This window comes from Haliotis rufescens, unplaced genomic scaffold (assembly GCF_023055435.1).
Source record: "Haliotis rufescens isolate VD_foot unplaced genomic scaffold, xgHalRufe1.0.p SCAF_1, whole genome shotgun sequence".
NCBI lineage: Eukaryota > Metazoa > Mollusca > Gastropoda > Lepetellida > Haliotidae > Haliotis > Haliotis rufescens.
In genome coordinates, this window is record NW_025963779.1 from 82,771,084 (window position 1) to 82,899,058 (window position 127,975).

The following is a 127,975-nucleotide window of genomic DNA, read 5'->3' on the forward strand; positions in this document are numbered from 1 at the left end:
TAAATGAAAAACAGCAGGTTTATCTCCTAATTTGCAGCTACTAGTGCATCTAATAACGCCAATGTATATATGATTTCACATGATGATCGATTGCAGCTTTTAACAGTATTTGAGTTATATCATGGTCATCCCGAATTAATGAAGATTTTTGACGTTTACGACGAAACCCAGGAGCAAAGAATATGGTGCTTCCAAACCTAGAAATTTTATGAGGACGAATCTTGGACTACAGTCTACGATTCCACTTGTGGGTTTCTGGTGCACCTTAGGGACGCAACTATTTACAAAGAAAATCACGCACCGGTGCCAGAGAAACAGTTTACAATGTTGACCATGCGAAGAAACATAAACGGATTGGTAACAACAAAAAATACTGGAAAGCTATATCCTCACATATATCGACCTGCCTGACATGCATTGATCATCTAGTGGCAAATCCTGGTGTATAGTGTAAGGGAGGAATATCGTGGTAGAATGTCATTTGAATGAAGGTGTAATGCTGTCATAAATAGGGTAATATGAAGGGTCAGTGTAACCTTTCTAACTATTCACGTATTCCTCTTTTCATCTCATGGGAATACACTCAGTTTATTGCATGAATGGAGTATCTCTAATTAACTATCGGTAGTAAAACGGAATGCGATAGATAGTGCAGCTTATGCATGCAACACTGGGCAATTCGTATCTTACACCATGACAAGGACACAGTGAGAAAACTCGAGCAAATTCTCCATGATCTTCTGATTCCTTATACAGTCACTAATAAGGTTATGATTTGAGTGATATTGATTTCTGTAGCTGTAACGTGTATGGCATGGGAAGCAAGTAGAATTAATGCACAGAACCTCTGATGTATTTCTGAACGAAGTGTTTGTTTGATAAACAGATATGAAATAGGAATAGCTAAAATTCTTTGATTTTGTCTTTCACAGGCTTCACTCATATCGAACAAATACACGTTGCTTAATAAATATTTTCAAAGTGAACGCAATGGGCAGTCTCTATCACAGATGGCAAATGTGAAATGTTGAGATATATTCAAAATATTCTTGAAGTTAGAGAACTATCTTTGACGCAATGCTTTGTACCACGGCACAAGGAATACATTAAAATCTCTTACCTGACAGATATGGGAATGATATGCTATTATTTTTATATATTACCATGTCAAATGACACATAAATTGTTATATGTTCAAACGTATAACTTGCCAATTAGTTGCCAAATAAATCACTGAACTGTAGCTCGCCCTGATTTGTAGGCAACAGTTTTAAAACAAACCCATAGTCAGCCACTGAAGAGGAATTGCTGTCAGTATTTTCTGCATAAATACTAGAAACCAAAATCAAGCAAATTGAACAAAATATGATGTCACCATGAGGAGAAACTTGCTCCAAAAAGTTCAGCTCCCTCAATCTGGCAGACCGTGGTCAAGTGGATACAGCGTCTGCCTGGAGAATGAAAGGTCGGTGGTTCGATCCATGCAAAAAGGCGTAAAAAGATGGCACCTGTTTCACTCTGCTTGGTGCTCGTCATTGGTTTCCGAGTGGTTTCTGTGGAGATGATGTTAACAGTGCAATGAAATGCAGTTTTAAAGGATTTTAGAGCATACTATTCACAGTACTAAGGTCAAATTAAGGTCGCAATTTAACATATCGCGAAAGACAGAACATACGTGTTGAAACCCACTACCAACTGCACAGTCAAGTACCAAATATCATGACAATATGAACGAGAATGGCCGAGTTTTGGCCAAATGAAGTTAGAGCTTCCAGTATGAACCAAGTGCAAATATCAAAGCAAGGTAACAGAATTGAATATCGCAATGACAGGAACACACGTTGAGCCCCACAACTAATACATGTACCGAACTTAGTATATTTTGAACAGAAATGGCTAGTGACGTCAACAAAGAGTCCGTGGCGGCCATTTAGAAAATCGGACTCGAAAGGTTGAAAACTAGTTTTGAACTAGTATGTGAAGCTTCAGCATCACCGGTCCAGTGTTTTCAGAGGAAGAGATGGTGTTAAAGAGATTAGAGCCCATCTTGAGGGATTAAAGATCACGGTCGACGGCCATGTTGAAAATCGGATTCGGTTCAGGGAACATCATTTATGATACTGGTCCAGTTGTTTCTGAAGAATAGACGGTTACCGACACCACCGACGGCGCTGAACGGGTGGTACAAAAATACATGTTAAGCTAATCTTTCAGTAAACATGAATATAGCAAAATTCTTTACCTCATACGTAAAAGGCGACTATGCTTGTCGTAAGAGGCTACTAACGGGATCGGGTGGTCAGGCTCGCTGGCTTGGTTGAAGCATGTCATCGATCAAAATTGCGTGGATCGATGCTCATGATATCAATCACTTTATTTTCTGGTCAAGACTCGATTATTTACAGACCGCCATCATATAGCTGGAATATTGGTGAATGCGGCGTAAAACGTCAAACAAAAAAACCCAGAAACTTCAGAAACTGCTGCCATTACGATAATCTGTTGATTATTACCTTTTTGAACGTGTCAGATTACAACTGTATGCACAATTACGAAAATCAAGACCAGCACAAGAAGCCTTTGTGTGTATCCAGGGGAAAGTGATGTTGTGATCACCAGACCTGCTGAACGTCTTCGTGATGGACAGTAATTGTCACCATGTTTTCACACAACATTGATGTAGTAAGTGCGTGTTCCGTTGGAGTGAGGAATATATTCAATAACATGACATGACTATAACGGCTTAAAAGAGACGATAAATTGCAAAACGCACCAGCTTCAAAATGACCTTAAGCTTTCAGCATAAAACGCATATGCATTTGTGTATATGGGTGTGTGTGAAATCTTATATTTAATACAACCAATTAGAAAACCTTTTGCAGGTAGAGTTTTAGTTTTTTCATTGTCACAACATCTTAGCTCAAGTAAACGTCAAATTAAATTACCAAGCCACAGCATCAACTGTTGAAACTTGCGCGTATGTTGAGTTCTCCGGTGGCTATTAAACATGCGTCCAGTGGATGCTTTTTTGTGAAGGCCTGAAAATAATCCGCGATGATCTGTTTTGCAACCAGTAACAAGAAAAACTCGCGTTAATCATTTCTAGTTTGACGAGCCTCGTAAGAATAACAATCCTGTTGCCATTGAAGACCATATCTTCGTCCCCAGTTAGTTCACTCAAATGTTCTAATACTCACTCATTTCTGGAGCACATTGAGTGTTGCTATCTAGCCATAGTGGTATCATTTTCTTTTTGGTTTCTTGAATTTATCTCATTACATCGTTGCTTGGGTACAGGTAGGGAGAACCAATTGTTTCACCATTGGCTTGAACAAACACTACACACGAGGAAGCTGTCTCAGAGTCAGCTCTGTGCATGCATTTACCTTAAGTGGAGGACAACCTGACATCATTCTTCTGCATCCTTTGATTTGCATCTTCATGTGATTGTGGCGGGGGCCACCGGTGGGGTAGGATACCCTCTCCTCTTTGCGAACACCTTGTATCATCACTACTTGATAGGGGTGCATGTTTAATGAGGTGAGGTGAAATGGTGAATTGCACTTATATAGCGACGTGCATGCACGTGTGTGTGTGTGTGTGTGTGCGTAGCTGATTGTACCAGTCCGGACTGATGCCGATTTATAGTGCTAGCACACTGAGATACCATGCCGCAGTTTAACATGAATACCCCACTCGGACACAGTATACTGACTCCGAGCCCACCAGTCCTTGTTTTAGCCCCTTAATGCCGAGCGCCAGACAGGGTAACAACAAGTACCATCTTTTAACGTCTTTTTGTATGACGCGGTTGGGGATCGAACCCCGAACCTTCCGCTCTCCGGGCGGACGCTCTACCATCAGACCACTGAGGCGGTCGCTTTATGATAAAATCGGAATTGGTTTTTAGAGAGTTCTCTTTTGGAGAGCTTTCTTATGATTATAGAAATGGACTTTCTGCTTTTATTAACATGAATCCTACTAATTGTTTGCAGTCAGTTTCAGAATCTGTCCAAAAACGAATTGGTAGAAATGCTTACAGGCAAACATTGTAGATAACGCATGTGTCCCCATACGTGCTGTTCACACCGATTTACGTTATTCTTCTTGAGCAATATTGAAGGAATACAAAGGAAACTACACCGATGAACACACCTATAAAGCAACATTTGGAAAGATGGATGTGAGTGGTGCGGATCCATGCTATATGACCCCCTCCCCCAACACTGCACCCCACGCACAATAATAACCCCGGACCCTCTGATTATTCTTTTTTGGCCCTCTTTGTGTTCATTCCACATGAAACGATGGCTTAGAATCAACGCTGGGATGTACGGCCGTTAACAAAGGCATGGGTCAAAGTTATAATTTTACCATACACTTTATTACGCAGATATGTTCATTAAAGGGACATTTAGGGTTAATGACATATTTAACCATCAGAGGAAGGAACTGAGTGCTGAGATGACAGTCAGAAATAGGACATTAATGGAACAATGCTGTCTTTATTGTACATGCTGCGCATTTTTGTCTGATAGATACTATAATTCATATAACTGATCTTCGTTCCACCACTATTACAGCTCAAATGAGTACAATTAGGAGGATCATGTCGGGAAGTCTTGTCAGAAACATTTTGGCTCCGGCGATTCATTCAGTACAGCCAACTATTGATCAACTGTAAAGTGCATACGCTTTACATGGGTTCAGTCTAACGCCTCTTTTACATGTATATTTACTTTGCTGTGTATTTGCATATATGTCTTAAATATCACCAGAAAATGCATGTTTCAGGATCCTTGTCTTGTAAGAATGGTCAAAGTGCCAGACAATTGACCATTTGGTTTCTGGACAGGACAGGTGTTCATAGTTTTCCCACACAAAGGTTATACACTTTCATTCTGTTTCCACTTTTACTGTGATAGAGCTACGAGTATGAATAGCGTAAAACATAATGGTTTTAATATGTTTATTGTTTAATGCCTCAATCTTAACATTCCAGCCATATGACGACATCCTGTAAATAATCGAGTCTGGACCAGATACATTGGTGACAATGGACAACGAGAGAACCGTCGGGGTACCTTGGCTAATGTCAACCTTGTTGCTCAGTCTGATACGAACAGCTACCTCATACCACAAGAATCACGAAGGGTATAGGTATCAAAAACCATGCAATGGGAAGAGGTCTATGTGTGTGTGTGTGTGTGTGTGTGTCTGTCCTGTGTGTGTGTGTGTGTGTGTGTGTGTGTGTGTGTGTGTGTGTGTGTGTGTGTGTGTGTGTGTGTGTGTGTGTTTCAGGTACTATGTATGATAACTGATTCAGTTTGCCTCAGACTTGATACCTAATAACTAAAAGTGAATAAATAAGTGACGAGAATTCACACTCCAACTTATTTTACTGATTGTGTTTATTCAATCACAGTAAACATGAAAAACAAAGAGTTAAATGCAACACTTTGACATTGTATTTGCCATACTGTATCTAATTAGCAAAGAACATGAATCGCATCTTCAAAAGTCATCAACAACATGAGTTCTTGTTGGAGCAAGAAAGGCCGGTGTGACATCTTGAATTGCACATCAAACGAGCTTTGAAACACCCACATCTTTTTGTTTCACATCTCTTTGTACCAGCTCAATTGCATGTCACAAATCCCTGTCCACCGCAGTTGGATTCCTGCTGAATAACTCTCCGGAGAAAAATCACAGTATTTGAGTGCATGTCATCCAAGGTGTAGAGGAAAGTGGCACGCGCGTCATCCTGATTGCGCGAATATTCAAGCGTTTTAAACACCAGCTTTTACGGCATTAGTGTACATATCATTGATACCTATGAGCCTGCGGGGTATGTGCGATCGCTATCAACAGAAGGGAAAGGGACAGTCAAACTCTAAGCTTGTATCCGCAGCTCTCTTTCTTTGGGTGCGGAAGTTGTATATACACTGAATATGACAAAAAACATTTCTCGCGCCACAATTGCATCAATATATTTCCTACACATGTCGCCGCATCCTATTCTTTCATTTTTTGTAATTATATGTTTTTGTTTCGAATGTAAACATAATACCTTCTGGGAAACTACATCCATGCCAAAGTGCTAAAAACGAAACTACATGTAAATACATTGTAAATGTCCAAACTAAATGTGTTGAATATGCCTTTTGTAGTTGTCTTCCTTGCATACGAGCTGGCGAGCACGCGGCCAATTGCTTTGCTATGAGCTTGTACTTTTGAAAATTGAACGTACACGCACTGAACTCGAGCGTCAGTGAAATATAGACAACTCAGCTCCCTTCAATACGTGACTCCGTGAAGAAGAAGAAGCCAATGCAGTACACAGACCACATAGACAAGAGATAAAAAAATAAGACAAAGCCTTTGAACATGAACAGCTGGGGCAAATGTTATACTGTCTGAATATGATATTTAAGTTACATAAAACAGGCAGATTTCCATACTGCAATATTGTTTATATGCTTAACATTCGTGATGGATACATGCTATAGTAACAAGGGATGTCTGAAAGGAAAAGATAAATATACATCTTAAAATGTATCATGATTACATATATTCCACTGAAGTTAATCAATTTTCTTTATGACGAAACTTCTGCATACTGAGTTTATGGCTCAGACATCGGAATTTACATAACATGGCTAAAAGATGTGTATTTGGAAAACTCAAAAATGTATTTCTCTGGTTCGAGTACAGAGTAATATGTACATAATAAAGATTTAGAAACAATTCTGAATCTGGCCCGTGAAGACACCGGGGTAGAATCGGTCTTCAGCAACCCATGCTTGCCGTAAAAGGCGACTAACGGGATCGGGTGGTCAGGCTCGCTGACTTGGTTGATACATGTCATCCATCCTCATTGCGTGGATCGATGCTCATGATATTAATCACTGGATTGTCTGGTCCAGACTCGATTATTTTCAGACCGCCGTCATATAGCTGGAATATTGCTGAGTGCGGCGTTAAACAACAAACCAACCAACCAACAACCAATTCTGAATCTCTTTGCCTTGAGACCCTGGATATATAGCTGCAATCCTTATGCAATCTTTGGCATTAATATCATAGGTGAGTTCAGAAATAGGGATGAGTGCATGACGCTGCAGATGGTGATTATCTTATGAGAAGTATCAGTGACATTAAAACTGACATTGGTTAATGTACTAAAACTAATTGTGGAAAGAACCCAAAATAATCAACAGTGGGGATACGCAAACACACGGATTTTATATTAAATTATGGGAAAATGTCAGCTTGACGTCCTGGCAGATGACTTAAAATACACATCAGACATCTTCCGTCAGGCTACCCGCCTTTCATGGAGGAGTGTCCCAGACATAACTATCATTGGGAGAAGCAGCTGATCTCCGTTGGGGAGAAAAATTTCAGGAATTGATGGACTTTCAACTTGTTCCAAAGCTGCTCCAGCAGGCAAAGAATTAAAGTGGATTCAATGGAGATCAACGAGATGCTTCAGCTGCGCAAAGAAGGAAGGTGCCATTCACCCCGAGTGTATATGTCCCCACTATAAGAGAGAAAAGTGTTTGAGAAGGGAGAGTAAAGGTGCACACCTTTTTCCATTTGTTTGCAACCACACCCATAAACGCATTGTTTTTTACAGCCATTCAGCAACGAAAAGAATTTATGGAATTTGAAAGAATGTCATCTAAAAATAAAAAATATACTCAAAGTAATCTGTATGGCATATTTTAGAATAGCGACAATATTTATAGCCGTTTTAAACACGTGCTATCTGCCATCAGCAACCAAAGTTAGGCAAAGGAGAAAATGTAATCATGTTGTTGCGGCTACTTAGATGACTTAGCTACCCCTAGACGAGTATATGACATACCGAAATCGGTTTTGTCAGGTATTCTATATTGGGGTCCATAGTATATCAGTTAATTCTCACAGCAACCTCAGGTCCTTATGGAGACAGCTTTGTCTGCACGAGGAGTCTGTTGGGCCTTACTATGTATGGTTTTATAGAATTGTAAGTAATTGCTGCAAGTCAGCTTCTTTTATATATGAAATGGAAATAGATGTTCCTGTGTACGGGTTTTTTCAAATGATATTAATAGCAAATACATAATGCAAACCTATTACCAGATAATTATTTCTATTCGTTGAATATAAATATGGTTTAGAGTGTAATTTGGGGGTCATGACTGGTTCATTAACAGGTAATTTGGATGTGAATTTTTGTGAAGGAATTAAGTTCATTTTAACACGTTCTATCATTAATTGTAAAACGATGCATTGCCATCATTTCATCTCCGTCAAGCTTTGGTGAATTAAGCTTCACAACAAATGAAGCTCTGAAAGCTATTAACCAGAGTAGAAGATGGCATGATTCTGGAGACTATGGCAACATTATTATGTATCAGTCAGTCCATGGATCAGTTTCTTTGTCAGGAACGGGATAATATGAAATAGTGTAATCACAGAAAACAGATTACCATAAATAAGATATTAACCCTTTTGCCCTGGCCTCGTGTGTTGAGCGTCTGTTCTGAAGACTTTGTTGTGTTTATTATCTTTGCGGACCATATGCACTGGAGGTGAATCTGTCTAGAGGGTCTGAGTAATGACTGTGGTTTGGCAGTTTAAATAACGTGAGTTGAATGTATAACGTACATATAACACAGCACATATAACACTACCCAGGCTTCGTAATAAAGATTAAACAACAGATCCTTTGCAGATACCCTTTATCTTCACAAGGAAATGATCATGTTAACAATCTTGGTAAACCGTGGACGAACGTGTTTCCTTGGCTGTTTTATATAAAACAGCACTGATTTGTAGGCATGTGGTGAAAGCTTAACTGGTACATGTAGTGCACTTCCTTGACTTTGAGTAAGCCAGTGATTTTTGTGTTAAGTAAATGACAGTTGCAATTTATATCAAACTGCATTGAAAATGTGTTAATTATTTTATAATGATTCTAATTTTAAACTAAATTAATGTTAAAAGCTAAAAAACGTTTTTTTCCACTAAATGTTAACAAAAGTCTAAACTGGAGGAAAAAGTTATAATTAAAACCGACCGAAAAAACGTTTGTGAAGACAAATCACTTTTCAAAAAATAGAAAAAACACAAACAGGAGGTTACTTTGTGTTTGTAGTTGACGCTCTGTAAAATACAAGTTCGCAGAAGCACTTCAGAACATTGAAACATTCGTGATACTTTGATAATTTGTAAAATATCAATTATCAGAATGCATTTCAGTATCAGAAATTATCGGCATGTATGTTACGTATAAATGAATGGTTCAGAATACAACGAATGAATCCCGAAAGCCGTTAAGTTAAAACTGCATAGAGATGTGACAAGCCGTAAAATAAAATATTGTTTTTTTCTCCTGGTTGTCTACATAGTGCTGATTGGTCAGTATATAGAAGAACAGACGTTCTCTCCTACATGTTAAACCTACGTGTATATGTTAATGTGATAATACATATAGATCGGAATACATGAGAACAGAATTCACACCCACATATAACAAAAACGTACACCTTTTCATGTGCTAAACTAAACATGATTGTCAGAATACTAGTATATAATGAAAGTAACCTCCCGCTTGTAACAACCATGTGTCTATATCCGTATGCAGAAACATAACAAACAGGACAGAAAACTTTAATAGTAAACTGAGAAAATAAGCAGGTCAATATAATTTCACTGTAATTCCATTCATGTTTGTACGTTTGTTTCTTGTGCAACGCCACACTCAGCAATATTCCAGTTATATAGCAGTAAAATATATTGTTGCTGAATAACTTTCAACTTTGTAAATGAAAGCATCAAAACCCTTTCCATAATCATAAGAAGTCTCTGCTAAAAGCAGTCCATTGTACGATTCCGACTTTATTATATAAGCTTGTGTTTATGAATCACATTAAAAAAGTGATGACACCAGGTGTTCGCGAAAAGGTGAGCTTATTCTGCCTTCCTGGTGGCACCTGTCACACATACAAAGGCAAGTCAATTGTTCACCTGAAACAAAAACACGGGAACATATGTTAAAACTGTTTGAAATATTTCATGGCTTGGATGTTGTAACCTTGATCATACGACCTTTGAGCAAGAGTTGTATGACTCTTATATTTTCGTAGAAAGAACGTGCTCGATTGCATCTATAAATAAGTGAAATGTAGACACCAAAGGCTAGTGCTGCTGGAATATACCTCGAGAAAAGTTATTAGATAGTTGAAGTCGTCCTTTTTGTCATACAATCTTGTGGATATGTGTTTGTCACTTTGAATCTTTATACATAGACCTTAACATGAAAAAGACAAGGAGGTCTCACTGGTCTCCTTTGTTTCTAGTGCAGGTGGGTAAATCAGCGGAATTTGACTATTTGACTGTTATTGAACGATATCAGATCATCAAATATACCTTAGGCTCACGTTAAACTTCTTAGCCAAATTGCCTTGTTTTGACTTTTCCAATCCGAGCAGATAGTTCGATTCCTATGCAGAAAGGCACAATTGGTGCCCATGGAGATGTCAACTTCTTCCAAAATGCACATAGATGTTGTCAATGAGGAAGTCCATCACTTCACATATTGTTTTCTCAGTAAAATTCAGATGATATTTGCTTTATTTTTTGGCAAATTGTCATGAAACTCTGAAGATAGATATGTAATTTTATCTTCATGTATGGTCACCACGTTTAGGAACATATGTCCCATGGATCAAGGGATGAGGTTTTTCCTTGTTGAACAATCAAATGTGACAGAATTGAACTTTATTTGGTTCTTTTCTGAGATCACAGAATTTCAAGCAAATCCTTTGAGTTTTTGCGAATTCATATGGTATTAAATTCCTTCTCCCAATACTTTCTGCGGATGTGAAGAAAACCCTTCTTTGATTGTGTAGGGACTATAGTTAATCTTTGAGAGAGGGATTTGTCGGAAAATCTATTGTTCACCTGAATACTACGGGAGCATACATGTATTTTGTCACTTGTTGGAATGCCCTCCACATGTCAAGCATAAAAGGTTTTGAAAACTTTACTAAGGTCTTGAATGTTTATATCTTGATCAAACATCGTTTGAGCAAGAATCGTATGACGATCTTTAAAATCGTTGTAGAAAGAACATGCTCAGTTGTGAAATGTAGACTTCTCTCAAATACTTTCTATGAATAAAATGAAAATCTTTCCATGATTGCATTAAGGATTATGGTTTATTTTTGAAGCAGGGACTTTGTGGTACATTTGCTGGACCCAGCAATATATCTCTCTTTGTACGGATTTGTATGGAGCTTTGGAAACCAGGACTAAAGGGGAATGGAGATGTCTTCCGGTTTTAGAGTCAAGTCAAAAGATGATAGTACTGAGGCATCGTTTTGGCAGATTTCTTCCTTACACGTCCCGGGCAAAACTGTTATATCGTATACCAATAGAGCAGACCAGTTGTACCCGGTCCCAATCTCCCCTACAATCCTGCAATAATGAGTACCACAAGTATGAAACAATGTAGCTACTATAAAGTTTAAGGTGATTATTCGAAATAACTGAACATGTTTTACCGCAGCACCACTATTATCTCAGACTTGCTCCAGCTAGTATTGTACCTCAGTTTAAGGTTAAGCTGACCTGATCCGAAACATCTGACTGGTATTCGTATAGTTCCATGAATGCAAATTGTTGACATAAACCTAAGCCTCACAGGACAATATGCATCATGATCACATCACGTGTAAACTGTGACAATATCATAAAGAGACAACGGAATTGTTATCATGATGGCCTTGATTAAATCGACCATTTTCATCTTCATTAGTCTACTAATTCAGTTATAAAATTCAGACATTTTGTATACAATGCACACACCATTGAAATCGCTACAGTGCCTTCACTGAAAGAACATATGTTCAAACATGGTTGCTGGGGGCGTTATTTTGATAAGCGATGTTCCGCCTAATGATGAAAGTAAACGTTTAATGGGTTATTACAGCTGTTGCACTTGCCACAGCTTCCTAATCAATGCACATATTAATTACACTCGTTGTTTTGATAATTACATTCGCCGTTGTAATTAAGGAATCATGTGGGAGCTTGTATGTCCAGGGAGACACGGTACGTTTCTGGCATTAGGAAAGGAGAGACTCTGAATAAGTAAAGTGATGTCTCTGTGTTATGTCTTTCCGGGTCGACCAGCATTACATGACTTTTAATCAGACCCAGGCAACACTGAATATGGGTCTGTGAATATATACACTGACTAACTGCGCCAGAAACTCATGATTCAACCACTCGTATATTTTCTCCATTTTTCATTCTGCCAGTCAGCCATTAACGTACATGTAATTGATTTTCTCGCCGGAACGAAGTATTACAGTTAATGTATCGTTACAAGAGCAAATATGGCCGAATGTTTGTGTTTGTTTGACGACATTGTACACCAATCATGATATCCCTTTATTGAATTAAGCACAATACAAAAACAAAACGTGCATTTTCATTAAATATGCCATCTTTATTATAATGCCTATTCAGATATGAAGCTGTGTTGCACCCTTGGTGGGTTATTTCAGATTTAACTGTTGAGTTCCCAATTCATACACGTTCATAAACATTTCGGAGAAGCGCTATGACTGAGATCGTAAACTATAGCCACGTTTAAACATCTGACCATGCTATAGCAAGCTGAGCATACCTCTATTTCAGCTCAACGCACCCTATTAAGTACATTACGATTACCTTACTATTTACGTCAATATTTTACGCCATTCCCTCAACGCAGTGGCGTGACAAGCTCTAGACCCCAGCTCAAAACGTTTAATTGCAACCAGTCTGTGAGAGATTTGTATAAAGATTTTCCAGCCTGGCTCTTTGTGGACAGACAATGTTAAAGTACAGAGCAGACGGAGCACGGTATGCCTGTATCACTCAGCGTGTCCGTGCACCAGTCTGCCAACAGGACTCACTCGCTCTTTTTCGATATGTTTTAACGTTTCGACAACAATGTTCTTTCTCGTTGTACTTAACCGGCCTTTGTGGAACATGCCGGTCTATTTCGGGGATAAAAGGTCAGACTATTCGATTGTTTACTAATAAGCCCTTAGCTGGTGTCTGCAATATGTCAGGTTAGTCACCATCTGATAAGAGCTCTGTAAAGCGTGAAAGGTGCAATTTTGTTTATACACGTGCATCATTCTTACAATGTACATACCCTCCAGGTTTGTGGTCGATGGGGTAGCCAAATGGTTAAAACCTTAGCCTGTCACTCCGAACATGTGTACAATATGTGAAGCCAATTTCTGGTTTACACCGCCGAGAGATTGCTGGAATATGGCTAAAAGCGGCGTAAAATCATGCTCATTCACTCATCTAAAGGATTGTACACTGGTGGTTTGAAAATAACTCATATGAACACCATGCCCATACTGCTTCTTATATATTTCATGTAATATGTTTACATTCATAGTTTACGATATTGCTTTTTGGGGACAAAATATCAATGTTGAAATGCGTGCAATATGTATATGCTAAAACATCACATTAACTCGCTAAAATAATGCATATACATTGAATACACATGTAATATACTTTCTGTCAGGATTCAATCTGACAAAAAAGCAAGATCATGATACTGATTGACTCATTACAACTGCAATACGTTTCCATGCCCTTTCCTTCCAGTAGCATCAACATATTGGAACAATCCGATATGGACGTTATGTTGCAATTGCCCTTTCTTTACCTCCAAAGCGCTACAAACACAGTGAAATGGTGCCACCAAGACTGCACGAATTGTAATATCTAGCTTATGAGGCCACTGCCATTTCAACGCAATCAATTGGATGAAAATAATGAAGTCTGTGCACAGTGATGTGTTTGTGTTACCTGTTTGGCGCCACTGTCTGGGTGCATGTGACACTTCGATACATATGGACTAATAAATGTGAATCTACCTCAAACAATTTACGTGATATAATTTCCTGAACTCATTTTTATATATACCCCAGTTATACAGTATGTACAGAATACAGATAAAAACGGAACAACTTGAAGCACGTTAATCCTTCTGTAGACGAGAGCTTTCAGCTGGCTATACATAACGGCCTTATATATACGTAGGGTATATTCGAAAATAACAGATGGTTACAGAAATACGCAGAGGTTCCAAGTGATAGTAATTGAAGGATAAGAAAAAGAAATGACCAGGGACATCATGACATCAACAGAAAATGTTGGCTGTGTGTTGTAAAGGAGCAAACAGCCAAAACAAACGACAGGGTCGTGTTATAAGAAAATGAACGTTTGAGTTGACTCATTAATGGGTCATGCCCTCACGATTAGTAAAATTTTGTTTATACGGCAGGGTCTGAATCAATCTCACAATAATAATTTGAGGGAGACTTGTACAGTCATCTTGCAGCGCCTGGCCCAGTTCTGTTAACGTAGCGTTGGCTTTTGACGTCGGCACAAAGTCTACCGTTCATGTCCCTGACATGCTCTGTGGGGGAAAGGTCAGGACTCATGGCTGGCCATTGCATTCTAGTTGCTGTTGGAGGTAGTCCGTTACGAAACGTGCACAGTGGGCACGAGCGTTATTGTCTTAAAACAATAAAACATGGACCATCGGCACGGCACAATTGTTGGCGCCAGTATGTTGTCTTAGTAATATCGTCGTCAAGTGTCCCTTACAATATGCATCGGCGTTCTGGCAGTCATAGTAATCTCACCACATATTACAGACACCTCCCCCTCCCCCCGACCTGTCATTATGCCTTACGGTGACGTTCGTTAGGACGCCCCACCTGGACACTTCCACGCCTATCCAGAATGGCTAGAGTGAATCTTGACACATCTGAATACATTACCCGATACCGTCGGCGATTCCCACTACGCTAGATAGCTTTGGCGTCTGGATAGAATGTGTCAGTTTGTTAAGGGTGGTACAACACGTGGTCGCCGAGCATGCAGGTCAGCTTCATGCAGATTATCTCTAGTCAGTATTGGAGTTCCGGTGGCCTGGCGCCAGTGAAGAGCGATTTGATTGGTAGTTTGGACTCGATGTCTTCAAGCCTGGTTTCTGATTAAGCGGTCCTGGCCTGGTGTTGTTGACCTGGGGCGTCCTGTGCGGGACCGATCATCAACATTTTGTATCAGCAGAAACCTGTTCAAAACTCTGCAAATCTTAAAAATCTCAATATGGTTTACTTTCTATTATAATGCTTCCGGGAAAGTTGAATTATTCTTAATGACAAAATGTTACAAGACAGTGATGATGAGCTGTCTCGGGAAAAATCAATGGACATCAATCATTCTTCAAAAGCACTCTGATAAGGTACTTCGACGTTACCAAGGCTGATTAGAACCTGCCACTGTGATGTTAATCTGTAATCAACATTAGATAAAATTGACTGCGTGGATCTTTGTAACAGAGAGGTGTATTGGATATTATACAATGACAATTCGAGTTTCAGATCTGTTGTGAATACAATTTGGTTATATTTTGTTCAGTTGTGTGATGTATATGGTTGATGGTTAGATTCAGAATTGTTTTCGGATGCAACTCCATAAAGGGTCACATTCAGGGCGAAACAACGATTCGAATACATTTATCATCGGTTCCAGACACGCCTAAGGGAAGCAACTCTGCACAGCCTTAAAACACTGTTCATCGTTATGATATGCATCATGTGGTGTATTTGTTCTAAATGATGTATTTGATATATCTGGTAAATAACCTCCCCTATCTATGACTCAAAATGACGTATTTGACAAATCTAGTTGTGTATAAAATACACGCCTTCCCCCACTTATCGCTTTATATGACGTATTTGAAACAATTAGTACATGTTTACTCATCCACCAATTGCTCTAAATGATGTATTTGATACATCTAGCTACATATTAACCTCCTCCACATATCGCTTTATAAGATGTTTCCGATCCATAAAGTACATTACCTCCCCTACCTATTGCTATAAATGATGTTTCTGACACACCCATAACATATCCCAGGCTCTTGTATATTATTGATATAATGTATTGATACAATATTTGTTTTATTAGAATTTATAACTTTGCCCAATTTTCTACCAGAATAATGCAAAAAATATATCCAGTACAAGCGTTCATATTATACACGGGGTGCATGGATTCCTATCAGAATTGTAACGGGCAATTGGAGTCACATACTAAAAAATAATGCATAACTACCTACTTTCTACAAATAATAATGTACGTCGACAGTTGAACAAACACCTGATACCATTCAGGTAAGAAGAAGTTCAAATGAACATCTGAAATTTATGCCAGAGCTGTATGCTAAAACTGAACAGGAGAAGTGTAATACTGCAAAAGTGTTGGGTATTGATATGAGCCCATCGGGGAGTGTTCTGAAGCTTGAATTGGTGCTTTGGACTTAGGGGAACGAGTGACCTGAATCTAGGCTGAATGCACTCTAGAGAGTCATTTTAAGGGATTGATTTGAGCCTGCTAAATCGGAATGAAAATAGTAAAATTGCTCACCATTGATACATGTATACACATAGAAGGTTGGATTTGGAGTGCATTGCTTTAAACTGTCCTTATGAATTTAAAGTAAATATACGAACAGTCACACACCATAAAGTGTTATACACGCTCATTTGAAACCAATTTCTTTTCGGAAACTTCAGCAAACCTAAATATATTTTCCGCTTCAGAATATTCACCAGACAGTAGTTGTGATCGATGTGCGGAGTATGTATTAGATTCATTGGTAAATGAACAGTTTAGTATGTCTCATTGTATGTGTTTAATGTGGCTTGAAATGCCGTGTACCGCAGTGCACTATCTACAATATCAAGTCAGTATAAAGCCGCGAAGAATATAGGATCAGATCACACTGTGAAAAATTCGTATCGAACAAGAAGAAGATCCATTGCGACTTTATATCAGGCTAGTTATATTACTTTCGGCAAGCGTGGATGCGAGTAATGCCACGTCATTATAATGTAAGGTTAATGCCTGACCTCATGGTACATTATTGACAAGCAAATGTTGTGCTGATGCACTCGCCATTACAATCATGTTAGGTAATGTTTGAACTCCCGAGAGTTTTTTGGGGTAAAGTCCTGCCCCATACTGAAGCATATTATGTAGCAATGTGGTATCACCTTGGGCAAGTGACTTTGTTGAAATATGCTTTGTTAACCCAGTATTACATGCCTGGGTAACCGGTAGGATGGGATGGTAATGTGACTGTTTACCTTCTGATGCCTCACAGGCAGCTTGGGTTGTATAATACTCTAGGATTTTTATTATAATTATGGTGCAATAACACAATAAGTGACACAGAGACAACGATTCAATTTAACACAAGTCACTTAGACCTAGCCTGGAAATGGTTAGCGTGTGACTGTACACATTCTACTCGTATATATCTAAACCAGCATACGTGCACGTGCACGGTCATGGTCGCGTCAGTGAGAAATACTGAAAGCTACAATTTACAGATTAGTACCACTATATGATAATACAACAATACACTGCAAACCCCGTCTTTTAATATTAAAGGAGCTCTTCTGTAGACCTAACACGGCTTTCTTAAATGTATTTCATGATTTTTAATAGTTTTTTTACTCAGTTCTCAAGAGTGAAGAGTCAGCATAAATTCAATGAAAGTGACGAAGCATATGATTTCAATAGCGTGTAAAATGTCAAACAAAATCAAATTGACTTGATTGTGTTAAATCGATTGCAGTATTTCAGTCGTTTGAAGGCCTTTACAACGTAAACCCTCATTCAATGTCCAAAAAGGTTGAGATAATGTGTTATGCACTTGACCACTGATTGATTTAGATGCCTCACAAAAATAACTTTAGACTTAAAAAGAATTGCCAAATAAAAATCCTGTCATTAAGAACAGCCCGTTAGGTCTTATCAATGTTATTGATATAACGAAATGTTTTCCTAAATTACTTTCCAATTCCACTAAATCTTTTCAAGATCTTCTTTTATCCCAAATGAAAAATGGAATAAACCTGTATGTGTGAAATGAAATGTTGGATAATATAAGTTTGAATATGCACACACTGTCATTACTAATGTGACGTCTTCTATAACAATAAATATGAATCAACATCTATACCTTTTTTATCACGAGCACGGCTGTGTCCATAGGAGGATCCTGGCATGACTAAAGGATATAACTACATGTATGCACAAAGAATTCAAACGCAACCGACAACTGACCACCGTTTCCCCATAGCACTAACATGCATTGATCGTTTGAAAACCACACACGCACAGTTCGGTAGCAGTACATTCTTCCTGCCAGCCGGTGAAAACGTTTTGGAACAAAATTAAAATTCCATATTACCTTAATGTTACATTAAATTGAATTGTCATATTCCTTATCAACGTCTCAATCATATATCGCGGTCCCACCCACACACATGCTGCGAATAAATATCTCACAATGTGTAAATATAATGTATGATTAGATAAGTATGATTCTCATATCCCATATCCTTTCGTGTTCAGATATCTAGCAAACCCACCTGATGTGTGTGATGAAATTACTATAGTGTGGCATAAAGCAATTATTTCAATAGCAGATCTTCACTGAACTACACACATGACCATAACACGATTACAAACATGCGGAAATGAAAGAATGATAAGAATCTATTTCAAGATATGTGGTAAAGAATGTTCCGTCCGCTACCAGCTTGGCGTCCGAAATAATAACACTTTACATTCTATGTCCATACTCGCCTGTTGTGTGTCTACTGAGATATGGGACGCCGTCATATAAGTGAAATATGAACGCGACGTTAAGCCCTATTTCACCTCACCGTACCTCACTGAGATATGACATGGGTACTCAAATATGTGACTTAGCATTCCAGAGAAGTGGTTAGTCACCACTGTCCACATAGAATGGATGGCATGCCACCTGTTCTCGCCCAATGACCTTCTCCGGATACCGTCAGGTGGCTGCCATTGACGTGGCTTAATCAATACCCCTCCTACAATGATTCGCGCATCCTTCAGCTCTAGCATTGATTAAACCATTAGTAAGACAGGCGGGGGCACTTGCCCGACTGCTGCTTGCAGAACTATGGAAGTATATTCCTCGCAAGCAATCTGTAAACGTAAAGTAAATTTATTGTAAATAGTCATCAGCAAGGGAGCCCAACCTCTAAACATATTCACACAGGCCATGGAATAGATTTATTGATGTGGGCATATGTTTCTACAGGCTCAAACAATGATGGCATTCACTTGGCAGAAAGTGCCAGAAAGTTTACTGTTATATTTTAACTGGAACTTTTGTGTTGCTCTCGGCGGAAGTGTGTAACAAGCTGAGGTGTGATTGGATGGTTTGACCGCCCATTGATTAGCTTGACAATAAACTGGAGGTGGACAACGGTGAGATTGTGAATTACCGTCAGCAAGACCAGCAGTAGCAATGATCCCGCCAACATATCGACTTTCGTCACTCGAGCTTAGCCTATGAGAGTCTTTTAGAGGAGCAGGCGACATCAGTGCCGACCACACACGTTCAGAAGTCAGTGACGGAACTTTCTGCAGTGAGTAGCAGAACTCCTTGCCAGTGCTTGATACAGTCGATAACCTTGTCTCTATTAATTACACGATGCTAGCACCAGTGGGCTGATATCTAATTACGAACCTTATCATCCAAAGTGGTCTTTGTTTTATTCATCCATAGATTCTTTTTAGCAGATGGATTTATGCCTCGCTGTGATGCTAAGCCACTGAAAGACTGTTTTCACTAAAGATTGGTATTTTTCATTAAACCTGCCTGGACAGAGGTGTTTGCTCAAATTGCAAATTAGTGGTATATGCACTCTGATCTTTCTGTTTTATTTCTATTTCCTTTTTTGTGATGTAATGGAGAAGGCAACTTTTTCGATAATATGATTTCAATGTGGATATAAGAGGGGGCGATCGTTAATCATTGATCTGTTAATCAAACACAAGAACTCGATGTCTCTCGGAAAATTAATGATGCATTGAAAACTGACAATTTACACTGAAAACGTTCTCAACAGGAAGCTCTCGGGGCTGTCGATTTAAGGATTTCAAACTTTTCTTTGTGATCAAACGGATTTGGGATTCATTATCAACATATCCACAGGATGGTCGAATCCAACAACACAGAAGACACGGAGGAAATTTTGTTGATAAGATTCGGGGTATGGAACCATACAAGTCACTCAAACCAAACGACTGTAGGACCCCTATCCAACCCTACCCCGCCGGGTCTGCCGATGGTGGCCCCATCCTACATAGCCCTATTCTCGTCCTTGTTCTGTGTGGTTGGCACGGTGGGAATCCTTGGGAACCTAATGGTTGTATACATCATCTTGGCAGACAGGAAGATGAGAAAATCTGTTACGAATATGCTCATCCTGAACCTTGCTCTGGCGGACTCTCTGATCATGCTATGTGGCATCCCTGAGATTGTTCTGTTTATGATCAACAAAGGTTGGCTTCTTGGACTGGTGATGTGTAAGTTCCAGAGGACTGTTCTTGTATGTGCGCTGTACTCATCGGTGCTTACCTTGGTGGCGGTCTGCATTGAAAGGTATGTTGTGCAGATACATAAAACAAATATAATCTGTTGGAATGGGTACATAAAAGTACCATTTGCACAGTTTCCTTAAACATTCAAACACTCGGGATAACCTCATCAGCTAAATATTTACTTTATTTCAGGTACTACATAACTAACAGTTGAACATATAATCATATAGGTTGTTTTAGTATCATCATTTTATGTTATCTTTTGACAAGGAATCTGAACACTTCATCACATACAAAGCTATGCTCCATAACGTTCATACATATTCATACATAAAGCAATGTTTTCCAGCATTTATAGTCTCCAACGCATTCACCATACAATTATTATTAAACCGTGTACAAAATCACTATCTCTAGATATAGAACACAAAATTCACACTAAATTCAACAGTTCTTGTTCTGACATCAAATTAAATGAAACATTTGAAACATATTTATGTGATGAAGTATTCCCCCAGTTCATTGCCATAGTGTATGTACATCATCTTATTGGATCACGACTCATCTTTTAGGTGTGTTGCACAGCATTAAGTGCTAACGTAATGGACACCTACAAACTAATGCCTTAATCTAATCACGTATGGTGGTCATCCCAGACAAGACCGTCTCTGGTACGGTCAAAGGACGTTTCACGTTCCCAGACACGGGATCGCTGAGAATGACATGACCGATTACTTCAACATAGTTTAGAGGTCATAGTATAATCTCTGGAAATGTTTGCATTTACTAAAATGATATTATCCTTCCGAAAAACAGATCCACTTGGTCTCAAGGATTGTAATGACAGTTACCAAAAAAGGAATTGCTTCCGTGGCCATAATAGAGCACAGGTTAACTTTGAAACGCAGAATATAGAAATAGTGCATTTTAGAAAATCCCTAACGTAGGTAGTTATAAACATCCTCTTTGAAACTGATATCCTTGTTACCAGTATTGATGCCTCAATTACGGTATACGTGCATTTTGATAATGTTAAGTTTATTACCGTATAAAGGCCACAGGCCCAATCACATTATACTCATAATACCTCCACTAATTACTGTTTTGCATCGATATTATGTCACGTAGCATATCTGGCTTCACATGTTTTACTGTGTTTCGTTGGCAGTCATTTTGTAACAGTCTGATATTCATGTTTCTATTGTTCTTACGAGTACGTAAATATGCCATAGGTTATCTGTGCTCTTTGTTCAAGTGACCTGGTTTGTTTTACTCCGCTTTCATCAATATTCATACACATTCACAGCTGGGGAATCCAAGGATGGAACTCACGCATTGTATCCACTAGGGGGATCGGACCCGGATCTCCGGTGTCATGAACAACTGCTTTAACCACTCGTCTTTAAGGGTGGAAATCGACAAATTAGATTGTTTTGATCCCCCATGTTGAATTTGTGAGAAAATGTATAACGTTTGGTAAATACACGGGACTTCTGAACACGGTAATGTTCAAAGTAAAGACACAAACAGTTTCAAGATCATGCCTAGTAATCAACTTAATTTGAGTAGTATGACCTCCTCGGGCCAATTCAACACCAAAAATCAACCAATTTCTGAGTTAACATTACTCTGTAATTCAGCATTAATATAATATATGAAAAAAACCCCCACATGTTTATAGTTTTCACAATCCTCTGACTTCAATGGATTTCACAAGAAGAGTCACGGACATCCGAAGTCAACTGAGTATTAGTAGTCACAGGGGGGACAAGGGTTGATATGTACTTAGCAGGAGACAAAATTGGATTGAGTGAGCATACCTTGTTCGTTGATTGTTTCCTGGACTTTGTTGATAATATCAACCACTGGTTTGTCTGGCCCCGATTCAATAATTTCGAGGCCGCCTTGATATAGCTCGAATATCACTGAGACCGCCGCCGAGATACACAACAAAATAACACCAAAGGTAGTTGTTCTGTTGTAATGGCTCCTTTTGGGAAAAGTACCCGAACTTCATAAGAAACGTGAATTTTCCATGGGGTAAGATGCCACACTAAGCTGGCCTTATCAGCAACAGATGGTTAGGTGATGTAGGTCACTTTAACATGTAGTCCTGGTAGCGACCTCTGTGATGACATGACCTTGAGATGATCACATTTATTGCAGCAAGGTAACACAACACGTTAAATAAAAAAATAGATGTAGACAGAATAACTGAAAAGTGGACTAATTACATAACAGCAGAAACGTTTTTGATGTTTTATGAGTAGAGGCAAAAAAGGGTCTATTTGAAAAGGGCAAACAAGCCGATTGTGCCTAGTCAATATCAAATTGCTACATCTAAAAGGTAGAACGTTTATGTGTTTCCAAGAAAAGTTGAAACAGAAAGCATTAACTGTTTTCATCAATAAGCACCTATGGAGTGGGTATATATCGGTCGATAAAATTGGTAACAAAAAACACATTGCACTTAACAGAAAGTGTGTGTGTGAAGGGTCGTTTAGGGGCATATTGACATGAACTTATCAAGGTAGACTACATCCTGTAAGTTGATCTTGTTTGTCCCTTGCCCGTAACGGTAAAACGGTTCTGAAAATGACAGTTAATTTGCACCCAACCTTTACAACTTGCAGATTATAGAGACCTCTTAGTGGGCAGATGTCACGAAAGGAATGTTACTCTATAGGAATATAATACATTTCTATTCGTTCTCTTATCTTTGGGGACAGCCACTGGAATAATTGGATACTATGTCAAAAGCAATACGTGAGTATTGAAGCTGATTTGGATCAAGTCGAATGTTACCACGCAGATTTATTATCATGAAATTCCCAACGGTACGTAAACAGACAGGAATATATGAATTATAAGTGATTAGTTGCCAGTAAGATTTGGATACGTGGAATTAACATCAACTGTTTTAGTATGGTTTTAATCTGATGGATATGATAAACACATTAGACCTATTTCATAAGCCCGGAAAACAATATTTACAAAAGAAGCGCCAAGCCCCTTTCCATATTCATAAGAAATATCTGACAAAAGCAGAGTCGATTTACGATTCTTACTACGTCAGCCTTTGGTGTTTACATTTCCCAACCTTAGAGATACAATCGAGCATGCTCTTTCTACCAAGATTTCAAAGAGCGTCATACGACTCTTTGGTCAAAAGTTGTTTTATCAAGGTTACAAAATTCAAGGTCTCTGTAAAGATTTCAAAACGTTTTATGGTGGACACATGTATGACATTTCCAAGTTTGACGCATCAGTGCCAAAAATGATGTCCGATGCAATTCCCTATTTTGACATGTACCATATGTTCCTTTGTATTTTCCCGGTGAATACTTGACTTGCATTTGCATGTGTTTGTAACGGCTGCCACTGGTGGTGCAAGATACGCTCACCTTTTCGCGAACACCTGGTATCATCACTATTTGATAGTGATTCATAAACACATGCTCATGATATAGTCGGAATCGTACAATCGACTCTCCTTTTAGGAGAGATGTTTATTGAATATAGAAAGGGTTTTGTCGCTTTTATTACTATATCATGAGCATATGTTTATGTAGCACTATCGGATCACACCAAGTCTATTTTGTTTCCATAGGTTTGATAAAGATGAGAATTATGTCACTCTATGTGACAATCTAATATTGTTCAATACCAATATGAATACCAATACTGCATGGCGTGTGTAATTTAGTTTATACCTATTCAACAACCGTATTAATGCATTAAGTAATCATATTTTTTTATTTCCCTTAATTGCACTCTAGGTAGTATTTATGTCAATCGGAGTGCATTGCACGGGAAATAAGAATATGTATTCTGATTACGCCATAGGTTGTCGGCGCCATGCAAACGATTACAAATACAAAAAGGGAATGCTGTGTTTCACATGGCGATCTGAAATATCAACTTAATTCTTATGCGCCTAACGCCATAGTCCTATATTGAGCAAAACGCGACTATTATGAAGAATGCAGTATGTTCACCTGTTAAATAAAATGCGTTAATACGGCTTAATGTTGAATAGGTATTAACTAAATTACACACGACATACAGTATTGTTATTCATATTGGTATTGCACATTATTAGATTGTCTTAGAATGTTTACCACAGGACAATTATATATGACACAACCTCGCTTAGGATAATGAGCGAGTTTCGACATTAATGTAAACATTTGTTTTCCACACGAATCATACCCATTCGAAATAATTGGAAATTGTGCATTTCCATTAATATCAATGAATACAATTTCGAATGTAAGGAAATGGGCATTTGAACCTAGTAGTTATTAGGATGCGTTCATATTTTTTATAACGACTGGCAGTTCTTCTTATCGGCCTCGGGGAAATGCATAGCAGACATATTATCGATATTTATTTTTACCAGTCAATTAATTGAAGCTGACATTGTTGAACTCACGTCCGTATTGCAGAGATTTATGACTGAAGGATTCCAATTTACTTTGACAGGCTCACGATGACATATTGTAACTTGGGTAAACATTCAACATCGTTCAAGGTTTACGTGATAATGATCAAAAACAAAGTGAATGGGTGAGTTTTAACGCCGCTTTGAGCAGTATTCCAGTTGTATCACGCTGTGGGAGGAACGCCTGAAGTGATGCAGGTCATGGACATTGACCACTGATGAAACCCACGAGCATTGGTATGATGCTGACAAACAAACATAATCCGGGCGAACCGGGATTCGAACCCACGATCATAACATTCTGGCGTGCCCAAGGGACGCAATTCTTCATCTTGAATTGTGGTACCTTAGACGACTGGCCACCCGTGCCCACGTGAAAACTAAGTAGTGCAATAGAAGTATGTATTAACAAAGTTGCCTTTTGTCGCTTACGCTGGTGGAACAGACAATATTATTTGCATAGTGAACCCATCGTGACGGAGTATAACAAGTTGATAATTATATGTTATGTCATGTTTGAGGTAACCCAGTTCAATTTGATTGATTTCAACTTCATATGCCTATGTTCAAAATAGAATAAAACATCCGTATCGATGAAGCATTTGTAGCTCATGGTACAAATATTTGCTTAATTGCGCAACGTATGTTTCGGGTATAAAACTGATAACTCACTCATAACTGACTGCCAGTTGCTTCAACACAAGTTGAAACTTCAGTCAGATTCTAGACAGGTAGAAGACAGGTGTAGAAGATGCGTTACAAGTGAGATGCACGTACTTTGCATCCCCCAGGTAGGGAGAACCGACCAGCGGAGTTACTCGATGTCGTGAAACATTGGTCCTTGTGATAGTAGGAATCATAACACATATACTTACCTTTTATAGTACCACACAACACAGGCTAGTATGTAGACATTACACGTCAACCCCAGAGAATAACCAGCCTCCATTATCCGCCGAAAAGAATAATTATTCTATCGTAACTCTATCTTCAAGTATGGAAATTCCAATCATCTGAGCTCAAAGTGTGCACATTTGAACGTGCACCTGCACTTTTGAAAATAACGTCAACGTCAACTTATGTCACTGAAGTCTATAAAAAATGGGCCTGTTTCACAAAAATACAACGTCAACGCCAGAGATCAATCAGTCTCGATTATCTGCCGAACTAGATACCAAGGGCATGAAAGACCAAAAAAGGCGGTGACAGAGACATGAATGGATCAATGAAACTCAGAACCACGTGATCCTAATGACCAAATGTCCTTATCACTTGACGATGCCTTTCATGATAAACGGGTTAATGGGGTGAGGTGAAATCGGGTTTAACGTCGCGTCCAAGATTATTGCACTGATGTAGGGACGTGCATGCACGTGTGTGTGTGTTGCTGCTTGTACTAGTCCGGACTGATGCCGATGTATAGAGCTGGCTCACTGTTTAACATGAATACACCACTCAGACACAGTGTACTGACTCCGAGCCGACAAGTCCTTGTTTTAGCCTTAATACCGAGCGCCAGACAGGTAACAACAAGTACCATCTTTTAACGCCTTTTGGTATGACGCGGCCGGGGATCGAACCCCGGACCTTCCGCTCTCCGGGCGGACGCTCTACCATTAGACCACGGAGGCGGTCTGGCAATGGTTAATGAAGAAGTAGGCAAGTAATTTGTTTCAAAACATCGTAAATTAACTGGAACATGGTATAAACAAGCATGCAGTACGCTAACGGATAAAGAAACATGACGTATTGACGAAGTTAACTGATAAATCAACACAACAAACACAACACAACAAACGGACATACAATGTACACTATGATTATGATTATGATTATTATGTACAGATTAAAATAAAAAAATGCAGCAAAGTGGATTTGGGTGATCCTGGCACAGTCAGGCTGGTTAGGCTCATCATCTCAGGGCCCTTGCCCCCTCTACACGCAGCCCAGACAGTGAATGGAAGCGTTGCCTAGTCAAACCCACCCAGAATGTGAAGACTCCCCAACACTGCAGCCTTCTACATTACCCAGATTGTCAGAAGGGCTGTATTCCTGGTAGCAAATCCGGGTACCCTTCCAATATCAGTCAACAGATTGGTTTTTCCCGAATCTTGTCAATCACATTGGTATCAAAGGAAACAGAAAATTCAATAATATAAATGATTTTATTGGATTTATCAAAAAGGACAAGGTCAGGTTTGTTAGCCTGGATACGCCTGAGGCTGTATATGGGCATATTCCAAAGAATTTTGTATTTATCATTTTCCTTGACGCCCTCTAAATATTGTGGGTCGTACCATGGATGGACCGCTGTGTGAAAACCACAAGCATGGCGAAAACGGTAATAAATAATCGAGCCCCTCAATGATCATGTCTCTTAAGATACTGTGTTTGTGCCAAAGCTTGGTATCCACAGACAATGAGTTGGACAGTCTCATTAAATTCATTACAAAATCTACATTTCATATTTACATTCTGATGCAAAATCACACATTGACGGTTTCGATGTGGATGTGACTGGTCCTGATTAGCAAACAGAAAGTCTTCTGTGTCACTTTTCAGGCCAGCCGACCTCATCTTAGCGAAGGACTCCGCAGGGATGCTGACCCTCTCAACACACTGCACATAAACTCGATGCAGTGGCCGTTCAGATAGCATCTGGGCCGATTTGAAATGGCACTTCACTTGGTTGACACTCATTTCAAAGGGGCGCGAGAAGGTTTTCATATCCACTTCAGCCATTCCAAGCTGGGTGAACAGAGGCACATTTAAAATAAGTTACTTGCCCAGGGTGCCACCACAAGTTTTTTACTCGTGTATTTCGGGTGTATGAACGTATTCGTGTTTCCACCATCTAGTCGTCTACCATCGGACGAGTGGGTTCTTTTGAGTGCACAGGATGTATCTACTGTACAGTAGGGGTAGTGTAACATGTAGTAGACTAACGGACATAGTAACACAATAAACTAACGGATAACGTAACACAAAGTATGCCATCGTATATAGCAGCATGCAGTATAGTAATGGATAAACGGGAAAAACTAACATCGAGATAAAGTATTATTGACATATTGTTAACTAACAGACAATCGGATATAGTAACATCGAAATGTCTTATCGACGCAGTTAACGGATATAGTGTAGGAATCGGTTAAGAAAGTAAGCTATCACGAGTATAACTTAAAAATACAAAATAATCGACACATCTAGAAACACCACCAAAAGACAAAACTTCGTAGTATAAAAAAGAATGTAGTATTACACGATGCAACAGACAAACACATCTTGATCTGGTACATGAGGAGATATTTTATAGGAAGTTAAAAATTACATTACTGTAACCTGCTCAGAAACATTGCCATTACGCAAGCTATACGATCATATCATTCCCTTGGAGCCAGTTGAATATTTACTTTAAGCATTAGCCTTACCATGCTGAAGTCACTGGGGTATTTCATAGCAGGTGTTGTCGGCTTTAGGACGAGAACCAGTGCTGTCATGAATACAATCATGATTACGTTGAAAACTTCTCACGGGAGAAAATCAATTATCACCGCCATAAACTGTTTTTATTTTTTAACAAATAAGGTGCAGACATACATGGTCATTTCTCAAGGGAGTGTGGCCCTGTTCTCTGCCATATAAAAAGCTGCAGTTCAATTATTAATAACTTTACGGTTCGTCGTGTCAGTATAGATGTATGTGTCAGTGCCAGTATTAGAATAACGGTTTGAAAAATACGAACTATCATGGGTCGTTTTGAAAGCAAATATGAGAGAAGACAAAATTACCAACTAGTGCATCAAACGTTTAGAAACCTGGAATTCTGTACAGGATAAATTCATTAGCGCGTTTGCTCGTATTACTGGATATAGATATTTCCTGGAAAACTGAAATAATTGGGCCAAAAATCACAGGTATCCGTAATCATTAACCAACGGACAACAACAAAGGAATGATTAATTATATACGGATGAAATTACCAACAGGACAATATGCGACATCGTAAAGCCAAATGAGCTTCGTCCATTACTGAACATTCAGTTTCCTGCGGAGGCGTTTGGGATATTTGACCAACATGTATTTGTATGTTGTTTTACAAGTAGGGCTCACTAGGTGTTCACTTATTTGGAAATCGAATTCGGCTACAGGCTAACAGTCACTATAGACACAAGTATTTATTGTTCAGGTACCACGAAGATCCGTGACTCGGCATCACACGGGAATATGTCAAGACTATTTGCCTTGAAAGTCTTTCTGAGGACTTTAGAGACGCTTAATGCCCGGAGCATCATCAAAACCCTCTAGTACTCCCTCAACGCAACTTATTATGTGAGCTACTGCATAAGGATTTGCATTCGTTTTGTCATGACGAGGCTACGTGACGCACAGTTTCCGTTCTCGTTAAACGTCCAGACCTCGTAATAACCTCGGCGTTTAAAACATGGGGCCTGTTCTGGAAATTGATATGCTTATGTTGAGTAGGTTGTGGTTCAAAATACACTCATTCAGTCAAGACTTAAAGTCCTCAGTCCCATTGCAAGATACTGTCTTGCAGTTTAAGTTGACATATCCGAATGTTTATGGCTTAGACATGTCCTTTCAAGCAAAATAAACAAGAACTATATAACTATATTCCTGATGATGTTTAATGCCTTCTCCAATACGAATTTTTGCAATATTTTAATGCGATCAGTAGACATGAGAAAAAGTTCAAGCAGAGATAGTGCTCTTTAGTGGGGGGTTGGGGGGTTGCGGGGTTGCGGGGTTGGGATAAGAAGCAGTTTTGATGTCTCGGCCCAAACATTTCTTTCGTAGTTGATAAATGCTTCTGAGCTGATGATGAAACTCGGGTACTTCAGTCTACCAGCAGAAACATCGACTGCGGCATTGGACGGAGGCAATGTTTGGAAATTCTAACGACCCACGTCAAAAATTCATATGAAAACCCTCAAGATGGCTGTTGTATTCAGCCAGGATGTATTTGTCGTCGTCCGTGTAGTTGACGGAAATAATACGCTATAGACGCAGTTTTAAACACTAATAAAAATAGATGAGTCTTGGCATTTTCTTTATCCAGCACCTGCTGTAAAGAGCAATTTGGTACATTTACTGGGGATCATTCTGTCAACGCTATTTGGTTTAGTCTGTAGGCAGACTATTGAGTTTTCTTGAGAATTGAATTAGATTTCCCTTTGATGAGGAAATTGGTATCCTATCAAGAACACGAGGGGTAATAATTACAAAATGTCTTTGTATACAGTAAGACATCATCAAAGAAGGCGGTTTTTACAACTGAATTTGTAAATCTGCAAGCTATTGGCCAATAGATGAGAAGCTTTACATCCCATAACAGGTTCCTATGATGGATATTATACTCAGTAATATTCTATTACCTCTCACGCATGGGTGAATAGCATTACTTTCTACGACATGTAAAAATGATGGGTTTTTCATCAACGACTACAAATCTAAATGCCAACTACACCGGAATGAAAATATTAAAAAGGCTAATTTAAAATAAACGCGTGTAACATATTTAGTTACCATATGATTACCAAAAGTACAAATTAGCTACCACAGTAAGTTGTGAATTGCGCAAAGGATTAACGGTCTTCGATTCATTATGTTTCCAAAACGGCGAGCAATTTCTGAAATGTTCTGAGCCTAACAATTATGGACGACAAGCATTTTGCAAATGACGTACATGCATACACCATCAGGATGAATCCTTCTACGCCAGTGGGGTCAAGGCACTTCAACACCGTTGTACATTGAAGAGGATTATGTTGAAAACGCATATTTGGGTTCAAAACTTTTCAGCCGCCCGTCGTACATTTATATCGCCCCCGCAACATACCAAGGGCAATCAATGCATTGTCTCACAGGAAATATGTTTGTGTCAGAATAATTATAATTGAAACGACACATCGGCGTTGCGATTAGCATGTTTCTCCGTGTTGCATAAACGTTCATGTAGCTTGAAAAGACCGGTCGACCATGTTTAACTGTCAACTGTCTTTGTTTCATAAACCTCAACCAAATCTGTACAAATTATTACGATATACGATAATTAACGATGACACTCTGTCTATGACATGGGAGAGTATAAATACACGAGTGTTTTCATGTCTGTAGATAATTGTCTGCTGTCTGGTATGGAAGGAAGATGTATGGTGCTTAGACGATATGGCTCGTCTGAAAGAAAACATCTAATTGTTTCAGTCTCACTTTTCGTCTATGATGACATCTTCGCTATTGCTTTCCGAGGTTTTGGATTTTTAATCAAACACATATTTTCGTTCATCCGCACTAACTTAGCGTCTACGTAAACATCCAAATACATGTATACGTATCTTTGACACGGTACCACTGCATCAGATCGTGGATTTGTGTCAGGTGAGGGCCATAGTCTTAACCCCTAAGGTTCTCATGTTAAGGGACCACTGCATCAGAATAGTGAATATTGGCTCCAACTTTGATGGCAGTGGTGTTCGTACATGCACCAATAAACACTTGTCTTGAAATCCATAAGCCCGGAAGAATACTGTTTGGTCAGGTAGTATGTTAATCCGACATTTATCACTGGAATGAATAGTTCGGATTAACAGGTTCTTTCCACTGTAACATATTTAGTAACGTAACATTTCACTTACGTATACTTCATAGGTAATTGTTAAAGACAAAACTTCATAATCATAAGAAATTATATGTTAATAGCAGAGTTCATTGCACGTTTCCGAATATATCATAAGCATATCTTTGTATCAGGTAAGTGTCTCCTGTCCCAAGGTGGCACAATCACAAACACTTACAAAGGCAAATCAAGTATTCACCTGAACAATCAAGGGAACATAATGGTACAATGAGAAAATAGGGAATTACATCCACATGAAATTGGTAACTGATGCGTCAAAAAGCTTTACGAAGTCTTGAATGTTGTAACCTTGATGAAACACATTTCTAAAATTCTCACAGAAAGAGCATGCTCGATGTACCTCAAAAGTTGTGAAATGTGAAAAGAAATTGACAACTAGAACGTTGAAGTGTTGCCATTCTGTCTTGTGGATAGCTGAGACTCTTTGTCAGATGTACAAGCGGTACATGTATTTACAATCAAGCTATGCACCTTTATCATGCTATGCTCCTACGTAAAATAGTTCTCAGGATATAATGTCATACATCTTCTATATTGTCAACTCTATTATATAAATATGTGGTATGTATTCCACACGTCATGTAATCGAATGTAACCATGGGCCGTTGGTCTACATTTACCGAAATAAAGAGAGGGCATCTTTCTTAAAATATCTTGAACATATAGATGTAAGTTTATCTAGTTGTATATCAAATGCCCCATGGATCAAGGAATGAAGTTTTTCCTTACGTTTGCCGTGTGGGATAGTGATGTATTGCGTGGAAAAATCAAATCCTTTGAGTTTTTGAGAATCCACGTGACGTGGTTTTAATTCCACTTGTCTCAAACACCGTCTGTTGAATATAGAATGTTCTTCATTGATTGGCCTTTATTAAGGATTATGGTTTATCTTTGAAACAGGGATTTAGTGCTACATGTAGTGGACCATGCAGCATATCTCTCTTTGTTTGGATGTTTTCGAAACTTTAGAATCCAGCAGAAAACAAGAATGGACATGTCTTCGGCCTTTGGGATCAAACCAAAAGTCGACAGCAGTGAAGCATGGTTTTATGAGATTTCTTCCCCAGTTAACATTTTTGCCTTATATTATGTGGTATTATTTGATATGTCACTTATAACGAGTTCCTGAAACAGACAAATCGGTCTCACCGGTGTCCTTTATTTCTTTTTAGTCCAGGTGGGTAAATCAGTGGAAGGGAAATGGCTATTTGACCGTTATTGAACGATATCAGATGCTATACATGAATGTACATGTATACATTTTACGTTTTGGTCAAATTGCCTTGTTTTCACTTTGCTAATCCGAGCAGAAATTCCGATTTCAAAGCAACATCAAGACCGACACTCTCGTGTTGATAATTATTATGGTGGGCTCTTACTGTTTGTAGATTCATCAATTTTCCACAAAAACTATGTGCTTCTATGACCTAACTCTAAAGTATCCATATCAGTATTCTTAACGTTAAATAAAGGGGAACGAGGCTCCTCCCAATTAGGAATCCAATGTGATTTACAATTCTTCAAAAAACAGTTTCTTGCAATCCCAGTTCAAAGTTTATTGTCTATATCAATTTTGTAGTTAATAATAACCTCATTTACACAGACAATGTCTAAGTTTGATACATGGTGTTAATTATATTTTTGTAAAAATAGGTAGAAAAGGGTACCGGACCGTGGTGCCGTGACTTGTTGTCTCTCTTTTAATGGGTTTTGATAAGAACTTGATGTGCTCTATTCTTAGTGACTATTTCCTTGGAAACAAAACGAACACTATCGCAAATTGTTTAATTTCCTTTCCCGTTAAAGAATATCAAGCACGCGGTTGGAATGTGAGTGTCACTGCGAGATCCCACGTTGTATCTCTCTGAAACTATCTAATCATCGAGAAGTGACAATACTATACAGCTACATACTGGTGGTAAAATGACAACGGCGCCAGGTTTCGCAACAAAGGAGATGCATTTCCTGCTCCGGTGACAGCTACTGTCGTGTGTGGCGACTTACCAACTTTGTTAGCTATATACATTCTATGTCTGACGATTAGAAATAGAAGTTAATCACTGAGCCGTGGATGAACATTTCCATACAGGAGGACAAGGGTAATTAGGTAATTGTTCACTGAATTTGGGGAATGAAGGATAATTCTCAAAGGCATAAGTTCCTTTTTCGTCTGTCAATAACATAGAATTTAACATAATATGTCACCAAAGAATATTCCGTTTAGAGTCTGTGGCTAAATGTTTCCATCGTGTATTAATTCGGTTTTAAACATATTGTTTGAAATGACTCTAATCAAATTACACAGTGGAAGTCATCAGTTGTGTGCAGTAACTCTAGTAACTGCCCCCCCCCCCCCCCCCCCCCCCCCTCGGCTCCAAATACAGAGCGTCATTTACCAAGCAGAAGTCATCCGCCATCGGCGTCCAATAGTTCAGCCACCCCGCGAAGATCGGGTTGATCTCCAGTAACCCATGCTTGTCGTAAGACGTTCGTAACAAGCGGGATCTGGTGGCCAGGTTCTAAATTGCGGAACAAGATAGCCGTACTGTATTATTAGGTAAATGAAACATCTTCTCTACCGTACGAGAATGTTTCGATTTATATATATTGGGGTATAGGGATAGACATATTTAAAGCTGAAGCTACTACGTTCATTTTGTGTCATTACCAAATGGCGACAATTACAGATTTCACCAAAGTATTAAATGTCCGAGACCCGCATTACTTCGGGCTTTCCTCCAACATCATGTTGACATGCCGTGCTATAACTGAAAGCGGCGTAAACCAACTCATTCACTCACTCACTCTCCATTATCAATTACGTATTCTACACACCTGATAACCCGATCCATGTCACGCAACAACTTTTATTAAACACATTTATTACATCGATGATTAAGCACACTATTCCCGGTTCTGCACTAACGTCGTGACCATCAGCCTGTCAACATATTTTTGAAGGCCCGTGTCATGTGGTACAATGATTAAAGTTCGTTCGATCCCTAATGGTGGTAATATAACTTAATGTGTCACATTTACCTGTTTCAGTGTGTGGCTATTTCTTTCTGATTCTTTGCAGAGCTATTAACTAACCCAGGTGATATGAAATGTTAAACGCAGCATTCACCAATATTCCATCTATATGATAGTGGCTTGAAAACCCCACAAAGATATAAATATAGTTCATTTCGTTATTACGATTACGTTAAAACGAACATTTACATAGGAATTATTACGCAACATTAGTACGTAACAACCGTCAGGATGTGAAATGATGTGCTCACCTTTTCAGGAACACCTGGAGTCATCACTATTTGGTAGTGATTTATAAAGGCAATAGTGATTTATATTTTTATATATCAAATAGGTAACAGATGGTAATCGATTGTTCAAAATAAGCCCACATACTACATATGGCACACAGGGAACAGTATATTTTCATGGTGAGGGTCATCTGTTCTCAATATTTTGAAAGGCATCCATTAGAGTCCCAAACTGACTGGCATCGTCATCCCATGTAAGCAGTCAGATCCTGAATTGTGGCCTTGGGAATGTGCCAACTGTCGAAGGATCTTTGATTGTTGCTGACGTGCTTGCAGTCGTTGAATCAGTGCATCCCATAAATGTTCGATTGGGTTTAAATCTGGAGCCCCGGAGGGCCATGGCAGGACCTGGATGATGTGATTCCTGAAAAAGGCTGTTGTCAGTCTGTCCGTGCGAGGTCAGGCGTTGTCTTGTTGGAAAAAGTCTGTTCTACTAGTGTAGGAGATCGCTTGCCACATAATCACACGACCACCACCAAATCGTTCCACTTCCTGTATGCAGTTTCGTGTACAACGTTTCCCGCGACGCCTGTAAACACGACGTCTACCATCAGCACGGCGAAGCATAAAACGTGACTTGTCACGAGACCAAACTTGTGTCTATCGTAGTTGTGGCCATACGATTGACGTCGCAGTCGACGATGCAGGTCCGTCAAAATGACACCTCGAACTGGTCATCTAACGCAAATACCTTCAGCGCGTAAACGGTTCCTCATTGTCTGGGCTGATATCCTACGCAATCCTGGTATTGCCGTGGAGGTTCTTTCACGTAATTGACGTCTTGTGCTCAAGTAGTGAAACGTGGTCGACCGGATCTGGGAAGATCACGTGTTGTCCCTTGTTTCTTATAACGGGTCCACAGTCTTGTAATGGTGGTTGGTGCTACGTGGAAAAACCTGGCTACAGCTGAAGATGATTCTCCTATTTGCAGTCGGCCGATGTGGCATTGTTGCGTTGGGCTTCCGTCAGTCGTGGCATGTTTTCGCTGTTCACTTGCTGTAAGATTGTGATGGCATGCAAATGAAATTCCAATGTTTTTATAGCCCCAAAAGTGATGTCACACATGCATGTTATGTTGGTGTGTTTCGGCGCCAGGCTCTCAGGTGGTTGTGTTTTTGCTATTTTTTAATCTTTTCACCAAACTTCTGCAGTACCGCATTCTTTTCACACACATCAATCCCAATCCATGTAGGAATGACCACTAGAGTTTTGCTATTAATATTGTATGGATGTCGGCAAGACTGTCAGATATTTAAAATTTTAAAACTTTTGCGCTTCTTTTTTTGCAGATTATAGATGGAATCGTACAATGGACTCATTCTTATGTTTATGGCATTGGGTTTGTCGCTTATATTTATTCACAATGTTTTGTATATTCAGTACGCTATACAACGAATGTGGTAGTTTCGTAATATTTTTCACATGGTGAATACTTTTAGTGACAAAGAGGTCAAAACCGTTTTGAAAAACTATCAGTGACGACAAGATGAAATTTACAGGTTATTGCTGCGCGGCCGACACTTAGTCAATGAAGTCAGGATATCAGTCGAATGCTGATCGACCTCGAAACACTTTCTACCCATGCCAATTCAAGCTGGTAGGGAGTAGGTAAATAGAAGCGACAAAACCCTATTCAATATTCATGATAATCACTGTCAAAAACAGATTCGACTGTACGATTCCGACTATATCATGAACATGGGTTTAGGAATCACTATCAAATAGTAATAACACCAGGTGTTGTAGAATAGGTGAGCGTATCCTGCGTCACCGGTGACACATGCAAAAAACACCGGAACATATGGCACAAGTCAAATAGGGGAATTGCATCGGACGTAATTTTTGTCACTGTCTACCATAAAACCTTTTGAAAGTTTTACAGAAGCCTTAACTGTTGTCACCTTTCTCTAACAACTTCAGAGCAAGAGTTGTATGACGCTCTGTGAAATCTTGGTGGAAAGAGCACACTCGATTGTGCCTCAAAAGTTGTGAAATGCAGACCCCAAGGCTAGAGCTGCAGCATCAACGGATTATTTACGTTTTGGGGGTTTGAGGGCGCGGTGGGGTTTTGGGATGAGGGGACTTCTTATGAAATATGATAGAACCCTTAGTACGTTCACTCAGTACAATGTATACAAACAATGTTTATTATTCATGTTCATACATTTGATAAATTCACTTGTCTTCTATTCTATTCAATTCTGCCGTGCCATTCCAGAATACGTTAAAATATGGTACTTGTTGTTTTCCTGTCTGGCGTTCTCGGCTCCAAGTCAGTTTATTGTGTCTAAGTAGGGTATGTATGTTAAACTACTGCATGGTATATATATCTCTCTTTCCTCTCTCTGCACGTCGCTATAAATATAAGTGCAAAAATATTGAACGCGTCGTAAACCCAATTTCACATCACCTCTCCTTTAACACTGAACAACAAACATTCGTGTTATACCAACATATATTTGGCGAATCAATATGTTTGTTTTCACAATATGGAAATATATATAACAACAACACATGCACTTTCTGGACAATTCAAGGGACAGATGATTACACATGTTTGAACACGTTTAGTGAAGACAGGCTGAAACCTCATCAATACATTCCATAACGGACTTCCATTCATTATGCAATAGTTCCTTGGATGTGGCATATCGACTGTCCAGCTGGCAGTATTGCCTACTTTTTGGTGGTTTCTTTCACGGCATGAAATGTTGGCATAGCAGCAACAACGTAACAACCTTGATCTCCACTGTATTGATTAGAGTGAGTGAGTGAGTATGGTTTTGCGCCGCTTTTAGCAATATTCCAGCAATATGACGGCGGGGGACACCAGAAATGGGCTTCACACATTGTACCCATGTCGGGAATCGAACCCGGGTCTTCGGCGTGACGAGCGAACGCTTTAACCACTAGGCTACCCGACCGCCCCGTATTGATTAGAAATTAACTGTCACGGTGAAGTAAAGTTTTCATCAATAACACGTCACCTATATCATGAAAAGGATTTAATTTTTTTTCTTAATTTGAGAAGAATGTTACATTTCCACTTGTTCAGCCATTAATGTGTTCAAGTACATTTTTATGCATATAATTTATTGTACAGAAAAAATAGTCATGTTTCTTGACATATGGACAAGGCATTATAATAGTCATACCATAAATATTGATGCACATATATATCTATTAAAGATGTTCATCAGGCTTTTGAAACCTAAACTTAATTTAAGAGTATAATTTTCATCTCTTCCCCATGTAGCTCAATGTGTACTTGTGCACTCACACCATAATGTATTTATGCCTCTATGATCACTAGATATGACGTCATATGATTTATGACCGGCGAAAGATCGTGTGTGGATAAAAAGGAGTGTTATCAAGCACGAATGTTTGGACTCTGTTTTGTGTGTGTGTGTATATATATATATATATATATATATATATATATATATATATATATATATATATATATATATATATATTTATATACAGAGAGAGAGAGAGAGAGATCGCTTTAATCATTCTTAAAATACATCCAAGTACAGTTTATTGTTCTTAATACTAGATGAGATGTATTATTAAACACATTTTATAGCTGATGTTAATTTTCAGTAGTATTGCAAAGTCAGTGAAAATAACATAGACATCAAGAACAATGTCTCTCAATGAACAGTCAGATCTTTTTAACATGCACACAGGGGACAAAAAGGTGTTTTCCATTCTCAGGTTTATTCTCACAGAAAGATCACACGTTTCTATCAATTATTTAATTCATGTAATTAATGTTTTGTGTGAACTATTTGATGAATAAGCTTGTATTGAAAGTCGAGCAACTTAGTGTCTTTTGTACATCTTCTAAATTCTTAATCCCTTCAAAAGATACCGATATGGCGACCTGCTGAACATGTGTGCATTTTTTAAGCATATACCCTATACCTTCTTACTTACATTTATGTGTTCGTACTGTTCGTTCTTCTTGAAATAGACTTTAAATATTAACTCAACCACACTCACTCTTCTTGAAATAGGTTTGTTCCGATTTCTTGAGAATTGATACACTGATATTTTGATCAACCCTGCTTAAAAATTATTGAACAAAAATATGTAACCAAAAAATCAATTCAGCCATTCCTTCCTGTGTGCACCCAATAACTCCACCTCGAACATGTAAACACATTCGTATAAGCATGGCACACGTCACTCTTTATCGTCTCATTACGAAAGTGTTTTTAAAACACTTCAACGCTCCACTCCTCAAATATACTATCGACATTCAAGTTTATTCTGTTCTACAATTGGAACATACATAAAATAAATATGCGCTACTAACCGCGTGCTGAAGAAGCTGAAACTTGAACTAATGAAGCTTTACTAACTGCATTGCGAGTGCATATGTGGATAACGGTTTGGAGTCGGACTTCCCTCATAATTTGTTTGTTCTTGTATACCATGGGACGACGTATTGATTGCCATAGGCAAATCACACGTTCGCGTTTAGGAGATCTTTACACATGTTTTCGTTCAATATTAATTAAATCTATTTCTGCGGCGGATGCGTCATACTTCAGCGTCATACGTCATCAACCTTTACAGTTTGAAAGGGAGTCCTGTAATATTCACGGACTTATATTCCATGAACGCTAATTATTCTGAAATGCAACTTGGTCTAAACACTGAACTCAAGATGACACATTATTAATTAATGTTATCACAACTATAAAAACCTTAGTAGGCCACTGATATTGATGGGTTCCCATGTTTGAATATCCTGAGTCGCATCTGGTCGGTTTCTGCTAACAAACGGTATTATTCCATTCGTGACCGGCTAGTTCCACTTCCAGTGAAATGACCGTATTATCAACTCTATTTGTGTACGAAGGTTCTATGTTTTAAATATCAGTTACTCTAACTATTCTTAATCAAACTTAATATTTCAATATGAGATAAATGTTTCAATCAAATTCCTCATTTTTTAAAATCAAACAGTTTAATCAGAATTCTGTATGCAAGTCAAGGTTAAACGTGTCTTTAGGTTTTAATAAAACCAGTTAGATCCATATATAAAATGAAATATAATACGTCATCTTCAGTTAAATCTGTAATCAAATTTTCATCTTGACCTTTTCCCCTCTCAGAATGAAAATTTACGACGATTGAAATAATCAACGAAAATCTCCCGGGCACTGTTTTCAATCCATAGCTTGCCTCGCCAAATCAGCCTACTGGTCAACAGGAAAGAAATGCTGCTAATCTCAAGGCCTGTGATGTATCCCCTAGGAAAATGCCGGTTAGGGTATAAAAATACAAAAACTAACTTCCCGGCGTTAAAGGTTTAGCAAAGGTGAAATTACATGACGAAAGTACAGTGGTAATCGGACGAGACAATTAGGTTTGGAGGCAATGGTTTGTAATGAGAGTTCAGTCGGCGCGGAACTGTGGTCATAATAGCACTATTAACATGAAGACACCCAGATGCCACAGTCCCCATACTTAATTACTTTGGTGAGAGCAATACGGCTTGGGAACGCTGCATGAAGGCGTACACAAGCATATTACTAAATAATATGTTATATGTTTCTGCAAATAGAACGTTCAAAGAAATAATGCTTTTAAGTAAAACTATATCTATATATTTTATTAAATTATTATGATTCATGGTCATATGTCTGGCTCATCTATGGCAAAAATTCTTTCCCAATAACGGTAGACTAAATAGAGTTAAGTGTACGTAATTTAAATTTTTTTTTTAGAGGTAGTTTGATAAGTTGTATGAAGTCATCTGCCAGATGTTTTGCCATTAAAGGTGTTTCGTTGTAGAGAGACCTCTGACATCAATAACAGTTTGGTTCATGTGGTAGGCGTTTTTTCTTCGTTTACGGACCCGTTGAAACAGAAAATGGAATCAAAGTTGAAACAGACAATTAAATGACTTTTCCTTCCCACTGAGTCTGTTAACAACTCCTGACTCTTTTATTCGTTTTTTCGTTCCATCCTATTGGCCATACAATTATATTAATCATTTAAATTAATAATTTTGACAAAGATATTTATTTCAATCACTGATTCTTTGGTTTGAGGGGAGAACATTTCTATAATAAAATGGGCGTTTGACGGAAAAGAGAAATCCAAGAATGCTCCACTGGAATCATTATAAGAACACATGAGCATGACCAATGTGTGTATATGTTAATGCGTAAGTGTTTGGTTTTCATTGTTCGTTGCTAAACTGAAAATCAACAGAAAAGTAAATATTAACAGCCACATATCTGCTACCTTAGATAAATGAGTGTGTCTGGCGATGGACATTATTCTAATGGACAACAGCTGAGGTTCCGGGACCTGTTGACATGGTAGTGTTGATCTGAAAGACAAATGGCCTAGACACCTTGTTAAACTCCAGATGACGCCAAACGCTACTTGGAAACATTTATGTTGATAATGATTTCGCACACCTAGAGAGCAAAGATGTCTCGTCCATTCAAGTACTGACACTTATCCGTGAACAAGTGATACTGCTCGTGCCTGGCGCATACTATTGAAGTTCCATCAAGACGATCTCGTCGCAAAACGTTCAGGCAATGACAGGACTGTATTCAAAGGAATTTCCATTAACTGGGGACCGCTTCCTCACGGTTGGACAGACAGATAATTAATAACCACTCAAATGTACCATTTTCGGTAAATTAAGTTTACTAAAGTCTCAGGTTGAGATGACAGCCAGTGGTTTAGCTGTGCAAATCGGTACCAATGACTGCTATCACCATGAGGTGTCACAACTATGTAATTCACTGGCGTTCCTGTCTTGGTGCATTTGTTTATCGCGTTTTCTCATATTCGATTACATACAATTAGATACAGACACATTTATGTTTATAATTAGATAAGTGCCTGATATTACGATACACTACTCCGTTATATATAAACCTCAGCAAGTGTTTACCTGCATCACTGAAAGAAAAATGAAATTCGAAACAAATCGAGCAATGTTAGCAATCTGGAAAATTAATGTTCATCAGTATCGGAGGAGGCAACACGATCTCCAACTGATGCTACCATGCAGGGAAATACAGCGTGTAGGTTGACGATACTAATACCTCTAACCGTTAACTGAGTCCCTAGAACTGAACCAAATATGGCATAAAATTACTGATAGATGAACCTCAGTGATTTTAGCAGAGATTTCGCGAACACCTGGTATCATCACTTATTTTCAGTTATCCATTCATATAATGTTCACATTCCTCAAATTAATCTATTTTGCCTTTGAGGTCAAATGGAATCTATTTTGAGAGCATAATCGAGACTAGTTATTCTTTGGTGTTGATGTTTTAATGTTTATGATTAAAGAACGGGTGTTGTTGCTTTTATTTCCATGTTAAAATATCTTGAGTCGATTGGGTTCGATTCTGCGGATTGGTGAGGGAACAAATCTTGATTAACGCCACATTCAGCAATAATTCAGTCGTACCATGTGACCTAGAAACAATGGAGTCTAAACCAGAACTGAACTGCTGGGGTATGATGACAGTGGACACTTATAACAGGTATGAAACACTGGAATTCTCACCCGGAATTCCAACACAACACGGCAGAGATCTAGATATGCTTCATACCAGCATGAGAGTAAACAGAGTGTGTCTTGGGCTCGCTATAGTAGCGCCCTGGTCTTGTGATCGTAAGTATAACTCCTAAGTGTGGGTGTGAAATCGAAGTCGTGGAAATATTCAAATTGATCTGCTACAACGATATCCGTCACCTCCGTTGCAATTCTTACAAATATGGACTGGAGTATGTTGTTACAGATATTCTCACCTACATAATTATATATTACAAATGTTCTACAACGGCTTAAGTATCCAAATGTAGGCCTCTGTCTACAGATGCATTAGGAGAAACATGTTTTTGACATACTGAAATGTTGATGACATCTTTCTAAAGAATGCCAGAAGGGGTTTATATAAACTTAAGTTATTGCGGTTCACAACATTATTTGCGAATTGTTGAAAGCCATAGCCGGGTCATGGAATCTTCTCCATATTCGATGGCCACTTTTACCTCGACTATCGTATCGTGTGTAATGGAATTACAGTTGCTTGTTCAGGAACACTGGTCAAACAGTTAGGGACGCTGTTCATCACCCTAATATCTTACTGTGGTGTTTGAGGAGCTCAAACAAGTACAAGGCACTTAATCAAGAGCTCAAAGTATCGGAAGCTATCGCGAGATTACATCTGTATAGCATTCGCCCGATGACTACCTTCACATTTACATTCCATTAGAAGCAGTCCCCTAGACGATCAGTGATTACAATACAAACATAATATGTCCTGTCATAGTCTTCACAGCGTCATCTTAGATAGGTGACAAATAAAGGCATTTGGTGTACAAAACTAATCAATTTTCGCTTAGGTCATCACAATCCATTGAGTAGAAGATTTTGCGCAAACAAACATTTTGTGTGAGATATATAATCCTGGCTAACCTGTGCTCTGATGTGGAGATATCAAGTTTGTTCTAGTGTATCATACCTAGAGATAATTAATGACACAAACAAGTACGATGCACTGCTGAAGCATATCACACTGCAATGAATTAGTGTTCATGTTATATCCTTCCAAATGAGCCCCTGTACATATGGTATTCATCTGAACCGGAAGTATTAACGGTTGATGAAGCCAGTTATTATATTATGTCCAAATATTTTATACAAAGCCTTGTGAACATGTTTTTACTTCTTCATTGTAGGCTGAACCAGCTATTATAATGATAATGATAAATGTTCAAAATACATATCAAGTTAGACTGCATCCACTCGATTTGATAAAAAGCTACCAGATGATATTAGTGTATTGAATTTGTTCACTTTCGCAAATTGTGCCATAAGCTAAACATGTCGTGTTTTGAATATTCTTGGTGACATCACGCTACTGTTCATCACAGGTGGATAGTGGGCTATCGATCACGGGATGTTTGTAAAACACTTCCATCATGCAACTTTTCAACGGAAACACTTTTTTGTAATCAGGTTTGATTTAGTTTCTTGTTTTATGCAAGCAAGTGGGCTGTTTTTTCACCCTCGTTTGATCTGCTATTCACAAAGTTCACAAAATCGTTATCTGAAACGGACAATCTAAATAGCCAGCTTAATCAGCACTTAATTTCATGTTTTGTATCAGATGTTGGAGAAATGTTGAACACAAACTTAAGAAAAGGATTTTGGCTCTTTGGTTTCCTGTATTGTTCTTTATTTTGTGTTAATGTTCAACCATTTCCACGTCTAATTTCAGGACACGCTACTGTTACGTATGCCTAATGTCCGATCTGTACAACACAGACCAGGGACACTAGTAGTAATTACATTCTGACGTAATCACGTAATTCTAAACATATGCTCGGTCCTTATGGTATTTGTGCATGTGACAGATGCTAGTATGTATTCCGCCAAGGTACTGACGAGAGCAAACTAACATTTAATCTCCGAAATCAATATATCTTCAACTATTTTATTATTATAGTTTATAGATTGAAACGAATAAATGCAGCAGAGAGGGTTGGGGTGATCCTGTCAGATTGGTTATTGTTATTCCTATATACAGATTAAAATACATACAACACAGAGGGTTTGGGTGATCCTGGCACAGTCAGGCTGGTTAGGCTCATCATCAGCTCGGAGCCCTTGCCCCCTCTATATGCAACCCAGACAGCTAATCGGACTTCTCATAGGAAGCGCTGCCTAGTCGAACCCACCTAGAACCTTTCGGAGAAAATGTGAAGACTCTGATTATCAGAAGGGCTTTATTCCTGGCAGCAACCCCGGATACTCTCCTGATGCCAGTCAACAGATTTGGAGGTACCAAACCTAAGGCACCGAGAACAATGGGGAGCCGGACAACTTGGTACTAAGGGATGCAAGCGTAACATTTCGAAAGCGAGGTCCGCATACTTGCCATGAATCTTGTCAATCCCGTTAGTGTCAAAAGGGAAAAAATCCAATGATTTAAATGATTCTTTGGATATATAAAAAGGGACAAGATTAGGTTTGTTGTACTGGATAGGTCTGTGGCTGTGTACGAGCTTATTCCAGAGCATTTTGTATTTATCATTTTCAATGACGCCTTCTACATATTCTTCGCCGTATCATGGATGGTCTTCTCAAAAGAAAGAAACTGTAAATATAAACTTTGTAAAAGGTTTTTACATGTATGTATATTTGGATTTTTAACCCACAAAATGGTGAAATTATGCAATAGATGTTTAGGTTCTTGTGTGATATCATAAAGAAATGGACATTGGTTGACATTGGAAGTAGTCAACTTCAGTTGTCGATATCTATCACCTTGGAAGGTGTGTACAAGTTTAATACAAACAATTGAATGATTTAGTTTTCTTCCATTTTGAATGGTAGAGTGAGTGAGTGAGTGAGTGAGTATGGTTTTACGCCGATATTAGCAATATTCCAGCAATATCAAGGCGGGGGACTCCGGAAATGGGCTTCACACATTGTACACATGTTGGGAATCGAACCTTGGTCTTCGGCGTTACGAGCGAACGCTTTAGCCACTAAGCTACCCGACCGCCCTTTGAATGGTTGACCTTTTGTATGATCAGTACAGGTCATGAACAGTTGACCTTTTGTGTGATCGGTACAGCTCATGGGTAGTTGGTCTTGTGTATGATCAGTACAGGTCATGAACAGTTGATCTTTTGTATGATGAATACAGGTCATGGGTAGTTGATCTTGTGTATGATCAGTACAGGTCATGGGTAGTTGATCTTGTGTGTGATCAGTACAGGTCATGGGTCGTTGATCTTTTGTGTGATCAGTACAGGTCATGGGTCGTTGATCTTTTGTGTGATCAGTACAGGTCATGGGTCGTTGATCTTTTGTGTGATCAGTACAGGTCATGGGTCGTTGATCTTTTGTGTGATCAGTACAGGTCATGGGTCGTTGATCTTTTGTGTGATCAGTACAGGTCATGGGTCGTTGATCTTTTGTGTGATCAGTACAGGTCATGGGTCGTTGATCTTTTGTGTGATCAGTACAGGTCATGGGTCGTTGATCTTTTGTGTGATCAGTACAGGTCATGGGTCGTTGATCTTTTGTGTGATCAGTACAGGTCATGGGAAGTTGATCTTTTGTATGACAAGAAGAGGTCATGAACAATTGACTTATTGTGTTATCAGTACAAGTCATGGGTAGTTGACCTATTGTATGATCACTACAGGTCATGGTTAGTTGATCTTTTGTATGATCAGTACAGGTCATGAACAGTTGACCTTTTGTAGGATTAGTACAGGTCATGGTAATTTGAGGGGGGCACGGGTCGCCCAGTCATCTAAGACACCGTGATTCGCTATGCAGTGTTGCGTCCCTTGGGCACGCCAGAAATCTATGATTGTGGGTTCGAATCCCGGTTCGCCTCGATTATGTTTCTAGAGTTGTCAGCACCATACCCGTGCTCGTGGGTTTCACCGAAGTGGTAAACGTCTGAGACCTGCATCCCTTCGGGCTTTCCTCCCACATTAAGCTGACACGCCGCGATATAACTGGAATACTGTTAAAAGCGGCGTAAACCCCAACTCACTCACTCACTCAGTTGACTTTTTATGATCTCTACAGGTCATGAATAGTGCAGGTCATGGGTAAGCGACTGTTGATATGGTAGGTCATTGGCAGCTACCCACTGAGTATGACATATGACTGTCGACATGATATAACTGTGATACTAACATGCTTTTGAATAATTATTGGAGAAAATTGTTTTCAAGAGTGGCGCCTAAAGAACATAGACATAAGTTATATGTCACAAAGTATGAATGAAGTTTGCATAGAGCATCATCGAATGTTTTAATCAAGAACACAGCCAGACATTACTCAGGCAAAAACTCAATATATAGATATTTCGAGTCCACAATCTACTCGATATGCATTACCAAACGCTCATTTTCAGAAGCACTTATAGCGCAATTTGATCCTCGGATATTCTTCAACGTGATGTAATATCGATAATATAAGTCATTGAACATGAAAATTATCAAATACTATTATCATCTATGCTTAATATCAGAGTTTTATACAGGTTGAACGTTCAAGAGTATCAAAGAATTCTTAAAGTTAACGTGTGTGAATTGTGGATTTGGCATTGAAAAATATTTTAGTGACATGGATAAATCATGACATGTCAGCTTGTTTTGGGAAGAAACCTCGAAGTGATGCAGATCTCAGACCACTGTGGTGAATCCCATGAGCACGGATACGTAGCTGACAAACATAGAAACACAGTCAGGGCGAATCTGGGATTCGAACCCACGATCATACTCTTTTGGGTTTCTGATACGTCCAAGATAATTGCAGACCTTGGACAACTGTGGTTTCCATGTCCCCTGTTAACGTAAAAGAGAAATATGATCGACACAATAACAATTTCACTAATGTTGAGCAGTCATTAGGTTGATTGAATGCAACATGTAACAACAAATAACAACCAGTTCAGAACACTGTTTATTTGTATTGCACGACTATTGACAAAGTAAATATACATTGGAACTAGAAGTGTCATGTGTAAGCCCGTGAAAACATAAACTGAATAAACACTAGACATGTCATCATTGTTCAGATGGTTTGTTAGTGCGCGAGGTTTAATATTTCAGTGAACATCAGTACCTTGTGGGCTAGGTTCACTCACATAATTAAGGTAATGTACAAAAAGACATATTCACCTTTCTAACAAATTGAGAACCAAAAAGATCGCCACGGGCGATTTGTCGAAGAAGAACCATTTATATGAGTTCTGTTTTGTTTTCTTTAAAATTCCTGACAAAGTCGGCTTGTGTAATTGAACGTAAACCTGTTTTTGTCGAACGTCCATTCCGATGACATACAATCAACTTGTAACAACATGTTAGGCGTCACAGGCATAAAGTAGTGGTTTGTTAGAAGCATTCAAAAAAGATCTATCAAACGCGTTTCATCGTACCGCAGATGGAACATAATGCAAGGACATTTACAAACGTGCCACTGTCAATTGAAGAAAAGGACATTAATTGAAAAAGTGACAGTTCCTCTAAGCGCGCCATCTCGCAAGAGCCATAACGTCCCCATCTTCCGGCGTAAATTGGAACCAAGCTTTGTTGTAATATAACACAGAAACACCTCGCCATCTATGTCAATTGGTGCCATATGTAAGAAAGAAAATCTTCAGACAAGTTACTCCAAAAGATTAGGTCAAATTCAAACAGAAAGATTTTACTCAAGGACTGAAAGGAAATCTAAAACTTTTCAAAGGAGATGCAACATGGATACCCCCCAGTTATGCATTATGAAAAATTATGAAGACAAAATACCATTTTTTTAATCACTCAACTGATGACTTCTGTCAAGATCACTAACTGCCTTCAAAACCAATTACTGATTATTGTCAATGGGATATAATACAATTTTGAAGCATCCATATTTGAGTTTGTGAGTGTGGCGCTCCATACATCTCTGGTTCCGTGAAAGTGCCAGATGTTTATCTTTTTAATCGTACTACACGTGGTCGAGGAGGATGAAGACTGCAGGACCTTAGTCATGTACACGTTGCTCGGATTGTACATACTGGGTAACTTGTAAGGTGTATTTGGAATGGTTTTATCGCCTGATCATGGTTCCTATCACTCAAAGCATCCTAACATTCCCACCCCGCCCATAGAATGTATATCAACAAAGGTTATTGATTATTAATGGACCTTCTTGGAGATTCAGAGCAGCCAGACTCCTCTCTCTTGAAACTAACCCAATGTGTGGTACGGATATCAGTTATTCGGGAAGAATTGTAATGCTTTTATATGACTTTTGATAAAGATGGATAATATAATCTCTGTGCCTTACTTTGGACTCTGACATGTATTTCATTTTGATGTCAGGTAGTTATGGAACGCTTCAGGTCGGGCGCTCAATCCTACGTACGTTTTAAGCTCAACGTCATCCTGGGAATTGCAAGGAGGAATACGATGAGTATGAATTAATACGATGACACGTTGCCATCGGCATTGGAAAAACAAGAGGATAAAGTCGGTACTTCATTACAGAGTGACACTTCGTTCCGTCAGTGTCATGATATCAATAATTTAATATCAAATCCGGCTCAGCCCCATCAATTGAAGATGTGCCATAAAGACGCTTCTGTTTATTGAGAATCGAAATATTTTCTAACAAATATTTGCTGATAATTATCTGCTACAGCTGTAGCGTACTTACAGTCGTAAGTGAAAACAGGAATTTCCCAAAATATGTAAAAGTGTTTTTTATTAAACACTACAAACAATTCTTTTACGAAATTGTTGGTTTTGGATATTTCGGTGCATTACTGAGGACTTAATTTCAACTATATACAGAGAAAAGAGGATCGGGTTGCATGGGTACATAATGATTCATAAAGACCCTTACTCCTTAATAACCATCAACGGATTTTTCCTTATGTTATCATTGATTTGAAATATTTGACAAATCTTTGCCGTTTGGGTGTGGCATTCCCAAAATAATTAATTACGATTTTTAATGAACCACTATTTAGATGTATATCATTTACCATATTTGTAAAATATGCTGTTTCTTCCCTATAGAATCGACGTTCAGTGTGAACCACAACCCAAAACAAATACAGAGTCTCCTATGAAGATAAACACTTCGCTTTTAGCGTCAATACTCCATCGAATGGTCCATAGTGTTTACACGATGCCGCTCATGTTTCCTGTTCGATTAATTGACGTTCTGGCACGGGTATTCAGTGCATTTATTTAGCCTCCATATCAACACACTTCATCTATAAACTGATGTATATCTGAAGAAAGAACCTGGCATTTCCATGTAAACTAAAATAGTTCTGCCTGAGGCTTGAGACTACCGTTAAGACCACTCTGCCACACTTGTGTACCTTCCCCCTGGTCATATAAACCTAGAGCAGTTCTTTCCATTGAAGAGACGACTCTAAGTATATGTCTTATCCATTACAGAAATATTCATGACAAAGAAGATATAGTTCTGGCTCGGTATGTCATGATATACATGTCAGCACATACAAATAACAGCCACAAAACCATTTCTTTTATCATAAGAAAAACCCTACTACAAGCAGAGTCCATTGTACGATTCCGACTATTTACTCATCGTGTGTTTATGAACCACTATTCGTTATCCCTAAAAGTTCAAATGAACTAACCTCTGCGTTGCTCGACAAAACTACGTTAGTGCTGTATCATATTGTCAGTTCGATAATATCGGGTCGGCAGGTTCATCCATAAGTGAAATGATCAGTCTATAATACTGTATTTAAAGTCTAGAAAAAAATATTGTTTCCGACTTGTGAATAATTTCAAGCTAACACTTTGCTAACACCGCCATTACTTCTAAATATCGTATTTATTGTAGACCAATAGACAGGGATAGATTGCTGAGGGATCACTGTCTTTCTCGGGTATCAAAGGGTACTCGTCTACAATCTCACCTTTGACCATCCTTGTGAGACGACATTCAATGTACGTATATCCTATTAGCGTGGTGTCATCATTTGGCATTAAACTGGCGACACATTATCTACAGCAAGTAGTCTGGGCAGACATTATATCTCATTGTGGAAGGACTGCTGACTTGTGATGTTGTCGAAGGTGAATTAAAGTTATGTTGGAGAGGAAACGAGCAAAAGTCAGCAATCTTTTCGCTTTCAGGTGTCACAGTTGCGTCAACATTGTGTACTTTTTTTAAATTTGAGGGTTTGCATTTAGAATAATTTAATTATCCATCATGTATGTACTTATGATGCTGTCATATTGGGATGAAGAGCCATCGATCATCACGTTTGAATTCTTCGTGGCTCAGGTTGTGCTCTAATCAATGTCACTGAAACTGAAAGCAATGTTGAGTGAAAAACGGAATCGTAAAAATGTATTCAGGATCGAAATGAGAGGATGTTAATTTCCGATGACTTCCCGGCTTCCTGCACTCTTTCTGAACGTTTCGTATATACCTGTTATTTGTTTCTTTCGCTCAGGAATCTAAAATGCCCTCACATCAACATTAGCAAAGTAATACGTACTCAGCCTTGGTCAAACTGTAGATTCACTCTTGCCCTGTCATAAGGTGAATACTGAGTAAGCATAAAAGTTTAATATAGATTTACATAATCATATATTTACACAAGGTAGAATAGGATAAATGTACAAAGATAACAGGAAGCCAGTGTGATTAACAGGAGAGAAGCCAAATAAGTACAATGAAGGACATTGCATTTAAGACACTACACACGGGGTCATATGTGACGCAGAGCTGTTCGCCAACTGTTGTTTCGACACAAAACCCAACTGTCAACAATCGTCCAGGTATATCGATATCACCCTAACCCGTAAATAATTTGGGCCAGATACACCAGTGGTGGACTCCATGAGACACGACCAATGTTATCGGGGCATTTCAAAAATGTTAACAACAGATTCGTATGCTTTTACGACAAGGTGAAGATAAAACGTAGCTTTTCTTTCCCAGAATCCCCGGACCGCCTCCGTGATCTTGTGGTAGAGCGTCCGCCCGGAGAGCGGAAGGTATGGGGTTCGATCCCCGACCGCGTCATACGAAAATACTTGGTACTTGTTGTTACCCTGTCTGGTGCTCGGCATTAAGGGGCTAAAACAAGGACTGGTTGGCTTAGAGTCAGTTTTCTGTGTGTGAGTGGTGTATTCATGTTAAACTGCGCATGGTATCTCAGTGAGCTAGCACTATAAATCGGCAACACCCTCTTAGCTACATTAAGCACCCCTTATTCAACAAGTAGATTTGTGTCAAGTTTCACCGAGCAATGATGTTGTCATATTGTCACAAGTCACGGTGTGTAAATAACTGTCTACAGGTTATGTCACCAGGGGCGTGGTGTTGAAAATACATTGCGGGCTTTCGATTTGAAGGGCTGGTCGCGAGACAGAATTGTTGGCTATCAACTGAAGTTATACTGGATAATGGTCAGACGTCGGTTGTATCAAAATCACATTAGAGAGATAAATGGCGTAATCTCGGACCTCGGTGGACTTCCTGGCAAAGAGTAAATTGGTAAGACAATAGTCGGTTCTTATCAGATCGTACTCGCTCAGGTGCAGAAAAGGCACTTCTGACTAGCAGCACACCCAGGAGTCTTGCTATAGACATCGTTCAGTGGAAATTACATTTATAAAGTAAACTTTTGTGTCATATGACAGAAAACCGAATCCTGTGTGTTCCGAACGCTTAAAGATATCCAATTGGATATATTGCCAATCATACACTTGACACTAAGCCAATATTCGAGAATAATAATCGAGCCCCAACCGTGAGGGAGTGGTGTTAGCGAGTACCGAGAATTGTAGTTTACCTTTTCCATTGGAGAAGGGTCGTCAGAAAGAACCAAATAGCCAGGAAGAATATCCTTTCATTGTATTATTGTTTTTAACGCGATTACACTAATATTAGCGTCAGTGTGTACCTCGGTTATGCATACTACATACACATTCGTAAACGTAACACGCATATTACCTTATCATCCAAAACTGATCCACAAATGGACAGTGGAAGACAAACATTTTGAAATTCTTACACATTTTGATTTGCTGCCTAGTATGCTCTTTACTTGAGGCTGATTGATAAGCATGATTCTCAGTAGGGACAACTTTCGTAACTAACACCAGAAGGTGAATAAATCTTTCGACTTAATAAATGAAAAACACACACATCCGAATCACAAACTTTAGCGGTTACCAGTTGGGATAAACAAAATCGAATCGAATGTTCCGCTTGCTAAAATCGGCCGACAAGTCTTCAAATACACAACTCACTTAATCCAAAAAAGAATGATTACAACATTTCACCAGTTCAAGTGATGCAAATTTCAAACCATAAGAACATTCAAAGTGTTAACATTGATTAAATAATCAATGATGGTATGCACTTTTATATTTATTTTATTTCTGTCTGGTGATAATTCATCTGCACTTGATATTGAATGACAAATTGGATCCATTCCTCGTGTCTTTTCATGTATATTATGACTCATCGATAAAGGTCCATGCAATGTTTAAGATTGTATTGGTTTTCTCGACTCGTACTCATATGTTTGATATCAAAAGACACACATGTGGACCCTCAATAGTTTAACAATTTGGTAAATGACATCACACGCATTTTGTTTTAGATGAGATGATTTGCATTCCTAGAGATGAACTTGAGTTCGACTATAGTGTGGATTGGATGAGTAGGCTTTGTCACTGCTTTGTCCTGTTTAGTCTCTATTATTAACAGGCGGACGCGAAGTAGAACATTACGATGCTTTTCATGTATCTTTGCAACTGCAACAGAACATGTGAAAATGTTGAGGACATCCTCCTTGTTTCCAGGTACAAAACGCATGCTAAAACAAAAGAAGAGTATCTTTTAAACGAACTCCGTCCAAGTATCTTGGCAGATGAAGGTCCTGCCGTTGACGGACATTGGGTTGAATGATATCACCAAACATACTTGATGTCTTATTTACACATTGATGTCTTTTCAACCATGAAATATAACTATTTGGGATAATGCCTTTCAATGTACAATATGCAAAGGTAATTGGAATAACAGCATTTGAAAACATAATGGAATATATAAAACAAGTAACGTCATCATATATCATGTTTTTGGTACACCTACACATCAACAACAAATTGATAGGCAGCGGAATCCCTAAATGGTTTTAATAACAAAATATTCGTGATTTAGCAAACTATTTGACTCGTGTTGTCTCCCATCGTGAATCCCTGGGGGCACTGAACAGTGTCTATAGTCTACACTGAAATAGTCTTCTGAAGCCAGGCAGAGAACATCCCTAATGAGTTCACTCATTGCACCCATGTGATGCATCAAACCCGGTCAATCTCCGTTAAGAGGAAACGCACCAACGATTAGGTTATCATAACGCCCAACGACTTTTGCCATAAAATTATCCAGGTTTTTTTCAGTTCAACATGAGAGTGAATTATATTAAAGGGTGCGCTTTAAACACGTTCCTAAAGAAGAAAGACTTGTAAATATCTCTACAAAAAACATAAACGTAAGAAAAAACCAAAACAATAAAGACAGCCACTTTGAGACAGATGGCTTTGAGGAAATTCTCAAACGAAAACATTGGCTTAAACGAACTAAGTCAGTTCCTGGCCACCCATTAGCGACAACTCTTAACTCATTCGACAAGACCAATCGTTGCCCCCATTTTTATCCAAGAACCGTACTTTGTCATTTCACAGGAAGGCAATTGATGCATTAACTCGTTTAGTGTGCTACATTCCCGACAGTTCCATTAGGGATTCGACCATCGTAAAAAACCCGGCTATGTGTCATACATAACACTTGCACACATTAACACAACCCGGCAGTCAGTTCACTTTTGTCACAGTTTATCGAGGTGTTTTGCAACTTGATGGTTATTTACATAAGTTGATTTTTACTTCTGCTCTATTCACATATTTTTAAACTTATGTTGACTTATTTGTTATATGACCATATCTACTCGGCAATATGAATGATCACATGTACACATTGTACGTATACTATCTGCAGATCTCACGAAGAAGACAGGTGCACGAATTCTATTTCATTATTCTGAAAGTTTTACCTTTTTTTTATATCTATGCCAATTGCGCACTTTAAACAAGAAAAGTATCAAAAGAGTATCAAATGTGGAAAAAGTTAGATTATTTTCCATTTCATTTTGATGATTTCAGGATGAACGTAAAAAGAAACCTCACATATTTGGAGAATCTTATTTGCGGGGGTGTATGTTTATACACGTTTGATGAAGGTACATTTACCAAAACGAAGATAAATATATTCAAATTACGCGAACTAACTGTGTAAACCAGGATATTGCGCATACGTAACAGAAGACAATCCTTCAAATGTCATCATGAATATTTCATACCAATCTGCATTACTGATCCCTTCTGAGTAAATTTCAAGAGTTGAAAGACTGCTAATATCAACTGATGTATTGATGTTTTCTGAAACAGTTATACAAATGAAGATTTCAGAGCAATCGATCGGAGTTATAGAACACTTACTATCTGCAATTTACATCCCACTCATGGTGACAGGAAAGTGCCTTCACAAAGTAAAGCAGCTACATCGAGGCACGTCTTAAGAAAAATCGAAAGACCTTTCCTTTCGATCTGAGGTTGTATGTGTGATATATATGACTATGACACATGACATCATGTCCCACGCACTATACAAAATAATACATAGTCCATTTGCAATCTGTGTCTGACATGCAAGGATACAACAAATAGGGTTACGTGGATAATGAAACACAACAGACAACACATCCAGTGTGATAGTAAACCCCAGATTACGTCATGACTCGTAGTGCTTGTTCCGATTCTTGTTGAAATTACGTGACAATTTTGAACAACCGAGACTACGAGAATCAATATACCGCTGTGGTCTAATCGACATGATTGATTTTGGATCGATCACACCCAGCGGATGATGTTTGTTGAAGGACCATGTTCATTAAACACCTGTTGTGTTACTCACTGTCGATTAATGTATTCTGCTCAGGAAATCAGGCACATAGCAACAACCATGTTGGTACATAATCAATGGCCTCATTACAGCATGATCTTACACAACTCAGCGTATTTCAGAAAAGGATTAAATTCCGAAAACGCCCAAGTGAGGTCTGTCTACAGACACATATTGACTTTTGGAAAATATTATTTTTTCCTAACCTTTTACTATGTGATCGTTATGGTGTGTAGCCAACATGAGAATAACCAAAACAGTTAACACATGCATTTTGCCTATAGAGAAACGTGCATATATGTTAATATACAGTGCGCAGGGAATACAAGGTAACACGTTCACAAGGTACCAGACTGGTAATCTAATCCAGTTTACGTCGTTAAAGGTAAACATTGATCAGCTACACACTTCACAACGACATTCACATCAATAACAATATTTACTAACTAGGGAAATATTAAGGTACACTGATGCTACATATGGAATACATATTTTGTGAAATAAAAGATCAATTTTATGAAAACACACTGAAGCTCACTTTTTTAGAGGTATATGTACAGACCTTATGCAGAGTGCCTAATGATATAATCATTATAAAATGGATTTGAAATGTCTAATACAAGGAACAACTGGTTCCCTAGCAACACGTCAACACATGATGTCAAGGGTCGTTTCCGTTTAACGGTACCCTGTGTAATACGTATATCATATTACCATCATAAACGAGTTATTATGCAATATGACGTTAACGCACAAGCAGTTATTTACGCAATGAACAAAAGCTTGAAGTATTCATTTCAGTTCAGATGATTCTTAACTTAGTAGTATATGTTAATTATCCGTATAAAGTAAAGTAAAGCAAGCTGTAAAAAGGAGTGTGTAATGCTCTAAACATATCATCTGTCGATGTTCAAGCCTATTTCCAAACAGCTGTTTTACTCGTGGTTCCGAGTAAATTCTATTTCAAACTTAGATAATTTCGTCTTAGTAATCAACATTTTCCTGTTTATCTGTAATGTATATGGATTTACATGGACAGCTTCAAACACAACATTTTTTGAAAATCAATAATTGCAAATTCTAATACAAACAATCTAAAGGGTCTGCAACACAAACGGTTGTGTACATGATATTTAAGAATCAATTTGGCATTCTTCTTACATGTTCCTTGGAAAAAATGTACATTAGAACACAAAGGAATATGATTAGTCAACGCCAGAAAATAACCAGTCTCGATTATCCGACGGAACAGATTTCATTGGGCGCAAAAGGCAAAATAGCAATGAAAATTATATGAATGGGTCACTGAAAATCAGTGGTGACACCAGGTACTGGCGAGGAGGGTAAGCTTGTCCTGTCCTACTGGTAGCACCTACCGCCCAATCAATTTGCATAGGATTTGTTACTTCAAGTGTTTGTTTGTTGCTTGACCCCTCAAAGCAACGAGAAAACGACATATAGTGCTTAAAGTCGATTTAACATGGTTTAAAAAAAAAGAAAAAATGTCACTGGTCAGTTTCAGTTTTTAATTGCGATAAAGAAACATATGACGTTGATGTTTGATTGTTTTTTTCAGGGATATGATGATCCTATTTGGACGTTGTTGTTTGATTGGGTTGTTGTAAGGATATGATTGTGCTATTTTAACAAACACTAAATGTTCTTGTTTGATTAGGTTGTTGTAAGGATATGATTATCCTATTTTAACAACTACCATGCGTTGTTTGCTTTGGTTGTTGTAAGGATATCCTATTTTAACAACTACCATGCGTTGTTGTTTGCTTTGGTTGTTGTAAGGATATGATTGTCCTATTTTAACAAATACCGTACGTTGTTGTTTGATAGGGTTGTTTTAGCGATATGATCATCCTATTTTCACAACTACCATACGTTGTTGTTTGCTTGGGTTGTTGTAAGGATATGATTGTCCTATTTTAACAAATACCGTACGTTGTTGTTTGATAGGGTTGTTTTAGCGATATGATCATCCATCTTATTTCAGGACAAATTCTATCCATTGTAGCTATAATAACAGTCATGTGTAATAACATAAATTTTCAGGGCATTATCGCCCCCGTCGTCGGGCAGCTAATGGCAGACTTCGGGCTTCCTTACATAATAATGCACTGAAAAAAGCTTTACCCTTACATATAATAGTCAACAAATTAAACAGTGTGATGAGCTTTGATTATGAAGGCTGGAATGACATGAAATAGGACGATAGTAAATGTCATTTATATTTAAGGGGTAACATAAATAGAGGAAACACACAAATGTACCCATATCCGACTCCAAGAGCGACACTGTGCAAGACATGATTATATGTCACAACAGTTCTCCAATTCTGTTGTCTGGACAGGAAAGCGCCTTCCACGACGGGAATGAACGTAATAGTTTTTTTTGTCGATGGATGTAATAGTTTTTCGGCTAGACATGAGTGTGCCAGCGCTCATGTCAATCTTAGCCACAACTATGTTGCCCATTTACCATAAGATTTTCGCCTTCAGTAATAGAGGGATACGTCTGAAACATCTGATTTCCTGTAATTGATACACTCAATCTGATGTATTGATTTAAGATTCAAGTATTTGAGTAAGGTTATGTTATTTTAGCCGTGTAGATCGATGATCTGATGTACATACTCTGAACACGAGGACAAACACTTGTGTTGCCTATCAAAGAAAAGTAAATTCCGTTGGCAACATTAGAGAGTGTGCTGGCTGGGTCAATGTTGTGGAAAAGGAATAATTAAGGATTGGGCTTGAAGCTACGCCTGCAGGTGGCAAAAGCATTCCGACTCAGTACCGAGGTAGTGTTGCCCCCCGGTAATGTTTTGTCTTGAAGGAAAGCGTGATTCCAAGACATTTAAGTCTTTGCAACATCGGGTTTGATGTTGTTTGCACGTTCTCGCGAAAGTTGAATGCTCGTTTGAAGAATTGAAGTGGTAACATCACCTCAACAATATCTTCCTTAGGACGAAGATGGTGTGTTTACTGGACTATTTGTCAGGATTATGACTTTATTGAGGTTCACTTTACCATGTGATGGAAATTGGGTGGACATTAACTTAAAAATAACAATCTATAAACAATGGTCGCTAAGGTGAAACTGTGATTATTATTTGCACAATGTCATTCAAGAATCAAACCTTACTTACCAGTGCCCCCTTTTGTCTTTTGTATGCATTGTATACCACCACTTTCAGCCTTATTAAACGTTAAACATTACTTACCAGTGCCCCCTCTTGTTCTTGTGTATGCATTGTATACCAGCACTTTCAGCCTTATTAAACGTTATACATTATTTACCAGTGCCCCCCCCCCCCCCCCCCCCCCTTGTTCTTGTGTATGCATTGTATACCACCACTCTCAGCCTATTAAACGTTAAGCATTCTTTGACATACAATATGATCCATTCTGTCACATTTCGTACGCTGTAAATGGTCATAAAGTTAAGTGAAGACGAAAGAAGCAAATAGTTAGAATCGAAATACCGGCGGAGATGTGACCATGCTAGTTTATATCATGACAAAATCCAATGGCCCAGGAGTGCCTTTGTCAATAGGGTTGACGATGGAAAACAAACTGTACTTGGCATGGAACAATTGGTCAGACTGTATGTTCCGGGTTTGGGAGAAGTCAGAAAAGCATTTGGGAGGACCAGACACGATATGCTCTATGTGTATAGATCGAAGTAGTCCTTAGTCAGCATATTTCATATACACAACACACTAGATGCAACATAGCGTATAACAACTTGGTTGAATCCATAATAAGAAATCTATTGTACGATTCCGACAATATCATTAGCATGAATCACTATCAAATAGTGATGATATACTGCCCAACCGGTGAAAACTGTCACAAACACATGCAAAGTCAGTTTTTCGCGTGAACAAACACGGGAACATAATGGTTTAAGTCAAAATATCGAATTTCATCGGATAAGAGCAAAAAAAGAGAAAATAACTCTCAAAAGACATGATATTTTACAGAAAACAGTCTGGCAATATTTGGTTGTTAGCCTGTTGTGGACAGTACTGGATTGACTCCACACAGCTCTTGTTCGATTCCTTACAAGACATTTTTTGCGAAGATTCCTTTGTTATTTCGCAGTAGAATTTGTTCCTTTGTGTGCAGGTTGACGGTTTCATTTACTCATTGTTTCATTATATCCCTTAAAACCTTTTTTTATTCTTAATATTAAAGAGGGTTTGGTTACAAGCACACAACTAATATAGAATGTAGGTTCATTTTATAAGAACCCCCGCCAACCCCCTCTCTACCCATGAATTCATTTTTAATATTTATATTATCCACAAGATGGTCTCTCAAGAAAAGAATATTAAGAACAGAGTCCTTGTCAGATCGGATTGTACCGACATTCACAAACCAATAGTTGGATGGTGTTCCGGAGCGTTGAAATCATGAGGCAGGCTTAGTCAGGCTAATATTGATATCTGCCAACACTCAGAAAGGCGTCGAGTGTTCATATTTGCCAACCAATAAAGCTAGCGCCATAATATCCCTCCAGGTCATATAGACGATGAGACATGGGGTTAAGCTATGTTCATATGAAGCCGCTGCACCCATTCAGTAGAGGATTACATTCTTTGACAAATGTGTGGATGGATGGTCTTCTGGTGTGATAATGCCGGGCCCGAGGGAATCGTCAGAAATGAGGGCATTGAATGAAAGTCATAATTCAACGGCAGGGTAGATTATTTCTGATGTAGCACTATCACAGCCAACGTTGTTGACAGAAATTGTTCGTTTAGAATCATATGACATTCCAAGTTCCTGTATACGTGGCTGGAAAACAATTGTATCATCCATTGGCAAGTATCATTAAGGTGTAGTACAATGTTAATTCGTTCGTACCTATACCAGTGACCAGGTGCCTTCATATTTAACAATCAACAATATTAAATGAATGTATTTGCCCACCTTTTAAGCGAATTGTCCTTGAAGTGTTTATATTTGGGTGCCTTGTGTATTTTAAGTTGTTATCTGTATATTATGACTGAAGGTCCCCGATATGTTTTACCATTTAGTACTCTCACATAAGAGGAATCTTTACTTGTTTATAAATCTCTTGATTATATATTTTTCAAACGTATGTGTACACTTTTTGTGAACTCTTTACCCTTAGGTATTACGTGTGAAGTGAAATATATGTGTGAAATTAACTCAGTACTTTGGAAGTGACGTTTAAAACCTGTTCCAGACTAATATATTTGTTGCGGGATTAGAAAATCTGAAGTAGAGTAATATTTTCTTTTTAGTATGGCTACCAGACAGTTTGTGTTGAAGGTTTATATAGTGTGTCTACATCAAAAGTTCCAATGGGTCTAATTAGCTCGACCATAAGAAGGACGCTGGCTAAATATAGCAACAATATCTGTTTGGGTTCGTGAAAAGGAAAGAGTCATGTGGGTTTTTCACTGTCTGTCTCATTTTGCTCGGAGCTAAACGTGTCTGGAGCTGTGTGGTATGGTTACCGTTGGATTGAAACATGCCAGTGGTCCAAGGCCCTGGTTCAACCCACACGACGCCTTCTCCCACATGAATGCATCGCTAAACTACATTTCTTTCTTTTCAAATGAACCAAAAGCGACCAAATAGAACTTCATGAGGTTTGTAAAAGTGGAAGTACTTCTAGATTGTATTTGAGTATCTTGTTTGGCTGATACTACAATAATGTTTCGAACAGGGCAACTGCGACATGGTTTCTCAGTGGGGCAGCATTTTAAAACCGACAGTACAAGCAGCCACTCACATACGTGCATGCATATCGATATGATTTAAATGAGATCAAACGCAACGTTAAACCCCATTTTACATCTCACCTTTTGTTTTTATTCAACTAATTGGTTTTAATTAACGTCGCTGTCATAGTGACTCATTAAGGTATGGAATGGACTTCGTTATTACAAGATTAGAATATTTGTATTTTGTGTACACTGTTCTGGAATATAATACTCAATAAGAATATAAAATGTACATAAACAATATTAAAATTGTGTAGTAGCTTTAAATCAATTGAAACATTTTCAGAACAATCCCTCAAATATTAGTCATGTAAATGTTCCATTTGAGTCCATCTAATTACATTTTGCAAATATAATAATTTACAAAGTAGACACAATTTACGGATAACAACTTCTTTAAAACTGTAAAGGCGACGTTTCTGTATAGATCCTTATATCGTTGACCTTGCTTGACAAGGTATAATGATCTATACAGAAACATCGCCTTTACAGTATTACAGAAGTTGTTATCCATAAATTGTGTTTACTTTATCACCCGTCAACTTCTAAGTAATGCCTATCAAACAATTAGAATAATTCATCATGGTCTCGCATCATTTTTTGTGTTCAGTTTCCATTAGAAACCTTTCATTAGGCATATTCCAGTCAGTAGCAACGGAAATGACAGATTGCTTTGAACTGTGTAGACTAGTATATTAGTAAATTTGGTAAAGTACAAATGTGTATACTTTTATCTTTTATCACAGCATGTCGTATATTAGTATGCCTCTTATAAGTCGAGTTGTGTATGTTTGAATATAAGTGAATATCTCAACAGAAAGAACTTCTCCAGTTGAGGCAGTTTTCAAAACTTACTTAAAAATACAATATGGTCATTGACAAATCATGTGCGTCCTGACCTTGACATGGGAACTAAGCGCATGGGCTTCCAATCAACACTATCGCATCTTTCACAGGCCACTTGGGACACCCAAAATGCACAGGCTATTTTTGGTACAACGTTTTTGAAGACCTTTGGAAATGGAAATGTCATGTTCGAGAAAAAGCGTGAATAATTATTGCTGAAGAAAGAAAGTGTCTCGATCATGGGTAGACAGCAGCCATATGGGAACACAATACAAGGAGACACAGTTAACCTCAGCTGTATTAACTGTTATGTCCTTGAACACTACAATATATTAATCATTGTCTCGGTCTCGGTCTGATATCAGCACTGAAGCCGACTGTCTCCATCTACGGTGTTCATAGCTTGTATATTTTCACATCGTATATCAAATACTATTAGTTATGGTGTCTTTAGTGGTCGTATAGGTGTCATATTAGGTTAGCAGAAATATATTGGGCTCACGCCTCGCCCCATATTTTTTCTGCTGACCTAATATGACATCGTATACGACCACTAAAGACACCATAACGAATTCATTATGCCGAAAAGTTTACACTGTTAGGTAGTTTTATCGCACATGTCATGTCTGAGTGAAAACGTGACACTTATAGCCTGCATAAATGACAGGACTGGTACATATGTTTCCGATGCAATGCTTTAATGTAAACACAAACGTTAACAATGGAACACATGATGCACTAATGGTAAAGTAAAGTATTAGAGCTAAAATGGATAAAATTATAATAAAACTGCCTGCATGATAACATAAATCTGCGGTCCACTGTGACTTCATAGCAGTTCGTTTTCCCCTAACGATGGGCTGCTATCTATTCCATTGCAATGTGACGTTTCTTGTTTGTGACGTCATCCTATGTTATGTTCAGTGACGTTGCTATTTGTAGATAAGTGATCTCCGTTGTGAGCTTGTTTTCTCTATAATTTTTATTGATAAAGTCACGAACGTGGTTACTTTAAAAGTTGATGTCTTTGCACTTCAAAATTATATTAGAACACAAAACAGTGTCTAATAACGAATTTCTGTATCAGAATTTTCATATGAAATATGTGAAGTGGGTGTTGGAAAATCCAAAATGGCTCTTACTAACGGTAAACGGTCTCATATGAGGTCAGTAACAATCATCTTGGATTTTTGCTGACGGTTTACGGGCTCATGTGGGGTTAGTAGTTCTGCTTTCTGATTGGTCAATCTTACTTTGAGGCATAGTAATATGTATTACTGTTTCCCCGACGTAAGTATCTAGTCAGTGACCGCCACTTCGAAAGACAATTTATTACTATAAGAGGCCTTTGGACTATCTACTTATCGGGCGAATACAGAGATTACGGACCATTCATTTCATCCTAGTGTAAACTAAAGCCTATTAACTAGAGACTAGGTTAAGGAGCCTAACAGACCAGTTTATGAGGCCACTACAGAAAAAATAGTAAGATGTTTGCGATGGTGGAAAGGAAAATATAAGTTCAAAGAGACATTAAGTGGAACCTTTTGATATGCAGGCTCCGCTGATTACCTTTGATGTTTTGTGCAAATACAAAACTATTAGCACTGGAAATGGTGTTATCAGTAGAACAGTCCACTGATTGGTTGGATACACAGATTGAGTGTTTCTCCCGACCATAAAGAAGTTCCTTGTTACATTGACCTGCACACTTCAAGCTGGCTGTCAGCGCATTTACAAATAGTGGAATTGTCGATAAGGAAAATTAAAACGTCGGTGTCTCAGAGGTATTCCTTTTCTGTGTCCAGTGCAGGTTATTATGGAAGGTTGGTAGCAACTGGAAAAAAGGATATGTTCCTCTTTCTTCAATAAAAAGAATGTGTCACATGAAAGTACGTTCATAATAAACTGTCACGCGTTGTTAATATAGGAGAATGTTCAAAGACATCTTTTTCCATCAGGGAATAAATGAAATTGTGTTCATCCTGATAGGTAAGAAATGAAATGTTTTGAAAGGATAACAGAATTTTGATTTTACCTTAAACGAAAATCACCGTTTGTGATGACGCTGGCGCATTCAATGTCAATTAAAACTGTCAACAATGTTGTGGTGCCTCAAGGACATCAATGCCATTAAACAGGACTAACTGCTTCCATCATCCAGGGTATGACGTATCTATTCTATTGTGATAAATCGCCCCATTAGCTTCGTTTTAGATTTGATCGACTATTTCTACAGTCGTGTCCTTTAAATCGGCCTAGAAAGAAAGCTATGATAACTAATACGTCCAGGGTATTAAGCTTAATAGAATGGATATGTAATATACTGGATAACAGAGGATGGGTAATACTTAGTTGTGGTACATGAGACAAACATGCGGTGTTATACTGGATGTGCTTGCCCCTCTATTCAGATATATCATGGATGTAGATAGGCGTACAAGTGATGGATCCAACGTCATTTAACACGACGATTTCTGTAGGGATTTACCACGAACACGGAATTGATCCAGAAGAAAATGGGTTTCAACCAACCATCAGCGGATCCTGGTACGAACAAAGCACATAATTATGTAAAACTAATTGCTTCGACAACTTCGTCCCTGTGTCACCTGTGGTTTTGTAGAAATAGCGACATCAATCAGTAATGATCTGAAGAAGTAGAACGGTCACAGGGTTTTCATTCTCATTGCCTGGCAGGTCGCGTATTACAGCGTTCTGTTGTAGGAGTAACCATTAACTTTACTAATACTCCATTGAGCTCATGTCATATCACTGTTAAAGTTGAAACTATGACTGAGGGGCTTGGTGTGATTATTCACGGCAGAGCTATGACCATTAACTGGGCGATAAACAATACAGTATATCAGCAAGAGAGACAGCCAGACGTCTTCATTAAGTCAATAACCAATTCACACACTGTTGGGACCCTCGATACATAACAAATGAGACCTCTCTACGTGCCCATGATTCGTAAATCCATAAATGTGTAAATCTGGGCGATTTTTATGATAACTTTACAATCCCGATTACCAACATTATCTTGTGACTAAACCAACCCTTTTCCACACGCTATTCAACGATTTGTTTGTTTGTTTGTTGTTTAACGCCGCACTCAGCAATATTCCAGCTATATGACGTAAATAATCGAGTCTGGACCAGACAATCCGGTGATTGATATCATGAGCATCGATCCACGCAATTGGAATCGATGACATGCTTTAACAAAGTCAGCGAGCCTGACCACCCGATCCCGTCAGTCGTTTCTTCAAATGAAAGTCGTTTTAAAGTACCCAAGGTTGACAACCGAGTGCAAATAGGGTCCTCCGGAACCTCTCGTTAAATCACCAACATCATCATCATCATCATCATCATCATCATCAGACAATAAGAGCGTAATGTGGAAGCGTTATTTCAACATAGCTCGTAATCTATTTTCTACATAACGTTACTTTCATAATTACGTATTGGCATTGTAGCATATTCCAGACACGTGTATACTTTCTATGGGTATATCATGTACACGTATTATGCTCTTCATTAGAAGCAAACATGTCAGTATGTGGTCCACAATTACCGATAGGTCTTACGCTAATGAGTTCCCCTAATGGCAGTAAATCTAATATATTATTGATAAATACCCTGTAAGATCTTAATTACCATTCCGTAGAGACAGCTCCGCTAATCAGGGTTTTACTTTCTAAAGTATGGACGGACACCTCGTGCCATACCTGTGCCAGACAGTGCAGCTGCCTCGTAGCACCGAGCGCCTCATGCCCAGAGAAAACTCGTTTGTCCGGACACCTTTGAAATTGTAATCCCACGTTCCGGGCGACTATCGATCAGAGTGCCGTGGATAGGATTGTGGGAGTGGCGGGTGCTTTCGGAAGAGCAAGCCATGCTTACCCTTTTCGCGAACACCTGATTTTCAGTGATACATTCATGTAATGTCCAATCCTGTTTTGCCTTTTGCGCCCAGTGGAATACGCTTGGGCAGATAATCAAGACTGATTATCTCCCGGTGTTGACGTTATATTTGCATGCAGACAAAGTTGCATCACTCTGCAAACATGATTTGTAAATCTCGGACGATTTCAGTGGGAACGCTACCGTCTGGATGAATAGGGTTTCGCTGTATTTGGTAAATGATCCCCAGCAAGGGAAAAGGACGAGGATCAGGATGGGATATTTGTAAGCATGTCACCGGCATGATGGGTTGTATTACGCAGTCAAGTACAGTGCATGGACTGAATAGGTGTTGTGTAAATGTTCCAGGTGGCCGACAGAATTCGCGATTCCACCGTAGTCATGATGGTCAGAATATCAATGTGCCTGCACCCACCCTCCCTGGAAATATATCATGCCGTGACTAGTAGATAATAAAGGTGATAATAATGTGATATAATTTTTCAATTGCCTAAGCAACACCATCTCTAATCATATTCTTCATATGGAAAATGCATAATACCAACGTCTGTTACCTCATTGCCTTGGTTAATACATGCCATCGTATCCCAATTGCGTGAATCGATGCTCATGATGTCAATCACAGGATTATCTGGTTCAGACTCAATCATTTACAACCTGCCGTCATCTGGCTGCAATATTGCCGAGTGCGGCATAAACAAAACGAATGTTCCAGTCTACATACTGTCATCAACGTCATATATTATCATTATTATTTCACCCCACTGCTTACTGAGATCACGTATTCATATAGTGTTAGATATGTTCTGACCGAATGTGTTATAAAGATAACTGAGTATATAACTACATGTACAGTATGTCTTTGTATGGTCAAATATGGATTTTTAAAATCCTTTGTTCTCATATATGTTACTGTTTCTATGTATGGTCGCCTTATGATGCGACATAAATTATTTCAAACCTCCGCCATTCACATATTTCCATCTGTCAACTTTAAAGAAATAATACCATTTATCGAGTAAATTGGTGCTAGAATACGTTTAGTGGGCGGAGGCAGAGTGACAGGTGTCTATTCATCTAGTAATATGTAATACCATGCACTTAAGGTCCCATAATTCTCTGTAGTGCTTTGACGTCAGAAGTGACACTAATCGCACAGTGAGAAAGTATTTTAGGTAACTTGTCGGCCATCAAATGTCTACAGTCAGACACAGGCAAACTAAAGCACTAGCCATCAAGCGGCCTCTGCCTCTTAGTCCCGTAAAATGGAATTAGAGCCTAATTCCAGACAGGTTGAAACCTGTCTCAGTCACCATTTACCGTTCTGAACTGACCAAATGACACCCTTCTGGAGCAGAAAACATCTGTTCCTAAAATCAATAAGAAAAGAAAACATGCAGACAAAGATAACGGTACGTTGCGATCCGTGAGATATAGAAGGGAGATCAATTCAGGGATCTGTCTCTACATCCTGGAAGAAGTTGCCGGCGATTGATATCGATTTCGGGATCCTGTACCCTGTTATTGGCTGGGAGGACATGCAACAGGCTGTTAACGAAGGTGTATTAGATTAGGCGTCAATCATCCGGGAGATTACCTTTCAATCAGATATATGGCCATGAACGGAACTCGCACCATCGCTATCAGCTTATGCTAATTTTAAGTGCGTAGGTTTTAGAATTCTATCATGAAAGTATTAACTATCATAATCTTAGCGGATAATTACAGAGTTATATAAGCTGCATGTAACTCTTCATATTGTATTTGCTGCCATTGTTGATATTAAGTTTTGTTTGGATTAAACCCGTGGAGGCATGGCATGGTTTGTTTATGTATTGTATGTTTATTTTTGTCGAAAATGAATTTTCATTCAACATAATTTCAAGCAGTTGCTTGCAGTAAAAATATGGTGGATTCTGCAATAGCCAACGATATGACTGCAATCCTTAAAGGCCTAAACCTGTGACAGTTATTATCTATATTGACCCATATAATGAAAACAAATGTCTGCAGTATAAGGTGTGATTCTACTCCCATCTCATGAATGAGCGAATCGATTATATACCATGCTATGAATGAACTAGATTTAACACATTTGATTTGATACTGCCCACTAACGTATATGATAGAGTGGTGAGAATAGCCAAAGTAGCGCGATATCAATTTCGCAGGTTTATTACGATATCAAAAATTGCCGGCGAACACGAATTGAACAGTAACAGACTGAGTGATCAAATCATACGTTCGTGAGAAGCAACGGTTTGGGAAAAACCGATGAAAGCGCGACTCTGTGTCATCACTTGAAGTTTTATGTAGCGTTAACGCCCCATTCCTCTGGAAAGCATTTCAGGTATTAATAAACAAAACAACACAGCAAAAGCAGAAACAGAACAGAACTAACAACAAAAACATCATGGATACAACATAATCACAATTAGACACTGATTTGCGTTATGACCCTGTCATGTACTAGTATAACAGACCCGTGAAGACTCGGGGTAGAATAGGTCTTCAGCAACCCATGCTTGCCGTAAAAGGCGACTAACGGGATCGGGTGGTCAGGCTCGCTGACTTGCTTGATGCATGGCATCGATTCCAATTGCGTAGATCGATGTTCATGATGTAAATCACTGGACTGTCTGGTCCAGACTCGATTATTTACAGACCGCCGTCATGTAGCTGGAATATTGCTGAGTGCGGCGTTAAACAACAAACAAAACAAACAAAAAACTAGTATAACAGAAATGGGTGAGGTAGAAAAGATAAGAAGACGATATGAGATGCCGGTACCTAACCATATGTACACATTTGTCTTCTTTAGTAACTGTCAAGTTAATTGTAATCTATATCGGGAAACATTATTAGTGATTAAACTGTTCATATTTCATATTTGTACCTCCTACACTTGATTTATTGTTCCGTGACTCTCCTCGATCATACCCCATAATTAATACCACAGTCTAAATGATATTGGCAATATCCAAATTAAATTCTCTTTCTAAAACCGGGAATTAAACAATGGCGATTGATTCGTAATTCGTACATGTATCGGGTTATTTCTTACTAACATTTTACAAAGATGTAATGTTTTTGAAAAACGTTATCCTGGTTAGATTCACCGAGAAACGATTTTCCACAGGAAGCGACACTGATGGATCGGTTATACCCAATTGAAACGCAAGCTTTTGAGATGCAAAGTGGGGGTTTTGCCGAATTATTTTCAACAGTGGTCCTTTTAACTCGTTCTTGCAACATAGCACATTCTGAGCTGTTGTTCGACAAGAAATATTCAGGAGAAATTTAATTTCATGCTACGTGTGCAATTACATGTTTGACTTCGTCTGTTTTAGATTTTGTGAAAAGGAGCAACACAAGGATCTGATCTCTAGTGCCCCAAGGGAATGTGTTGAGGGTTGATTGTAATTTGATAGTGCTTAAATTAGAAGCGATAAGATTTTTTTTATTGATCCAAGCAATGTCTGATGCAGGATCATGTGCTTATCCAATAAACTCTGCTGCTGTTTTGAAGAGCAGTGGGAATATATAAATGCTTTGATAAAGAATGTACTATATCCGTCTATCTTCCTCTGGCTATTCTCTGACAATGGTGTTTCCAGACACAAATAAACATATAAAACACGAATGCCTTACGTTGTAGGGATATTCGAAATGTGTCCTTTGTAAACACATATTACAACGATTATATCAATCTATCACAATGCATGTATGTTCCGGTACATCGATGATAGATCAGGAGGGATTACAGACCTCTCTCCCAGCATCTGCATCAACATTTCCGTCGTCAGCTTATACTTCTTGGACTTGTGGAGCGACTTTTGGGAACCAATTACAACAATGCACTCAGTCTGATATGAATGTTTGAACCAAGAATCTATTTGCAGCTGGCGACAGTAAAGAAACGGCTTTAGCTCGCCTTGGCTATACCATGTCTATATTTCCTTTACTTCAACTACTGGTCAAATTAGTTTGAAGCTAATTTGCATGTTCCAACCAACGATGACACCTGGATCTGTTCTTTGCTTTTCAACACTATTTCCAAAATGGCAATTATTAAAAAACAACATGTATTGCAGATATTACTGGAAAACTCTTGTGCGGGTAGTCTACGTTCTATATAATTTGATCTTTCTTCCAATATTTGAAACTGGACCTCGTCAAATCACTTTTATCAAACGTTGTAGAAAAGGGTTTGGTAAATAAATCATTATCTAATGACATGATTAGTGAATATAAATATTCTCAGGCATAATTGTTTGTTTGTTGTTTAACGCACTCAGCAGTATTCGAGCTATATGACGGGGCCTGTAAATAATGGAATCTGGACCAGACAATCCAATCATTGATGTTGTAAGCAACGACCCTAGCCGTCTAGGTACGAAGGCACACAATCAACCAAGTCACCGAGCCTGATCATCAGATCCATTTGGTCTCCTGTAACGACCAGCAAATGTTGCGGGGAGCCATTTCAAACCCGGATACCCCAAGGCAATTACAAGGGTCTATGGGAGTTGGATGCTTTTGTGTATATTAAAGTGTTACATGGGACATATGCCTGTTTTGATGATGTAACTTGCAAATCCAACTTCTTTATTCTTCAAAGCGAAGTTTCGGGAAAATTGCCAGTACCACTTACTTGATTAAGATACGAATATCAGCACAGAAACGTCGCATTGAAAAAATATTGAAATAAGTTGATATCCATAAGTCTACAATGATTTTTTTCAGACGCTCGGAACAATGTGCACATTCTAACCGATCTACTAATTGGGAAAGTCGCAAGAACGTGCATGTGCAAATATTGACACACTCGATCAGTCAACCCTTAAGCTTATGGATAATATCGATAATGATAATGACTACTCCACTGTGCATTTGATAGGGAACTTATTTCGTTCGAAACGAAATCTTTTATAATTAAAAAACATAATATTACCATAGTTACATGTTATACAAAAGCCACTATATCTCCACGTGAAATGTATCAATATCAGAATGCGTACGTACATCGAGTTTCATCGGTTCCCGCAATTTTGATATTTACATGTTGTATGAACGTCTTCTCGTGAAGACAGAGGCAAACGTACGCCTTGAACGCGGTCTTTTGAGCAGATGTATCGGTACCTCATTACCGCAGGAGGGCGACCACCGCTACATCCTCGTAATAACAGGACATATTTGTACAACGCAAACAAGCTGGGGAATTTGAAAATAAAAAAGCCTTTCAAACATGTAGCCGAAGGCTCGGGGCATAGTAACACTATAAAACAGATAAACCCACAAACATGGATGAAATCAGAGATGCAGGGAAAACGTTCGACAAAATCCCTTGATACCTATATGAATAGGATACTAAAGAGCGCATGAACTTGTATCTGCTCGGGGGTTGGGTGTGGGGGGTGGGGGGTGGGGGGTGGGGTGTGTGTGTTTAAGTTCAGTTGCACTTAAGTTCGTTCAGTAAATGACGTCTTAAATGGACGAGGAGCCTCTTAAAACTAAATATGGATGTAAAGAATTCTAGACAGCCAGACCTTATTGGCGTTATTACCAATCGCAGTGCTCTTATCGGGAGTGTTATTCTGGGTTTAAAAAAATCCTACCTTCCAGACAAGAGCAGAGGCGGACAGATAAACAGGAGACAGGAAGGGGATGGAATTGGAGACACAGTCAACAAACTATGAGAACTCCCGAGACTGAAATGCAAAGAAAAAAGAGACATAGAAGAACTCAAGACTTTCTTATGAGATTCTCTGATACCATTTGGGAATTATTGAAGAATGTATATCCTGTGACCTGTAGTTTTCGATAGCGTACACTAAACCCCACTGGACTGCGTGTAAGATGTGAGATGAAATAACCTTTTTGGACTCAGATATCAGATATCATTCAACTGTCGTTACAACGATGTTTTTTTATAGATTTAGGTGTACGTTGATCGTTATTGCCTCCCATTATCAATATTAACCTTATTTCCTACTACTGTGATACTACGTCAAAAACATATTCCTGTAATCTGTTTGTACTACCCATACATGAGTAATGGGTATGGGTGAAATAAACACACATTAATAACAGTTTACTACATACATACATACATACATACATACATACATACTACATACATACATACATACATACATACATACATACATACATGATGATGTCCGATGCAACTCCCTATTCTGCCTTGTGTCATATGTTCCCGTGTTTTTCAGGTGAACACTTGACTTGCCTTTGCATGTGTGTGTGACGGATGCCACTGATGGGGCCGGATACGCTTACCTTTCGCGAACATCTGGTATCATCATTATTTGACAGTGATTCATAAACATGTGCTCATGATACAGTAGGAATCGTATAACCGACTCTTTCAGCAGAAATTTCTTATGACTATACCTCATTTTAGAAAGGCTTTGTCGCATGTATTTGCCATCAGATATGAAGCTAGATTGGCCTGTTTCATAGTTAAAGAGGTCGTTATAGCTTGATATCCCATCACATGCTCCTAGCTTATTGGACTTTATTCTGCACTTGTTCTTAGATTATGTGCACATGACTGTTTCACCATTGGCCTCTAGACTTGGCACACTGGTTTAACACGTTCCTTTGACCCACAACCAGATTGATGTTTTGGATTGTGGAAATTCTTTGTGATTGAGATTGTATTAAATTAGGTAATCAGTCAAACCGCACTCCCACAACATACACATAATACCCAGCCCTATTCATCAGTCTGCTGGAGGTTTCAATGTCTTGGTATTGATTCACACGCTTAAAAAGTAGGTTTACTGAGGCAGAATAGTTTTTATCTGGTCACACAGAAGCAATTAATTGGAGTCAAGGTTTGAATAATAATAGGACATTGTCTCCAATGTCATTGGATTTTATTTTGTGTTCTCATCCCCAAACGCCGACGGAATGACTGAAAGAGCTGGTGGCGATGCGGCCGTCGCATGTAATTAAAACGAAACATCTGTGCCTTATGTTGTTTGGGACAATGTAGCAAAACATGTCAAGTAAAAATACATTCCCAATATGTTTAGAACGTTCGCAAACATCACCCGTACTTGTCTGAACTAAAGCCGACCACACGCCACAGTTCAACATGGAACCCCCACTCGCACACCATACTGACTCCAAGCCGACCAGTCCTTGTTTTACCCCCGAGCGCCAGGCATGGTAACAACAAGTACCATTTTGACGTCTTTTGGTATTTCCGGGGAAACAAACTGAAAAGTGCGAGTCATATTTCATTGCGGTTACGAGTTAGTTACTTTTAAACATTTACCTCTTATGTATCTTTCTTCGTGTCCTATTGTCTTTACTGCATGGTCGTGTAAAGTATTTATGAATCTTCTTATGGTTTCTCAACTTCCAGTTTCAAAATCATAGAGTTATAAGTTCAATTGGTTTGAACTCACACCATGGTTATGTTATTTAGATAGGTTCATTATGTCAAACAGACTATTCCGAGCAGTTCCCTGGGGAATATGGCTAAACTGACGATACGTTAAGGTCAATTACTTGCCAGCAATGTAGACAAATATAGCAGTTTCGGTCGTTATAACATCTTACTTCGACGTGGTGTCATAGGAGCAGGGGCCTTACATTAATTCAATAAAGCCTTTGACCAACAGCTGTATCACTTTAATAAGGGAAAGACTCCATAATTTCTTCGGGTTTTGCTGACCCAAGTGCACTTGGTTGCTGAGTTTTGACATTTCAATTCGGCCAAGGCCCTACTGGGTAATTATACATTGTGACCTGGTCGCGTAACAAATATATCGAGGTTCAACTATTGCACATGACTAATAATATTTTAAACCCTTACGAAGTATCGACGTTGAGGTATGGCATTTATGACTTAAAGTGTGTACATCTCAATATTGATGTGCAACATAGACAAAAAACATGTTTTATACATCAAGTTTTCCGATAGTGCAACTTATGACTTATCTACGGAAGTCTAAAAAGCATACCTAATATGGTGTATCCATTAGTCGGTCTGAATGAAGAGCATGACGTCATAGTGTTTAATGTGACGTTATTTTGCTTGACACGTCACCGAAAAAAATCTTATTTTCACACTTATATTTCACCGAAATCTTTGTAACGTTTTTCTCATGATAAATAACCAGTAATGTGTCAATAGTGTGGTGTGTTGGAGTTTAACGAGCTAAACAGTTGATATGATTGATCACCTTCTAGTGCCTCACTGGGAACTGGGAATGAAACTCGAGTACACACTGATCCATTGACCGGTGTAATAACTGTAGCGATCAGGGAATGCTTTAGGATGTGGAGTTGGCGCTTTATAAATATAAACATGATTATTAATGTTATTATTATGATCATTATTGTGTACATATGAAAATACAAAATGCAGCAAAGAGGTTTGGGTGATCCTGGCACAGTACGGCTGGTTAGGTTCATCATCAGCCAAGGACCCTTGCCTGAGGAAGTGCAGCATAGTCAAACCCACCCTGAACTTTTAGGAGAATGTGAAGACTCCCCAACACTGCAGCCTTCTGCATTACCCAGATTGTCAGAAGGGCCGTATTCCTGGTAGCAAACCCCGGTACTCTCCCAATGTCAGTCAACAGATTGAGAGGTACCAAACCTAAGGCACCGAGAACAATGGGGAGTCGGACAACTTGGCTCTTGGGATGCAAGCGTGGCATTTCGATTATTATTATTATTATTATTATTATTATTATTATTATTATTGTAATACGAGCTGGACGTTTGGTCTCGGGACATACGACCCCATTCACCTCGTAAAATCCCGTACACCCAACTTTTGACATATAAAAATTCACAATTCAGTATGCTTCGTTGAATGTGTGACCAATCGTACATATTTGTGAGATCCATCAAAACTGAAGTACAATTAGACCACACCCTATCAATTTCAGTAATCGCTTACGACAGGCACAGGACATAGGGTAGTATCCAGTGTTTAGATTTCTACTTGGTCGACATTAACAACGATTATACATACGTGAGGAAAAGTAATGTACACCATACTATATTTGTCAGTCAACATCATCAAATAAGTCAAACACAACACACTTTCATAAATAAACATCTTCTTTGTGTATAAAATGTTATTGGTTATTCGTGTATGTCTAACAGGATCTCTATAGAACACGTAACAAAGAAAGGAGATAGTCTAGTGCATTTGGCCGTTGTTAAGCTCACATGACACACATAGAACACTTGCTTGTGGTGAGAGATGTTTTAATCAACCATCTCAGCAGACTGATGAAGTGGGCAAAGCACCTCAAGGAGAAATCCAACTGTTTAATACGCTCCATGAAGAGCTTCACCTTCAATCACTGAGCCACTAAAAGCTGAGATCACACTACAAGTAGCACGTACAAAACCCTTAAGTCTAGGAAGCGGTTGCGAGCTACCATCACCTTTCTACTTCACGACAAAGAAACTTGCGATGTTATAAGGAAAGAACCCGGTCTTAGGATATTGCCGGGATATTGTAGGAGTTTACATGTTTGGATTAGGGCAGTTCATTGTTCCGAAAAGCACATGGAGGCGTGAAGAACACAGCTTCAGTATTGTAGGTATGAAAGAAAGTGTGTTCATCGTCTAGCAAAACACTGTTGTCATTCCTCAATTCAAAAGGGATTTGATGCCTATTTGAGGAATATTTCCAAATTTGACGCATCAGTGACAAAATGTTATCCGTAAAAATTTCATATTTTGACTTGTAGCATATTTTCCCGTGTTGTTTCAGGTGAACAATTGACTTTCCTTTGCATGTGTTACGGGTGCCAGCGGTTGGGCAGGATACGCTCATCTTTTCGCGAACACGTGACATCATCACTATTTGATAGCGATTCATAAACATATGTTGAGGATATTGTCGGAATGGTATAATCGACTCTGCTTAATGCAGAGATTTTTTATTGGAAATAGAAAGGGTGTTGTCGCTTTATTTATATACAGACACAACCACATTGTAAATAACACAATTTCATATAAATTTTGTCGACCTGAATTAAAACTAATGTTTATTTTGGCTATTTTTACACTGTTTTACGATTTGTTTATGAAAAGGGAGCAAATTAATATTAAACACAGGATGATATGTTCCAACAAGAAGGTGAGGTGATGTGAAATGGGGTTTAACTTCGCGTCGTGTGTGTGTGTGTGTGTGTGTGTGTGTGTAGAAGTTGTTAATATCGGGTAGATTCAGGTGTAATATACATGTACGTAACGCCATAATCATACATGTCTATGTACAATGTAGAAATCAATGTAATCGAAACTGTATTACTGTTATTATCCAGGGTACATCTGCCCATTAAGGATCGATTGATAATATTAAAGGACAACACGGTTGAAAAGGAAGCTAAAATCCGTTATATCCGTAAATCAAGATGGATCTGTCTGACATCGGGGTCATCGTTATAATTGTTTATGATTGGAGTCATTACATATGATACAAATCAGACATTGATTCTCGAAATATCTTATTGCGGCCATTTATCAAATACCCATTGATCTAACTGTCTGTCTCACAATCCCTGAACCATTCTATTTTCTCTTCCGCCCAGCCCTTACTGTTATGTTATAGTTCTGAAAGAAGCAAATTTCTAGATTTTTTCCACACCTTCATTTAAATGGAGTTGTTTGCTTCTACCGAAAATCATATGTTTTCAGAGGCTTATCTTTAGTCTGATGGATCTTATGGTCTGTCTCAAAGTACCTGAAACATATGAATTTCGCTTTCATCCAGCTCTTACTGTTATTCTATTGTCTAAATGAAGCTGGTCTAGATTTTCCACAGATTCAGGGACTCTCCCATCTCACTTTGGTTCATTTTCAATTTATATTGAGTTGTTTCTATCAGAGACTACACATTCTGACTTCTGACACGCATGTCTTAAAATAGGTTTAACATACATAAATGCAATAATATTTGTATTATCGAAGCTTCGTAGGGCGGGGACAAAGCTAACGAGGAAACTAACAGTGTCACTATTCCGTATCTGTATGAATGACATGATGCCTTGTTTCAACAAAGATACAATAGTACCAAACAAATGAAAACATGTGATAACACGTTCTATTTTCGTTCCTCCAATGACCAAAGTCAAAATGCCTGCTTTCAAAGGCTTGACCGAATCCAGAAGGTCATCGTAGTTCCAATTACTGGTGCAAAGTGTATTTGAGCAATACCGTCGTAGCCTTTGCACATGCTCATTACGACGATGGGTGTTGTTGCTGTGGTGTGCTCGCCAATTGTCCTCTTTACTCAAACACTCCGCCTCTGCGTCGTTCGTAAACTGTGGAACTTCATCAACGGCACTAAGACAAATGAGATTTGGTGATCTTTGGTCAGGTGAAATCAAAAGGTTATCGCGCATATTGAGTCCAAAATGAACGATGTCCGCTTAACGCATAATGTGTATTGGGACTCACGATCCTCGGATTAGCCCGAGGAGACCGATGCGACACCAAAATGAAAAGACGCCAATCTCTTTTATCACAAGAGCATGATTCGATCGTGATCGGACTCCATATTTTCCATCTCTGTATCTGTCCTATGAATGCTATTTCCATAGAACAAAAACACGGTAAGGTATTAAAATCTGACACAATGACTCAATATATATTTTAGGAAGTTCATATGTTTGTCTGTTCCTCGTAAAGTTCAGGTGACACCCAAGGATAGTTGCTAAGAGTTATCATGGAATTTGAAATTGATAAAGAAACCAAATTTATTTTCTTTAATATTTTAGATGACCTAAGGCGTTACACTATTACATGTGTATTTGTGAACATATTGTAATGTAAGTCTTAATTTTAAAGCTATCCAGATACCCTGGATGCTGAAGTAGATTACTTCCTTGAAGAGGTAATTATGTTCATGTCAAGAACTGTCACTATATTTCCGTAATGTTGTATTAACCAGCACTGCCAAAATGATATCCGGAGCGTGTCCTGTAACAGGATATCAAGCAATTTGCTTCAAGGTTTTAATTTCCACGTATTTTGACCCCGAGTTCCGCGACAAGACTTCTTAAGGGAACCGCTAGTGATATTAGTGCGGAAATCACTAGCATGAAATAACATACCGATTCATTAATCATATGAATGGTCTGCCTAACCTGTCACCTGCATATGGAATCTGACAATACTGGGCCCAACACCGAATGACTCGTATGTGAACCATAAGACGTTAAAAGGTGGTACTTGTTGTTACCCTGTATGTCTCTCGGCATCAATGGGCTAAAACAAGGAGTCAGTATACTGTGTCTGAGTGGGGGTATTCATGTTATACTCCGGCATGGTATCTCCGTGGGATAGCATTATAAATAGGCATCAGTCCGGACTAGTACAAACAATCCGAAACTAGTAAGCTTAAAGTATGTTTTTACGGTTTTGTCGATGATGTTTCAAGTAGATCTACCAACCGAAAGTAAACGAGCTGTATTCCCATATACAATACTTTCAAGATGTCATATTCAGGTATTGGATGATAATACTGGCCCACTGTTTCACTTTAATGTTTGTGCATATATGATTGTGATTCTGACCACATTTGCTATGTGTACGTTTTGAAAAGAGAAACATAATAATATCAATATTTGAGGGTCAACTTTCAGCCTAAACGGCACTCGCTAGTACTTGTCCTGGGAGGTTTGATCTTAGACTTTGCTTTGTAACACATCAGTAGAGAGTGTATGGTTGATTTCCGATCAGTCGCTGTTCACTGAGGTGTTGTGATCATATCATTAATTTTGGAAATCAGGGGACGAAAACGTTAAGGATGCAGATGAGGTGAGGTGAAATCGGATTCAACGTCGCGATCAAGATATTACATGTATGAAGCGACGTGCTTACACGTGTGTGCGCACGCGTGCGTACGCGCGTGCGTGTGTGTGTGTGCGCGTGCGTATGCTTATACTAGTCCGGACTAATTCTTGTTTCATAGCTCCAGCCGAATGAGACACCACTGCCGCTGTTTAACATAGATACTCCACTCTAACAGTCCATGTTTTATATCCTTAATTCCGACTGCAAGGCAGGGTAACAAGTACTTTTAGCGTATTTTGGTATGACGCTGCGAGGGATCGAACCAGCGATCTTCCGTTTTCCGGGCAGACACTCTATCCACTAGACCACAAAGACGGTCTCGATGTAACGCAGTCGTTGTTTATATCGACACTACTATGTTGTTACTTGTTTGTTTGGGTTGGTTAGGACGATCATTCTTATTGTGTAATATTAAGATACAATTTCGCGGAAGGATCTGGTCCTCCAGGGCCCACTTGCACAAAACGATCTTAGCGCTAAGACTATTGTAAGCCTATGTTAAAGTATGGGAGTTACGATCATCTTAGCGCTAAGTTCGCTTTGTGCAAGTGGGCCCAGGTGTGGTATGGATGGTTGCTCCAAACTTAATTTAGCATTGCTTACATCGGCAGCTGTTTTGTGTCAGCACATATTAATGAAATATAAAAATAAAGACGACAAAACAGTTATTCAGAGATCACCAGTAATCTGAAAATCGATGAAAATATCAAATTATGGAACGCAAAAGCCATTTGGAAAGATTTGCCGTACATTTACACAGTTGAAAAACAATGTTGATGCCAAGCCATCTGTACAAGCATTTCAAACATTTCCGCAGAACACTGAAACAATATCCGAGGCTCCCTGTGCGGGAGCGTGAAGACACAATGATACATGGGGGCCATTGGACAGTGTGCGTCAGAGAAAATTGGTTAATGCCAGTTACAACCCCAGTTGTCGTTCATAACATATTAGAGTTTAATAAGTGATCATTTATGACAAATTCCACCGTCCCCATCGCTAGGTTTCGTAGTTGGCTCTGAGTGTTTCCAGAGAACTAAGAGGTCATTATTTTGCGTGTGGTTTTCATTCATGGCACAGAGAAAAGGCGCTGTGGTGTTTCTCTGTGCAAACTTCATACAGTTTGAATTTGGAAACAACCAGGATGCAAGTACAGTAAACTACGGTTATAACGAACACGCTTATAACGAACTTTTTGGTCCCGACTACTTGCTGTAGTCATGCTGTATATGTACTTATAACGAACTACGGTTATAACGAACTAAAATTAGTAGTCCCTTTGAGTTCGTTATAACCGTAGTTTACTGTATATGTTATTTATACACAGACATGGAACATACATTTTAACCAGAATACCCAGAACCATCGCCAATAATATTTGAGTGAGTGAGTGAGTATGGTTTTACGCCGCTTTTAGCAATATTCCAGCAATACCACGGCAGGGGACACCACAAATGGGCTTCACACATTGTACCCATGTAGGGATTCGAACCCGGGTCTTCGGCGTGACGAGCTAACGCTTTAACCACTAGGCTACCCGACCGCCCCTAATAATATTTGAAGCGTCGCCTTTCCAGATTGGGGACTTAGAGTGACATTGATAGTATAACTAGTTTTAATTTTTTTTATTTTTATTTTTTTTATTTTTAAATTCGAAAGTTTCGAGAATACAACAACGGTTCATTATGTGAGTGCTGGTACAAGGCGACCTTGGGTACGCGATTTCATGCATGCTTTCAACTTTTCGTAGTCAATAAACCGCATCCTGAGGGACGTTAATGTAATTCCTATAAATCATACACAAAATAATTAGAAATATTTATTAATTGAAGAACACATACACGATAAAAATGATGTATTACTGAATGAAAAATATTTAAATCGTCGTTATTGAAACGATTTCTCATGGACGACATATACTGGCAACGCTCAAGTGGCGATTAACCCAATATCAAACTGAGGAAGCAACGTGTTAACATAAATTAAACGAATAAACCGCCGAACAGTGCTGAGTGCGACGTTAAACAAAAAATAAACAAATAAAATAACCAATAATGATTCAGCGCCCCCTTTATGAAACTGTAGTATATAGTCTCAGACCACCACAAATGAATATGCCCATATACAGTAAACTACGGTTATAACCGTCAAAGGGACTACTAATTCTAGTTCGTTAAAAACGTAGTTCGTTATAAACATAAATACAACAGATGGCCGGGACCAAAACATAAGTCAGTGCTAGTAAATGCCAGTGCGTTATAAACGTAGTTCACTGTATATAATAATTTTTTATACTATCTCAGCCATTTGAGAAGTATATCATAATGTCAGATCATGCACCTATTATTAATCCGTATTTCATTTTTTCTTTCAACTATATATCCTGGTGAGAATAGTTCCTAAGTACCATACACGTAAGAATCACTCAAATGTGGATTGGGTGCCCGGGCGCTCTGACGTTGCTGTTTGCGTGTCATCGTACCCCGATGACATGGATAATTGCTCATTGGATTGTGCACATGTGAACACTAGATGAATAGTTATATTGTTAGACATTTTCAGCAGTGTTACCGAACTGCTGCATGGTTGATATAGCATAACACGCATACAACTCTCAGGCAAGTGATACAGTGAGTGAGTGACTTGGGCTTAACGCCGCTTTTAACAGTATTCAAGTTATATCACGGCGTGTCAGATTAATGTGAGAGGAAAGCCCGATGTGATGCAGGTCTCAGACGTTTACCACTTCGGTGAAACCCAGGAGCACGGGTATGGTGCTGACAAACCTAGAAGCATAAACGGGGCGAACCGGGATTCGAACCCACAATCATAGGTTTCTGGCGTGCCCAAGGGGCGCAACCCTGCACAGCGAATCACGGTGCCTTAGACGACTGGGCCACCCGTGCCCCCGGCAAGTGATACAGCATTATTGATGAGAAGTGTTTGTGTAATGGAACTCAAGGCTCTTTTTGTGCATCTTTGATTTGTATATAAGATTGTACTTGTTCACGATGTATGGAGAATGGACAGTGACCCATCTGATAGGAGTTTGGCATTGTGAAAAGGTCCAAACAACAACATGACTATACTATAAGAGTGGACGCTGTCCATACCCATCACAGTATTTTGCATCGGTATTCATTCGAACGATTCAGCAGGGGCTGGAATTTTTAAAGGGGACTGGATATTTTTTTCAGCTACGGCTGCCCAAACCCGATACTTCTTTAACTAAATCTATGAGCCGAAATGATGAAAAAACATCCTGCAACCAAATCCTTTTTAATCAAGTCTGAAGCGTAAAAATATTTTTGACACCTCTCCCCCCGCTCTCCGAATCTGAAATGGTCCGCGCCTTAGGGTAATTCCACAGTTCCTTTGAACAATTACAACGGTTGCAGACAGAGACAGTTGTGGGAAAAGTAGTCAACCCCTTGACTTGCCCCGACATCCTCTGGGTCACAAATTAAACCGTGCACCACATACATTCAGACGAATGGTCTCTAACGAATCATTTGAAACCAAGCATTAACTGAATTTCAAATTCTTTTCCGTTCAAATGTCGTACGCACATTTTGTAATCAAAGAATGTACGCTATTGGGAACTCCCTTTAAGGGATGATAGTGACGCCAGTCTTTGCTGTGGGAATTTGAAATTTAGCATGAACATTTGTTCAAACGTTACATTGTCCCAAAGCACGAAACGTAAATGTTACATGTTGTTCTGGTTGTCACAAGTATATTTGGTGGTCGAATGGGATATTAGATTTAGAAAAAAAAATCAGATATATAATTAAATTTGGGCTTAAGTTCAAATCCTTGGGGTGTCATATAACGCTTCTTCTGCATTTCAACCAAAGAATGTCTGCTTCAACCAATGTCGTACAAGATTTATCACTAGTAAGCGCATCCTAGGTATATATGTACACTCAGGTGCTACACAACTATTCTATCATATCTATTTTATTTCCAAGCTCTCAGGAGGCGGTCGGGTAGCCTAGTGGCTAAAGCGTTCGCTCGTCACGCGGAAGACCCGGGTTTGATTCCCGACATGGGTACAATATGTGAAGCCCATTTCTGGTGTCCCCCGCCGTGACATTGCTGGAATATTGCTAGAAGCGGCGTAAAGCCATACTCACTCATTCCAAGCTCTCTGTTGGGGATCCGGGGTAAATCCAACCCTCAGTACTTGATGCTTGTACTGCGTCAAGAATGGGGTAGTCACAATGTGTTACCTAGTTGAGTGTGTGTCATCATCATGGCCCCGAATCCGATAATGACCAGACCATGCTGATATAGCTAGGCCAACTTGTACAAATCGGCCACAGCGTTAAGACCATCGTAACTCCCATACTTTAACATTCACGTTAGTCTGAGAGCTAACATTGTTTTGTGATCCCTACTGTGAGTTCATTGGACGATTCCGACTGTATGATAAGCATAATTATGTTTCTGAACCGCTGTCAAATAGTGATTATACCATGTTTTCGCGAAAAGGTGAACGTATTTGCCCCACCGGTGGCACCCGTCACAAACACATGCAAATGCAAGTCAATTGTTCTCCTTAACAAACACGGAAACGTATGGTACAAGTCAAAATAGGGAATTGAATCGGACATCATGTTGGCAACTGATGCGTCAAAGTTGGACATCATTTTGTCATTCATTGGACATAACACATGGCTACAGAAGCAAACGTTTTGAAAAAATAATCAAACAACAGAGTCGATAACGCTATTTTATATCTTGGTAGAAAAAATATGCTCGCTTGTTCCATTAAGTGTTGTGAGCTACTGGAATAAAGCATAAAGGGGAGGTTAGCAGCTGATAAATTAAGTCAAATGCCTCTCAAAGCAGGAACCCTCTTATCATACAATTTTGTCCCTCTGAATGCATATACTAGTATCTAACTATGAAACAGATGCGGTGGTTCCACTGTCCTCTTTTATAACACACTGCTCTGGTGTTAATTTTGACGAGAGCAATTTGAATCTCACAAACAAACTGCATGTTCCGCCATATGTTTGCTTTTGATGCCTAGGACCAATGATTGCTGTATTTAGTGTCGTCCAATCACAGCCTGTGGGAGACAGAAGCAATTTATTTTAACACACATGCAGAACGAGAGATGCATTCTCGGATTATTCCAATTCGTGGGTTCGAATCCCTATTCGTTTAATTACGTTTCTAGGTTTGTTAGCACCATACCCGTGCACGTGGTTGTCACCGAAGTGGTAAACGTCTGAGACCTGCATTACTTCGGGCTTTCCTCCCACAGTAAGTTGACACGCCATGATATAACTGGAATACTGTTCAAAACGGCGTTAAAACTAATTCACCCACTCACACTCACTCAACCAAAGGTGGAAGTGAATGTGCTGCGACGGTGCGTTTCATCTAGGAATAGCATAATCTTGTCATCGAAACTTACATGTGAGGAACACCTACCTCTCAGACTTAGTGTTGTTCATAGCTAATCCGTGCACAGTGCGGGAGTTGCATTTAATTATTTGTGTCCTGAGGTTTAATCACCGCTCTCCTTATAAACGTAAAATTGGTATCACAGTGTTTGCAGTTTTCGTGAAATGTGATAGCTTGTGTGTAATACCACTTGATAATGAAGAAATGATATTGTGTGCTGTGTTGTTCATAAGGCGCTGTAAAACTCACACGTACCATAATTATGGCGGTTATGAAGCGTTAATGGCCTTACAGCCCTATTTTACCGCATATTTATTGGAATCGATATGGCTGATACTCCCGCAATGTCAAAAGGCTATTACATCGGTCTGGAAGCAAGTACACACGTCTCCGTGTATAAGAGTCTCTGAGACAAGTAGTAATCTATAGACATTAAACGAACTGAGCATCGAACATAAATCATATGTATGGCCAATGGAAGTCCTCACCAGTTCATTTGTATATAGTCTGAAACAATTTTTTCTTACTTTTTCATACATCTTGAATACATATTTTTTAGGATAATGATTACTCTGACAGGCTTGTTCATTTTGCCTAATGCCTATTTTATATTTATAGTTCTCTTAATAATGCATGACTTTTGAGATGAAGGAAATCACATGGAACTAATTTCCCTTGGGCTTTCACCTAATTATATTTGTTTAAATATGTATTAAAAGTGGATACATTTCTATTTACAGGTATATAGCCATCGTGTTTCCAATCAAAGCCCACATCGTGTGCACCAAACGACGTATATTTGTCGTCATCATCATTGTGTGGTTCTTCTCCCTGGTGTGCGGCACTCCTACAGCATTGTTCAACTCCGTTCACCTAGTGGCTCCAGGAAAATATTTCTGTTACACCCAGTTCCCTGGTAATAACAGCATTGACTACTTGAAAGCTTATAAGTACACAGAATCAGCACTTTTCTACTTCGGACCGCTTACAATCCAATTAGTTTGTTACATCGTCATAGGCAAAAGGTTATTTGTCGGCGTGGAGAAACTTCACCGAAATGTGAACAGGAACCGGAATGAGCGTGGAGGCGGGCGGACATCGGAAGCCATCAAAGCAAGAAAAGGCGTCGTTAAAATGCTAATTGCCAGTGTTGTAATATACTTCCTTAGCTATTCCCCTCATCAAGTATTAATGTTCTACAACACTTTCTCTTCACAGCGTTTTGAGGAGTCATGGGTGTATGTTGTGTTCGTTACCACTCTAGGGTACATCAACTCTGCTGCCAACCCTCTTTTGTACTGTGTTTTCAGCGAGAACTTCAGAAAGAAGTTCCAATATCTACTTCACTGTTGTGGATGCTGCCATGAAGACTACGAACGCCAGAGAACAATAAGTATGACGTCCTATACAGAGTACACGACCCTGTTCAAGAAGTCTACCCGACGGCCAAACAACCTGAGCTCAGTCTAGTCTAATAATTATTAAATAATAATATTCACTGTTAACTATATGACGTGTTCTTGTACATCTGGCACAGTTTTTGCTTTCATTGCCACTAAAGTATTGTACGCATGTGTGTAACATTTGTAATGTGCAAACGATGATTTCTTTCTTTCGCTAAAAACGCCTTCTTGTCTTCTTTCAGCTACAGATACACTGGTAGCAGTATCTATGGACTTATTAAGAGTGTCCTTATGCCATGTAACACATTAATAGTGAACCTAGCAAACGAGCAGTCAGTAGGATAACATAAGACCAGAAAAAGAATGTTTTTTTTCTCTCCTTTACGTGCCATATTATGTAAAAGATATGCCTCATTCGTTAATGCACACAATATTCCTAAAACATATACCCATTTCCGTTTTGGTTAATAAGTAAGATATGGGCCATATATTGCATTGAGTGAGTGAGTGATCATTCCAGTTATATCATGGCATGTCAGCTTGATGTGGGACGAAAGTCTGAAGTGATGCAGGTCTCAGACCTTAACAATTTTGGTGAAACCAACGAGCACAGATTCGAACACACAATCACAAGTTTCTGATATGCCCAAGGGACAAAACTCTGCCTAGCGAATTGCGGTGCCTTAGGAGACCGTTTCTCCTCTATAATGCACATAACCTCCTTGTGTATGTATCTCCATTAAGACAATATTTATTACATAGATATACTCAGAAGTACAGTTTTCAGAAGGGACATACACCTTTTAAAGCGTTAGCTCGTCACGCCGAAGATCCGGGTTCGATTCCCGACATGGGTACAATGTGTGAAGCCCATTTATGGTGTCCCCCGCCGTGATATTGCTGGAATATTGCTAAAAGCGGCGTAAAAACCGAACTCACTTTTAATCATGATCCAATGACTCCAAATGTTAACTTCGATATGGGTAACCATTAGTTTTCTGTATTTTCCTTATCTTGCTAACAGCGGACAGAAGGAGGGTTACCAACATAAGATGTATATATAATAAAAATTATATATATCTATATCGTCTATATTGACATACATACTCAAGGAGCAAGGAAGGCATTATAAAGAGCGTTATCCCGGTCAACGGATCAGAATAGTACACATTGCATTCCCAGCTCCCAGACGAGTCGGACAAAGTCATACGAAGTGTCAAAAGAGACAGATGCATACTCAGAGCGCAAGACATGCTCAGGGACATTATTCCCGTCAAACGATTAGTGTTTGACTTAACGTTGCATTCTCAGTTCCCTGAGTTGTCGTACGAAGTCACTTATAGAGCACACTTCAAATGTTTGACAAACTGTGGTTCAGTATGTGACAGGACAAGTGTTCTACATATATTGAGGAGTCCAAATTGCCTGTCACCTATCAACTAAGCGCCGGCGCTGGTTTTGCTAAACGTAACCTGCCCCATCACTTAGTATCTAACTGTTAGACAATACCAGCACTACGCTGCTTTGAACCAGTAGTATTTCAGTTATACCACGGCGTGTTGTTTGGAGGAAAGTCCGAAGTGATGAATGTCTCAGACATCTACTTACTTGATGAAACTCACGGGAACAGGAATGATACAGACAAATCATGAAACATAAGCAAAGGGGAATATGGAATTCGAATACAATATCATCGGATTTTAGCACACTTAGAGGTGAGGTGAGGTGAGATGAGGTAAGGTGAGGTGGGGTTTAACGTCTCATCCAAGATTATTGCACTTATATAGCGACGTGTGTGCGTGTGTGCGTGCGTGCGTGCGTGCGTGCGTGCGTGTGTGTGTGTGTGTGTGTGTGTGTGTGTGTGTGGCTGTCTTTTAACGTCTTTTGGTATGACGCGGCCGGGGATCAAACCCCGGACCTTCCCCTCTACGGGCAGACGCTCTACCGCTGGACCATAAAGGCGGTCCGACGCAACTCATGATTAGAACACCGAATAGTTGCGATTTCGATGAGCGAGACACCCATGTCCCTACATACCATAATAAATAACCGTATTGAATCTACAGCAGGAAGACAAAAGCTGTCTATAAACACCACCACACCATCTTAGAAACACTGAGAGGTATTGAGGAAGTATTTAGGTGACCATCATACAGTCATATATCTATACCCATCTCCAATAGCTGTGTGGCAACGTCGACTTTAACTGACTCGCCTTATAAAGCTAACATATTTCAGCAGCAGGGCTACATGTACTCGCCCTTCGATGGTTAATGAAACATAACTATTTCTCCTTGTTCCATACTAACCATCAAGTCTGCTCGTCCCATCGTTCGGTCATTCCTCAAGACGAAAGTGCAGAGCTTGTTTTTTGCTAGAAAGAACAACCTTAAACAATTTCGGGAACATCTGGTGTAATCACGGATTTTTCAGAAATCCATTCATATAAACGTCACCACTATTTTGCCTTTAACGCCAAATGGAACCTGTTTCGGCAGATACTCGAGACTGGTTATGCTCTGGACTTAACGTTTTATATAAAGTTCTAATCTGGAAGTGAAATGTAACAGACAGACATGCATTGCGCGTCTATCCCTCACGGTGACGTTGATTTATCGGTAATGGAATAATGCACTGTATAGTATTTACGTATCGGGATGATTGGTCGGTAATCCATTCCCGACTCATCTGACTATACCAGTGACACAAGACAGTGAAATAGTATCAACGCTAATGATTCAATGTTCACGATGAACAGATTTTGGTTATTGGCCTTCATGGAAATAGACCTATCCAGACGGATTAAACTATCTCCACCATCATCTGATATAAAATAGAAGGGGGCACGGGTGGCCCAGTCGTCTAAGGCGCCGCGATTCGCTGTGCAGAGTTGCGTCCCTTGGGCACGCCAGAAACCTATGATTGTTGGTTCGAATCCCGGTTCGCCCCAATTATGTTTCTAGGTTTGTCGCACCATACCCGTGCTCGTGGGTTTCACCGAAGTGGTATATGCCTGAGACCTGCATCACTTCGGGCTTTCCTCCCACATTAAGCTGACACGCCGTGATATAACTGGAATAATGTTAAAAGCGGCGTTAACCCAACTCACTCACTCACTATAAAATAGAAGCGACACGCCCCTTTCCATAGCTTTTGGCTTTTGCAGTTCACTGTACGGGTGAGTGAGTTGGGGTTAACGCCGCTTTTAACAGTATTCCAGTTATATTACGGCGTGTCAGCTTAATGTGCGAGGAACTGGTAAACGTCTGGGACCTGCATCACTTCGGGCTTTCCTCCCACATTAAGCTGACACGCCGTCGCTTCTATTTTATATCAAATGAGGGTGGAGCTAGTTTAATTCATCTGGATAGGTCTATTTCACTGAAGGCCAATAAACGTTACATGTGGTGATCCAGTGCGAAACGTACGATTCCGATTGTATCATGAGAATGTGTGTATGAATCGCTATCTAAGAGTGATACCAGGAGTTCACGAAAAGGTGAGCGGATCCTGCCCCACTGGTGGCACCTGTCACACACATGTAAAGGCAAGTCAAATTTCCTCTAAAAAAACCGCAAGGGAATATATGGTCCAAGTCCAAATAGGGAGTTGCATCGGACATGATTTTGTTACTGATGCGTCAAATTTGGAAATGTCCTCCACATTATGTTCACCATAAATACCTTGAAATATTTACTGAGACCTTGAAGGTTTTAATATTGATCATACAAATTCTGAGCAAGCGTCTTATGACGCTCTTTGAAATGTTGGCAGAAAGAGCATGCTCGATTGTATTTCAAAAGTTGTGAAATGTAAACACCAAAGGTTGGAGCTGCAGGAATGTTCGACATATTGGAAAGTTTCCTGAGAGTCATTCAGGCTCTTCGGGAGTGTTTTGTCAGTCTAATATACACAAAGACAAAAGATTAGCACACCCTAATATATTTCATTATTGTTTGATCCCAATATTTGTAACAGTCAAGAAAGATATAATTACGGGAAGAATTATTTTTTTCGAGATGATGTAATCATGCGTGACGAAAGCTCACGTGCCATGCATGGTATTCCCGTGCAGCATGCTACCCATGAGTATCTCTAAATGCAGTATATCCAATCATTAAAATTGCTTTCTTAAGCTCGGTTTTAAGCAGTTATTCCATAACATTGTGTGACCATGGCTCGAAGGCGATTTTCAAACGCCACAAGATGGCAAATAATCGGCATGCATAACGCAGGAATGTCTTGTAATGCCAATGGTCTGAATTTAGGGTATCATCACACTGTCGTAAACCGTTTAGTTGAGAAACATGCTCAGACCGGTGATGTACACGTCCGTCCCAGACCCGGAAGACCTCCTATGACGACACATCGCGAAGACAGGGACCTTTTTCGTCTCATACGCCGAGAACCCTTTTCAACAAGTACTCGGCTGAAACAGCTGTGGTTGCCCAAACGTCGTTTTAGCACCAGGAACCGGCTGAAAGCAGCAGGACTGAGGTCTAGACGAGTCATAAAACGTCCCTTGTTGAGAGATCCCCACAAAGCTGCTCGTTTAGCATGGTATATTGTGCGACAGAACTGGAATCTGAGAACTTGGAGACGGATCCATTGGTCAGACGAAAGTCGCTTTCTGATCCATGTCACTGATGGGAGAAAGAGATTTTGGAGGCACTGGAACACAGCCTACACCCCTAGGAACATTAAACCGACTGTTGCATACGACCGGGGCTCGGTAATGGTGTATCTCTCATGATTGCAGGATGGATTTGGTCACCATAAAGGGCAACTTAACAGGGGCTCAGTACATCCGGGACGTTTTGAGGCCAGTCGTCGTTCCTCATTTTGACAACCACCCTCTTGTTACTCGACCTCAGTACATGGATGACAATGTCAGGCCTCATCATTCGCATGCAGTCGTGGATTACATGAGGGCCAATGCAATAACGACTCTTCCCTGGCCAGCAATGAGCCCAGATTTGAACCCCCTTGAACATGTTTGGGATATTCTGGGGGCGGCGCATAGAGGCACGAGATCCTCCTGTACAAGATGTACGCCAATTGGAAGCAGCATTGCACCAGGAGTGTGACCGTCTGACCGGATCCATGAGACGAAAGGTGGAATGCGTCATCCGGGTTATACCCGCTACTGATCTGTTTCACGTGTCATGTCAAGTAGCGACATGAAACACCAAACGTAACTCGTTTACTTAATCCCGCAGCTCCATACCTTTTTGAGGTATTGTCTTAGGTCAAAAACAGTACTTGTGTTACCATGATGTTTTTGTCAGTAAATTTCAATCACAACTCGCCAATATCGCCTTTATTTGTTGTCAAATGTTTGTTCTATCCGATGACATTGGTATCACCCAGCTCCTGTGGTCAGTCATCCCATGCCATGATTTGTGCCATTTGTCATGGTTCAGAAATAGGGGTGTGCTTAACTTTTTTCTTTGTGTATATTTATGCATTAATCTAAATATGAAACTGGTCTCCTATACTTCTAGTTCAGGTGGGTCAGCGCAAGGGAAACGTTGGTAAACGTCTAAGACCTGCATCACTTCGGACTTTATTACGTCTTAGCTATGCGTCTATCGTAAATCTATGTTAAAGAATTGGATTAACCATCGTCTTAGCGTGACGATCGCTCTACCTGTGACACCATTACTGTCAACATAGCAGTATTATATACAGGTAAAAATATTGGCCACAAAAAATAAAATTTTTATCCACAAATGTGTCATACGTGCAACTTACTTCCTCAATAGCGTAACAGCACATTGCGTGTTGTAAATTGTGTTTTAGTGAAATGAAAACCTTCTGATGTCTTAACTGGAAATCTTCTATTATGAGCCAAGCTTACGAATAATTAATAGCATCAAACCTTTGAAACTATTTCAAAGGAATACCTCAATGGATATTTATATGGTCAAGACCCAGTTTTGTAATGTTGGTCGCTTATTTTTTATAGCTTCTCCTGATTTACCTTTACAAGTACTCAGGAAGAAATGAGCACAGCGAACCTGGGGCCTTCGGTAAGACAAGAAGAGTAACGTTCCTTCTAGAACATCATGTCGCAAGCATGGCGACATTCCATGCCGGCTTTAACTACATAATTGCAATAATACAGCAAATCAACGCTGCCATATTCGAAAAAGAAAAACACATATGTTTTGAAATAGAAGGCGACTTAGCTATTTTATGAAATTAAAATCAAATAATATTACAATGAAACGACACATTTGACTCTGGAACGCATGCGAAACAAATGTTTATTAATGCGTTCATAGAAAATGAAACATTTTGAGTTGTGAAGAACAACCGCAGTATGGTGTTACTTCGTATGTGCGACGCTTTGACGTTTACAGTGTCATTGGTGTTAGGGTTTTAAAGAAATATGACACGGCTGATATGGTTAATGATAATGTTCCATTCATGATTAAAACAAATCATAACATTTATTGTACTTAATTAGATGGGTCACTCCTATACGACTGGAAGATGTACTTAAATAAAAGCGACAAATCCCTTTCCCGATAAGCAATCTCCGCCAAATACAGTCGATTGTACGATTCCGACTATATCATGAGCATGTGAAGACTATTTATGAATTGTTTTGTGGATATATTCTGAATATCTACTAAAGTCAGGATAACATTAAATAGGACAAGGCTCATGTTTTGACATCAACATTTTTATATATCTCGACCAAAGTATTAGTACACTAATCACAAGCTGTTTGATATATATGAGAAAAATGAAGACTCACATTACATGTACTAGTAAATTATTGTCCAGATTTTGTAAATTAAAAACGTATCTTACGTATAATTTCTTCGCACAGAAAAATAAAGACCCACATTACATGTACTAGTAAATTATTATCAAGATTTTGTCTATAAAAACAAAGGTTACGGAGTAGTGCTCTCGGTTAGGACAACCAGCTGCTGTCATAACGAAACAGTTATTGCTCCAGCATTGCTACACATAGCTTTTTGACACGATTATATATTTTACCCAAATAGCCAAACCCTTTCTCTCCTTCTCTTCTATATCCAATGAGAGCAGATGAAACGGTAATATTTTCCTTTTTTGAACATACCTTTTATTCAAAGAAATTACAGGTTGCAGGTCGGTATTTCCGGGACTGATTGCAGTAGCAGTACATGTAGGTCTGCTAGCTCCCAGACTCGCCAATCCTGTGGTCTGATAATATCTGTAACAGCTGTTACTCTGTTCCCAAGTGAGGATGTACATCTCCATTTTCACCTACATTCAAATGTCAAACTCCTGGTTAACGTTTATTTGAGTAGGAGACGGAAATGAGCCATAATAGGTTAAACTTAAAGAGAACTCTTTGGACCAATCCAAAATGCACCGCAGTTTCTTTGCTTTGAAGAGGTTTCGGTTGACACCAGAAATGGAAGTAGCATCATTTTGTAATGAATGATTATTATCTTGAAACCTCTGTTGGTAGTTTTAACCAAAGTATGCCACTCAAGTTTCTGTACCCATATATTTTGTAAGATTTATTTTGAAGGCAATGTAAAGTAAGATTTTATCTAACAAATGTATTCCCCCAAGTGAAATATTTCCTGACTGAATTTAGCGATTGCTGTAAGATGTCTGACCGTGCTTTGAGAATGCTACTGACAGATCCAATCTAGAATTCGAACCAATGTCCCGTGGATCGTGGCACGGCTATTGGTGCAGTCGTGAATGTTTTGAAATATCTCAGCACCTAATGTACTGAAACATCATACATAACTTTAAATCAATTTTGTAAAGTGAAAACGTATCTTACGTATAATTTCTTCGCACAGTTTATGTTTCTTGAATACTTCTACTTTCTTGTTTTACATTAAGATTATGCATGATAACGTTAACATGTCTTTCAAATATGGAAATACAAAGACATCGGTCTTATTACACACTCTGGCAGCCACGAGAATATGTCCTGTGAATATAATCATTTCTTGCCAGCAATCAAACTTTTCCTAGCGTTTTAGGATTTTGCAGACACTAGACCTGAGTTTCCCCGGCATACGAGTCAAGTTTGTAGCATATACCGACAGTAAAGGTACATTCAAGCCAGTTAGCTGCCTCGCCGCTTCCCAGATAATCGAATATAACGACCCTACACACCATAAGCGTAATATGCTCTTGGTACGTAAATTATAGTATACCAGTCAAAGCGAATGGCCCCTCGATCGTGATAAGGGCGCGACTGAGAGGATGGTAATTAGAACAGGAGACTGCCATTCAAAACGAGTGTCGGCTCGATCGCGAACTTGATGCGAGCAAATCGTGTCATTGAGACTACCTTGTAGTCTTTACATGATAGGTCCGAGCATCATGAGGCTGCAGCTGTATAATAGAAAACGTCAACTCCAGAAAATAACCAGTCTCGATTATCTCCCGAAAGATATAATTCCTTTGTGCGTAAAAGACAACAGCGATGAAAAGTATATGAATGTATCACTCAAAATCAGTGAAAACACCAGGTGTTCGTGAAATGGGTAAACGAGTCCTGCTCTCCCGGTAGCACAGCCACTTCACAGTTTGCAATATAAGAAAGAAGATGCATAGTCTGACGCTTCCTTCATGCACGTATGAACGCTGACGACGCAGTTAGAAATGTTCCAGGTACATACGTATGTCATGTCATAAAGACTCGGTGAAATCATTTATTACACAATACTTTTCTCTTCTCCCTACTAACTGTTTGGTCTCTAGATGCAGATGATACATCAAGGTAGAATTGCCTATTTTGTATAATCGAGATAGGGTTTGATTACATTCAAATTCAGATTAATGTAGCCATGGTGGACCACGCGCCATATAATACTAGAGTCTAGGTCATACTACCCAGTGGCTGTTTGCATGATCAACGATGAAACACTATAAGCCCGGTCACTCATTGTGAGTACACAACAACAAAATGCTAGCTAATCAGCTCTTATGACAAGCATGTGCAAGGGATAGAGCCGGGCGTCCTTTCCGATTCCTTCACAGGTGTAGTCAGGCTTGATAGTCATTGGAAGCCCCACTGTATACCTATTTTGTATGCCGTTCATCACATATATAAGCTCCAATATTGACTGGTGTTCGTGCAAAATAATCATAATAACGACGACGATGAGGATGATCCTAGTCAGTTGACATCAGGTGTTCAAATTGACACTTCGTTCTTGTTACAGTGAGTGAGTGAGTGAGTGAGTTGGGTTTAACGCCGCTTTTAACGGTATTTCAGTTGTATCACGGCGTGCCGGCTTAATGTGGGAGGAAAGCCCGAAGTGATGCAGGTCTCAGACGTTTACCACCTCGGTGAAACCCAAGAGCACGGGTATGGAGCTGACAAACCTAGAAACATAATCGGGGCGAACCGGGATTCGAACCCACAATCATAGGTTTCTGGCGTGCCCAAGGGACGCAACTCTGCACAGCGAATCGCGGCCCCTTAGACGACTGGGCAACCCGTGCTCCCCGTTCTTGTAACAAGTGCAGTAAAGACAAATAATTGCAGTGAAGGCAAATGCATTTATATTTTGGAATATGACATTGTTTCCCAGTGTCAATTTTTAAGTCCCTCTTCTAACGTTCTAAGGTTAGTTTGATAAAGTTGCCATGATAAGGATTCCTCTGGTATAGTACACATTTAATAGCCGCGTTTATACCATCGGTTGTTTCTGCCTGAATAATACATTGCTTGAGTCTGACAAACTGTTTTCCGATAATGTCGGCAATAGCACATAATTGATTTCAAATACGAAAAAAGGTGTCAAAGTACAGGATGATTTATGTGCTGAAGTTAATGTGTGAAATCAATCCATTCAAGTCTACATTTCCAGACATTTAATCAAATGACTAAAGGTTCTAGCCAATTCGTTAGATTAGGGTTATCGTCTAAGGATATCTCTGCTGCCTAGGAGACGTTTAATGCTACAAATTATTCGATTAACAATTTTTTTATATTACGTATATGTACGACTTAATAAATTCTGTTAAAGAAACTATTCGCCACAGAAAGTGGCTAAGTCAAGAAGTAAGAACTGAGATATGTTGAATATTTTTTGCTATAATTAATTTACAAAGTACAAAGGCAATAAACATCACCGAAATAACTTCACGGCTATCATCAAAGGATTGTATGGAGCAAGTACTGTATTTCATGATCAACATTACTCAAATTATTTTTACAAAAAAATATCCGGTGTGGTTTCCTTTATGACAATGTAAAAACCGGAAGTACTTTCACAAATCCGTACGCCATTGAGCGACCTAAAAATATCCGGTTTGAATGGCATGTATTGACTCTTCAGTTGACGATAAAAGCAGGCATGTGATCAGTGAAGCGGTCGATGAGTCAATTACAGGTTTAGTGATGAAGGTAAAATGAAATCGATGAGAAGACAAACTAGATTACAACTAGGATTCTGACTGGTTCAGGGAACGCTGTGAGAAGGCGATAATAGGCATAGAACACTCAGCGTTCGCTGGCGGAGATATAAATATATTTGTTTATTAGTGAGTATCAAGTAGTGTCGAGAGAAAGGTCAGCTTTATCGTAATACAGTTATTCTATATTTTTCCGTTGTTGCCTACTACTGATCAATGTGAAAGCAAACTTAAACTACTGATCAGTGGCGCTTGGCCTCAGGCTGCAATACTTTAAAAGAATATGTTCCCGAAATTCATGAGCCTTTACAAAATAAAATTAACAATGGATCTGCAGTATGTTGTGTTGAAGTTACTCAAAAATGTTTAGCCCAACCTCTCAGAGAAATATGTATTGAGACATGGACAGGAAATCGAAACAATTGTTAAGACTGCTCTGCTGCTTTGTGTGTTGAACCAACCCCTGTGTTCATTTGACATATATATAGCAAATGCACGACCAAATCGCTATCTCAAGCATTTGATTTGTTCACGCTATGCACCACTCTCCAACATTACAGTTAGGGGGAAAGCTTCAATCCTTTATACATGGAAGATTTGAAACTAAACAGTGTGGCCATAAATATAGTTACATCACCATTTTTAATTGTTCAGGACAAAAAATATACTGAAACGCAAAAGAAACGTCACATCGATAGATATATGAGAAACTTTATTGATCCAAACACTGTAAAGATACTTTGAGACATGTTAAAAAAGATGAAACTTGGCAAAATTGATCATCAAGGTTGAAATTAAAGTGTCAAATGTTCTTAAAGTGAAATACACCACAACTCTGTGAGAAAATGGCATCACAAGTCAGTATCTCGTGTGTCCGAATGTGTATTGATGACTGCCGCGCAACGTCGATACATGGAATGGATGAGGCGGTTGATGAAGGCCAGAGGCACTTGAGCCCACACTCTGAGGAACGCCTGACGCAGTTCAGCTGCAGTTGCCGGCCTTGGTCGGACGTCATTCAGCCGTCTTTGAATCTCGTCCCACAGGCACTCAATGGGATTTAAATCGGGACTGAGGGCAAGCCACTGCATGGTTCTGATGTCATTGTGCTGGGAAAGTCTCTTGTTGTTCTCGCAGTGTGGGCCCGGGCGTTATCATGCTGACTCGTGGTTGCGGCGACGTGCCAAATGAGGTATGGCGTGTGATGTACCGAGCTGCTGTGACACCATTGCCTCTCCCTGGACCGATGTTCTTTAAGACCACAGGGCCGACCCTCTGTGCAAGACCAATTTCACCCCACACCATGATGCTCGGACCACCCCATGAGTCTCTATCAACAACACAAGCATCCGAATAACGTTCCCAACGGCGTCGCCAGACTCTCTCTGCCATATGCTGTTGAGATACAGAAACGGCTTTCGTTTGAGAAGAGGACTCTTCTCCACTGCTGGCGGCGCCAATGCAGGTGCTGTGTTGCCCCCTGAAGACGGTACCGGCGATGGCGTGGTGTCAGAATGGGTCCTCGGTGTGGCCTGTAACAGTGGAGGTGTCTGCTCGTCAATCGTCGACGCACGGTGTCCGCACTGATGTGTCGCTGGTGTGTCCCCATGGTCTGCCGAACAGTTTCCGCGGCAGTAACAAAGCGATCTTGAAGATGGAGGCGCACAATCTGACGATCCTGACGTCGGGTGGTGACCCTTGGTCTTCCACTATGTGGTCGGTCATCTGTAGTGTTGGTGGTCTGGTACCGTTGCTGGAGCCTGTATTTGGTCCTTACGTGAACTTGAAATGTATTGGCTACATGCCGGGCGGTTTGTCCAGATTGCAATCGTCCAAAGGCTTGGTGTCGCTTATTTCTTGTCAATCTTGGCATATGCCAGCATATGGTAGCAATTCAATAACGAATAACTGATATCCGATCTGGGTGGATTTTTATAAGGCAAGAATTTGCATCTGGTTCCATGGCCGTTGTCGTGATGCGTTTGGGCGATCGGTTATATTGTCATCTGCTTTGTTTTTATATCGTCAAATTTCATTTTCCCGGACAGGGTAATGTTAAATTTTAGAAACTTTGACAAAAATTACCTGCAATGTTACTTGGGGTGACGTTTCTTTTGCGGTTCAGTATATATGCAAACGCCATCTAAAGTTTACTGGGAAGAAAACATGTAAAATACTGGACTCTCTCTTCGATGACTTTTTATATGAAATTTGGGGATAGGACATTTAGACAAGAAGTAGGCATTCTCATTTGGACTAATTGTACGCCCATTCTTGCTGAGCCGTTCTGAATATGCATATGAATAGGATGTTTTGCTAGGATTGGCAAATTAGAACACGTGAATTTGGCCAAGAAGTTTAACTTAAGCTTCAGGTATTTGGATGATCTGATGTCGTTCAATGATGGTCAAATGGACGATTCCATTTCACAAGACAAGAAGGGTTACCTTAATTTTCCAATAGTCAAAATTCCCCAAACTCTGACCTTATTCCAGCAGCTCCAGCCTTTGGTGATATTTTACTTGTAGGTACAGTCTTGCATGCGAACACTTCAAAGAGGGCATACGATGCGTGCTCAACGTTTGTTTGATCAGGGTTACAGCATGCAAGGTCTAGTGAAGGTTTCAAAAAAATAATTTAAGTGGACATGCATGTGGACGTCATTTCCAAACCTGACGCATCAGTAACCAAAATGATGTCCGATGAAATACCCTATTATGACTTGTATCATATCTTCTCGTGTCTGTTTAGGTTAACAATGGATTTCACCTATCCGCGAACACCTGGTATCATCACTATTTAATAGTGTTTCATAAACTCATAAAGGATTGTTTGTTTCGTATCATGATAAGTAAATTATCGCCATTGTGAGAAAATTGTCAATCATTAATATTATCAATTATGGATGAGCAAACAAGAGGTAATATGAGACGTTCATTGGCAGAGGATCCTTGTTTTGTGTCATTCCTTTAGAGCAGGAATATGAAAGTTCCGAGCCCCCTGTGTAACTCCAAATGATAAAAAGGACTTTGTTTGTTCATGAACACATACAAATATGGCCAGCTGCATGATGCGATATGATACTGTAAACTGTATTGCGCGAATATATACACACATGGTAGCGATATGATTCACATGTGCATATGCTGTTCTTCTAACACAAGAACCAATAAGTCTTCCTTTTGTACTAAATGCAGTATGGAATAGGATTTGGCTTCTCATTATTTTAATCATTTGTGGGTATCCACACTGACCACCAAGGGCAACGTTGCACGCACTCGCGCCAGTGCTTTAATTCGGGGGCGGTGGTGTCATGGTGTGGGGTGGTACCACACATGACAGACACATTGTTTTGTTTACTGTGACTGGCCAGACGGAATTATGCGTTCTGTCGTTGTTCCATTCGCCAGAAATTGTGAACTGCAAGATGACAATGCCAGACAACATCGTTATCAAGTCGTAAATCGAGTTTATCAACAGTATGATATGAAGATCTCGTGCAGGTATCGCACCGAATGGTGGACACACCAGGTATTGATCTTCACACCCGAAATCAATTTCACAAACATTTATCGTCATCATACCTTCTCTTTAATGTCATCAGTTCCCATATTTATTTATCGATTGTATATATAGACTCCCTGGTAAGATCAACCGTTGTTTGTTTACTTACTCTGATTGGTTGAATTTAATTGGGTATATCTCCGATAGAAACGAGTTCAGGTAAATACTTCACACAAGTCCTGCGCCATCACTGTGGACTGTGTGTAGTTATGAAAACAAAACCAATCTAGCTTTGTATAAACGCAACTCCAGCCAGCCTGATATTACGGAAGCTTTTTAGGGCCATTTGTTTTTTAAAATTTTGTTCTTGATATTTCAATATACTAAGTTGAAATTTCAAGAAGCTAACTTGAAATTTAACCACAGTATCTTGAAATTTCATCATAGCATCTTGAAATTTCAAGAAAAAAAGAAGAAAAAACAAATGGCCTTAAAAGGCTTCCGTACGATATAAATCAGGATTTTTTATCTACATATTTATAATTAAAAAATTAGAGACGGGAAATGCTTTGTTGTGATAAAAGATTTCATAGACTATATGTTTGTTTACTTTCACACATGCATCAGCAAATAATGATTTCTACCACATTTTGATAATTATTGAAAATGTTTTACTGAAATTCAATGTATTCTTAAGGTTTGGGTGTTATTTTTCGGCTCATAGAGCTGAATCAACCTATAAACTTTTGTATGAATTAGGCGGTTTGCACGTTTGTTTTTCGGTTCATATCTTTTTGAACCAAGCAAAAATAACATTAAGTCCGATAATAATGATAATGAATACAAACAAATACTATTGTTTTTACTCTTACGCAGTACTTTGAACGATAATAGCCATGCACCGTAAATAAAGCCATATAAATTATATCAAAAGTATACTTCAAGTCAGAACACATGCGTCAGAATAATATGTTATTCATGATCATTGGTGTATTCACGTATAACTTCGATTGATCTTTACATCCTTAGTTGTTTTACGTTTACATAATTGTATGGAAAAAGCAATGTTACATCTACCGGATTGGGAGACGTAATTGTTTAGTGTTCTGCAGTTACTGCTTTGTGAGAAGTCACATGATGAAATAATATTGTTGACTTTCGGGGACATAAAACATATTAACAACACAACGTAATCACAACACACGATCCCACAAGACCTTCATCTTCCAGGGCTTTGCACATAGAACATTAACATGAATAGTTTGTATACTGTTTGACCTTTCAAGTAAATATTGACTTCTACAATCCAAACCCCAATCAGCACAGAAGGGCTTCCAGCGGTTGCGTTGGGAAATGTACGTTAGCTTTCGGCAAACATCTAATCAAAATTAATGAGTTACATTGTTCGAGCGTAAAGATCAAGTGAAATAGCTCACTCACGTCAAGGTCTAATGTAATCTACAATAAAAGCCACCAAATAAGGCTTAGAGCATCTATTTCCTCCAAAAAACCGCAGCAAAGGATGATGAGTCGGCTTTTAACGCATTAGATCACCAACAGTGTGAAAACTACAGTTCCTCACCGTTTTACTCTTTTTTTTTCAGCATGGCAGATTGTTCGGTTTCTTGGGATGTTGCTACACGCAGAAAAACATGGTTAAACGCACCTTAATAATTATATTACAGAACATATGCCTCTTCAGTTGCCGTTGGCTACATGTGCGAAGACGTTTCCTAATGTTGTTCCTTCCCCAAATGTATCCATGCAAATCATTATTTTTATCTTATCAGCCTCATTATTATCACAAAATAACATCAAGCTGGAACACTACATGATTCAGTGACCAACATGTTTTTCGAAACGACTGATTGAAATTCGTAGTATAATGTAAACTTTAATGCTATGTGATGGTTATATTTGTAAATGAACGTGCGTCATGTTTGCATCGTAAACAGACAAAGTACAACTCCATCGCAGCGACATGACACAATGCGATGTGAGGCTACCTACAGACTTCTTATACCACGCTACCTACAGAATGTTGATGCCGTACTTCTACAGAATGCTTGTCACACTGCCTACAGAATGCCGATTCCACAATGCTTGTCACCCTGTCTACGAAATGATTGTCACAGTGCCTACAAAATGCTTGTCACACTGCCTACAAAATGCTGTTGCAACACTGCCTACAAAATGCTGTTGCAACACTGCCTACAGAATGCTGATGCCACACTGCTTAAAACATGCTTGTCACACTGCCTCAAGAATGCTGATGCCACCATGCTTGTCACACTGCCTACAGAATGCTGATGTCACACGGCCTACAGAATGCTTGTCACACAACTACAGAATGCTTGCCACACTGCCCACGGAATGCCGATGCCACAATGTTTGTCACACTGCCTACGGAATGATTGTCACACTGCCTACAAAATGCGTGTCACACTGCCTATGAATGCTTCTCACACTGCCTACAGAATACTTGTCACACTGCTAACAGAAAGCTTTTCACACTGCCTTCAGAATGCTGATGCCACACTGCCTACATAATGCTTGTCACACTGCCCCCAGAATGCTTGTAACACTGCCTACAAAATGCGGATGCCACACTGCCTTCATAATTCTTGTCACATTGCCTACAGCATGCTTGTCACACTGCCTACATAATGCTGATGCCACACTTCCTACAGCATGCTTGTCACACTGCCTACATAATGCTGATGCCACACTTCCTACAGCATGCTTGTCACACTGCCTACATAATGCTGATGCCACACTTCCTACAGAATGCTTGTCACACTGCCTACAGAATGCCACGCTGCCTTGTCAAAACCAATGCTGTACTGCAAATCAAATGACAAATCGTGTTACCCTCATTCCCCTTTAGGGATGTAAACTGGAAACAAATTGAGTCGTGACTTTACTTTTACCTGAATACGCTTTAAACCGGCGACATGAAGCAACTCTAGTGTGTCTTATTGTGTACACAGGTATAATTATAAGCGTTGAAACCATGTCCATTATTATCAGACATCCGTTGTGCGTTTCCGACTTTACCATCATCTTGTGAACATGAATCACTGTCAATAATTGATGATACCAGGTGTTCACAAAAAGTGAGCGTACCCTGCTCCACCAGTTGCACCCATTACAAACACATGCAAAGACAAGTCAAACGTCCACGTGAATAGACACAGGACATTTGATGTATTTGATGTATTTGACATTTGATGTATATTCCCGATCAAACAACTTTTTGCTCACGAAGGCTTGGAAAGCTGTAATCTTGATCAAACATCTTTTAAGTACGAGTCGTGTGACGCTGTTTGAAATCTTGGTGAAAAAAACCCATGCTCGTTGTACCTTAAAGGTTGTGAAATGTAAACACCAAAGGCAGGAGCTGCTGGAAATGTATTGGTCGACATAAAGGGAAAGTTGACTATTGGAAAGTTAAAGTCGCCCCTTTTGTTATACTCATACTGCCTGAGTCTTGTTGATATTTAATTGTCGCTCTGAATCTTTGTAGGACACAGATGAGGCGGTTTCACTGAAACTGGTCTCTTTTATTTCAGGGTGGGTTAATTAGTGGAACGATATCAGATCATCAACATTATTGAATTATAATGTAAACCTTTTGGCCAAACCGTGTTTTGGTTTTGATATACTCCATAACCATAGCATTATTCATTTTAACTTATCAATTAATGTCTCTGAAAACTTGTGCCTTTTGCGTCTTTGCAATAGTAAACCTGCTCTTTAATATTTAGCAATCAATATTTTTCAATTGAAACTAAAACGGCCGCTCACAAACTTGACAATATATTAGTTTTCTTGAGGTTAGGTTATTTATTAACGGTGTAATGACCTTTACGTCCTGTTGTGAACGCGACCAGGCCAGTCTTTCAATGATTTCCATCCATTACATCGTTCCCATAAAAAACATTCGTGTCTAAAGAGAGGAACCCACTGGAATGCATACGGCAGACAGAAAAAAAACTTCAATCACATCTCTAACATTTTTTTTGTCTTGTAATTATTTCATTAAAAATCGTTGCTTCTGGCGAAAAAAAGGTTCGTTGGCAAAAAATTATTCAGATTATTAAAAAATGACAAACTAGACATTGACACAAGAAGACCCCTATGGTAATACCGACCGACCATAAAAAACACTCACTCATTTGAAATCAAATAAAAGATTATTTCCGTGGAGATGTTTATCGGAAAAGGTCAACAACATCATGTTTTATAGTGATTACTCTGCAATCATTTGACGTAAGCGGAAATTAGAAATATTGGCCCTTGCAATGGTTACGGTATTTCTTTGGTACAGTGTCTTTCGGAGCTAAATGCCAACATACATCTTGGCGATGCAAGCGAATGGAAACGTCTTTTCAAATGAAGAATTCGAATTGGAAATATGAACTGACGTGTTATACATGTGAATGACGTCATGACAATATCACATGCCGATCTTTCTGTAAAATGTTAATCCGTGAAATCGAAGATGTAGTCTTACCTAGACTTTGGAGAATTCACAATTCTGATCAGAGGTATCAAATAAGAATAATCTATATCCTGATATAATAAATATATTATACAGTCCATTTTATTCAAACATCCACATCACCATGAGAGGGGTATTCCCGCAGTTTGAGTACTGATGTTAGCATATGTTAGCATGCAGTATTGTAGGATTGCTGTCAGTGTTATAACCACGACAACGCTCCTTTCATTGAAGGGATGTTTATTACATATCCGTAGGGGCTACAAACATGTAATATCCGTGAAGATACGGGTTAGAATAGGTCTTCAGCAACCCATGCCGTAAGAGGCGACTAACGGGATCGGGTGGTCAGGCTCGCTGACTTGCTGAAAGCATGTCATCGTATCCCAACTGCGAGGATCGATGCTCGTGATATCAATCACTGGGTTGTCTGGTCCAGACTTGATTATTTACCGACCGCCAGCATATAGCTGGAATAATGCTGAGTGCGGCGTTAAACAACTAACACAGATGTAAACGCTGAGTGTTTTTTTATTACCAATCCATGGTTCATTTATAAAAGAAAAATTTATTTGCTTCCATAGTGATAGTAACATGCTATAAGCCCATGTGCGAAAATAAGCCCAAGCCCCTGGAACATAAATTTATTTAACATACAAACTTGGCTGTCACATCTCTTGGATGAGATCAAGCAATATTTCCTGTGAGATATCGCTACAATGAAATTGCACCACAATGCTTTGCCGGCTGTTGTGACATCGTTTACATGACGTCACAATCAATAGTACCACTAATCTGTTTGCTGGTTAGCTGTTTAGCTGTTTAAATGACAGTCAGACAATGGACATTGAAGACATTGGTTTTAACTATAATTGATGATTCTGGGCGATAAATAGTAACTCACCCTCGTGTCCTTTTTCTATCAAATTTATCAAAACCCGTCGATAAAACATGATCTATGTATGCGCAAAATTTATTTATTTATAAACAACTAATGAGGCTTTCACACTGGAGTAAGTAAGTGTGTTAGTAATAAGTCTTTAGCCTTTTTCAGCTTTATGCGAAGTCTTCAATAATATTCGTCGCATAGTTTGCATAACAGCGATAAGAGATAAAAGAAACAATAAAATACTTCTCTCATTTCGAAGACATTCAAAATATGTATCTCGAGTGCAATCATCAATCAATATTCTATAACGGTCTTGAAGATCCAAATCTGGTTTTACCGCCGACGCGTTTTACTTCATCTTCATCGAGTGTCTCTCATTCGTAAGTGCATTCACACCACACGCGTCATAAGGGATACTTGGGTCAATGGTGTTCTTTCGTGATTACACAATATGATTACCATTTTAGCACTTCCTGTGCTCATATTGCCAGAACGGCAACGCTATATCTGTGCCCCTGAACCAAAGACGAGGGAATGAATAGCGAAATACCCTCTTCTAATCGTAGTCAAGTGCAACCCACAACCTCCTCTTTATACTGATCAAAGTTAGCTTGCTATCATCTCTCGGTAAGGCTCACCCAGTGGACATCTGTCATGCCGTAAGATCAGTTCAAACAGTGCAAGACTCGCCACACAGATTCCGTTCATCGCGTTTAAACATGCACGCTGGTTAAGCGTAATTCGATAATGACAGTAACAGTGAAATAGTCGTAGGTCAACCTCTCGGAAATGTGGAAATTTGAAATGTACACTTCTTATTCATACACCGTTTGGATCACTTGGTTGATGCATGTCATTGTATCCCAATTGCGTGGATCGATGCTCATGATGTCAATCACTGGATTATCTGGTCCAGACTCGATTACCTACAGACCGCCGTCATACAACTGGAATATTGCTGAGTGCGGCGTTAAACAACTAAGAAAGATGTAAACGCTGAGGTTTTTTTTAATACCAATCCACAATCCACCGTTTGGAAACTCTCCTACCCAGGGTTCCTTGCGGTTGACCTAGTACCTACCATTCGTAACATCTTACACAGACAATTCAACAATATACGTTTGTTTTTCATCTGTTCTATTTTTTAAAAGTGTATACATTTAAATAAACATATATCATGAAATAATTAACGTCCTTTGAGAAAATATCAAAAACACTATTTCCTTTTGCATACTTAGTATCTGTCGTTTGTTCACATTGTTTAGATGGTTCCACTTATAGTTATCGAAGCCCAGTTGAGAGCGAGGATTAAGTCACTGTAATGTGAAAATATATATTGTCATAGTATTCACTATCGTCGTTATATCTATATTTTTATGCAAAGCAATCTGCAAAACGCACTGAAAGGTTTCCTGTCCATCTGGTTTGATTTCATAATAAGCGGAACTGCCTCCGTGGTCTTGTGGAAGAGCGTCCGCCCGGAGAGCGGAAGGTCCGGAGTTCGATCCCCGGCCGCGTCATACCAAAAGAGGTTAAAAGATGGTACTTGTTGTTACCCTGTCTGGCGCTCGGCATTAAGGGGCTAAAACAAGGACTGGTCGGCTCGGAGTCAGTATACTGTGTCTGAGTGGGATATTCATGTTAAACTGTGGCATGGTATCTCAGTGAGCTAGCACTATAAATCGGCATCAGTCCGGACTAGTACAAGCAGCCACACAAACACACACACACGTACATGCACGTCGCTATATAAGTGTAATAATCTTGGACGCGACGTTAAACCCCATTTCACCTCACCTCACCTCATAATAAGCGCGTTTGTTTAACAAGAGAAAAATCCGATCAAGTGGTGTGAAAATAAGCTTGTGACAGTGGTGTAAAGCTAAGTCATCACTGCGCCGGGGTGTGCGTTTGGACTGAAACAATTCAATACAGCTATTATAGTTTTCAATACCAGATAGTTCCAGTTCTATGTTACTCATTGTAAGGGGGGCATGTTCCGAACGCCAGACTCCCACAATGATGTGTGGTACGTTCGTATTGTTATATGGCAGTGTATGTTATTGTTTAACAGTAATTGTAACGGTGTTACAGTTTTCCTGTTGAGATTCGGAAGACGCTCATTGCATTGTATTTGGGAAATGTATGCAGTCGTCAGGAAGTTACTATATTTAAATGCTAGAGCGGTGTGTAAACTTCCAGTAGCTTGTTAGGCTGTATATATATAGTGGGACAAGAATGTGTTTACATATCTCTCACACATTTCGTCTCTCACGCATTTCATCGCTTCGAAACCAGCTTTCATGTGAGGATCACTCAGCATTCCTGTCCATCCCGGAAGCTGGCCATAGTCGCCGCTGAGTGAATAATTATTTTATTATTATTATCACTGACTATTGCTATCACCACTGTATTTTTGTATTTGATACTGAGTAGTGCAATGATATTATTTATTGCCATTGAATATTGTACTAACACTATGTTGTGTACTGTCTTTGTAATTGATATGCAGTAATTAGAATTGATTTGTAAACTTAGTTAATTTTGTAATACATTTGTTGATTGTATACCACTTGTTGGTTTCACACAAAGTTCTTCTATGTACAGATTTCTGGGTTAACACATTGTTTAAATTTGGAAATCGACACGTAAGAATATCAAAGAAAACACTCCTACACTAATATAAGCTGACACGCCGACATACACACCAATTCACTCACACTGTACAGGTCTGTTTGCCGAACCATCCCAGTACTGTATACACATCCAGGTTAAATATGTCCATCATAATAAATGATGAAGCACGTTGTGCCTTTCTTATTATACATGTGCCATATTTATAGCCATGAAAATATATACTATAGCTCACCTCGTACGTTAAAATGAGAGCAAAACATCCTTATTTGCGGTTCACAATATTTATCATCCTTTATTTCAGTACGTGTAGGCCACAGGCCTCTGTGTACATACATATGGCAATGTACAAACAAGAGTGTACTACATACTTTTGAAGCATAACAGATGGACGTGACATGAATTACATATTAATAATATAAGTTCAGATTCCTTTATAAACTAAAGATATGAGATCTTTCTACATTTGCGCAATTCAAAAACTTTGCTGTGTTACTAATTATTTTTCACTTCGGTCACTTTGTTATATATTGTTATTTTCAAGAACCCTTGATCCTTTTAATGCAGTGTCATGGCTTTCAGAATTCTTGTCGGTCGGTACGTTGACATGCGGGATCAGAACTAAAAGTATTTTGAATTCCGAAACTTTGCGAAACTGGAGTCGTTTGTGATATAGAGATATGTCGGCTTTTCATGGAAGTATGTTAGGCTTTCGCCTTATCTGTGGATCATTTTCCATCTAAATGTTAAATATTCAGCCATGCATAAAAATCAACCAGGTGGTCAGTTGAAGCCTTTTGTTGCTTTATCATCATTGTTCAATGGTTATTCTTTCGTATTTCCATAGAAACAAGTTTGTCCCAGGCAAAGTTGTGGGTGATATCTTTTTATAATTCTTTGGACCTTATCAGGTATTAATTATCTTTGGGAATTGCCGATTGTCCGATGTTTTCAGATGAGTTCTCTGGGTTGGAGTGAACGTGTCTGGAGGCGCTCCAACGAACATCATGTGAATGTCAACGTAAGGCAATATTGGGTGGGTCTGTAATAATATGGGACGGGATCACTATGCTTGCCAGATCGCCACTGAATATTGTCCATGGATTGGCCACTGGACTGTACTACCGAGAAAACATACTGGTACCTTGCTGGTCCATGTTGATGACGGCAACGCCCGTGCCGATATCGTGACTGGCAACCTCCAGCAGCAATACATCACCAGAATGCCAGCCAGAGTCCCGACCTTTCTGCCATAATGCTCACCTGGGACAAAGTCTAGAAACTGGTACTCCGACGTCAAAGGCCACCCGCTATATTAGGCGAACCGGGCCAGGCGCTGCAAGAGGGGTTTACAAGACACACTCAAATTGTCATTGGCTGATAGATTTGGACGCCGTATAAACGAACGTTTGACCAATCGTAGGGACATGACCCATTACTGATCAAGTCATTTCAACCATTTATTGATTGACAACACACCCATGACATCTTTCTTGATTGTTTGCACCCTTACAATACAACGCCAACATGTTCTGTTTATTGTTATGTTACATATAGTCCTCCATTACCACCACTCAACCTTTGGGGATTTCTGATCTCGTCCTATGCTCTTTGTAATAACGTATAATGGGGATTGGGTGTCACAATGTGAAACTACTGATTTTATCGTACCCTGACGGTGTTGGGCGTTGATCATGCTATCATGCCGATGTGACATAAATATGATTAAGACCGACTGTTAATATGACTTCACTCCTTAAAGGGCAAGTTCACACGGAAATTAACCTATTTTTCTTGTACTTTTTCCACATTAAAAGTGTTAACCTAGAAGTGTCATAGACAAAAATATAAAAATATCACAATTAATTAACATATTTTTCGCATTAATACGATTTATATTTTTCACATTTACCAAGTGTTCTATTTCCACAACAAAAACACCATGGCTTATGCCCCTTGCAATATGACGTCATTGGTGCCAATTGATAAACATTATGACGTCATCATGCTTTGTTAGAGCCGCTTCACGTGGTGTAGGTCTAGGTGTGTGATTCTAGCGTATGAGATGCCAGCCAGCATAGTGTTATGCTGAGTCACCACTGCGCCGGAGTGTGTCGTAGGCCATGTTGTTTTACCGCAAACTGGTACTGGATATCTTTTGCGTTGAGAATAGACAGGGACCCAGTTGAATTGGCACCAATTACGTCATAATCTAAGGGGGATAACTCAGGCCTGTTTAGCTCGAAAAACGAAGGCCTCATAACGGCATATCATTTTCACACTATTGTGAGCTTCCTACTTTCACTGTGAAAAAAATGAGTGTATATTTTCAAACACAGATACTAACTAATTCTAAAATTGCGTTTTGTTTAGAAAAAGAAAGAAAGTGATTTTTGCGTGTACACTTCCCCTTTAACATTCTCTCTCTTGCAACTTCTACATCGCTATCTACAGGCAGTAGCCACAAAATCATTTAACGATTGAAGTCGTTCCACTTTACAGTGGGAGCACTATCAGATAATTGTCCCAAGGACTGAAATGAGGCAATATTACTGATACAAAGCTTTAAATTCTGGCCGCACAATAGGGGTCAAGGTAATCAAGATTTAACTAAAAGCGACAATGATGCTTCCATAAGCATGTATTTATGAACAGGACGCACGTGCAAATAATGCAGAGTATCGCTTCATCTGGAATGACAACAAAGAATCTACATTTTGGGATAATCTCTGTAAATCTGACTCAGCATCCGAGTTTGAAAAGTGCACGGAAGATATATGTTCTGGGAACATTGATAATGCGGTTCATACTTTATCCGAAGCCATCAGTTCTGCTGCAGAGTGCTTGAAAAGACCTTCTGGTACTAACGTTTATAATCAACCCTGGTTTGACAAAGACTGTCGTTATCACCGTTCGGAGAGATTAAGATTACTTAAATCCTTTAAACGACAAAAAGATCAGTCATCCCTAAATAATTATATAAGGCAAATAAATCAATATACAAAGGTTAATCGTGAATAAAGACAATATCAAGAAGACATCAAAAGCGCAATTGTTAATAACATACATAATGGTAAACTGTTCTGGTCTTCTTTGAAGCGTTTATCTAACACTCAGCCTACTCCAAAACCGGACATTAACATAAACCAATGGTTCAAGCACCTTCATGGTATGTTTGAAACTAAATCTGATACAGTCACCGAAGATGAACGTATAAATACGAACACCGATCAGCTTGCAGAGTCTATTCTTGACTCCCCCATTCTCCAAGAGGAAGTAATTAATTCTATTAATTCATTAAAATTTGGTAAATCAGCTGGTGCAGACAAACTTATAACTGAAATGTTTAAATGCCCGGGATATACTATGTACAATCTTGACTTTATTAGTTAATGCAATGTTTGATGCTGCATACTTTCCTTCTATGTGGACACATGGAGTTATTGTTCCTCTCCACAACAAGGGTGATACTAAAAGACCAGCAATCTACAGAGGTACAACTATACTGAGATCTTTTAGTAAAGTCTACACTAACATATTAAATAAGAGATTATAGTTTTGGGGGTGAATAATGTGATAAATTTGTCGAATCCCAGGCTGGCTTTCGTCGGGGCTACTCTACAGTTACCAATAATTTTATATTGCAATCCATCATTCAGCGATATTAAAGTAAAGTGTGGCAGTGACATTTGAATGGTATTTTAATGTCTTAATTTGGTTTCTTTGTACATATCTATTTTACAATTATTGGATGTAACATGGTGTTTTATATTTTATAGTTTAAAGGTAAAATAAGAATAAAAATAATGTATAAGTCATAAAAGGTTGTTTAAAATATTGATGGTTGGTGGCAGTATTCTAACGTTTGTGGTTTTAAGCGAATGTCAATTAGATTGACATTTGGTTTTGTTTACCTATTAGTTTATATGAATTTCATTCATCAGAATGGTAATTATAATGACGTCAGAGCCATGTAAAGCATATTGCTGGATCAAGAGTATTGTCTCATTCTGGATCCAGGGTGAAAGTTGTTTATCACCTGACCCTGATTCTTTGCTTCTCATTGGCTTATTTCAAAAGTGAGATAGTCACCACATTTAATTACATTGCTCAATTCCACAAAAAGCTTAAGGTAAGGTTTATCATCATGTTTAAATATATTTTATATTTATGTACACTTTTTGTGTAATCTTTGAGGGTTACGACATATTTATTTAAATGTACGTCATCTTACTTGTGGAATGAAGTGTATATTAGGTATATGTGTAAATATTGTTTTAATTGTGAGTATGTGCGCAAAACGTTGTAATTGGCGGGAGAGTATCTCTCTTGACTAATTGGTAAATTTGTATAACACTTTACATGTGTTGTAAAGCCATATAAGCTACTTGTGATATTTATGTATAATTGATATAATTTATGGCCGTTTATTGTTTAAGGGCCATTCGTTTCTACATTTCAACATTTTTCCACGTCAACATCTCTGAATCTCTAAATAAAAACCGATCAAAACCCCACAGCGAGTCATGTTTCACCCTTGGCGTCCAATCAGCTGTAACATATACACTTTTTTGTGGACTTTTCCAAGGCTTTCGACTCTATTGATAGATCAAAATTGTGACGCGTATTAAACGGACACGGAGTCTCGCCAAGGATGTATAAAAATACCCAATCTATTTATAAATATGTTATCTTTTGCGGTAAATATGAAAACCAACTTTCAGATTTTTCTCGTGTAATATTGGAGTCCGTTAAGGCTGTATACTAAGTCCCTTTCTGTTTAATATGATCATAAATGACTCTAGAAGTGGAATCCAAATGTGAACCAGGAGTCCAGTTCCAACCAGAACTTCTTCAACTGTTTTTATTATTAATTGCGGACCATGTAACTCTAATTGCTGATACTGTATTTGGCCTACAGAAGCGCATTGATGTTCTCAAAATATTTTTGCCACAGATATTCATTAACTGTTTAACTTTGATTAAACTAAAGTAATGGTGTGCAGTAAAGGAAGAATGTTGTCTAAAAATGAAAAAAATGGTATTATGGAGATGTTACATTAGAATGTGTTTCTTATAAATATCTGTGTGTATCATTCTCAAAAACATTAAATTGATCTAACCATGTATGCAATGCTGCACTTCAGGCCCCCAAAAAAGATTGTTTGGTATTTTAAAATCACTCAGGAAAGTAAAACTATTTGATTATAAAATATTTTTTCAAGATATTTGATACAAAGTAGCACCAATATTGTTATATGGAGCTGAAATGTGGGGCTTAAATAAATACAAAGAAATTGAACAGATCTATTTATTAGCATGCAAACAATTTTTAGGCGTTAAGTCTTCGACACCCGAGCATGTCGTAAGAGGCGAGTGTGGTCGATATCCTTTGTACATTTCAGCATATAAGCGTTGTATTACCTACTGGTGTAATGTCATATCTATGCCTAATAGTCGTTACCCAAGGAAGAGCTATAATCTGTTGTTTAAAGAAGCAGTAATTGGCAAGATTAATTGGGTATCCAAGGTTAAAAATACCTTATATAAATTTGGTTTCGGCTATGGTTGGGAAAACCAATCAGTGTCTTATCCAAAACCATTTTGTATTTGAATTTGTATCACGATTAAAATATATGCATGAACAAGAATGGCATTCAGATACTGCTAGTAGTATGAAAATGCATACCTGTTATTTATTTAAATTAATGTTTTGTGTTGAACCGTATCTTCTAAATATCAATATTGATAAATGTCGTACTGCGCCTTTCCGCTATCGTTGTAGTTCTCATACACTCCATATTGAAGTGGGGAGATATCATAATGTCCCAAGAGACCGAAGAATCTGTAACATCTGTAACATTGATCTTATCGAAAACGAATACCATTTTCTGTTTATTTGTAAAACATATAACCATCTTAGAAACAAATATATTCCGGTAAAATATTATGTCCATCCTACATTACATAAATTTAACATATTGTTGTCATCATGTCAAGACATGCTGAAACCATGAAAAACGTCTCATTATATATAATCCATGCCATGAATATCAGAAGTTCGTTAATGTCCATTGTGGACCAGACTATCTGAATGTACAATGGCCGATGGCCTACAGTGCAAAATGAATAAAGAAATATCGAATCACCATCAAACAAGTGACGATACCAGGTGTTCGCAAAAAGGAAAGTCTATGCTGACCCACCGGTGGCAACCGCCCCAAACACATGCAAACACAAGTCAATTGTTCACTTGAAAAAAAACCACGTGAACATGTGGTAGAAACGTTTTGAGTACAGCAAGAAAATCTACATTAATGCATGCGCATTACCTCGGGAAAAAACTTTTACACAGGCGAACTACGCATTACATATTGTTTAAAGGCTGTGGTTCTGAATTCATAAATATTTGAATATTATAGATGTTATATGGCAGTGCATTTTATTGTTTAACAATGATTGTAATTTTGTTACATTGTTTCTGTTGAGATTCGGTAGACGCTCGTTGCATTGTGTTTAGGCAGCGATCAGTCGACAGGAAGATACTATATTTAGATGCTAGTGTGATGTGTAAACTTCCGGCCCGTTATACCGCGGACGCTGACAGCATGTTAATATGGAAACGATTGGAAAATGTTCATGTTCTGGTATTGTGAGACTGGTGAGGGTACTGTATTTAAACTCCCAGTAGCTTGTTAGGCTGTACATATAGTGGGACAAGAGCGTGTTTACCTGTCTCACACATTTCGTCTCTCACGCATTTCATCGCTTTATCACCATCCTTCATTTGAAGATCGCTCATCATCCCTGATTCCCTGCCTAGCCAATCTCGGATGCTTGACCACTGTCGCCAATGTTTGAATACATATTATCATCACTGACTTTTGCTTTCACCATTGTAATCTTGTATTTGATACTGACCATTGCCATCATATTATTTATTGCCATTGAATATTGTACTACCACTCTATTGCATACTGCCAATGTTATTGCTGTGCAGTATTTGTGTTGATTTGTAAACCTAGTTAATTTGTGCAATGCATTTCTTGATTGTATACCGCTTGTTGGTTGTTTTTTGGTTTCACAAACAGATTTACAGATTTCTGGATTAACGTATTGTTTCAATTTGGGAATCGACACGTAACATAGGAAATCCTTAAATGATACGAAGTTGCAATATGATTGAGTTCTAATGATCATTTAAAAATGTACATTTTGTTTCGTTCCCCGGTTTTTCTCCGGTACATTCGTACACACTCACCAGTTTCCATTATCGGTTTGACGCATTGACCCTAGAAGCCATGAAAGGCATCAGTGAGTTGAGTGAGCGAGTGAGTTGGGTTTTAACGCCGCTTTCAACAGTTTTCCAGTTATATCACGGCGTGTCAGCTTAATGTGGGAGGAAAGCCCGAAGTGATGCAGGTCTCAGACCTTTACCACTTCGGTGAAACCCACGAGCACGGGTATGGTTCTGACAAACCTAGAAACATAATCGGGATGAACCGGGATTCGAACCCCAACGCACGCTTTAGATAAAGGTGTGGTTTTATTCGTTGTTGATGGTGAAGAAATACTGTATTCAAATAAATATTGTTGGTGGAGAACATCCACTTGGGTGTTAAAAACGTCCATAAAGTAATATGTGAGTACTGGAAACTCTTTTTAACACATACGTGCCGGGCAAAAGAACATGTTTATTCTATTGTGGTGTATATGATACGTGTGTCGTAGCTGTGTTTTGGACCTTAATTTAGCCTTCTTTCGGCGACTAATTTTAATAAAATAAATGTTCGTGATGTTTTGGCCAAATCAAATTCTCATGTGTATACTTTCTTTTACACGACGACTTAGTCCATGATCTTCACTAAAGACCGACAATGAAATGATTTCACAGCCGCCTAGACTCAGCACTGCCACATCGCCATCCAAATCTAGTCAGGTTTGACAACATCACCAAGAAAATGGAGATCGCATAGATCAAGGTTTCGTCTCTTAATTATACCTAGGCACAGCGTCTCTATCCCTCGGATCTACACGGGAGTGGGAAACTGACGTTTATCCGCCCTAAGGATCAGTTAGGCAGTGGCAGGATGTCGAACTTCTGAAGATGGATTAAATATACTATTGGAAAACGACAGCAGCAACTGAACAACTTATTGTTATATGTCAGTGTAAACAACCGATGGTGGAATCGTGTACATGAACGACTGATGTCAATGTACACTCGTGTAAAATGCAAAATGCTATAATTTGAAAGTCAAACAATAATATATGAACAATGCATGTATGTATATTTTGTGCTCGTATGCGAGGTGAGGTGAGGTGAGGTGAGGTGAGGTGAGGTGAGGTGAGGTAAAATGACGTTTAACGTCGCGTCCAAAATTATTTCACTAATATAGAGACGTGCTCTATGGGCGTGTGTGTGTACGTGTGTGGCTGCTTGTACTAGTCCTGACTGATGACGATTTATAGTGCTAGGCCACTGAGATACCATGCCGCAGTTTCCGAGCCGACCAGTCCTTGTTTTAGCCCCTTAATGCCGAGCTTCAGACAGGGTAATAAACAAGTACCATCTTTTAATGTCTTTTGGTTTGACGCGGCCGGAGATCGAACCCCGGACCTTCCTCTCTAAGGGCGGACGCTCTACCACGGAGGCGGTCTGCTTGTATGCTAGGAATACAGGTCAAATATCAATGCCGAGCATGTATTTGTTTGCCAAACATAAGTTATTTTAAATTAATGCAACAAAACCCCTTTCCGTAATCAAAAGAAATTCAGCCCAGTCCATTGCGCGATTTTATCATGAGCATGTGTTTATGAATCACCATCAAATACGGAAAGCAATTTATTTCAAAACTGACAATTATCCCACCCATAAAAGTAACAGAATTTATCCCAGAATCATAAATCATTGCTAAAATCAAAGTCATTTGTACGATTCTGACCATATCATGAGCATGTGTTATAGATAACTATCAAATAGTAATGAGGTGTTTGCGAAAAGGTGAGTGTATCCTAACTTGATATAATTCAGTTACAGTACGTCATTATCTCTTGATATCCGATTTTAATTACTAACAGTATATACAAGAGTGAGTGAATGAGTTGGGTGATTTTACACCGTTTTAGCAATATTCCAGCTATATCACGTCGGGGGACAATAGAAATGATCTTTACACAATGAACCCATGTAAGGAATCGAACCCTGGACTTAATCACAAGGTTACCCCACCGCCCCTAGTAAATACCAAATTTACATAATCTGTATTAAAGCTACCATGGATATGTTTAAATCTTGGAACTAATGTAACAGTTCGTCGGAAACATGTGTTGGTCAATGTGAATTCAATACTATTCAATCGAACCAAATGAGCAGGTAAGTATCCTCAAATATACACACCCATCGCCTTTTGTCATTTATGCATTCATCTCACATTAAACCCTCAAACGGATAAAATGTCCGTATTTCGGTATTCCCTCAATTTACATGTGCCATAGTTATAGTACGTTAAGTCTTAAGCGATAAATGATGTCAAATGTGGTCGTCAATTAACTTTTGGGAGGGAAGTTAAACGCGTCTATTTAGCGATTTGACTTTCATGCTGTCTTAAGCTACTTAGCCTCACATTAACTAAAACTAGGGCATGGCACTATACAGCTGGAGTTGCGCAGTGAACACCAGCGGACTGAGAATATCTAGCCCTGACACTAAAACTCACTCCTCTACAGGAACAACGTACGCACTCGCAGATGATGGTTGCCTCTGCTGATACGATGCGTACCGTATCTGGTTCTAAGAAACCATTGAAATATTAAAGACTCGACTCTGGATCGGTTACTGTCTTTCTTCCACAACCTCAAATAAAGCGTCCCTGAAGTTTTAGTGAACTGGGTTGAAGGCAAGAAATATGGACACGTGCTTTTCCTTTGAAGATTCAACGGCTGAATTATGTCATCAACGACGTTGTGTGGATCCTGGAAACGTAATTTCAAGTTTTTGTATCATTTATTACATTGTAAAATAGAATCTATTAATAGTCTTAGATGAATTATGTACATGGACAAAAACGTGCGTTTGGTTTACCGCCACTTTGAAAGTATTTCAAAGCGCGAAGTCAAAGTGAGTGAAAGGGAATGGTTTGACATCGCTTTGAGCAGTACATATCACACGGTGTGTCAGACTGATGTGGGGGGAAAGCCAGAAGTAACGCAGGTCGCAATCTCATTAAAATCAGATCTTAGTTCTCGCTATCGCTAAACAAAGATCTGAGGACATCCCATTACGGGTCACGTCATAACGACCTTTCATCCAACCAATCATAGCGTCGCATACCAGATCATGAAAATGACACTCGGAATGTGTTTTCTAATCATGCAACCACGATATATTTAACACGGGATATTCCGAACGACAGTTACGGGTTTTATGATTATATCCATACAATCTAGGCCATCTATAAGCCCTTCAAGAATGTTCTTCTTATTAGTTTTAATTTTTTTAATCGAGAATACTTCAAAATATGTTTCGAAGCGTAGTCGCCAGTTTGAAACTAGTGTCGTAAAGCACGAGAAAGCTGCTTTCTGATTGGCCAATTTCGATTTCTTGTCAGTCATTTCATTGGTCGGTCAAAATTCGCGAAAGGTCGTTCTGACGTGACCCGTAATGGGATGTCCTCAGATCTTTGTTTAGCGGTAGCGAAGAATAAGATCTGATTTTAATGAGATTGCGCAGGTCGTAGACGTTTAGTATTTCCGTGGGAGCAACTAACAAAGCATGGATCATAACTAAATTAGGGTTTCGGACCTATGATGATCCGATCATGGCACAGGTATGGGAGGCACAGCGAATTACGGCGAAATAGACGATGGAGACAATGTACTATTTAAATATAAATAATTCTAATCTCGGAATGAGAAGGGTAGTAGTAGACTTGTTGTTCACTAAACATGTGACTAAATTCGGGATGTGACTGTTATGTCTGTTTAGAATGTGCAATATTCGCAAGAACGTGAACTGACGGTGATGGACACATGCTTACGGATTCATGCACGGCGCAGCGTGTAGGCAAAGAAATTCAAACGTTCTGTCCCCATTCTGAAAACTGGGTTCAATTCCCATCATTGTAACAGTTTATGTCGTAATTCTTGGTGTCCCCTACCAATACGCTTCTCGAAGAAAAGCAGCGTCTACTCACGCATGGCTGCTGCTTCCTCTTCAGAAGTTCTGTTTTTGGTTACGAGCTTGAATTCCAAGAATCTTAGTTATCATTTTACATGTGAGAGAGTGAGTGAGTTGGGTTTAACGCCGCTTTTAACGGTATTCCAGTTATATCGCGGCGTGTCAGCTTAATGTGGGAGGAAAGCCCGAAGTGATGCAGGTCTCGGACATTTACCACTTCGGTGAAACCCACGAGCACGGGTATGGTGCTGACAAACCTAGAAACATAATCGGGGCGAACCGGGAATCGAACCCACAATCATAGGTTTCTGGCGTGCCCAAGGGACGCAACTCTGCACACCGAATCGCGGCGCCTTAGACGACTGGGCGACCCGTGCCCGCCCCCCATGTAAGAGAAGGAGAATGACAGATGCTGCTCTATGTTACAATAGTTACCTAATGATGTTTATTAGAAGGACAGTTGGCTATCTATCTATCTATCTATCTATCTATCTATCTATCTATCTATCTATCTATCTATCTATCAACATCCTTCTACTGTTCAACTACATGCTGTGGAGAGTATGCCTCCATGTTTCTCTATCGCTAGTCACGCAGGAGTGGTCTCCCCTGACAGTGCAGTCTTTCTTAGTTTTTGATTAGTGTTGTCATTAACCCGTCAGCACATACGCCAGTGTTGCTTGCTGTACTATTGTCGACTAGCCTATACCGCCCACAGCTACATTTACCTATACAGCCCACCGTTACACTTACCTAAACAGCCCACAGTTACACTTACCAAGGCGTTCTGCCATCTAGACAGAAACTGTTCGTGACACATTAAAAAGTCTTTGAGTGAGTGAGTGTTATGGTTTTACGCCGCTTTTAGCAATATCCCAGCAATATCAAGGCGGGGGACACCAGAAATTGGCTTCACACATTGTACCCATGTCGGGAATCGAACCCTGGTCTTCGGCGTGATGAGCGAACGCTTTAACCACCAGCTAGGCTACCCGACCGCCCCTTTGAGACCTTGAAAGGGTAATCACCTTGACATTTAAAAAACAGTTATTGTGTCGTGATTGCGTTGTATGACAAAGGGGATGTGATCTAGTGAAAACAATAGTGAATGAGTGAGTTGGGTTTGACGCCGCTTTTAACAGTGTTACAGTTATATCGCGGCGTGTCAGCTTAATGTGGGAGGAAAGCCCGAAGTGATGCAGACTGAAAACAACAATGGATAAGAGAGGTCATGATACTGCTGCAGACAACTGAAACAACCCAACCGCGTTCAGAAAACAAACTGTTAGATATATGGATTAGCGATTAATCGAGATAGCATTTCATTGATAACACTCTGTTAAGAATAAATGTACATTAGCCAAAAATGAAAATTGATTGTTTCCAATGGGCTTAAACGATGCGAGTATTGGTGCATTCGTATGAATGTTGACAGCGTTGACAGCCTATGTCACTGATTGTTCTGAGAAATACAAGTGTGGGTCCTAAACATGCATGTCAGGCTGCCTACCGTTAATTCAATTACGATAGGTATGGTAACATTTATAACTGTATGTGCATGCGCATGTGCATGTGCTGTGCCTTTTAACATGGATCTACACAAATCAATGACATGTATGATCATGATCATGACCTGAAGCTATCATCATGTTAATGTGCTTGTTTTTTGTTTAACGCCGCACTCACCAATATTCCAGCTATATGACGGCGGTCTGTAAATAATCAAGTCTGGACCAGACAATCCAGTGATTGATATCATGAGCATCGATCCAAGCAATTGGGATCGATGACATGCATCAACCAAGTCAGCGAGCCTGACCACCCGATCCCGTTAGTCGCCTTTTACGACAAGCATAGTCACCTTTTACGGCAAGAATGGGTTGCTGAAGACCTATTCTACCCCGGAATCTTCACGGGTCTAATGTGCATGTAGAGTGGAACATGGTTGTTTAGTAAAGGACATGAGTGCTGATGGTGTATATACCCTATGTCATGACAATTTACTTTGTTGCACGAAATATGGAATAAATTAAATTCCGGTCCTGTTATTGTCTACGTTTTTGAATATTCAGTGAGGTGGAAGAAAATTAACCCATGTAACCTTTCACGACCATTGTGAATGTAACACAAGACACCACCAAAATATGTCATCTAGGTGGGTTTTTTTTATCAGACTTTTATCATATTTGATAGCTGAGTTGTCAACCGTCCCCATACATATTTCCGTGGGAAATAGGTGCCCAGTAACTTGCCGTTAGAATATCATAAAATCTAATATGAGATTCTGGTCGTTACAATGTCTGTCTCATTCAACAGAGCGTTTCTCAGATGCCTTAAGCAACTGGTATACCCGAGCTCAACTACTCAATTCTCACGCTTTGCCATCAAACATACGGGCAATTAGCTTAAATAATATTAAAATAAGGAAGGAATCTCACACTGAAAAAACATGGACAGGGGATTTAATGTGCACAGTTATTTTATTTATCTCTGTCTTCTCACAGTTCCTGCTTAAAACGTCAATTGAAACAAACGAAGCGTTTTCAGGTAAGGCTTTTATTTACGTAGGTTACATTAATTAAAATAACACAGAACATATATGCAGCGCATACATTTTTAGGAAAGGGTATGGGCACTCGCATTTTTAAAATGCGCATTTATGTCTAAAATCAAGAGCTCGCATTATTTTCATGTCGCATTAAATTCCTGTTTTATAGTATATACACATGTACAGACCACCTGGATGATAACATGCACCTCATCTAGGGTAAAGTTACATGTACCCGACAGACTTGTAAAGCTTCATAACAAATTCGTCACAATATGGCTGAAATATTGCCGATGTGACTTTAAATTGAACTCACTCGTCATGACAAATTCATTTATGATTGCGACGTCAGTAAAGTGCCATATCTGCAACCTACTTTCCCAAAGCAGAGATCATCCTTTCATCTGTGTAAATCCTCCCCGGTCATGGGTGGCCCTTAGGCGCCGCAATTCAATGTGCAGAGTTGTGTCCCAGACACGTGAAAGAAATTAAGATCGTGAGTTCGAATTCCATATTCGCCTGATTATGTTTCCAGGTCTGTCAGCACCGTACCTGTGCTCGTGGGTTTCACCAAGCTGGTAACGCATATAGCCTGTGGGCTTTCGTCCCGCATCAAGCTGACACGCCCCGATATAACTGAAATAGTTTTCAAAGCGACATTCAACCACTCTCGTTCACCACCAAGGTAAGGACATCGTGCCTCATAACCTTCCTCGAAAGATTCTCTTGCGCGGAGATTGGAGAAGTTCCCGTAAAATACGCTCAACCAACTCACACGGGTCTGTGTGAATCTCTTCATGCACATGTCAAATGAAAATCCTTTTCAATCGTGAGTTCACGAAAATGTCAAATATCCAGGATGCGAAAGCGTTTAAGACGTTCTGAATAATGCTGTGATCAACGACCTTCCTGTTCTCCCAGGGATAATTGGACAATTTGTCCCAATTATTTAGACAACAATTTGAAGCAGCACTTAATGGAAATGTTTAATTTCACAAAATGATTACAGCAGGTTCTGACTGTCTCTTCTTTAGATCTTGCCCTGGAGGTTCATAGATTGGTTCAACCTGCGTTTTGCCAAAAGAAGCGCTGGAAAATAGACCATTTATGATTATGGATTCTTCCTACTAATGACGGCGTAGCCAGAGGGTTTGCATTCGTACATGCAGTTTGCAATAAATTGGGACAAGATTGAGAAATATAAAGAAATTAAAGAATTCTTCAATGTTTCTTTTTTACCTATTCTTCAAGCACGCAACCACGGTCATATGGTGTATATATAAATACTATGTTTTAAACATGTTGGAGAAAGCTTTTCATGAATAAACAATTACGAGATATTTATTTCTTAATATGATTTCACAATCATTTCATTTCATTCAGGATGAAAACTATTTTTTGAACATGTTGGAGAAAGCTTTTCATGAATAGACAAATGTGAGACTTATTTCTTAATATGATTTCAATATAATTTTATTTCATTCAGCATGATGTGGATTGTAGACTCTTAACATTGCGTATCCTTGCATGTAGACAGCTTGTAGTAGATAATATCAGAAAATTCATTTTGTCGATTAAAAATATCGGAAAGATTATTCTCCCTCTTGGCAAGGATGCTGACCATGACAAGACCGACCGTCAATCAAGTAGATACCAATCTTTGAATAAATCTCCATCTCACTTGCTCTTCACTTAACATGTGGGGGGCACGGGTGGCCCAGTCGTCTAAGGCGCCGCAATTCGCTGTGCAGAGTTGCGTCCCTTGGACACGCCAGCAACCTATGATTGTGGGTTCGAATCCCGATTCGCCCCAATTATGTTTCTAGGTTTGTCAGCACCATACCCGTGCTCGTGGGTTTCACCGAAGTGGTAAACGTCTGAGACCTGCATCACTTCGGGCTTTCCTCCCACATTAAGCTGATACGCCGCGATATAACTGGAATACTGTTAAAAGCGGCGTTAAATCCAACTCACTCACTCACTCACTTAACATGTACTAAATGTGATTAACATTCTAGAAAGCGTGATCTTACTGGTCTGAACATACATTAACTTGAACAGAGTTTGGCGAGTTCTCATAGTACTGAACGGTGGACTGAATCACAGACAGACACGTGATGCTTCTTCTTGTTAAATTATTGTAACAGCTATCTTATAAATCCTGCTTCGTTATCTGATGAAGATGACCTAGCTACATGTTTTTGTTTCTTTGTTGTTTAACGCCGCACTCAGCAATATTCCAGCCATATGACGGCGGTCTGTAAAATAATCGAGTCTGGACCAAACAACCCAGTGATTGACATCGTGAGCATCGATCAACGCAATTGGGATCAATGACATTTATCAACCAAGTCAGCGAGCCTGACCACCCGATCCCGTTAGTCGCCTTTTACGACAAGCATAGTCGCATTTTACGGCAAGAATGGGTTGCTGAAGATCTATTCTATCCCGGAATCTTCACGGGTCCAGCTACATGTGAGTGGGTACAAAGTCATGCTATTCCGTGAAGAACACCATGATATGAATTTCTACGCTCTTTACAGTAGATCAAAATGCTGTCGACGTCACTAAATACGTCACTTGTTTTGTGCATGAACTCAACTACACACGTTTTGAGGGGAACTTCTATGTAGTGCAGTAAACGTAGGCTGCAAGTGAAAGTTGCTACCATTGCATGGTCAGGTTATCATGGTGTACTTGGGAGGTGAGGTGAAATGGGGTTTAACGTCGCGTCCAAGATTATTGCACTTGCGTGTGTATGTGTGTGGCTGCTTGTACTAGTCCGGACTAATGCCGATTTATAGTGCTAGCTCGCTGAGATACCATGAATTAACATGATTTCCCCACTCAAAAACAGTATACTGACTCCGAGCCGATCAGTCCTTGTTTTAGCCCCTTTATGCCCAGCGCCAGACAGCCTGAGGGTAACAACAAATACCATATTTTAACGTCTTTTGGTATGACGTGGCCGGGGATCGAACCCGGACCTTCCGCTCTCCGGGCGGACGCTCTACCACTAGACCACGGAGGCGGTCGATGTACTTAGGAGATAAACATACTGCGTTGTCAATGTACAGGTGGAGCTACATGTGGGTAGCCTGTAGATACAGCCGAGGTCAATCGAATTTGGAACCGAATGGCCAGAATGCTACTGTTTGCATAATCATGTGTTTTCATTGCATAAAAATATATTTGTAAAAATGGCTAGCCACGATTTCAAGTTTCACGACACTTCGGTTAGATTGGAACATATAAAAGAGAGAGATTTCAGCTAATCATGTTGCTAGCTTGAGTGAATGCCGATCAAATCAAAGATAGGATGAGAAGGTTATTGATTATATATTGAAGATAAGACATTGGAATTGTTCCAAAATCGTAAATTGAAATATATTATTCAACACTTTCATTGATCCCGATGGTAATGGGAGATCGTTGCAAAGTGAAATTTCATATTGATGTAATAATATTAAGATATTTACATTGCTGTTGTGTTGTTGTATGTGAACGACACGTCTGCACGCTCACGCATCCGTTCACAGATGTTGCAGTTTAACGTTACATGTCAACACTCAAGCGCCTGTTCATACATATATAGCACTCTGAGATAACGCCACGCACATTTTTATACACTGTAGTAATTGTAACTAACATCAACTGTCATACGTGTTTGGTAACCTATCGATCAACTCACACGCCACTATTCATGCTCATACTGGCGTCTGAAAACTGTCTGATTCAGCGCCTATGTGAGTGGTTCTTACATACCCAAGTAAATATACTGAACCCAAAAAGAAACGTCACCCAAAGTAACATTGCATGAAAAGTTGTCATTTAAATATCTGGGTCATTTTTGTCAAAGTTTCTAAAATTTAACATTACTTTGTCCGGAAAAATGAAATTTGATGATAAAAACAAAGCAGATGACAATAAAACCGATCGCCCAAACGCATCACGGCAACGGCCATGGTAACCCGATGTATATGAGTTCCGTGCAAATCGAAATGCACATGCGTTCCCCCATTTCTTGCCCTATAAATATCGACTCCGGATCGGATAACATTCGTTCGTTATTGAATTGCTACCACATGCCAAGATTGAAGAAATCAGCAACACCAAGCCCTCGGACGATTGCAAGCTGGACAAACCGCCCGGCAAGTAGCCAATGCATTTCAAGTCCACGTAAGGACCATATACAGGCTCTAGCAACGGTACCAGACCACAAACACTACAGATGACCGACCACGTAGTCAGATTGTGCGACAGCATCTTCAAGATCGCTTTGTTATTGCTGCGGAAACTGCTCGACAGACCATGGGGAGACACCAACGACACATTAGTGCAAACACACCGTGCGTCGACGATTGTCGAACAGACACCTCCACTGTCACAGGCCACATCGAGGACCCATTCTGACACCACGCCATCGCCGGGACCGTCTTCAGTGGGCAACACAGCAGCAGCATTAGCGCCTCCAGCAGTGGAGAAGAATCCTCTTCTCAGACGAGAGCCGTTACTGTATCTCAACAGGACATGGCAGAGAGAGATAAAGAGAGAGAGAGAGAGAGAGAGTCTGGCGACGCCGTGGGGAACGTTATTCGGATGCTTGTGTTGTTGTGAGAGACTCGTGGGGTGGTCCGAGCATCATGGTGTGGGTTGGAATTGGTCTTGCACAGAGGATCGGCCCTGTGGTCTTGCAGAACATCGTTTCAGGGAGAGGCAATGGTGTCACAGCAGCTCGGGACATTGATCAAGTCTTGAGACCACATGCCATACCTCATTTGGAACGTCGCCGCAACCACAAGTCAGCATGATAACGCCCGTGCCCACACTGCGGGAGCAACAAGAGACTTCCTCCAGCAGAATGGCATCAGAACCATGCTGTAGTCTGCCCTCAGTCCTGATTTAAATCCCACTGAGCACCTGTGGGACGAGTTTCAAAGACAACTGAATGACGTCCGACCAAGGCCGACAACTGCAGCTAAACTGCGTCAGGCGTTCCTCAGAGTGTGGGCTCAAGTGCCTATGGCCTTCATGAACCGCCTCATCCATTCGATGTATCGACGTTGCACGGCAGTCATCAATGCACATGGCGGACACACGATATACTGACTTGTGATGCCATTTTCTCAGAGACTAGTGTCGCGTTTCACTTTAGGAACATTTGACACTTTAATGTCAACCTTGATGATCAGTTTTGCCAAGTTTCATCTTTTTAATATGTCTCGAAGTATGTTTACAGTGTTTGGACAAATAAAGTTTCTCATATATCTATCCATGGTGTCGTTTCTTTTGCGGTTCAGTATAGTATAAAATATATTATATTATCAACATACACGAACGTTTCAAATATATGTAAGTGTAGAGTTTGATGTAACAACTTTTGACATAAGTTAACAATTTTCTCCGATTTTGCCATCCGTGCCGTGAACATTTAACATTCTTAATCCCGGTCAAACATGTACATGACAAATATCAACATTTATACTTCCCCCTTCACTGACATGAACTGTCACTACTCATTCCCCCTTTCAGTTTCCATGCAGCGTGCTCCGTTACAACTTATATAGACAGTGGTTTGACACGTATCTCACTGTCATTAACGCAGTGAGTGGCTGATGTGTGTGTGGTTTTAGGCTGTTCTCTGGCACAGTGTCTGTCAGATCACAGCTTAGCAGTTTAATTTGTGAGCGAGGCTCAGAGTGACGCAGGTGGTAGAGGTATCGTCACATTACGGAAACCCACCAACATGGTACGTATGGGCCTAAAAAGCTCAATGGAAAGTTAAGGCTTCGACCAAAACAGATCCTGGACCCGAAGGAACACAACGGGACATAGTCAGTTTTTGTGTCTCAGTCCACTGTGCCACCTGTGCGCTGGTAATTTAAGATAAAAGGGACAAAACCGGGGCCATATCCATAAGAAATCGGACATATTTTTTTTCACAGATGCGTCACATTGGAAATATCCTCCACATTTCTACCATATAATGTTCTGAAAGCTTTAAATAGTGTAACCTTGATCAAATAACTTCTGAGTAAGAGCTGTATGACGCTCTTTGAAATCTTGGTGGAAAAGAGCATTTTCGATTGTACCGCATACGTTGTGAAATGAAGACAAGGGCTGGAGCTGCAGGAATATTGCTGGACATGAAGGGAAAGTTGACTTTTATAAAGTTGAAGTCATCCCTCTTGTCATATATTCTTGTGTAGAGTGTTTTGTCACTCTGATTCTTTAGAGATAGATCTAAATATGAAAGAGATGAAGCCGTCATGGTCCTTTATTTCTAGTTCGGGTGGGTAGATCAGTGGAAGGAAATTGGCTATTTGAACATTAATGAACGGCATCAGATCAACGTTATACCATCATTTCACATATTTTGATTCTCAGTTAACTTGACATTTGCTTTCATTTTTGACAAATTGATTTGAACCTCTGGAGATAAATATGTACCAATATCTATGGTCATCACATTTTGTAACAAACAAACCATGGATCAGGGTATGAAGTTTTCTCTAAAGTCATGTTGTGAAGTGGTGTACAAAGTTGTTAAGTCAATTGTTTTGACATAATTGAACCTGGTTCTTTTCTGAGATTGTTAAAT

General features: G+C 39.2%; 1 protein-coding gene across 1 annotated transcript; it reads left to right on the forward strand.

The window, feature by feature from the left end:
* Positions 1 to 19,060: 19,060 nt before the first annotated feature.
* LOC124136911 (neuropeptide receptor 15-like) lies at positions 19,061 to 85,930 on the forward strand. The gene is made up of 2 exons (XM_046502968.2): positions 19,061 to 20,581; positions 85,059 to 85,930. Exons 1-2 carry the CDS (start codon positions 20,133 to 20,135, stop codon positions 85,786 to 85,788), a joined length of 1,179 nt encoding a protein of 392 aa, XP_046358924.1. The 5' UTR covers positions 19,061 to 20,132; the 3' UTR covers positions 85,789 to 85,930.
* The last annotated feature ends 42,045 nt before the right edge of the window (positions 85,931 to 127,975 follow it).

Excerpts from the sequence above, each read along its gene's own strand:
- LOC124136911 (XM_046502968.2), top strand. The coding sequence starts at position 20,133 with ATGGTCGAATCCAACAACACAGAAGACACGGAGGAAATTTTGTTGATA. Across the intron at positions 20,582-85,058 it reads GTGGCGGTCTGCATTGAAAG|GTATATAGCCATCGTGTTTC; the intron begins GTATGTTGTGCA and ends TTCTATTTACAG.